Source organism: Lycium ferocissimum, chromosome 2 (genome assembly GCF_029784015.1).
Source record: "Lycium ferocissimum isolate CSIRO_LF1 chromosome 2, AGI_CSIRO_Lferr_CH_V1, whole genome shotgun sequence".
NCBI lineage: Eukaryota > Viridiplantae > Streptophyta > Magnoliopsida > Solanales > Solanaceae > Lycium > Lycium ferocissimum.
The window spans coordinates 55609053-55753231 of NC_081343.1; the positions used below are offsets into that span (position 1 = coordinate 55609053).

General features: G+C 33.7%; 9 protein-coding genes across 14 annotated transcripts; 7 read left to right on the forward strand and 2 right to left on the reverse strand.

Annotated features, from left to right (window-relative positions):
- The first annotated feature begins 10504 nt into the window (after nucleotides 1-10504).
- LOC132045751 (protein STRUBBELIG-RECEPTOR FAMILY 1-like) lies at nucleotides 10505-16974 on the forward strand. Of its 3 annotated transcripts, XM_059436335.1 has the most exons (17): nucleotides 10505-10679; nucleotides 10841-10998; nucleotides 11103-11232; nucleotides 11318-11389; nucleotides 11520-11585; nucleotides 11696-11767; nucleotides 11855-11926; nucleotides 12023-12094; nucleotides 12560-12625; nucleotides 12733-12798; nucleotides 13925-14304; nucleotides 14453-14802; nucleotides 14934-15205; nucleotides 15356-15494; nucleotides 15951-16072; nucleotides 16186-16342; nucleotides 16507-16974. In XM_059436335.1, the coding sequence occupies exons 2-17, from the start codon at nucleotides 10890-10892 to the stop codon at nucleotides 16567-16569; spliced, it is 2208 nt and encodes a 735-aa protein (XP_059292318.1). In that variant the 5' UTR covers nucleotides 10505-10679; nucleotides 10841-10889; the 3' UTR covers nucleotides 16570-16974. The 3 variants fall into 3 exon arrangements, with proteins under 3 accessions (XP_059292318.1, XP_059292324.1, XP_059292329.1); XM_059436341.1 differs by lacking the exon at nucleotides 10505-10679 and having other exon boundaries at nucleotides 10707-10998; nucleotides 14456-14802; XM_059436346.1 differs by lacking the exon at nucleotides 10505-10679 and having other exon boundaries at nucleotides 10707-10998; nucleotides 14459-14802.
- A 954-nt stretch (nucleotides 16975-17928) lies between these two features.
- Nucleotides 17929-25633, forward strand: LOC132045776 (E3 ubiquitin-protein ligase JMJ24). Its single transcript, XM_059436361.1, has 14 exons — nucleotides 17929-18085; nucleotides 19293-19888; nucleotides 20225-20364; nucleotides 20442-20541; nucleotides 20652-20784; nucleotides 20871-20925; nucleotides 21048-21726; nucleotides 21915-22244; nucleotides 22523-22948; nucleotides 23045-23117; nucleotides 23751-23836; nucleotides 24465-24584; nucleotides 24668-24738; nucleotides 25153-25633. The coding sequence occupies exons 2-14, from the start codon at nucleotides 19355-19357 to the stop codon at nucleotides 25250-25252; spliced, it is 2847 nt and encodes a 948-aa protein (XP_059292344.1). The 5' UTR covers nucleotides 17929-18085; nucleotides 19293-19354; the 3' UTR covers nucleotides 25253-25633.
- A 5304-nt stretch (nucleotides 25634-30937) lies between these two features.
- LOC132045784 (katanin p80 WD40 repeat-containing subunit B1 homolog KTN80.1-like) lies at nucleotides 30938-42393 on the forward strand. Of its 2 annotated transcripts, XM_059436369.1 has the most exons (18): nucleotides 30938-30979; nucleotides 31568-31698; nucleotides 32334-32451; nucleotides 33083-33309; nucleotides 33388-33490; nucleotides 34328-34398; nucleotides 35492-35566; nucleotides 35652-35795; nucleotides 35937-36114; nucleotides 36696-37211; nucleotides 37719-37775; nucleotides 37893-38776; nucleotides 39761-39886; nucleotides 40142-40216; nucleotides 40317-40429; nucleotides 41159-41275; nucleotides 41381-41449; nucleotides 41912-42393. In XM_059436369.1, exons 1-18 carry the CDS (start codon nucleotides 30955-30957, stop codon nucleotides 41970-41972), a joined length of 3090 nt encoding a protein of 1029 aa, XP_059292352.1. In that variant the 5' UTR covers nucleotides 30938-30954; the 3' UTR covers nucleotides 41973-42393. The 2 variants fall into 2 exon arrangements, with proteins under 2 accessions (XP_059292352.1, XP_059292357.1); XM_059436374.1 differs by lacking the exon at nucleotides 30938-30979 and having other exon boundaries at nucleotides 33078-33309.
- A 1794-nt stretch (nucleotides 42394-44187) lies between these two features.
- On the forward strand, nucleotides 44188-49222 carry LOC132045798 (uncharacterized). The gene is made up of 4 exons (XM_059436380.1): nucleotides 44188-45026; nucleotides 46902-46951; nucleotides 47277-47354; nucleotides 47816-49222. The coding sequence occupies exons 1-4, from the start codon at nucleotides 44871-44873 to the stop codon at nucleotides 49023-49025; spliced, it is 1494 nt and encodes a 497-aa protein (XP_059292363.1). The 5' UTR covers nucleotides 44188-44870; the 3' UTR covers nucleotides 49026-49222.
- Nucleotides 49223-59329: 10107 nt separating this feature from the next.
- LOC132045807 (uncharacterized) lies at nucleotides 59330-66780 on the forward strand. 3 transcript variants are annotated; one of them, XM_059436396.1, is made up of 16 exons: nucleotides 59330-59368; nucleotides 61293-61391; nucleotides 61491-61598; nucleotides 61833-61868; nucleotides 62135-62251; nucleotides 62420-62503; nucleotides 62611-62729; nucleotides 63242-63343; nucleotides 63843-63959; nucleotides 64042-64107; nucleotides 64376-64442; nucleotides 65003-65056; nucleotides 65526-65615; nucleotides 65751-65777; nucleotides 66138-66164; nucleotides 66333-66780. In XM_059436396.1, exons 2-16 carry the CDS (start codon nucleotides 61347-61349, stop codon nucleotides 66486-66488), a joined length of 1215 nt encoding a protein of 404 aa, XP_059292379.1. In that variant the 5' UTR covers nucleotides 59330-59368; nucleotides 61293-61346; the 3' UTR covers nucleotides 66489-66780. The 3 variants fall into 3 exon arrangements, with proteins under 3 accessions (XP_059292379.1, XP_059292369.1, XP_059292374.1); XM_059436386.1 differs by lacking the exon at nucleotides 59330-59368 and adding an exon at nucleotides 59432-59687; XM_059436391.1 differs by lacking the exon at nucleotides 59330-59368 and adding an exon at nucleotides 60061-60628.
- A 3319-nt stretch (nucleotides 66781-70099) lies between these two features.
- LOC132045826 (secretory carrier-associated membrane protein 2-like) lies at nucleotides 70100-76759 on the forward strand. Its single transcript, XM_059436404.1, has 13 exons — nucleotides 70100-70415; nucleotides 71552-71617; nucleotides 71920-72030; nucleotides 72140-72202; nucleotides 73023-73056; nucleotides 73439-73561; nucleotides 74692-74754; nucleotides 74842-74935; nucleotides 75166-75211; nucleotides 75451-75518; nucleotides 75940-75988; nucleotides 76184-76249; nucleotides 76345-76759. Exons 1-13 carry the CDS (start codon nucleotides 70356-70358, stop codon nucleotides 76429-76431), a joined length of 930 nt encoding a protein of 309 aa, XP_059292387.1. The 5' UTR covers nucleotides 70100-70355; the 3' UTR covers nucleotides 76432-76759.
- A 754-nt stretch (nucleotides 76760-77513) lies between these two features.
- LOC132048214 (glutathione S-transferase U10-like) lies at nucleotides 77514-78620 on the forward strand. The gene is made up of 2 exons (XM_059439124.1): nucleotides 77514-77945; nucleotides 78016-78620. The coding sequence occupies exons 1-2, from the start codon at nucleotides 77595-77597 to the stop codon at nucleotides 78373-78375; spliced, it is 711 nt and encodes a 236-aa protein (XP_059295107.1). The 5' UTR covers nucleotides 77514-77594; the 3' UTR covers nucleotides 78376-78620.
- Nucleotides 78621-90990: 12370 nt separating this feature from the next.
- Nucleotides 90991-91775, reverse strand: LOC132045833 (glycine-rich cell wall structural protein 1.8-like). The gene has a single exon (XM_059436411.1). It carries the CDS (start codon nucleotides 91654-91656, stop codon nucleotides 91204-91206), a length of 453 nt encoding a protein of 150 aa, XP_059292394.1. The 5' UTR covers nucleotides 91657-91775; the 3' UTR covers nucleotides 90991-91203.
- A 4611-nt stretch (nucleotides 91776-96386) lies between these two features.
- Nucleotides 96387-101330, reverse strand: LOC132045844 (PAP-specific phosphatase HAL2-like). Its single transcript, XM_059436418.1, has 3 exons — nucleotides 100868-101330; nucleotides 97165-97852; nucleotides 96387-96935 (listed from the first exon to the last, which is right to left on the reverse strand). The coding sequence occupies exons 1-3, from the start codon at nucleotides 101232-101234 to the stop codon at nucleotides 96632-96634; spliced, it is 1359 nt and encodes a 452-aa protein (XP_059292401.1). The 5' UTR covers nucleotides 101235-101330; the 3' UTR covers nucleotides 96387-96631.
- Nucleotides 101331-144179: the final 42849 nt, after the last annotated feature.

A 144179-nucleotide genomic window follows, 5' to 3' on the forward strand; every position in this document is an offset into this window, starting at 1 on the left:
TCAAGTCAATGGACAATGTCTTTTTAAGAGTTGACCCAAAAGTTGATTTGATCTTAACAGTCTTTCCGTTTTCATCTTAAATGTCATTTTAACCGATTTTATATATATATATATATATATATACATATTTATCCTGGCTATTGAAAGTGTCAAAAGTGATTAAAAATACTCACTTTCCAATAAGAGTTATAAATTTAGAGGAAATAAGAAATAAATATGAGTAATTTATTAGATTATACGTTAGACTTAATTTTTTTTTAAATGAACATACTAATAGAATTTTAAATGACACTTAAAATTAATTATGGTAATTGGTGTAGGTACATCCCATCTTCATGACAATATGTCTTTTTTGAGGTCACATATCTCTGCAAAAATAGAGGTGGAGTACAATGATTCCCTTGTATTTTGAATGGAGGTGGAGTACAATGATTCCCTTGTACAAGAACAAGGGCGACATTCAAAGGTGCAACAAATAAGAGGTATCGAAAATTTGCTAAGTCACACTAAGAAAGTGTGAAAAAGGGTGGTGGAGATGAGGGTGAGGAGAGTGTGTCTATTTCGGAGAATCGGTTGGATTCACGTAGGTGCCTCGACTAAGCCATTCATATTGTAAGGAGATTGGTGATAAAAGTATAGGGAGCGGAAGAGAGACTTGCACATGGTGTTCATTGACCTAGAAAAGGCTTACGACAAAGTGCCAAGAGAGCTCCTATAGAGATGCTTGGAGGCTAAAGGTGTACTTGTGGTGTACATTAGAGCGATAAAGGACATGTATGATGGAGCAAAGACCGAGGTAAGGGACGTAGGAGGAGACTCGAGCAACACCTGTTACGATGGGGTTGCGTACGGGATCAGCTCTTAGCCCATTTCTATTCGCCTTGGTGATGGATGAATTGACGCGACAAATACAAGGTGAGGTGCCTTGGTGTATGTTGTTCATGGATGACATAGTCTTGATTGACGAGACTCGTAGCGGAGTTAACGATAAGCTGGAGGGCTGGAGACAGACGTTGGAGTCTAAAGGATTTAAATTGAGTAAGACCAAGACAGAATACTTGGAGTGCAAGTTCAGTGGCGTACCACATGAGGCTGACGAGGAAGTGAGGCTTCGTACCCAGGGCATTCAAAAGAAAGGAAGTTTCAAGTATTTTGGGTCTATTATACAAGGAGATGGGGATATCGACGATGATGTTTCACATCGTATTGGTGCAGAGTGGATGAAATGGAGGCTCGCTTCCGGAGTGCTCTGTGACAAGAAAGTGCCACTAAAACTTAAAGGCAAGTTCTACAAAGTGGTGGTCAGACCGACTTTATTGTACGGGTCGGAGTGTTGGCCAGCCAAGAACTCTCACGTTTAGAAGATGAAAGTCGCGAAAATGCGAATCTTTGCGATGGATGTGGGTACACTAGGAGGGATAGAATTAGGAATGAAGATATCGGGACAAGGCGGGAGTGGCGTCGGTGGAGAACAAGATGCGGGGAAGCGAGGCTAAGATTGTTTGGGCATGTGAGAGGAGAGACACGAGATGCTCCAGTGCGGAGGTGTGAGAGGTTGGCTATGGACGGTTTCAAAAGAGGTAAAGGGAGGCCGAAGAAGTATTGGGGAAAGGTGATTAGATAGGACATGGCGCAGTTTCAGCTTACCGAGGACATGACCTTAGATAGGAGGTTGTGGAGGACTCAGATTAGGATAGAAGGCTAGATTGCCTATCCTTTCATCCTAGTAGTTGTAGTTTTGCTCATTCGTTTATTGCTATTTGATTTCTTCTTATATTTGTTGGGCCTTGTACTTTGATTATCTTATTTATCTATGGTAGCTATTGCTCCTTTCTTTTCAGGCTGTTCTATCATGACTTTCTCGCTTTTGTTTTCATATTGTTTTTGATATGTTTGTCCCTATCTGACTTTTTGTCTTGTTTTCTCTCTTGAGTCGAGGGTCTTTCGGAAACAGCCGCCCTACCTTTCAAGGTGGGGTAAAGCGACACTCTACCCGGACCCGCAACGTTATGGGATTCTGCGAGCATGTTGTTGTTGTTGTTGTTGTTGTATAGCTCTGCAAAAATATAACTTCAATTAATAGCCGTGTAAAATCGAGGGCGTGTTTCTTGTTTTGAAGATAAAACCAATTTTATTTATTTTTAAAATTGACTGCTAGATAATTGATTTAAAAATATTTAGTTTTAGAATAATGGAACAATATTGTTTTAAAATTAATTATTTTATACTTTGAGCTAAATAGTGCCTCTAATTATCGAATCTGATTTAGTAAAACGTTGATTAATAACGTTGTAGTATTTTCAAAGAAGGCAAACTCTACATAATATTCAAAAATGAAGAATTAGTGCGCAACTTAAAATTCAAATATCTAATGAGGCACCATGAAAAGTTACACATTCTACAATGGATAACAATTTTGCACAAATATGGGCTAAAATGGGTAATAATTTTGCACAAATAGACAAACACTGTTATTTTCCCATATAACAACGCTTTAGTTAAGAAAAAAGGAAAATCATTTGTGAAATATTTAAGATCTATATCCCCGTATTAGCTCATATTTTCCAGATCCATACGAGTTACGACCACTTTATAAGGCCCAGCCCATCAGTTTCTACTTTGCAGAAATTGCACGGTTGACCTTCAAATTGGCTGGTCTTTAATTTTTGCTCATCAAATGGGCTGGTCTTTAATTTTTGTCCTTCAAAATTGAATTTATGCCTGGCGGGACGTAAGTTCTTTAAAAGTACCGGCATAACTTGTGGATATTGCGATGAAAAAATATTACCTTGTGCCCCACGAAAAAATTATTTGTCTTGAGGGACAAAAATTAAGGACCAGCACAAAATAGGAACAAAACTGCAAATGATCCTTCTACTTTTGAGTTTTGACCCATTAAATTTCCTTTTGGGTAGTCCATGTTTATGGGCTCAAATGAAGTGGACATACTGCGTCACATTTTTATCTTTTTTTTTTGCGCCGATTGACCTTCATTTGGGGTGGTCTTTAAATTTTGTCCTTCGAATTGGAGGTCTTTAAGTTTTACCCCTCAAATTAGTGGTCTTTAATTTTGCCCTCTACCTTTGCCTGCCTTAAGGCAGAATTTGCAATGGCAAGAGGGCAAAAATTAAAGACCACCAATTTGAGGGACGAAAATTAAAGATCACACCAGCTAAGCACAGTCCTGCAAATAGCCCCATTTTTATCATTGGCAGGCCCGAAATCTGGCTAAGCCTTGTGAATTAGCAATTGAAGTCTTATGACTATTTGACTAAAGTGTGTATGTTTGTCTAATATTTGATGAAATGAACAGATAATTGGTCCTAATTTTTAGTTCAGTGACATTAGTGATGTCGATAATTAAAGCAACAATACTACAATCTCTTCAGAATTGGTGCCACCGATTGAAATTCTGAGGCAATTGTGTAATTGTTGTTGTTGGTGTCACCGAGTGAATTCTAAGCCACTAGTATAAAATAAAATTTTGATGATTAAAAATCAACGTATTTCCGAACTCAATAGAAGCAAGAGAGAGATAAATTGGCCATCAATATTGTAACTGGTTAGCCCTAACGAAAGCTGTGAATTGTACAGCGTGTTTGATATCATATAAGATGTTAAAAGAAATTCTTCCACGTTTGATTATTTCATTTTAAATAAACCTATTTAAGGTAATTTTATATTAGTGATATATAGAATGTGACCTTTGATAAATTGTATGTAGTATTTATCATTATAGCATTGCTTGAGTGCACAAGCAGTGAGCAGCTAAGCATCAGCGAACATAAAAGTATTTAAAATTTCATTTGGTGACTTCAGTTTGGCCACTTCAGTCATAAAAAAGCGAAACTTACATAAACAGCTACCTTTTAATAGCTTCTAATAATTTATAGCTACTTTTTCTATATTTACAAACTATAGCTAGCTTTTGTTGTATTCGATTGTATTTCGCGTTTTTGAAATACACGAAAATATAAAATCCGACAGAGTTCGCGTTTTTGAAATACACGAAAATACAAAATCTTCATTTTAAATGGTAAGTAAAAATAGGTATTCTCTCTCCAAATTACTCCATTCTTTTGAATTTCATTTTAAATGACGTCATTTTGAAAATCAAATTAAAGGTGAAGTTTCATTGTTTACAAATGTCACATTTCTCTCTCACAAATTACTCCATTCCAAACTTTTTGAATTCAAAAAAACTCGAAAACGATAATTTTTCAAAGAAAAAAAACTCGAAAAAAACATTTAGTTGCCCAAATCTTCGTCATTTTGAAATATCAAGACTCTTTCAAGAAATACAAATGTCCCTTGAACTTAAGGACGTAATCTTTTGTATATCATTGTTTACAAATGTCCCATCAGAGGAACATTCACTATATTTACACAAAAAAAAAAAAAAAAAAAAAGATGAATGCATTGATAAATACGGCGGCGGCGGGTGGTGGAGAGAGAGGGGTACAAATATAAAAAGAGAGGGAGAGAGAGAGAGAAATAGGGAGAGTGGAGTAGGAAAGGGGAGAGAGTATTTTTTTTTATATTTGGACATTCACTATATTTATATAATGTAAAGAGGTATATGTATTTTGAAAAAAGATGAATACATTCAAATACAGCTAAAAATATAAAAATAAGATGTTAAAAAAACATTTAGTTGCCTAAATCTTCATTAAACATTTTTTACATCTATAAGCCGTAAAATCCATTTCTTGTTAAACAAGACTCTTTCTATGAAGATGCAAAGACAAAAGTCACAAAGTGCAACTTTTCTGAATTTCTAGCGATAATTTATTTACCAGCCACCCCAATGTATGTTTACCAAATACCATTAGCTACAGATTATTATAAATGCATATAAAGTTTTATCATTGAGGATGACAAGTACTTTTGGATTTAAATCTGGTATAAGGAGTTGCGGAATGAGTTGGGGGAGTTGGGAAAAAAACGCATGCCCCATATTTTCAGCAACATTGCTAATTAGAGATACCAAACATATTTGCTATTTTTTCCCTAGTTGCAGATTTAATGGGGTTTGCTTTTCCAAGTATATTGGCCTTTTCTTTTGCCACGATGTTTACTTGTAATATTCATACAATTTGGTTACGTGAAGGTAAGATGAACAATAATCGGTTGTTATATGAACCGAATAATTGAACAAACAATAGTAATTCAAATTGTGAAATATTGTCTTACACGACTTTTGTCAAAAATGTTGAAAGAGGAGGAACACACATGAACAAGAATGGAAGACTATCAAGCTTTTCTATCGAAAGAGCTGCATATGAACTGTAACATTTTGTTTGAGAATTTAGTTTTGTGGATTTAACTGATAATCATTGATGTGATTGAAAAAAAACGTGTTTACACTGTCAAAGTATTTTAACTTATCACAGCATGTAACTTACAATTACCTGTAAAATTATTTTTTCAGATAACCTAATATTGTAAAAGTTCTTTTATACTGCCGGTTATTAGAAGGTAAAGTGTTACACTCCTTAACCAATAATTATTAGAAGGATTCGGTTATTAGAAGTTAAAGTGTTACACTCCTTAACCAATAATTATTAGAAGGATAGAGGAGATAATGACTACTTAACCGTAGTTATCTTTCTGGGTTATATTTCTAGGAGTATTTCTAGATATTTTACTCTTCTTACTTCCAGTTGGAAGAAAAAGGAAAACTTCACTACGTATTTTATTTTCCCTTTTATGGTCCTAATAAACATTTTTGGCTGATGTTATACGTGATTGACGGAAAAGTGGTAGACTTGTGGTGTTTGGGTTAAAACCGAAATTTTTTAAAAAGTAAAAATCTTCCATGCCCATTGAACGTGGCATGACTTCACGTTACTCGTCACTTTTCACCATTTTTAATTAACCACAATCGACCTTAAAGTTTTTTTTAGCTGAAAATGAGATAAGGCTCTTGTTAAAAAATAATCCCTCTATTTCAATTTGTTTGAACCTATTTACTTTTTAATCCATATCAAAATGAATGATTTCTTTCTTAATTTAGTAACAAATTCACTTTATGAATGATTCTGCCACATAAATTTTTAAAGCCTTATTTTCAATCATAAGTTTCAAAAGCTTTCCTCTTTCTTAAATGTAGGTAATTCATTAAATGGTTCATATAAATTGAAACGGAGGGAGTAATAAATCAAGGGATAATTCAATGATCAAGAAAGTATAACGCAGTAATTAAAATTTCGGTGCTCTATTAGTCATTGCTGACCAGCAGTACATTATTCCTTTCACTTACCAATTATTATGCGCTTAAAATTATCTTTTAAACAAAGTAAAAATTTGACTCTCAAAATTGATAGGACAGATTACTATAGATCAATATAGGGTTTTCAATAATTGTCAGAGTTCTAAAATTTTCTTTATCTGTCTGTCCCCCACCCCCGCGACCCCACTTCTCTTTTTTCTTTTCTTTTTTTTTTTTTTTTTTTGGTGCTGCTATCTCAAGTGATGATATACTATTTCTTAAGATTTTTCTTCCAAGGTTAGGCACATATGAAGCCCTTTAAACTAGAAAGACTAAAAAGAAAAAGAGGAAATTGTATTGAATTTATTTTTTTGATTATTCACTAACAATATAGTAATTCTTTTAACATGTTTAATGCAATCTGATTGCAGCATGTTATATACAATCTTTTCCATTTTTATATCAATGTCTCCTATCTTAAGTATTTGACATGATTTCATCTCATGAGATTTAAATCGTATTTGGACATCGAATTCAATTTCTTAAGTTGCAGTTTTTTTTTATAAACATAAAAATCCCACAAGTTGTGAAAATCATCAAAAAATTTCCAATTCTTATACAATCTTACCAAATGAGTAAATCATAGTTCATAATAAAATTAATACGCTACTAGAAGGCCTTTCTAAAAAATACAACATCAATTGATCAAACTTTAGTTCAATAAAAAGAAAAATTTAACATGAATAATAATGTAACTACTCTTTAATATAAGCCTCCCACATGATAAACATGATTGGTAAATATATTTTACCAACTTGTAAATTAATATTTAATACAAATGATTGACAAATATGGTTGGTAAATATATCTACCAACTTATGGATCTTTTTTTACAAAATATAAATGTATGGGTCAAATTTTACATTTATATTTTTTGAAATCACGATTTCAAATTTCAAATTTCAAATCATGCCTTGTTGGATGATTTGGGATTTCATCTCATGAGATGAAATCGCATGTCCAAACGCCTACTTATAGTACTTATAACAAGCTTTTACATAATTTGATAGTGTGATTTTTTTTAATTACTGTATAAGAGATTCATTTAATATTGAGTTCTTAATAACAAATTACTGTAATTGCGTCTCTAAAATAATATGAGATAATATTTTTTTCATTTTTATAATACTTGAGTAAAATTCAGTATTTTATATTTGAGCAAAAACGAGAGGCATCCGATACCAATGGTGATAAAAAATATAGTAATAGTATTCAGTGAACAGTAAAATACGCAAGCTGATTCGAACACTTTTTTTTAAAAAAAAAAAATACGAACTTTCTTCTCCTTCTTTCCTCCCCCAATGCTTCTATTCAAATGATGATGTATCGGAAGCCTTTGTTAGAGAGTACCTTATAATTTTCCGACGCAAATTTAGATATATAGTCTATTTGGCCAAACTTCTAAAATCAACTTATTTTGAAACATGTTTTTTTTTTTCAAAATTGCTTTTGAAAAAAGTGTTTTTGGTGAGAATCAGTTTGTGTTTAATCAATTAATTTAAAAAATATTTTTGAGCGGCCATTAGTGTTTGACCAAGCTTTTAAAAAGTCCTTCGAAGTGCATTTTTTTTCAAAAGTGCTTTTGGAGAAAAGCTACTTCTATTATAACCTGTTTAGCCAAACTTCTAAAATGAACTTATTTCGGAAAGTACTTTTTTTAAAAGTGCTTCTTAAAAAAATACATTTGGCTAAAAGCAACATCTATTTGGCCAATTAGTTTTAAATGTACTTTTGAGCAGCAATTAGTGTTTGACTAAGTTTTTTTTTTTTTTTTTGGGTAATTAAAGAATTTTATTTACCAAAGTAGTCTTTACAAAGCAAGGTTCCAAATTGAGCGGAACTTGGACATAAGGCCCCAAGTTCGCAAGCATCATATCTCTTTCTATCCATCTACTAAGCTAGCTAATTATTACAACCTATAATAATTAAGCTTCCTAAGTTGTGTATCTAATCCCCTCCTTAGAGCTCCCCTGCAGACTACCTCCTGAATGATTGATCTGATAATGAGGTAATGTGGTCTGTCTTTGCTTTGAAGAATTCTTGTGTTCCTCTCTTGCCACACTTCGTATATCACGCAGCTAGTGTCATTCTATAAATCATAGCAGTGGCAGCATTTCTATTTGCGTGTGCTACAGTCCATTGGAGTTCACCCGGTCAATCAAAAACTGATTTAGTAATGCATTGCCATTCCAACAATTTGCTCCATACAGCCACAGAGAAAGAGCAACTAAAGAACAAATGGTTTATAGTTTCATTAGCTACATTGCACAAAGGGCACACAAGATCAGTAGTTATCCCCCAACTAGCCAATCTGTCTCTTGTAAGCAATCGTCTTTGAGCAGCTAGGGTCACAATAAAACTCCACTTAGGCAATCCACCATTATTACATGTGAGTCTCCTCCATTGCACCTTTGGAAAGTTTCCTCTTAGTAACAGATATAACTTTTTAATAGAAAAGGAATTCCAATCCAGTATCTCCTCAACACTCAGTCCAGCAGTTTGTAAATACTCTTTTGTTTTAAGTATTTTCCGGACTACTCATGATGCTTGTTTAGATGTATGCTCCAACACTGGTTGATGCCTCCTATAGTAAACGTGGATCCATTGTACCCATAGACTATCCTTCTTCCTGCAAAGACACCATAATAACTCACAGATAGCTGCTTTGTTCCAAGTGTACAAATCAATGACATTATAGCCAGTTGCTGATTGTGGAAAGCACACAGTGTCCCATGCTAACAAGGCTTTTTTGGACTGCACTTTTTTTGGTGGTACAAATATTTGTGACCAATACACCTGAATTAAAAATAATACTGTCTTGATCAAGAGTAACCTCCCCGCATATGAAAGAAATTTAGAGGTCCAACCATTAATTCTGTGAAGGATTCTGTCAAGAAGTGGTTGATACTGAGAGATGGACATCTTCTTTGAACTCAATGGAACTCCCAAGTATTTGAATGAGAGTTCTTCTTTTGAAAAATGAAGTGTCTACAGTATATCCAGTTGCTCTTCTAAGCTTTTAAAAAGTGATTCTAGGTGTATTTTTTTTAAAAGCGCTTTTCAAAAAAGTATTTTTGGGCAAAAGCTACTCCCTCCTTCCCATAATAAGTGCTACCTTAGCTAAATTTTTTTGTCCCATAATAAGTGTCACCTTATGAAACCAAGACAAAAATTGGTTAGTTTTTTGCAATTCTATCCTTAGACAATAAAGTAATATCTAAATGATGATTGGAAAAGCCACATAATAACTTGGTATTGTTGGATTCCCAATGTCGAAAGGTTTACTTCTGGTGCATGATCTAATCAAAAGGTAAAAGTAATTTATTTTTATTATATAGGGGTAATTTGGTAAACTTTATATTGCATTATTGGTTTCTTAATATGCGTATTTTTGGTTAAGGTGATACTTATTATGGGCGGAGGGAGTATTTTTTTAGCTTCTGAAAAACTACTTCTGCTACTCCACAAAGTTACTTATTTTCTCCCACAAGCTTAGCCAAACACCTCATTTTTAAAAAAAAATAAGCATTTGTTAGAAAAAATAAGTAATTTTGAAGAAAAATAAGCTTGGCCAAACAAGCTATTAGATTCTGAAAAACAACTTCTGTCACTTCCAAAAAATACCCAACACCCTGACTATTCTAAAATAAACACTTTTTAGAAAGAAAAAAAAACACTTTTTGACCTTTCAAGAGCTTCGCCAAATCAGATATTAATTAGATTCTAATGTGAATACCAACTATCGAATGGAAGAAAAAAAAAAAAATGTTAGGGGAAAAAGACAATTTTTATGCTTGCGAAATGTCACTATCCATACTCCAAATTACTGTAATTTTTTTGTTTCCGATTAAGCATGGTGGTCAGAAGTGGGGCCATTTGCACTAGTCTGAGTAGTACTACTGATTAAGTTATTTTCAACACAGAGCCAACGGTACACTCGGTATATATTCAAATCAAATTATGGAAATTCTTCTTAAACTTTAACGTTCTCCTAGGAAAATTTTGTGTATATGGTTCCCTAAATTAAAGGGTATTAATTGAAGTAAGTACTCTACTATTGTACCAAAAGATTTTGTTCATTAATTGAAAAGGTTGAAGAAAGAGAAGATATGCTTAAACCTTAAAGCAAGTGTTTATCATTTGTGTTTGTTGGAGAGCACAAAAAGAATAGGTTAGCACATATCCCGACATTCTTGTATCTAATCAACAGTTTTGCACTACTCTTTCTGTCTTGTGGGTTCTTCACTTATCACTTTACCACAGTTTATTTTTTTTGTCCTTCATAAAGTTTGAATCTTTATGTTGTTTGTGTATTGAAAGATGTGTTCTTTTTATGCTTTTTGAACTTCTCTATGATGGGTCTTCAGTATTTGACCATGTTGCTTTTGTCATAGTACTGTTTTTGCAGGTTCTTGTTTGATATGTTCTTTTTTCTGTTCTCTGCATTTTTTTGAAAATCCATAGTTTTGAGGCTTTGGTTCTTTTGGTTGTTGCAGATTTGTCTATTGTTTCTTTTGAAGTGAAGATCTTTATGGTGTTTTACAGAGCTTTTTTTTTTTTTTTGTGAAGCAAAGATTTGAAGGAAAGAGGAAGAAGAAAATTTGAGCTCTTGGAGTTTATGTTACTGATGATTGGTCAAAGGATGAGTGGAATATTTACGAGGATTTTGTTGGTATTTGCAATTATTGCTGTTCAAAATTGCCAGGGGTTTACTGATCCTCGGGATGGTATTGGTTTGAATTTATTACAATAACTTTGTAACTTTACAGTTGGATTTTTGTGTAAAAGAAAGGTGAAGTTGATGACTTTGTTTTGTTTTCTTGCTCTCCAGTATTTGCCATAAATAGTTTATATACTAGTCTGGGCTACCCTTTGCTTCCTGGATGGGTTCCATATGGATTAGACCCTTGTGGTGATAAGTGGCATGGTGTACTTTGTGTCAACTCCAATGTTACTGGAATGTAAGGATTTCTCTTTTTTTCACTTGTGGCTCTCACATGGTTAGATGGCCAGTTTATAATAGATTCCTTTTTTGTTTTTTTGCAGAGTACTAAATGATTCAAATTTGGGAGGTGAATTAAGTGAAGGCATAGGAAGCTTTGCTTCAATCATACAATTGTTGGTGCCATTTTTATGTTTACGAATGCATTGATTTAATTTCAGGAGTTTCACCTAGTCATTCTGTTGTATGCACTATTATTAAATGTTATGTATTGAATGTCTACACTTTGTGTTGTGATGAAATCAGAGATCTCAGCAACAACCATATTGGAGGCAGTATACCATCCAATTTGCCCGTTACCCTCAAAACCTTGTAAGCTGTTAATCTTTTGTCCTTACCGAGCTTCTTCATCAGTTTATAGGTTATTTGCTCAGCCTAGATCCGTATTTTTCTAATCATTTTATGGTTTTGTGTATATACAGGTTTCTCTCCGGTAACCAGCTTACCGGGAGCATTCCAGGCACTATATCCTCGTTAGGGCAATTATCAGACTTGTGAGTTTTATTTACTTGACTTATCTTGATATTCCTTTTTTTATGACCAAACTTTTGTTTTCATTACATTTATTTCTTTCCTTGCAGGTCGTTGAACAACAATCACCTTAATGGAGTCATTCCAGATGCCTTTTTGCAGCTTAAGACTTTGATTAATATGTACCCATACTACTTTAAGCTTTAACTTTTTTGCTAGCGATGAAGTTCCATTTTTGATGTTGTTTATATTTATGCCTTCCTGTTCTTATTTTGCAGGGACTTATCTGGGAACAGTTTAAGTGGTCTGCTGCCTCCTTCAATGGGAAGTTTGTCGTCACTTACTACCTTGTATGTATTTCTCCTTGTTAGTATGATAATTAAGGAAATATACTGAGATGAAACTACTTTTCCGGATTTGAGGAATGAGTGCTTTCCTCTCTCGAGACACTGAATAGAAGTTCAATTAAGTCCTTAATTCCTTCAGAAGTTTAACAAAAGTTTTGCTCATACATAATTTTAAATGAGAAGTTATATAAAGGTAAATATAGTTTTTGACTTTTTGGTGGTTCTGCTTCATGTTTGTTCATCAAGACGTGTTTCCTGTGAACAAGCTAGAGGATTGATATTGAAGGATAATACATCAAAAAGCTGATTGATTTTGTCTAGTATCTCAATTTTCAACCACTAAAATTAATATACTTGGATGGTATCGGGGTGTTAACATAATTGCTGAACTGAAATTGTGAATATACTAGTATTTATGAATTGTTGTACTTCAGTTTTGAATATATACTTTTGGTTATATGCTTGCAGACACTTGCAGAATAATAAGCTTTCTGGGATCCTTGACGTTTTGCAAGATCTTGCTCTAACGGATTTGTAATCTTCTGGACTAATAAATTTTCCATCATTATAGATAATGATTTCAACTATGTCATCATCTGCTCAATGTTGTTGTGACAATTTGGTCACTTTTTGTTCTGCAGAAACATAGAGAATAATTTGTTCTCTGGGCCTATACCAGCAAAATTGTTGAGTATCCCGGCCTTCAGGTAAAACCTAGAAATTTTGGCCCTTTCTATTTTGAGTTTTCTTTTAAAGTGATGAAATCCATTTCATTCTGTCTTCAAGTTCATATGAACCGGAGTATCTTATTTCTCTTTATTTTAATTTGGCTTCATCTCTCTGTGTACTCCTATCATTTAAAATTGGATAAGCATTGATCACTTATGTAATGGAACAATGTGATTTTATAAAAAAGGGGGAAATTTCTTGGGCTAGAGATTGCACTATTTAGATCTGAGGGGATTTGATTGCCAGCTCTGCTTGCAATGAATTTTTATGGGAACACAGCGTACCTATTGTTTCTCATAAACTGACAATTAGACCAAGAGTAGATTAAGTTGGCCAAGAGTAAATGTCCTTCAAAGGATATCTGCAACTCCGTGTACATCTGTTACAATTTGTTGTATTTGTATAGAAGGAGTGAGACACAATCATTCTTGCACGTCTCCGTATTTATGTGAGGAACTTCACCATCCCATGAGCTGACCATGGAAATGTTGGTTGTAGAAGTTTTAGTTTCTATTACTTCTTCAGGCATCAATCCGATAAATAAATTGGTATGCTGGCTGAAAAATGGGTAAAGTAGCAGCAAACCTGAAGCTATGACATGTAACGGCGGTACTAATAGTATGGTCTTTTTTTGTGAAGACTGCATATGTTCCACCTTATGAATCACTCTTTACTCTATCAATCAACTGTCCTCAAGCCCAAATTAATTGTGTACGGCTCTATGAATCCTCTTTATCCATTCTACTTTGTGCAGCCTCCTATATATAGCTAAATTCTATTTTTTGCAAGAATGGTCATAGATATTCTATTTTCAGGAAAATTTCTTCATCAATGAAAAAGGGGGTTTATCCCCAAAAGAAGATACAAACATATATTAAAATTAAATAGTCTGGAACCATTTGATTGGTTAAAATTAAATTACAATGGATAAACAATCAACATGACGCATTCCTTCATAGACTAGCCTTAGTCATGGCCTTAATTGTTAGTTGATACACTTTGGGAGAATCCAATTACGATAGCCATTTCTTGTTTCATGAAAGGTTCATTTGCATACTTATAAATGTTGCTAATTCACATGGTGAAATCTATATATTTTGTCAGACGTGCAGGGAACCCGTTTAACACTACTATCATCCCTTCACCGCCCGCGATATCGCCTTCTCCAGCACCATTTGCTGTGCTTTCTCCAGATTTAGCCCCATCACTTCCATCTACTGTACCATCAGGAGAAGGATTACAACACTCTGGAAGGCAAGAGAGTAGTAATTCAAGCAAACATGTCAAATTGATTGCTATAGCCGGATTAGTATCCCTTGTCATACTTGGATTGGCTGTTTGCCTTTTGATGTCACGATTCTTCAAAAGAAGAAGAGAGGCCCAAAAAGAAGCCAAGAGACATGACACATATGCATATAGTTTGCCCAAGGGTAACCCTAAACATGATCAATCTGTGCAGAAACCTTATTATGATGCAGAAAAAGGTAAATAGTTCATTTGTATACTTTCTTCTTATGAATTTCTGTTTAGAATCAGTTAGATATTGTTCTTAAAGGCAGTACCAGTTTCAAAAAAGAAAGAAAGATATTGTTCTTAATGGCACTCTGATGACAAAATGGATATGTCCAAAAGAAGCAGGTTTGAGGCCAGTGGCTGGAAATGGGAAAGCTCAGGGTAGGAACTTCTCAATGAATACTTCAGAGGCTATGCAACAGAAAGATATGAATAGCACAATATCAAATACAGACGATGATCTGGATTCAGAGATGGAGTCAATGATATCGGATATTCTTCCACCACCGCCACCACCTTTTCTTCAAGCTCCTTCTGCTACCTCAGTCACACATGCTAAGAAGAATGTAAACTCTGCAGAGTTATTCACCATTGCCTCCCTTCAGCTGTATACAGATAGCTTTTCTGAAGATAATCTTATCGGAGGAGGCATCCTTGGAACAGTCTACAGAGCTGAGTCTCCCAAAAGCGTAAGCATCTTTATGTTTCACCAGCTTCATATCCCATTTAACCTACTTGTATTTGTCATGTTTGGATAACCTATTGAGTTGCTGTACAAGTGTAGAAGGTGCTGAGACTTGGCTATTTCTTGTTTTGTTAGTTATTGGCAGTCAAGAAACTCGATACTGCTACAACCAGGCATCAAAGTGATCACCAATTTGTTGAAATGGTGTCCAATATCTCTAGACTTCAGCATGAAAACATTGTCAAACTTGTGGGTTACTGTTCAGAGTATGGGCAACGGGTACTAGTCTACGAGTATTGTAGAAATGGTACTCTCCACGAAGCATTGCACTTAGATGATGAGATCCACAGAAAACTTTCCTGGAGTACTCGTGTACGCATTGTACTTCAAGCAGCAAGAGCACTAGAGTAAGTATGAAATAGTAACTCCCAATTGTGAAGGTTAAATGGCTGTAAAGTCCGCTCTGCTTGTTTTCAGGGCTTAAATCTTTGTTATTTCTGTAGCATAATCTTTTGCTTGTAATTATTTAGAGATTGAGTTGCTTCTTTCACTGATAGGTACTTGCACGAAGTTTGTGACCCACCTATTGTCCACCTGAACTTCAAGTCCGCTAATGTTCTCCTCGATGATGAACTTGCTGTGCGTATGTCAGATTGTGGTTTGGCACCTCTGATGTCAGCTGATTCCATAAGACAGGTAATCCCTAAGCTAGCTTTTGATGATTAGTTGATTATTTGAAGAAAGAATCTGGAATCCAATTTCCCTTCTTCCCTCAAAATAGAAACAAGAATAATAGGAGATTTGTCTTGCATGCTTGGTGCTTGTTCTGAATTCTTAATGGGCATTTTAGCCTTTTGGACTGTGATCTTCTTTAACTTGTAAGCACTTCTTTTTTAACTTTTAGAAACTTCATTCTTCACTTGTTTTGCATCATTAATATGAAAAGTAGGTGCCATTATGCCAAAGCATGAATTAGCTGCTAAAAGATGGTGCAATCTGTTAAGAAATGGTTGTTTGTTGCTATTTCGAGGGGATAAAAAGAAAGGACAAGTGCTGGTGTTTCTGCTAATTTGTGTTTGCAACAAAAGCTATCCATCTTATATTGCATTTATTGGATGAATAAAGCGTTGATGACTTTAGTGTAACTTTCAGTTGCAAGGATGCGGCTATGGTGCTCCTGAACTTGAATTGGGAAGCTATACTTGTCATAGTGATGTTTATAGCTTTGGAGTTGTTATGCTGGAACTTCTTACGGGAAGAAAATCTTACGACAGGTTAATTCATTCTGACAGATATATTTGACTCCTTGTTAGTTATTGTTGCAACTGCATACGTTTGTATTATAATACGACTATTGACTTTGAGCCCCTTAAAATTTGATTTCCAGGTCGCGCCCTAGAGGGGAGCAGATGCTGGTTCGATGGGCTATTCCACGGCTACATGATATAGATGCATTATCGAGAATGGTTGATCCATCCCTAAATGGTTGTTATCCATCCAAGTCTTTGTCTCGGTTTGCTGACATAATTTCCTTGTGTATTCAGGTTAGTATCTTCTTTTACAGGTTTCTATTGGTTCTGTAATGAAGTATAAAGTTCCACTTACAGTTTTGAGTTTTTACGTGTGAGAATCTTTACTGGTTATCGAAGCTTTTCAAGCTGTCGGCTTTTATTCTTCTTCTCATATCCTTTTTCTCTTTGTTGGGCAGTCGGAACCTGAATTCAGGCCACCAATGTCCGAAATCGTGCAGAATCTCCTGCATATGATCTAAAAATATCAACTTGCACCAAAAAAAAGGATATCATCAACTGCTCTAGTAGAGAAAACTTGCAATGCTGTATTGGGCTAGTATCTTTTAGCATAGAGGGACCTCAAGTAATTCCCAAAGGAGAAGAAATCATTACACAGCATTTCATTGTCCAAATATTGTGTGCTAACATCAGTTAAGTGATGTAAATATAACATTATTGTGTAGTTGTTAAGTTTGCTTGATGTGTGATTCTTTTTGACATATCGATGAGAAAGAAGAAAAATTTGGTCATTCTTTTAACCTAGCCTTGGTATAATCTTGGAGTTTGTAATAAAAAATATTGGTTTGTAGTTCTTAGATTGTGATATGTAATATATTTCCTGCCAATTCTTTACTTAATATATGCAAATTTTGTAACCATTCTAAGCACTTGTATGATTATTACATATTCCATCTTTTGCTTAATTTTCTGCTTTATGCATTTATCATTATTCTTTTATACTTTTCTGGAAAAGATATAATGTATACGCTTGTGTAAAATTTATCCAATCCTGAAGAAAAATATTGTAGATATATAAGGTCGCTTAAAATGTCAATTGCAAGTAATCGTCTCCAGTAAAGCTTAGAGTTCGTAACTTGGAGAACCAGTTGGAATAGTTAGCGATACTTTTGTGCTATTAAAAACTGAAGTCATTTACTTTTAAGGGATTAACTAAGGGAAAAAACATAAATAGACAGTTTTTGAAAAATTATTACATATATATGACATTATTTACTGATTATTAGCTATGGCATATAAAATTGTAAATGGTAAACTATCATTCATTTTACATTAGATTATTTCGAATAATGATTTCTAATTCGTTAACAAAATAATACTTGTGATACATTACGCGATGAAACATAACAACCATCCAAAAAAGCTTGTAGTGATTAATACATCTTGTGCCCATTTTCTACTTAGGAGTTTTAAAAGATACACATTTAAGAATAACATCAATTCTCCTCTAATAAGCTCTTTTAAATCTGTGATGAATATTTTTAAAATTTTATAAATTTGATAAATCGACATGTTTCTTTATAGTTTCAACTTTTTTTTTTTTTTTTTTTTTTTTTAACATTTCATTCAACTCAATTAACCAAAATAGTTACTGTACATGTTTTCTAATATCAAATAACACACATAATGCTCTTAAACCATGACAATTTACACAAATAAAAAAATGTGTAGTCTTGTCATAACATAAGATTGTGATTTTGAATTATAATACTATAAATTTTGAGAATACGTTCTCTTATGACGTATCACCATCAATAGAAAAATTGAAATCATATTTTAAATGGATATTTTAGTGAAGCCACGAATTTGTTTCCTTAAACATAAAAAAAAAAAAAAAAAAAAAAAAAGGAGAGAAGATGGGATGTGAGGTGCAGTGCAGGAATAGTTACAGCACTTATACGACGTCGTTTTATTCTTCTCCTTCTCCTCAACTGCATCTTTACAGGCCTGGAAATTACAGCTTCACCAATATTCCAGGTTCTCTCTCTTTCTCTTTCTATCACTACTTTTTTCTTCATTCACTATTTACTTTCATATAGAAACATAGCAACAGATAATTACTGTGATCTTCCTTTTACACTTATTTTCTTTTTTTCACCCTAAATTTTTGATGAATTGTTGGACCTTGACCTTGCATAATTCTCTGCTAATATTACACTATAATATTGTATGTGTGCCTCGTTTCTCTTAGTTTTTTTTCTTTTCTAATGATGCCTGAAAATTTCGCCTGAATTTGCTTAGTTTTTGGAATTAGAACAATCTCTATCCAAGAATTTTAATTTTTCTGACGTGTTTTTTCTTCTTCTGTTTACTATGAAATGGGGTTTTTTCTGTTGTTTAAATTCAAATTGGCCTGGATAGAACTGGAATGATTGAAAAGATTCATAAACTGTGCCCAGCTAGTTCGGGATTTAGGTATAGTTGTTTGATTGATTGATTTATAGTTCAAGGAAGTGAAAAGAATTACAAAGAAAAGCTCTTTTTTATTGATGAAATTTCGTATCCGATTTGATAGAGGGAGAGAATCCACATACTATATATCTTTCCCAAGAGTACTAAGTTACGTTTTTGGATCGCTGGAAGTTTCTCCTCCGTCTAGATAATCTTATGAAATCCGGCCATAAAGATCAACCTAGGTAGGAATTGAAGGGCTAGGAGAGATTGATCACTTAAGTTTTATTCTTAATTATAGAATACAAATTGTGGATTGGGTTGCAATTTTGATTTAGTGTAGTTCCTTGTGATTCTCTTGTGGTTAGTTTGCAGTCTTATTAGCTTCCTGTGTGACAAAAATATATCGTCTTAGATGTTACACTAATGTATCCCTCAGTATTACTAATCAACATTCTAAAGGCTCTCTCATATGAACGGGAATAGATTAGAAAAACACTGAATAATTTTCTATACGAATTTCGCTAAGCACATAACACAACAGAAGCAAAGGACTCATATAAGCAATACCAACTAGCAGCGATTAAGGCTTTAGTTGTTGTTGCACTTACTATACATAACCCTTGTGGGGCATATATGTGGGTTGCACTTGCTGCTTTCTTGTAAATCTTGCTGTAGATTTAACTGTAATAAGCTTTTAGTAATTTTAAAGTTTTTGTGGTTTTCAAGTTCTCACTCATCATGTAATTTATTCCTCTTCCTGTTTTCCTGGCACCTGTCTGTGAATGTTCAGGTTATTTCGTCATATGGTTTTGGATGATAATTTAGCTCTTACATTTCATACTGCACATCTTGATGGATCACGCACGATCATCCTTTGGGCCTGGTGAAGATAATATTGGGATCCCTGATGATTTGCGGTGTAAGAGGTCTGATGGGAAACAGTGGAGATGCACTGCATTGTCTATGCCCGATAAGACTGTGTGTGAAAAACACTACATACAGGCTAAGAAGAGGGCTGCAAATTCTGCAATGAGAGCCAACATGAAAAAGGGAAAGAGAAAATCAATGGATGAAAATGATGTATATTCGGAGAGTAGAAGTGATGATATGGATTTACCTGCTGAGAACCAGAATATTGGGGATTATTCTGGTTCAATCTCTGGGAAGAAGCACAAGGAAAAGCTATCAAAGAATCAGATGAATTATTTTTCGGAAACACCTCAAAGCAAGATGTTTTTAGCTCACGGCATGAAGTCTACTGATGATCTAGACGTGGAAGGTGTACAGTATGATGAAAGCCGAAGAGGTTACAGGACGCCACCCGCTTCTGGTATGGAGTCATCCAGAAGCAGATCTCAGAAGATGTTTGATTCCAGTCCTACAGAGGTGAGTTTGAACTCATAGTTGAGTACCATTGGGAATGAAGTTACTTTAGGAAGTGGACAATTGTATTTTGGTAAACAGGAGATTTCTCTAGGACAATGTGATGCAGGGTATAGTTCATTTAGTAAAGACATAATTCTAAGTAAGATAACAAGTTGTGGTGATCGTAATGTAATCTGCACTTTAAGTTTGATGAAGGCATATTGTCTAAGGTTCAATTAGAGTTCTTAGACCTTAAATTTCATTTGCTCTCAAAGTATCAGAAGTCAACAGTCCGTCATTGTTATTGCTGGTTGTGTTTTGATATTCTCACTTGGGCTCCTTTGATTTTCCCCCCAGGGAACTTCTGAAGGGAGCTCCAATTCTTCTGATAATACAGGGGGGCAACCTTGTCATCAGTGTAGGCGGAATGATCACCGAGTAATTTGGTGCCTTAGATGTGATAGAAGGGGATACTGTGAAAGCTGCATTTCAACGTGGTAAGACTCAATTATGAGAGTAACATGTTTCTAGTTTTCTCCATTTCCTATGCAATGACTGCGGTGTTTAATGTCAGGTACCCTGACATGCCAGTTGAAGAGATACAGAGGATTTGTCCTGCATGTCGTGGTAGTTGCAATTGTAAAGTGTGTATGCGGGGAGACAACTTAATAAAGGTATTTATCTATATGGCTAAAAGAGCTTTACATGATGCATTCTGTGGTTTTGTTTAACATGTATAAATTATTCCTTTCTTTTCTGTGATTCATTGTTGCTGTGAGCATAGGTTAGAATAAGGGAGATACCGGCAGAAAACAAATTGCAGTATCTCTATTCCCTTTTATCAGCAGTTCTTCCAGTTGTTAAGCACATTCACCATCAGCAGTGCTTTGAGGTAGAACTAGAAAAAAAACTTCGAGGTACAATTATGATCTTTTGCATATATGGGGAGTCCAAAATTTGATATTGGTTGAAGTATGAACTGAATATCCCTTATATTCTCCAGGAAATGGGATGGATCTTGGCCGGACAAAATTGAATGCAGATGAGCAAATGTGCTGGTAATGTTTCAAATTTAAAAATGTTGAACTATTGCCAAAATTCCTGCCTTCTTTCTCTTCCTGCTATTAGAAACTATGCACTCTCAACTTCTGTGCTTGATAAGATACGTTTGTGCTTGCAGTAATTTCTGCAGGATACCAATTATTGATTACCATAGACACTGCCCAAATTGCTCATATGACCTCTGCCTCAGTTGCTGCAAAGACCTCAGAGATGCAACCAAGCTTGTTCAGGAAGACAGGGGTAAGCAGTTCCTTGGAAGAACTGATTGCAGAGAAACCACGTCAAAGGAAGTGAAGTTGTCAAGCGTTCGTCTAAATATACTCGGCACGTTTCCTGATTGGAAAGCAGATAGTAATGGCTACATACCTTGTCCACCAAAGCAATATGGGGGCTGCAGTTCCTCGGTCTTATCATTGAAACGGATCTTCAAGATGAATTGGGTAGCGAAACTGGTGAAAAATGTCGAAGAAATGGTTAGTGGATGTAAAGTATGTGATTCTGGTGATCTAGAGAATATCTCTGAAGGGAAGTTGTTCCAGGCTGCTCATAGAGAGAATGGTGATGATAACTTTTTGTACCATCCATCTTCTGAAGATATTAGAAGTGCAGGGATTGAGAACTTCAGAAAGCAATGGAGCAAAGGTAAACCTGTTATCATCAAGGATATATATGATGTATCATCGATGTCAAACTGGGATCCAATTGAGATATGGAGAGGGGTAAGGGAGACAACAGAGGAGAAAACAAAAGATGATAACAGAACTGTGAAGGCCATTGACTGTTTTGATTGGAGTGAGGTTGGTACCCATTGTCTCTTGCTTGACTACTAGATCTAGTTTCAGCTTGCTTTAGATTGGCATATGAGGTTCATCTCCACTATTATATGTATGTAACAATTGTGTCCATTTCCACAAAAGTGGGCTGTTGATTTCCTTTTATCTTCAGCTGAACATACCACCGTCTCCTTGTACTTAATGTCTTGCAGATTGATATCCAGATTGGTCAATTTATCAGAGGATATTCAGAGGGAAGAATTCATGAGAATGGTAGGCCAGAAATGCTCAAATTGAAAGATTGGCCTTCTCCTAGTGCTTCAGAAGAGTTCTTGTTATACCAGAGACCTGAGTTTATTAGTAAACTTCCTTTACTTGAATTCATCCACTCCAAGTGGGGTCTTCTAAACGTAGCTGCAAAATTGCCTCATTATTCCCTGCAGAATGATGTTGGTCCTAAGATTTTTATTTCTTATGGGATGTATGAAGAACTTGGTAGAGGTGACTCAGTGAACAATCTGCATATCAACATGCGTGACCTAGTGAGTGCCATAATTTCCTTCTCGTACCATCTGTGTCTTCCTATTGTCCTCATACATACTTCAATTAGAGTGTTTCTTGTGTTTATCTGAAATCGAGGCCAGTTGATGTGCAAAGTGACTTGGATTCCACTATGAGGATGGCGTGCACTTTTACTTGGAAATATATCTGCAACTATAATTCTTCCAGATCATTTGTTTTTTCTTGACATGGTCATACAATACAAATCCTGCTTTCAGCTGATAAATGATTTAGCTTGCTGTTTCTTCTCTGTAATTAGGCATTCCTTTTGGTCCATATCAGTGAGGTCAAACTGAAAGGTTGCCCGAAGACAAAGATAGGAAAGATGCAGAAAACTGTTGCTGAATCTGATCACAAAGGATTTCCTGGTGATGCACTAGATGTTTCAAGCGAAGGGGATTTCTCCAAATTGTCTCCTGGTGGAGAGAGAGGGGATAGTCAGCATGCTGGTACGGATTCAAATGCCAATGAAATGTTGGTCGACCAAGAGAGCAGAGTTACTTCTCAGACTGGTGTAGATAACTTCAGTCATCAAGATCTGAACGGTTCCAGTTTAAACAGCTCCGACAGTAGTCACTCCGGAGCTCTTTGGGATGTCTTTCGGAGGCAGGATGTGCCGATGCTTATCGAGTATCTAAGATTTCATTGGAAGAAACATGATTCAGACCATCTAACGGATGATTCTGTAGGTTTACTTCTCAAATGCAATAATGTGTCCAAGTATTTCTGTCTCTATATATATTGAGGTCATAATATTTGCTTTCAACGTTATTGGTCTCAGGTGCCCAGTCCTCTCTATGATGGAATAGTATATCTGAATGAGCATCATAAGAGAAAGTTGAAAGAGTTATTTGGTAAGACTAATAGTTTGTCATTACTAAAGTTGTCAATGTGAGGATAAGATCTGTAATACAATATGTGCCCAAGCAGATGTTTTCAAGTGCCTTCACCATGTGATGACATTTTGGCCTTACAGCATCTTTCCCTTTAACTTTAAATTCTTAACCAATGTATGCTTATTACAAAAATAAGTTCTTAACCACTACAATATCTTGTGACAGCTTTTCATTTCTATTTCTTTCAGTTGTTCCTCACTCCCCAAAACCTCCTCCTCCCTCCCTCTCCCTGGAAGAAAAAGATAAAAAATAATGTTGTTCTAATGTCTAAGTGTCAGATGAATGGACATTCTTGCTATTTGCATGATATGCTTGCCTCAGAATTGGTATGGCTGTCTGGATGAAGCTTTCCTTGAGTTCTTATTTTTGGGAGCAGATTTGTTCTGCTTTTAGTTCTCAACTTCAGGATATTTAATTGGCTAATTAGGCTCGATTACTGGCCTCTGATATGCAAATATTCTTTGAAAAATTTAAGTGCCTGTCACAGTCCCTAACATTTTTCTCCATCTGTCCTCTATTGTTTTTCTGTTGCTCTCTTCTATTTATACTGTCACAAATTGATTCCTTGATTGGAACTCTGACAATTTTCAGGAATAGAGCCTTGGTCATTTGAACAGCATTTAGGCGAAGTGATTTTCATTCCTGCTGGATGTCCTTTCCAAATGAGGAATCTGCAGGTTAGTGGACAAGATGAATTTTATGAGTGGCTTGTAAATAAAATAGGTTCTCATCCTCCTAGCGTACTCATAAAAGGAACACAATTTCTCCTGAAAATTGTATTGGACACATAGCAGTCAACTATAGGATAGAAATTAAGCTTTGCTAAACCATCCACCTAATCTTGCAGGTTAAAAACCTTAAACGAAAGTACCTAACTCATATAACTGGAAAAGAAGTACTCTTTTTTTATCCTTTTCATTAGATGGAGGATATGTCCTCCCAGTTAGCGATTTGGTATTCCTTCTAATCACAAGAGGGCTGCAAAATGTTTGTATTTGTTCACTAGATATCTGAAAGGTTCCAAAGAAATCCCCAAATTTTCCCCTCTTTCAGAACCATTTCTCCAAGTGCTGGTCAGGGTGTATCTACACCACTCTTAAGTGGCCCGAGGTGTTTGTAAAGGAAAGCTCCGAGCAATTTGCAGTCGAAGCTTTATTTAGATAATAGATATGTTAAGTGAGGAACTTGGCCTTTTGAAGAAAACACTCTACTAGAGCCATTGAAAAAAATGCAAAAAGAACCTTTGTTAGTGTGCAATTTGCGATTTAGAAACGTTCTCTGATTGCTCTTCCCGTTTTATTGCAGTCCACTGTCCAATTGGGCCTTGATTTTCTTTCTCCAGAAAGTTTAGGTGAGGCTGTTAGAATGGCTGAAGAAATCCGTGACCTTCCTAATACTCATGATGCAAAGCTGCAAATGTTGGAGGTCTGAGTAATGATTCTTATTCTTTGCCATGCCTCAGCTTCCTTGGATTGTCATTCCTAACTTTATTCTATCATTTAATACAGGTGGGAAAGATATCACTCTATGCAGCAAGCTCGGCCATCAAAGAAGTTCAGAAGTTGGTTCTGGATCCTAAGTAAGCCCGTTTTACGTGTTATTCTTTCTTTGTGGCTTTTCTCTCTACTTCCTCGTAAAATATGGATGTCTATGACATTTCTTATTTAGAGGGTCTAGGTTGTGGTGGGAAAACGATATTGACTTATATAATAAATTCTGTCAAAGTTGGGGCTGATCTCGACTACTTATACCATTTAGAGGCTTCTAAAGGCCTCTTTGGTTAATTTCAACGGGAATGGCAAAAAAACTCCAATCGTTCGAGTCCTTTTCTGAGTTGTTTCTCCGGTTATTATAGTGATGGATCCTTTTGCTTTCTGTTTCACTAGAAATGAAGTTATAAAACTTAGAGCTGAATTTGGAAAGACTAGGATTGTTACACTTTTTATTATGAGTTTGTTTACTATAGCGTTTCCTTGTGTAATTGTATGTGCAGAGTTGGCCCTGAACTTGGATTTGAGGATCCCAATATGACTGCATTGGTGTCGGAGAATTTGGAGAAGATGATAAAGAGACGTCAGGTAGCTTGCGCATAAACTGCACAGTGGTTTGTATCTCTGAATTCTTATGTACAGGAGAGACAGCAAAACCCTAGGGAATGTCTATTGGAGTAGTTTGGTTTTGTTCTGCTCTCAGGGGTTGTGCATTGTTACTGCTTACTTTTGTTCTCTCATATCATAGGTTGCTCATATGTTGTAACTTCTGATATCTATTGTCTTGCGAAAAAGTCAACAGCTGTGTACTTTCATAGTCTTGTAGTAAAAGATATCAATAGGTCTATTGTAATTTGTAATGTCATAGGAATAAGCACCTTACAGCAACATCAATTCAAAATATCATTTTTTGATAGTATCTGCTCAATTTACAACTCCATGTAGCCTTCATATATATAATTATATAAAGCTTCTTTTACTTTATTTTATCTTATTTTTCATTTTTTGGGTGGGAAAAAAGGGGTGGTGTGGTGTGGGATGCTATCCATGTGCATCATGTGGCTGTTTCACTGTTGATATGCTTTTGTGGTCAATTTATTGTTTCAATTCCCAAGTTTTTTGTTCACTTTCTATTGGGAGAACAAAACTATATAAAAATATCGCTTAATGCATATGCGGCTCCCTAAATTTATCCCTTTTTTTATTTTTTTTTATTTTGACACTTAAATTAAGTGTTATTCTTATCAATAAAAGTAAACTCCCGAACTTCTACTTCATATAATATAGTAATATACATATCTTATCAAACACAACTCGACTTACACAAGATATATGGTGAGTTTCATTTTTTTAGCTTGCGTGTGAATGTATGGCCTCACCCTACGTGGAAAATTCAATCAATTAAAACACTCCACCCAGTTTAATTATACACGTCAGATAGAAAGAAGTGTGCTACTGTGTTAGACAAGTGAAGAATCACGACATAAACCAATCAAATAGCAAAACTGAAAAATAAGAAATCAAAATTGGAAACTTAAACTGAAAATGAAAACTGAAAACTAAAACTGAAAAATAAGAAACCAAAACTAGATAATAAAAACCCAAAATTGGAAAATAAAAATTGGAAACTAAAACTGGAAAAATTAAAAACTAAAAAATAAGAAACCAAAACTGGAAACTAAAGAACCAAAATCAAAAACTTAACATCTGATGTTTATAATTAAAATGGTTGAGGTATTTTAATGGGTTGAATTTTCTCCATAGGATGTAATTAACATTCACGGGAAAGGCTAAAAAATTGAAACTCACCGTATATGCTATGTAAGTTAGATTGTGTTTGATAGACACACTTGAGATCAAGTTTAGGGGTTTAATAAAAACAATACTTAGTTGAGGTGTCAAAATGAAAAGAAAAAGACAAGTTTAGGGGGCCGCATATACATTAAGCCTAAAAATATACTCCAGTAGTATACATGGTTGACGATAGTTTAGAAAGGCATGGATAGACGTCGGCTTGATAATGAAATGGAAAAAAAAGATGTTGAGAGAAAACCTTTATTTTTTTTTCTTGGAATTTTTGGAGATTTACATGAAAAACATTGTCCAATTGAGAAACATTATTGGTAGGAAATGGAAGTAAGACTGTTATTAGGAACATGTGAAGTTTTATTTCTGGGGAATTCTTTTTGTGATATCAACTGCACACATGTCTTCCACATCATCAGTGGCAGAAAAACCAAAAGGCAATCAATTCCTTAGAGTAATTTCGATTGGAATGTGTTTCCATGAGAAGTTGACATCTGCATTTTTCTACCTTTCATTTTTTTGGGTGCGTGTCATGTGCTTGAAGAATTTGGAGTGGGATTTTCTGATAGATTGCAAACGTCTGGTTAACAATGAGACCTAAAATAATGAAACATTTTATCAAAAAAAGAAGAAGCCCAAGTTAATGAAATTGTGACGTTTTTAACAAATAAAACAACAACTGACAAGTCAATCTAACTAACCAATTATTAGTAACGCTGTTTTGCTTCTAGTTTAATCAAATAAAATATAGAAAACACGCAGCGGTCGCTCAACCAGTTCAGCGTAGGACTTTCATAAAGGAAGTTTCAAGTTTGAAACCCCTGCCTATGACAGAAAGGCATTTGCCTTCTGGATCGAGTTCGTCGCGTAAGACTTGCCTAGTACAGGTTAGAGCGGGGTTGCCCTGTGCGCAGCTAAAGAAGCTAAAAAATAGGGACTGCGGGTTCTCTTGTCATAAAAAAAAAAAAAAAAAAAATACTCCGTAGGTTTTAGTGATAAAAAAATTACAATTTAAATTGCAGTGACACGAACTATATTTGGTGGTCTATTTACCTACCGACTGCTTCCATATTCTATTTTACCACTCTGCAAGAGGATCCCCTTCCCCTACCCCAAATTTTTTTTTTTTTTTTTTTTAAAATAACACTCTGCAAGAGGGGTGGGGGTAAAAATGAAAAGAGTTCTTTTTCCTTGGTAATCAGAAAAACAAAGAAAAAGAAAATAGTCACGTGGTCCGCTATGGTACGAGAGTGGTATGTCGGTTCGTTTTTTTGACAGTCAACTGTAGATTTATCTCTCAGTCTCTCTTTTGGAATTTACTCATTAATCATCCTAATATTATTTACTACCATCTAGTTTTGTAATTTATTGTTGAACGTTTTCTGAATCAGTAAATGACAAAAGAAAAAGTTTTTGGGTGGCGGTGGACGCAAAAGGACAAGAACACAATCTCTTTGCTGCACATGAATTACTCTTTGATTATGTAATATAAGTACAACAAGAAACATTAATTTTCTCATACAAATATTGAAATCAATTCATTAATGATCAATTTAACTATATTAGTAAAGGAATAGAAGAACCTTGTTAGGTAACAAGTGCACTGAGGAGTTGTATGAATTGACAGAGGCATCAAATCAATAAACAGTGCCCAACTTATAAGCACATGAAAAATGTACCCAGAGGAAACTTTGAATTCATGCTTTCATGAAAGATGTTTTTATGCTGTTTCAAGAGTGAAAGAAGGAATGACACCTAGCATTGGGTGGAACTCATATAGTTAACTGTACTCTCTTAGGTATACCATAATCTTTTGTTTATTTCCAAGCATCACAAGAAAAATTGGTTATGAATTAGTGTGGCCTAGCTAGCAATCAATTAGTGTGTAAGTGAAAAAAATTAAAATTTTAGCTGAGATAAAATATTATTATTAACTTTTTCTCGTATGCTCAAATCTTGATGGTTAAAAGTTATTCCATGTATGCGTTGATAAAAAGTAACAAATACGTTGTGAAATATCTGTGATACACATAAACTGACTCAAACATCAGTATTATGGAAAAAATAAAAAATACATCATGGTAAGGGAACGTGGCACATTGTTCACAGTGAAAAGCAATTCATTAAAAAGGTGAGTGTTCACAATCGTAATGATAAACTATCATGAAATCTCCACACAAGCAGGCAAGAGCACATTAGCTCACCTCAGACTTTGTTACAACTAATAATTGCTTGACCTCTACAAAGGTTTTTGCAATTCCATCAAACTTAAAATTATTATGCTCATTCTTTGTCGTATTACAATCTAAAGTTAAACCTACACTTTATCTCATCTACTATAACTGTTTTTGATGTAATTTGTGTCGTAGTCTCGTAGAGGACAACTAATTGTTAATTATTGTGTTTTAGAAATGCAGTCAGTCATAAGTTAGTTTTGTTCCTTTAACTTCAAGTCTCAGAGGCCTCAATGCCCCCTACCTATTCTTACTTCTTAGCAAGTTATAATAATTGCACTCAAGAATATATAGTTCACCTTCTTCATTGGCTAACATTATGCATGGTAATCCCATAATTGTTGTCCTAATGATGACGATTATAGTGGTGGCAAAAGTCTATTTCCTTAGCCACAGAACAAGTTAGACCTACATTTTATTTTCTTTGACTATTAGAAATCTCGATCATGTACTATTGAAATAACATACTACTACAAAAGTTGGGGTAGGGATGGGTAAGATCTTTTCTTTAATTGTCTAACAGTTTGAAACTTTGAATGAAAAAATCTATGAAGTTTTTATTTTTAATAGGTCTTGCTACAACACGATCAAAAGTTTAAAGCGAGTATCGAGCACCGGATGAAAAACCTAAAAATATATTTGAAAAGTTGGTAGACTACCTTGATTTGGGATATTTGCAGATTATTTAACGCATAAACATTAATCTCCAGGCATCAATTTGTCCAAAAAAAATCCATGCATCAATGGATCATTTTGATTGTGTTAGTAATCTATATAATGGGATTTGACAATGACACTTCACCACTTAATCCTATTCCCGTGAAAGATGGCATGACACAATACGATGTGCAATTAGCCAATTACCTAACTTAATAACTAATTTTATTTCAATGGATAATCAATGATTAGGATAATGTTTTAAGTCGAACGAATAGTTTATCTTATATTCTACAAATATAACTCCGACTCTCGTCTAATTATTTCTTTCTATTTATCTTTTTACGAATCTTTCGTCTTGTTAATTCTTATTTAACTTTTCCTTTACATTTCTGATCTTATCTTGAAATTCCTAATCTCATTTAAAACCCCTAAAAAAATGAAAAACAACATAATTGGTTATGAGTTTGTTGAATTGCGTCTATCTAGGTTAAACGATTGCTATTTTTATTGATTATTTATTATTAAAGTTGACTTGAAAGATTAAAATCATTTTTTTCTGATAAAGACAAAACTTAACTGAACATCCAATAGACATTAGGTTTGCTTTCTTAATAAGATGAGGTCTTAAAATTCTTCTTTATCTTTATTTAAACTCTCAAATATAAAAAAAAATCCCTGTTCCCTCCATCATCATTAGAGGCATATATTTCTTATTTGAATTATTGACTATTTATTTAATTTCTGTTATGATATGGTAGGTAAAGGATGAAATTGAAAGTCTTAGTGCTCTAACTTAAATATTTATTCTCTTCCATAATATCTTATAGATCTTTAAAATATATATTCCATGTGTTCTTATTTTTTTGTTAGACAATAATATATACTATTTAGTTCATTCATATCTTCTTAGAAATGTAAATACTTATTACACTAAAATAAAATTCCAACAACCATTTCCGTGTTTTGACATTTTTCAAAACAATATGTTTAATATTAAAAACCAGAAGAAAAAGGGAAGTGAAAATATAAAAGCAACCAAAATGGTCCTTGACCACAAGAGCTGGTTTATTGTTAGTGGCTAGAATGTTTTGGACAAGTCAATACAACAATAAATTTTAAATTCAAAATGAAACACAAAGATTCTAGCAATAATTGCTTATACAGAGAAAATAATGCTGAAAATCACATGTATTCCGGTTAAAATAGAGGAATAAACAAATCTGAGTCTGAAAATTTATCCAAACCCAGTTAATTACTTTATTCTGTAAATTAGTAAAACAGTAACATATAAACAGTTATTTGAATCTTTCCATTACGCTTTCGAGAAAAAGAAAAAAAGAAAAAAGTGGTACCACATACCTAATTAGTATATTTTGGCAATTCTTTTCTTCTCTCTTAAAATCCTCTGAATTTTCTAATTTGCATTTGGGGTTTCCCTTTATAGGTTTTGTTGTTGAGACAAATTGATTCCTAACTTTGTGTGTGTATTTTCCACTCAACTCTTTTCTTCTTTCCTTCATATCTGTAATCCACAATCCAAGTAACGGCGTCGTTTGTCGGTGCTCTAATCCCCTATCTTGTTGTTTTCCGATTTGCACTACAGAAATGGCAAACCGTGGTTACAAATTGCGTATCCTTTTTTTTTAAGTTTACTTAAATGTGCTTCAACTTTAAATCTTACTCTCATGTTACTATAATTTCTGTTTGATCTGACAATATTGTATGAAATTCTACACTAAGTTGCTCAAACCCAAATGGCAATAAGCTCATGACTTGGAATTGAGAAAAAAAAAAAAAGAAGAAAGAAAAAAGTTGCTCAAAATTGAAGGAAATTTAGTATTTTTTTTTTTAAGGAATTAGAGAAATTTAGTTGGAGTGAGCTCAATAGTTGGATTAATGCGGTATGATTTGTTTTAGAACCTGTTTGGCCATGAGAATTATTCACTTTTTTCACTTTATTTGCAAATCAGTACTTTCAAACAAAAAAATATTCTTTGCAAAAACTATAACCAAACACAACTCCAACTTCAAAAATTTCAAATAAAGTGAAAAATATTTGGTTTCTATGGCCAAACGCCTACTTAATATGATTTCTGCACTTCTTTTGGTTTCTAAGTCTTTAGATTTAGCCAAGAGTTAGTGTTATTGTTGCATTTGAACTTCAATGTGTAATTTTCTGTAATAGGTTGTTGTGATTCTTGACTAATATGAAATATAGAGGAATTTGTGGCGCATTCGGGGAATGTAAACTGTTTAAGATTTGGTAAGAAGACACGTAGACAGTTTCTGACTGGTGGAGATGATCAAAATGTGAATTTTTGGTCTATTGGTAAACCAACATCCACTGCGGTGAGTTTCAAAATTCAATCTTTTTCCAGTTCAGTTGCCCGAGTAATGTCGTTTCGCTTAATTGAGATATTTGATTTTATTTCCCAACAATGAGATCTTTCCTTTTGTATGAATGTATAGTTCAAATGCAAAATGCGTTAAAATGAGTGATTTATTATGATTATACCTTCTATGCTGGAAGAGCTGCTGCTGCTTTTGTTGTTGGATCCTTCTCTAGATAATTAGAGCGTGTGATGGTTGAGGAATGAGATGTGATGTGCAATTTAAATGGGGTAGAGAACTTCTAAAATTGTTAATGCTGCCACTTTAAAATCTTTACCCGTGGAATTTGGATCTGCCACTTGAAAATGCCAGAGTCTCCGAAACCAGTAACATGTGGATCATGCATTTCCAAATTTTGTCATTTATTCATCAAACTGATGTGTTGATTTGCAACCTGTGGTATGATAAAGAATACAAATATATGGAAAATTGTAAACCTTTTGAGTATGACGTGATGGGTCATTCATCTAACTTTGAATGCATGGAATTTTTTGTTGACTCACTGTGTTGTGAAGCTACATGTTTAAATTTTAATTTATGTTATATCACTAGTCATCTGGGACTGAATACTCTGGTTTTGTGCAATTGTGCAGAGCCTAAGTGGTCACACAAGTCCAATAGAATCTGTAGCTTTTGACTCTGCAGAGGTTCTAGTGCTTGCTGGAGCTTCATCAGGTGTAATAAAGCTATGGGATCTGGAAGAAACAAAAAGTAAGTTGATTTATCTTTTTAGCTCTATATTCTATAGAATCTATACTAGCTTTACTCATAAAGCATTGCAGTGAATCTGCTCGAAAAAAATTCTCAAAAAAAGAATGTGCTCGCAATTTGTATTTCATGGCGTTTCTGTGTCATCCTCTAAGCACTTTTCCTACTTGTTAAATGTTGGTCTTACCTGATAGACCTCTAGTAACGAGAAAACATCGCCTGAAGTTGCCCTGGCCTGTTCGCCCGATGATTTGGTGTAAATGAGTCAAGCATATGTCTTAATAGGAGTAAATGTCTTTTTACATAAAAATGGCTTGTTGATTTGATTGCTTGGGCAAGTAGAGAGCTAACTGCTTCACTATAATATGCTATGCAGTTAGTTGCAATTAACGCTTACTGCATGATCATGTATTCATTAACCAACTCGGTATGTAACTGAAAGGGCACCTTTGGATCTTCAGTTCCACAAGAAACTTGCTTTACGATTTCAAGATTGACATTAGTCATATTTACTGAACATCCTTCAAGTGTTCGAATTATCTGCCTATTAAATAAAATATGCGATCCTTTTTTGCTCAGATGAGCAAGTATATCCAGCCTGACTCCTAATCTGGTAATTGTTCTTGAAGTGTAGTGGTTCGCACTCTTACTGGACACAGATCGTATTGCACTGCCTGTGAATTCCACCCTTTTGGTGAATTTTTTGCATCTGGATCTATGGACACTAATCTTAAGATATGGGATATAAGAAAGAAAGGATGCATCCACACATACAAAGGTCATACTCGAGGAATAAGTACCATAAGATTCTCTCCTGATGGCCGCTGGGTGGTTTCTGGTGGATTTGACAATGTTGTGAAGGTAATTCCTAAATTGGATTAAAAAATGTGACATTATAGACTCTTTTTGCTAGAGTATTTAACCTTTATTGTTAGTCAGGTATGGGACCTAACAGCTGGAAAGCTCTTGCATGACTTTAAGTTCCATGAAGGGCACATTCGATCCATAGATTTCCATCCACTTGAGTTTCTTTTGGCAACAGGTACTCCTTTTATTCTGAACCCAATCGTAGAATTGGTGCTCTGAAAAAATTTATGTCTGGTTTTCTTCTTTCCTTTACCCTTTCCTTTTGATGTAAATGATTCTCCTACCTTTGTCCTTGACCTGGTCTTCTTTTTGTTTTATTTCATATTTCAGTTGTGACTTGCTTTGAGCTTTTAAGTAGAAGCGGAAAAAAGTAGCTTCTTCCAATTTTTTTGGGACAAGATTACCCTATCAAAAATATTTACCAAATTAGTTAGTTGTGACTTCCTTTTTCGTAATTTAACGTGTAAAATTACTTTTTGAGATATTTGCCAAACACAAACTACTAACAAATCACTTCTCAAATAATTTAATCAAGCAGAAACTGCACTCGAAAAGGACTTTTCTTACTTTTGATAAGAAGTACTTCTAGCTGATTTTGGCAGCTTGGCCAAACATGCCTTTTTAATAGACTTGCTAAAAGGTTTTTGGGTTCCTGCCTACCCTTGTCATAAATAGTGCTACTTGCTTAACTTTTCGATTAGAAAAGAGAACATATCAATTTTAAATGAATAAAGGAATCACAGGAAAAGATGTGTGTTTCTAAGCAAAAGGATTTATTCCACTGATTCATTGTTCAGATTATGAAAATTTCAAACATTTCAGGAGGTGGTGGTGTACTTGAGTCGAAAATGGTTAAAGCCAGATCCATCATAAGATGGCATTTTTAAGTAGGATCAAGTAATTAATTCTCAAATCTCAATGAGGTCTTGTACCTTGTCTCTCTCCAAATAAAGATGATTGTTTTTCCTGCTGTTACTATGTGATCTTGTTTTAACACTTGAGTTGTTCTCAGGTTCTGCAGACCGTACCGTAAACTTTTGGGATTTGGAAACATTTGAATTGATTGGATCTACCAGACGAGAGGTATCTATGCCATCTTCTTTCAACTTTTCATTCTTGAAAAAGGAAAAACGTACACCATGTGCAAGCATTGGAAGGCGTTCTTAGTTGTCTGCTTGTTGGTTGTTAGGATCATATCCAGATATTTGTATACATTTCATGCTTTGTGTAATAACTCTGACTACTTGTACCGTTAGTTATTTCCCCCTTGATGTTGCCTTCATGTTAGCTTTTCTGCTATATGCTTATACCAAAGTGCTTCTATAACTAAATAAGATTCTCCTATTTTCCTGTTAAAACATGTCTTAGAAGTTGCAATTTAGAAAGTTGGATATACTACAGGAAATGATTGAAGCAGTTATTTTGTCAAAACAATTATGAGGTTCTTTCTTGTATAAGCAATTTAAGATCGAAATGGTTATCTCATGTGAGTTTCTCTTCCTATCTTTCTGAGGATGATAGGAAGAGACTCTGTAGGGAACAAAAGACTTGGGATATCTGCTAAGACTGTTTGCTGTCGTCTTTGTGCCCCTTATGTTTCAGTTTACTCTTGGATGCATTAGGAAGGATAGGTGGGCTAAAACCATTAGACTCGCTCCTCAAAATATTTGCTGTCATCTTTGTGCCACTAATGTTTCAGTTTACTCTTGGATGCATTAGGAGGATAGGTGGACTAAAACCATTAGACTTGCTCCTCGAAATATTTGCTGCCATCTTTGTGCGGTGTGCCCCTGTTTCAGTTTACTCTTGGATGCTTTAGGATGATAGGTGGGCTAAAACCGTTAGACTACCTCCTCAATATATTTGCTGCCGTCTTCGTGCCTCTTATGTTTCAGTTTACTCTTCGATGCACTTCTCACTCCAAATGCTTTACTGGTCAAACGAATGTGGTGTTCTTTTCGGGCATAGAACCAAGAAACTGGCAATGTAAATAAATTTCTCGTGTTTGGATAATTTTCTTTTCTGGGAAATATTGATACTGGTGCATATTCTCCTGTGATAGGAAAACAGGACGTGATGTTGCATCCAGTATATTTGTTTTGATTAGATTTTTATGTTAAAATTTAACCTACTCGGATACGATTAGTTTTTTGAAAGTTTTGACGTGCTCTTATAGGCTGCAGGAGTACGATCAATGACCTTTCACCCGGATGGAAGGACTCTGTTTTGTGGACTGGATGATAGCTTGAAGGTTAAGCTCTTGGCATTCTGCATTTTTGTAATTCTATTGTTGAAATAAGCAATTCTCATGTTTGTTGACCACCTTTGACCTAAAGGTTTATTCATGGGAGCCTGCGATGTGTCACGACTCTGTTGAAATGGGATGGTCGACTTTAAGTGATCTCTGCATACATGATGGGAAGCTTGTAGGTGGTGCCTATTACCAAAACTATGTTGGAGTTTGGGTTGCAGATATTTCGGTACTTACCTTGATCACCAAAGCTTAAGTCAACTTGTCCATGGTTTTAGTTTTAGGTTTATGTTTACATTTGACCTTTATGTTTCATAATTAGTTATTTTCATTTGCTTTATTCTGTGATTTTTGTGCTCTTTCCTGCCAGCTTATTGAGCCCTATGGAGCTGGTTTAAATCCAGAGAGACAAAGTAACTTGGAGCAGAAACAGGAACACGTGGAGTGTCGTTTAGAAAGAGTCGGAAGCAACAGAAGTTCTAATTCAAGTCTGCGCTGCACATCACCTGACATTGATTCCAAGGAAATAAAGAATATATATGTGGATTGTAAGTTGTTTTTACATTTTCCTCTCAAAAACAAAAACAGATCATGAAAACTACAAAGAAAATTAACAACCTGGCATTAAGAAACTCTAATATTGTCATCTTGTTCAACTATAGCCATACACATAGGGGGAATAGAATGGTCTGGGTAACTTCTTACTCGATATAGTGATACTACATAGAACTGGTTATCTGGGTGAACCAACTTGTTCCGTCATTTTAGGTTTAGTAGTTCTAACCTATGTCGCTCAGACTCTCCAAAATTGTTGCCGCACCCGTGTCGGATTCTCCAAAAACACTAATTTTTGGAAAATCCGACGCACCCGTTGATATTTTTGAAGAGTCCGAGCAACATAGGTTCTAACATGCCAATGTTGGGTAATTAGAAGACTCGACCTTGCTACCGACGTATTCTTCCATGAAAGTATTTGGTGAATTTCATCATAGTTCTTCATTACTAGTTGAAATGCAACTTTTTATTGGATAAACTCTTTCTACTTCATCTAGTATCACAATTTTCAATTTACATGTCCATATCTAACGGCAGTTCTAATTCCTATGCACTTCAAAATTCCATTTTGCAGATGAAAATCCAGTAACCATTAAGAAAGTTACTTCTCAATCACCAAAAGTGGTTCCGCCTTCAGATTCTAAGGAAAACAAGAAACAGTCGAGTCAGAAACTTAATTCTGTCGTTGGTTTACCTGCAAAAACTAATGGATTGCCAGTAGGTAAATCATTTGTCGTCCCCAGTGTGGTACCTCGTGATATTCCAGAGGAGAAAAACTTGGATACTTATAGAAGGGAATCTATTTCTACAACCAGTTTGAGTGGTGGTATACCACAAAGGCCGTCTCACATAAAGCGCCCATCCAGAAACAACTTCGATATGGAGAAGATTTCTGTGGCTCTTGAGTCTGAATCTGCAGACAGTTTGCCATGTACAGTAGATTGTAAGAAGGAATCAAATATTGATAGCAGGCGTATGGCAGATAATAATTCCAGGGAACGTTCTGAGGAAAAAGATTCAGCTGTCAAGCATGGTGGAGAAAAGCTAGAGAAAACTTCATTGCAACCACCGCTGAAGAATCAGGAGAACCGTTAGTTCTAAAATGCTCTTTATATGAATTGGTTTTTGAGCTCCCTATGGTTTGTTTCCATGTTGCACAGTTTTCTGCATTCTTCCTCGGTTAATCTCTTTGAGGTTTTCTGCTATTTTTGGGCTGGTGATCTCTACTTTGGTTACAGGTTTCTTCATCTTGAGGAATTTGCTTGTTTAAACTTACCTTAAAACAAAAAAATTGAACACTAAGAAATTGTTAGGTTGTGTTTGACTAGTGTTCAGAGACTTTATGGCACATTATCATAAGATTGATTTAACTTTATGTTATTTTATACCTGATCAGTGCTATGTTATGCTGTCTGAAATTATCATTGTCTACTTTTGCTTGATAAAGGTAAGTGGCTGGTCTCCACTTCCTGATTTGGTGACATTTTAGTTCTTCAGTAATGGTTTAAAATTTTTTACTTGACCTTTTCTTTGCACATACAGATGCATAAGTTAGAAGCATGAAAACAAATGTTAATTTATTTCTATTATGTTTCAGGTAACGTGGCTTCAGAAGGCAGGAAACAGTCACATCCAGTTAGATTTGTGAATGGAGGTTGGTGTCTGGTAAAACTATGCTGTAACAAAAGGGAAAAAAAAGTTAAACATATCTTTTTTTAATATAAGTAAAAAATCAAATACATTCTAATAGATGGTTTGCTTAAAATGGCAGTGGCGGTAGTACGAGGAAGGACGCGCAGTTTGGTTGAGAGGTTTGAGAAAAGAGAAGGGTTGAACATGGATGATGTCCACAAGCTGGATGCACTGTCTGATTCTAAAACTGAGGAAACAGTAGTATCCCCTTTACCACCTTCCTGTTGTAAAGATGAGGAACCCGAAACCTTTACTAAAAAAACTGATGATGAACCAGAAACATCCCCTTTTACAGCTTCTCGTTTTAAAGCAGAGGAGGCAACACGCCCCTTGTTTTCAGCTCTTTCGGAAGCTGAGGAAGTAAATATATATGCTCTGCCAGCTTCTCAATGTAAGCCTGAGGAATTAGACACATCCCATAAGCCAGCTTCTCAGTTTAAATCTGAGGAAGGAAGAACAACCCATTTACCAGCTTCTCATTTTGAAGCTGAGAAAGTAGAAGCATCCCTTATGCCAGCTTCTCAGTTTAAATCTGAGGAAGTTAGAGAATCCGATTTACCAGCTTCTTGTTTTAAAGCTGAGGAATTAGAAGCATCCCCTAAGCCATCTTCACGGGTTAAATCCGAGGATGTAAGAAAATCCCGTTTGCCAGCTTCTCGTTCTAAAGCTGGGGAATTAGAAGCATCCCCTCTGCCAGCTTCACAGCCTAGACCCGAGAATGCAAGAAGATCCCGTTTACTAGCTTCTCGTTCTAAAGCTGAGGAACTGGAAGCATCCCCTGTGCCTGTTTCTAAGTATAAAACTGGAGCAAGAACATCCCGTCTGTCAACTTTCCGTTCAAAAGCTGAGGAAGCTAAAACATCACGCTTATTGGCTTCTCGTTCTAAAGCTGAGGAAGCACAACCAGTCTGCTTGTTGTCTTCTAGTTCTAATGCTGAGCGACCACAATCAGCTCCTTTGCCGGTATTGATCTTGTGCCACCAATACTTGATTGTTTCTTCTTTGTTTTTTTTTTTTTTTTGATATGTTTAGATTGCCTTGTCGTATCTGGTATACCTCTACTTTCTATCTAAGCAATGCTGCGAATGCTGAAATGCATGTCCTCCACTGTGCTATGTAAATTATGTGAACCTAAAAAAATCTCACATAGCTAAGTGCACCTGCTAGGAACGAGTTGTTCTGTATCTAATATATCTACTAGGAATGTGGTTTAAACTCTTAAAACAGGTGATGAGAGGATACATAAGAAACTCTAGTTAGTGCAAGTAGAGAACTTAACAGATAGTAATATACTTGGACAGTGTCATAAAGAGTTACCATTACAATTTACAAGGAGTTATTTTATTATCATTTTTAAAACTATTTCTTCATGGTTTAAAAAAATAAAATTAAAAAAAAAAAAAAAAAAGGCAGCCCAGTGCACTTAGCTCCCGCTATGCGCGGGGTCCAAGGAAGGGCCGGACCACAAGGGTCTATTCTACGCTTTGAATTGGGTAGAACTCCACAAATATTCTTTGATTACGCTGTGAATTGGGTTATTCTAAAGCCCAAATTATATATTAGTATTAGATCTTTTTCTCGTTCTCTCCAAGAACTTGTGAGAAATTGAGAAATCTTCAGCTCCTTTGGTTCAAGCTCTCCTGGTAAAACTTCCTTTATTTGTGAAATGGGAGAATTTCAGGAAAAAAAATAACCACATAAATAAAAAATAAAAAAAATTTAAAAAAAAGAGAGAAGATAACTTTCTATTCTCTGCTTCCAGGCTTTATTTTTTTTCTTACGTCTCATAAGTTGACATGGGAAGACGCGGTGGAGTTAGGATCGCAACTGTTTTCGTTTGTAACATTGGTTTTTTCTGCAGCTTTCTCTTTCAATATATCAATACTATTTGGTAAATACTTTCTCAACATTGGCACAACTCACTGTATGTTATTTGCATACGTGCAGAATACTGATCAGCAGACTATTGCACGGTGTGAGTCAGCTCAGAATGATGATATTGTTATTGAAGATCTTATGCAAAGCCATGATGTGCTGCTAAGTGCGTTTAGATCTCGTTTGACAAAGCTGCAGGTAACCTTTAGCTGGTGATTTCTTATAATGCGAGCATCTATTTACATGTGTTACACATATATTACTTTCTGCATTCCTAACTTCATCTTAGATATAACTTTTTAGGAGAAATGCCAGTCTAATATTAACAGCAGGACCTGCAATTTTTGTAGGAATTTCGAATTATTTTCTTGTTTGATACTTGATATGGGAAAATCTGTTTGTCATCCTGTAATGCTTGAAGCCTCTAACAAGTATAATCTTTTAACCTCTCAGGTAGTTCGTCACTTCTGGGAACGGAATGACATCAGGGGTGCTATAAATGCTTTGAGGAAGTTGCCAGATCATTCTGTGAGCATTTATTGAAACTTCTCTGTGATAGCGGTCTCTTCCCAAATATTATATTTGACAAATTCTCCTATGTATTTCTTAAATTTATTTCCCCTTGCAGGTACAAGCTGATGTTGTGAGTGTCCTCGTAGATAAAATGGAGATTATCAATTTGGATTTGTTTTCCTGCTTGCTGCCTGTACTGTTAGCCTTACTTGATAGTAAGGTAGAAAGGTACATAGTGATACAACTCGCAGATTCAGTTGTTTATGATGTCTTAACTTACCTCCTTGAAGTCATAACAGGGAAAACATTACTTTCATACTTCCACTGTCTTAACCGTCCAAAATTGTGACATGTCTGCCTCTGTTTCCAGTTTGACATTCCTTCAAATATGATCTAAAATGCTACTTTAATGACTACTGCAATATAAATGGTGATTATTTATTCTTTGATATCAGTAAAGGAGATCATCGTTTCTTCATACAATTTTCTAGGGGTGACCAAGCAAGCTGGGGTGACTGGTTTTGAATTTCTGGAAAATAATGTATTGGTTTCCCCCTCCATCCTGTCAAATTAGAAGTTTTAGCAAATATGGTAATATATTAATTCGAAAGGTTAGAACAGAAAAGAATGAACAATGACATACATATCTTGGCAAACCTTGACATTTTATGTGTTCTTTTTTTAATCAGTTTTTACCGTGATGGTGAATTTTTGGTTCAATCGAAGCTAAGGAGATAAAAGTGATTACCTCAGATGATTTAGTAGCTTTAAACAATTTTATGGTTTTATCTGTATGGATGTGGTCGGGTTGCGTTGCACACTTATTTTATTTCATGGAATTCTACTGTTTTTTTTTTTTTTTCTTACTGATTTCCACTGGCAAATTCCGTAATTTTTTTTTCCTTTTCAATGTCTTCTTCACATGTTTAATGCTTCCGTCTTTTTCCTCTTCTACAGGCATGCAAATGTTTCTCTGGAGCTGTTGTTGAAACTTGTTGCGGTCTTTGGCCCCGTAGTTCGCTCAGCCGTTTCAGCACGTCCATCTGTAGGGGTTGATCTTCATGCAGAAGAAAGGTATTGTTGCTCATGTGGTTAGGCAGCTCACTTTTCGTTTATCTGCTTGGATGATGGTAAATACAAAACACTTACCTTTCTTTGATTTTCCACACTATAAAACAGAATTCAGTGCTGCAGGCAGTGCTTTGCCCATCTCCAAGATATACAGAAAACACTTCCTGCACTTATAAGGTAATAAAGAATCCACTTCTTACTTCTCATTATTATGATTTTCTTGTCCGAGGTTGCAGGTTCGAACCTCAACCTAAGCCATATTTTTGGCAAATATGACCTCTGTGGCTAAAAATTGTGGTTATTTAGTATCAAATCCACGTCCTCTTATAGCTTAAAACATAACGTAACCAGTGGGTCAAGGCTATCTCTTACCTGCAAATGTGATATTAATAGCTTTGTTGTATCTTCTATAAATATCGACACCGCTTACGAAAAATCCTGCCTACGCAACCGATCAATGTTTCTGTATTGGACTTTTTGAAATTTTCGAAGTAGGTTGGTGCAACTTCTTGTCAAGTAGACTTCCCTTTATTTTCTTTAATAACATCCTTTGGTGTTATATCTAGTGCAGCTAAATCCCAAACTCCTTATATCTTGATTTTGTTGGCTATCTCAATTTCCGTTTGCATTCTATTGTAGGAGAGGTGGTCTGTTGGCAAAAGGTGCATTACAATTAAATCTCTTACTTCAAGAATCATAGTCCAGTTTATCATATATGCTTTTCCTAATGGCAAAGCGAGACAACAGAATGGAAGTTAGCTAATGTACAATATTCTCGAACTGATGGACTCTTTTTTCGACTCCCACAATTTTGCTCCCCGGGTTTCCACGCTACCATTTTCAACAACCTTGTAGTAGCGGAAAACAAGCTAGACGGAAATGCAATGTCTGTCCTCTGCCACCGCTGCAACTGGTTTGGGAGGCAAAGGTAAAAAATTTCGAAATAATATTACCTTTCGGTGGAGAGTAGCACGGCTATCTTCATCCAGTTACGGCTTGAACATATTTAAAGTTCCTGGCTGTATGTATCCATATGTAAGTTGTGTACATGTATCTGTAATAGTAAAAAATGGATGAGATGTGTACATCATTTGATCAATGAAACATATGTTCTTACGCCCCACTTGTTATTGGAACTCTAAATATTGTATTTTCTTCTCAAGTGCTGTTCAGTGGTTGACTGGTGCAATATTGAACTAAGCGTACAATGGTAAGTTCAATTTTAAATCATGACTTAGATGAATGTCATTATACAATAAGGCTCCTATTATGGAGTATATGGCCGTTCTCAAACGCGTATGATACAAGACATTCATACATTATTCCTCTTCCTTTTTGATGTTTCCAAACGGTCAATTTAATTAGGAAGCAGAACTTAAAAGTTGCTTACTGATATTCGAAATGGCAACATCAAGTGTAATGGACGTTCAGCCAAAAGACATGCATTTATAGAAAGAAAATGAATCTTACCACCAGTTTTTCAAAATACCTAATAAGTATGTTTTATATAAGGTTATAAGTAAAGAAGAAATGCCGAAGTATGTTTTATATAAGGTTATAAGTAAAGCAGAAATGCCGTTCATAAACGTTAGTCACAATAGCGCACAGATTCAGAGGTTAACTACAATTCTAAGTTGGTCTTCTATAATCTATACAGGATAAATGACGTTCACAAACTTTTGACCATATAATTGTTGTTTGTTATAAATTATATCTATAACATTAAAAAGACAACTACAAATATAGCGATTCAAACTCACCATTATGGTTCAAAATTCAAATCGTAGCCGGCCACTGCAATGTTTTCTTTCAAATATATATTGATATTTTTTCAGTTCATCAAGTTGAATATGAAATAGAAAATACGTGTAACTTATTTTCTTTATGCAGAGTGTATGACACATACTTTCATATGTTTCCTTCGTCTCTTTTTTTCTTTTGTGGGTTTGGAGTTTGGAGCGGGGGAGTGTCCGCGGGGGGGGGGGCGGAAATATTTTCCTATGATATGTTCTTGTTGAATTCATTGCTTAAACAAATACTTGTCTTACGGGATCAAATCACGCAATCCACTTCCCCTTTCCACTTTTTTCAGGACTTACTTGAAGTTAGAATGTAGAAACGAATAAAAATAATCAGTTAAGATATTAAAGTAACTGCATATGTAAAATTACACAAAGGCACAAACATATGTCTCAATCTGTTAAAGGTCTAAAATAGAAGGCACTAGAAGCATCGAATGACGCACCATATCTGAAAGGCATTTTAACATTGACCCCAAAAATACCTAGTCCAAGTATCACTCTCATAGATCCACTAGGTTGCTTATTTATTATTTTGCTTTTTTCTCCATGGAAGTTGGTTGCTATGTAATCTGTATCAATGTTTATGTAGGAGTATTATCATCTCTTTAGGCATATAGAAAGTTTTAAGTTCACTATATGGACTGTATATATTATGTAGGTTATCTAATTAAATTAACCAACAATAAGAAGTAATTTTCCTTAATAAATATGATATTGTAATCTAATGACGTAATACATCTATATCCCCTTAAATTTGTCATAATTTATGTAGTTAACTTATCTATGTAATTGACGCTTGAGAACGAAATCATAAGCTTTTTCAAAATTTGAGCTACTGACAAAATTTAAAGGATTCCGATTATTCCGCCTTATCTAAAAAATACATACTACTCCATTAACATGTTATCATCAACTAGATTGAATTGTTAGTATATAAAAACAAAAACAAAAAAAAAAAAAAAACTAACATTATAATTGCATACAACTCAAGTCCTACTGGCCAACAAATATGTGTATGTACAAGTCAATCTTATTGGGCCATGGTCATTCAAAGTCAGTCAAATCATACCGTAAGAATCGAAATGATATGAATGTCATATTCTAAACCTTAGGGGTCATTTTAAATTAGAAAAATAACACTTTTTGACCCCAAAAAATAAGAAAATGCCTTTCACTGTTCGTCCCTCAGAGTCTCAGAGAGGAATAGAGATATTTTCAGGTAAACCAAAATTCTCGAGAAACAAACAGAAATCTCCAAAATTACAGAAAGAAAACAGTTTTCATTGTTTTCTCCATGTTTTTCTCTTACATTAACCATTCTTCATCAATCATTATCCTTCTTGTTTCTTTCTTTTTCACCTTAATTCTCATATCTTCACAAATCCGTCAACCCCTTTTCTCTCGCTTTTTCTTCCCTAACAAAACAAAAATTAACACCAACCCAGATAATTCTCAACACACACACACAAAAAAAAAAATCTTTAAAATAGGAAAAAAAGGAACTTTTCAAAAATTACCCACCAAAATCAACCTTCCAACTTTGCATTTTACGTTTAGAAAACCATGATTTCCCATTATCTTTCAAACCCAAAAAAACAAACAGTTTTTCCCCCTTTTTCTCGTAATTTCCGATGATGTTTTGCCGTCGCGGCGGTAGTTGCTAACGTGCGCCGATTAGATAACGTCGTGTGGGGTCAGATTCAAAACGGAATTTTTTTTACGGGGTGTGACATTATTTTTTGTCGAGAAATTATCTGAGCCGTACACGTGGAGGTTGTGGATTTTGAGCGGTTAGGATGGAGGAGGAAACAATGGGGGTGGGGCCCAAGTGGGGTACGTGGGAAGAGCTTATACTTGGTAGCGCTGTTCGTCGGTATGGGATTAGAGATTGGAACGTCGTCGCTTCGGAGCTACGTGCAAGGACTATAAATCCTTACTGCTTTACCCCTGAGGTTTACACTTATTTACATTTACGTCCCCCTATTTTTATGATGGCGACAATACTCCTTTTTCGTAATCTCCGCTTCTGTTTTTCCGTTATGGAAGAATTATTGTCCTTTGTCGGATACTAGTATTTATTTATGTATTGCCTTATCGGTTTGATTTTGTGGGGCCCATCTAGTAGGATAATTAAATAGGCCCTTATTTAAAAAAATACTCTATTTAAACAAGACAACAACCTTATTTTTCTAATTATGCATGGTGTAGTGGCAGATTTAGAAATTTAAATTTGTCCCTCTTGAGTATTAGAAAATACTTATTACTACTTTGTACTTTCAGTCTTTCACTGCTGCACCAAAGCAATATATGTATAACATACTTTGCTTATAGTTTATTGCTAGGTGTTCCTACCTTAGTTTATCCACATGGCTTTATTATGCATCGAGTGTGAGTAATTTGTTTTCCAGTATCACTTATAGCAGCAGTGGGAATTTCATTGTTATAAAACCAAATCATTTCTTTGGATAAAGTGAATTGTTTGGGTTGTGTCACCAAAGGCAAAGCCACGATTTGAAATTTATGAGTTCAGGATTCTAGCTCTTTTAAGTTATTGAGTTCTAAGTTAATAATTTATACATATTAAGATATATACAAGGCCAAACCGGTACCTTGTTCTCTGGCTCTCCCTCCGCTTGTGTCACTGTCTGTCGTAGTAAAATTGAATAGATAGAATTACAAAATTATTGTTGAGGTGGAGGGGTCCCCACTTAATTATGTGGCAAGAGGAGTTTGGTTGGTACACTTTCAAGGTGAACCAGAATCTGAAGCTTTTGGTGGGTCATAATGGTTTTGGGGCAGCCTAAACTTTTGTCCCTATTAATGATCATTTGGCTGCCAAGTTCCAAATAGTGAGGTGACCCCCAATGGAAAATGGAATCTTTTATGTAGTGGTTTAACGCATTTCATATGTCAGTGTTTCTTGGTTGCTTCATGTTTTAGTTTCCTACTACCAAGATTTATCTGGTCTTTGCCTTTGACTACTTGGTGATCTAGTGGTGGCTGAAAAACTGATAGGACAACTCTGGATGATCAAGTGTTTATGTACTATGTTCTCTGAAAAAAGCTGCTAGCTTTACAGCTATGTTGTTCGGACTGTCCACAAATATTACTGCACCCATATCGGATCTCCAAAAATGAATAGTTTTTGAAGGATTTGGGACACACCCGGCATTATTTTTTGAAGAATCTGAGCAACATAGCTTTATAGAAGCTTGGTATATAGATATGTAAGTTCATGACTAGTAAAGTTAATTGGCTTTTCTTCCCTCACTGTCTGCAAAATTACTGCCTTTATTTTCCCTTTCCTCTTGATCTTAGTGTGGGATTCTTCTGCAAGAGACGTGAATTAGGGCAGCATTGTAGTCTCTGCTGTAAGCCTGCAACAGAGTTGATTCTAGCATTTACGTACTTAAATTATTTGATATTGAGGACCATAGACATCATAAGATCATTGGTTCTCAGCCATAATTTTCTCACGTGTTGTTGTTGGTTTTTAGTTGCAACTAGTTGTAAAATGAGATATGTGGTGTCTTGGCAGTTTTGAGCAGCTTCCTTCATATCCTGTAAGCAAGAGTTCAAGATGATAAATATCTTGCTAACTATGTAAATGTACTAACCAGAGATAAGGAAACAATGAGGTATACTAATTTCTTTCATAATAATTGTAGTCCTTTGATGACCTATGACTAGCCAATAAATAACACTGTAACAGATTAACTTCAATGCCTTTTCTTGACTTTGTTTTCTCCATGCCTAAGTTTGTCATACCTTTACCCATACTTTATGATATGCTGATTTGAGTCATCGACGAAAAACTTTAATTGCAGGCCTGCAAAACCAGGTATGAGGAGTTACGTAAGCGCTACTCTGGATGCACGTGAGTCAATTTCTTTGATATCATGAGCTTATTTAGTTTATTCATGAGTTAGTTACCCTGGCAGTTATGGCTTCTGACACATATAAGGAGTTTTATATCCATCTTATAGAGTGCACATCACTGGGTTATTTTATCTTGTATAGCTACCAGCTTAGTCTACCACCTGTCACGCTACATGAGTTCGCTGTTAAATTTTTTTATATGCCAAAAGCCTCAGCTTTGGAATGAATACATGTTTTCCGTTTAGTTACATTGAATTGAGTATAATAGGATGTCATCCTTGCCCTAACCAGTGTCTTACTTCTTTAAAACTTCTTTTGGCCAGTGCTTGGTTTGAAGAGTTACGAAAGCGACGAGTTGAAGAACTGAAGCGGGAATTGGTGAGATCTGAGAGCTCCATTGGGTTAGTAAATATGCTGCTTCCTGTTTTAAGTTGATATAAGCACTAGCTAATAAATCCTGCCATTTTGAAGTTCTTGGAAATACTGAACACATTTCTATGGAGAAATCTAAAAAAAGCATTTCTGGTCTCGGATTTTCTTGCTCTCCTACAACCCCCCCCCCCCCCCCCCCCCAAACACACACACACACGCAAACAAAAAATCGCACCTTTTCCTGGGCCTCAAATAGGGAAAGTAAAGTTGGAAAAGGAGGGAAAGGAGAGAAAAAAGGATTAGGAAACGCAGAGTCATGTTATCTTAAGATGTTTGGCATAAACTTAGGTGTCATTAATGAATATGATGTCACTTTTCCCTGCATCTGAATGACATAAAAATCTTGTTCCACATGCCAAGTGGTCATCACATGTTCCACTAATTATCTGTTTCCTGAAGTAACTCCGTGCTTCTCAATGTTCATTTTCAGGTCTCTTGAGTCAAAGATTAAAAGCCTAAAGGCCGAGAGAGAACGGTCTGGTCAGATAGACTACGGTTTGAGTCACACTGAATCTCCTACTCCTCTGACAAAATCAGAAGATATTGAGTCTTCTGTGAAAGAAGAAGCAAAGGATGGATTGTCTGCTGGCAGTTTCACACTAGATATTAGAACAAACCAGTCCCCTGAGTCTCAGGTTCCCGCCATACCCTCAGCTACAGAGACGGTTGTCAAGCTAGAACGTTCCGAATCTTGGGAACGGGACAAAGTTCCAAGTACAAGCAAGGTTACAGAAGCTTTCAATGGAAATGGAGGGGCTGTGAGGAAGAGAAGAGGTAAGAGGAGAAGAAAAGACACCGTTTGGGATGCCAAAGAAGGGAGCATCGAGGAGAGCGATAACGTATGTTCAACGAGTCTCGCCTCCACTTCTCACTGTAAAGAAGCATTAACCAGTTGTGATCAGAGTATTAGGCATTCTGCTGTAAGCGATCATAGGGGAGGTTTATCTAGGTTTAGGAACGATGACTTGATGAGGATTTTCAATTCTATCACACAGCACGAAGCTGCTATGGTCTTTAGGCATCGTCTTGATAGTCAGAAGAGAGCAAGGTACAAGAAAATGATAAGGCGACATATGGATATCGAGACAGTTAGATCAAGACTAGCCAACTGGTCCATCAAAACACCAGGTGAACTCTTCAGAGATTTCCTTCTACTAGCCAACAATGCCATGGTATTTTACTCGAAGAGAACGAGAGAATACAAAGCAGCAACGGCCCTAAGAGATATTGTCACTAAAGCATATCGGGAACATTACAAAGGATCTTACCACAAAGCTACATCGTCCCTCCTTCCATTTCCAACAATTGGTAATCCACCTGGGAAACCACGAAGTGTTCGCCCTCGCCCTTCAAAAGACAAACTTCAAGCCAAGTATGGCAACTATGTGAAAGACATTATTGCTGGAAAACAGAATCATAAACCAGGTGATGTTGATTCTAAGGTACCATTGCAATCTTTAATATCAGCTAAGAAGGGCTTCAAGAAGCCTGGAAAAATCAAGTGTGGATCGACTATTGAGACTGTTAATCCACAAACTAAAGTACCAGCTAAGGAATCCACACAACACAATATTAAGGTTAAGAAGGACCATCGAATTAAGCCTGTAACCAAAGAGAGGAAAAGGGCTCGGCAAAAGTGATTTGGTTAGTGTCCTAGGTTAATTTATATTTCCTTCTTCTTCTTTTTTTTTGGTATAGAAGTTTTCTCTGTATAATCTTTCTATTTTCTGTGGCCATTTTGCCACTAGGCTTCATCTTGAAAGAGGAGAAATGCAGGTGTAATATAATACTCTAATGAAGTTGTGGATAATCAGCTGCAAATTTTGTTTCCCCTTCAGCTATTATCCATAAAGTGTTAGCTCGCACAAAGTGAACATCTTTAGTTCAGCCGATTAAAAATTAAAATGGATGTGAACTAAAAGTCAACCAATGAAGAAGGCTGTTTTAGCGTGTGCTGCATCAGTAACCTTGTGTCTTAGCAAGTGTTTGTATATAAAAAAGAAGATGAACAAATTCGTTTTGCAGTCAAGATAATTTTACTTCATCGTACAATAAGTATACTTGCGCTATTCAATTTCAATCTTCTCCTTTGAGCCGAGGGTCTATCGGAAGTAGCCCCTCTACTTCGCAAAGATAGAGACCTCACTTGTGAGATTACACTGGGTATCTTATTGTTGTTATATTTCAATCTTAAACTAATCCACGATTTCCTCTTACAAAACTAGACTTCTCTTCAACCATTTTATGACTCATTTCCTCATCAGAAATTAGGTTCAGAGAAAGGGGTGACTTACAAGAAAAGGGGTGACTTACAAGAATAGCCTAGGAAATGAGTGGTCTTGAATTTTTGATGCCGTTTGTCCTATGGACAAAATATCATTCAACAAGTTTTGTCCCATTAGCAACACTTTTGACTTTTGACGCTGAAGGTTTTCCCACCGGTTTAGCGGAGGTCAAAAATTCAAGATCACTCATTTTCAAAGTCATTTGGTACAATTTCGAGAAAGGCTTACTTTTCTAAGGGAACTGTTCCGGGCAATTTGCGTGTGATTGTGCTTCGCTGGGGGTGGTCTTTAATTGTTGTCCCTCAAAATGGTGGTCTTTAACTTTTGCCCTTCAAGCAGAATTTCAGCTTTGCCCATGCAAGGCAGAATTTGCACATGGTTAGAATTTGCAAATTTCTGCCTTAAGGCCCAAAATTTGCATGGTCAGATTTGCAAAATGCTGCCTTGAGAATTTCTGCCTTGCGATTTTTTATTTTTTTTTACTGAGTTGGGGTTCGAACCCACAACCTCGGGATATTAGACGAAGGGCAAAACTTAAAGACCACCAATTTAAAGGACAAAAATTAAAGACCACCCCAAATGAAGGCCAATCCGCAAAAAAAAAAAAAAAAAAAAAACTGTTCCTGGACTACCTCTTCATCTGGCCTACTAAAATCTGAGATTAGGTCTAAGTGTCCCTTTTGTGTAAATCACCATTTCTAAAAATAAAACGTCTTGTAAAAGTCCCAATAATTGGATCGAATAATTATGTCGTTATGGCTATGAAGGGAACAAGTTACTGGACTCTTTGTGAAGCAAAGTGTCGACTTGTGTAGAGTGTTGTGAAAGGAAGCCCAGCTAACTTGGGCGTAAAATCTGAAGGCTTTACCCATGTGTCCATCATGGACAGTCCATGTGTGGCTTACTTGTGTTGGGTAGTGTGTTTTGGACTCCTTGTGGGCTTATTTATGTTTTGCAGCCTCTTTTGCACAACATAAAAAACAGCTGAATTCACATCAGGTGGCCACTGTCATGGGTTGTATACTTGTGTTTAGAAATTCTCCACTTTTTCAAAATTAAAGATTTGTTGTTTGAATTATTAGTTTTTGAAACGTAACGTCACTTCCGAACTTTAGAGCACTGATCTAATATTGAATAAGTGGCCAACTTCTAAATACAATGCCACAAAAGTGGTGGATGTTTGTGTAAATCAGCAAAAGAAATTATGGGTCAAGGCAATTATGTTTTTAGTTACTCTTTTCTTTTTCTTTTGCACAAACTATAATTGAGGCGTAATAGAAATAGTTATTGTTTCATTTTTTTACATAAGAAATGAAGGGCTTCAGCCTATCTTAATTGACTACTTTTATAAGAATTCCATTGTCCCGTTGTTGTATGGAGTCTCGGGTTGGTGTAAGATTTCGAATTCAATTCTTCTTATAAAGGTAATTAAAAATGATTCTTTTGCACATCTGGAATTAGAATTATCTGACCCCCACTGATCCCATTACCACAGAATATTTCTTCCACTTGACCAGATCTTGTGGTTAGCCTAATCAACAAACGTGTATGTACAAAACCATTAAAGTCATCGTATTTTATTTTATTTTTGTATACCAATAATACACTATTAATATTTCTTGCTTTAAGCCCCGAACTCGTGGATTGCAATTCAAATTGTGACTTAGCTATTAGGTCTTTAGTAGCAATTATTATTGACGTGCTACCAACTCTATGAACAGAACATCACCAAATCACATTTCCTCGTCAATATAAAATAGATAAATAAAGAACTGCCCCCAACTAAGCCAACAGGCAATAGACAAAAACCTTACGCACAATGGATTAACTAATGGCTGAGAGAGAATATGGAATAAGATAAAATATTTTGATAAGGTTCCGTATTTAATTAGTTTATGGAATCCACATGTCAAGATCCTTAAACTTTAGATGTTTAATTATTTTCTAATGCAAGATTGTGACTTTAGAAGGGTTAGTATATATTGGGTAAAAGTTATTCGCATCTAATTATCATATCAAATTAATAGATATATAACATGTATTGGCATATAAATAACAAATTCATGTAATTTGATAGTCGTTTGGCCATGAAAATTATTCATTATTTCCAAAATAATTTCATTTTATTTCAAAATGATTATAAAATTTCGAAATTCCAAATATGAAAAAAAATGCTCCAAATCTATTTCAACTTCGTCTTCATAAATTTTCATCTTCAATTGTAACTTCAAAAATTTCAAATAAAGTGAAAAATATTTTGAATATATGACCAAACACCCGCTAAATATTAGATGCGGCTGAATTCAATCTTTTGTTGAGATCAACTAAGATAAAATGGGGACCAGTTGAACCAGGCAGAAAAGAACCACCAAGTATAGACACCTGCCCTGCAAGACCATTGTTTAATTTCCTCTTCAGCAATTGTTTTTTACGCTAGCACAAAATTAATTATTCTACATGGGGCTGGTACAAGAGTACAATCTTTCCCTAACCCTAGGAGACTGCTGACAACACCTTTTTTCCCACTTCCCTTGACCATAATTACTTTCCTTTCTTTGTTTTGACCGTGTGACATGGTTTAACAAAAAGTTGGAAACAGTCAATTACACAATATTGACTACGTATATTTTTGGGATTCTTTTCTCTTTCGATTTAACTACTCAAAATTTTGATGAAACATACCATTTTTGTTATTAGAATGGTACATCTTCGCAATTTAATTATTCGTTTGAACGCGCAAGACTTCCCTCTGGTGATCCAACAATTTATTAGCAATTGTTATAGGATGTCACTAATTCATGAATAAAACATCCTCTAAGTCACATTAACAAATAAAGAAATACTTTTGAAATGTGTGGTTTAAAACAAACCTTAGATATTTGTGTGACTATAAATCATTTGATAAATGATAAAAAAGAGAATTTTAAAGTTAAGTTGTTTTTAGTCATAGTAAGATGACATTCTTTTTTAAACAGAGTAAAAAAAGAAAAAGTGCCACATAAATTAGAACAAGTTTTATAGAGTATCAATATACAAAATTGTACTACTACTAGCTAACAGCCTAACAATACTGTTTTTGAATGAAACTATTGTAGTGTCAATTAGGATATTAATGCATTTTGGCATTTTAATGAGATGCTTAAAAGGGAAAAGAAAAGTGATTAAATTTACCATCAACACGCCTAGCTCCCCCTTCCCCTCCAAACAAACAAAAAACAAAATGAAGCATTATAGGTAGATGGTTCAAATCAAATAAAAAAGAACACAATGTGATAGGTCTAATAATTGCAAAGGAAAAAGAAAAAACCAATGAATCTTGGTTCCCACCAAAATGTCTTTCACAGGGCTCCAAAGAACCAAGATCTCCTCACTTTTCTCATGTGCCTATATATTCCCCTTTTATGCCCCGGCCCCCAAAACAATGAAAAAATCAAGAAAGAAATAATAGAGCCTATATTTTGTAGTTGTTACAAGGTCAAATTAAAAAATATTCCCCTTTTGTCCCAGTACTATCCAGTTGAAGGGTTATGGTTTTAGAGTCAATATGTTTGGTCTCGTTTATGTAGGTCAAAATAATGAGAGAGAGAAAAAAAGATTAGTTTACAGATATTATTGATCTCATATTAAATCTCAAGTTAAATTACCATAAGCACTTGGATAGTTTGATGTGATGGAAAATGTATTTTCTAAAATGTTTTCTTTAAACGAAATTTTATTTAAATGTTTGGTTGCGTCGATTTGTTAAAAGAAGAAAAGGAGCATGTCTTTTGACATATATCACTTATTAAGGAAATTCATTATTATCACCTTTCAATCAACACTTAAACATTATTGTTAACCTTAATTTAGTAAGTACTACAAAACATCATCAAAATATCTTGGAACTCTATTCTAGACCTTACACGGTTGCGGATTACCATAGGTCTCGCTCTCCCTCACACACACTCAATCAAACACTAAAGCTAGTTATATATAATGCTTTTTCATAAGAAAACATCTCTCTTCATACTAACCATAACTTTAATCTTGAAATAATCGTGTAAAGCACATGCAGCATGAAGAACATGAGAAGAAAGTCCAAAATTGCACAATCAAAAGTCCCAAGTAATGGTCCCTAGTACAAACGGAAACATGCACCCACGCACACGCTCTTGAATTTCAATTTCAATTCACATGATTTATGTGAACATATATGTAATCTTTCAACTTTTTTATTTTGACAGAAGCAAGCCATTAGCCATGACAGTGTATAGCTAGATTCTGCTAATCTACTCCTCTTTTTCATTCATTTTTGCTTTCATATATATATTTCACTTTTAAGTACTAGTCATGCATTTTTAACTCAGTGCAAGGTTGTAATGATAATCTCATTGATATTTATCCATCTTTGATTCCAACTTTAGACTTAGGGTTTGTTTGGTACGAACGCAAATACTATTCACACAAAAAATAAGTGATTTATTTAATTAATTTATATATAGTATTTAATAAGTAAGCAGAAAATATATAATTTAGGCTAATATTATAAGGGGTGGGGATATGGAAGTGGGGGTGGGTGAGGATGGGGAGTGAAATAATCACCATTGAATGTCATTTATAGAACTTGTTTTCCTTACTTCTAAGTTCTGACAAAAAAGTCATTTTCTCATTTTAAAGAACCTATTTTCCTAAAAATATGATTCTTCAATAATTCTAACCAACGAAATCCTTCGTACCAAACACACCCTAAGTAAATTGGAGTACTCTTTTTCTTCACCGCGTTTTTTCTTCTTATTATTATTAATATAAATTCTCATTCAGTAAATACCAATCTTAAATGAAGACAAATAGTAATAAGTTAAAAGGTAACATTATTAATTAAAAAAACAAAACACAAGATCAAACATGGTGAAAAGAAATGCATATTCTTTCGAGTGAAGGAGCATCAATGAACAAGTGATGCTTTTTTTTTTTTTTTTTTTTTTTGATTTCACCACCTTGTGTCAGACCAGACGTTGGAGCCGACGATATGGGATTCGTCTGCTCGAAGCCCATTTCGGAAGCGCTTTCATCGAGGATTTTTCCATTCTTTTCGAACCCGAGACCTCTGATTAAAAGTGGAGCAGCCCATCCTCTAGTGGTAACAAGTGATGCTTTCACAATCTATACAAACTGCTTAATGTTATGTCCACAATATTAAGGAGAAAATACGTTATAATCTTATATGTACAATATTAATTTGAGTAATCGACCTTTCACCCCTCTCACTTCGCTATCAATCTTTAATCTTGACCAACATAAAATTAAAAAAGGAAAAAGTATATAATTTAATTGGCAATCATTTAAAGTTGAATGTCGGTTCTATTAGTTATTAGGTGCAAAAATGCCTAATTCCTACTTGGCTTATTTCTTCAAAACGAAGACATATTTTACCACTCAACCAAATTGTTGAAATATTTCACAAAAATAATGGCCTCGAGGATTGACTTGACCCTCTGTGCCTTAATTTTTACTCCTTTTTTTTTTTTTTTTTTTGGTGGGGATCAAATATAGGACTTTTGTTTTCTTTTGGTTGATGATCTAGACTGTATAATAGTTATAAATCACACTGTCATTAATAATTTGCTAAATTTGTTTTTATTAGTAAAAATTGATGAAATGTGCATAGGGCTGCTGAGCAATTAAGAAGCCAAAACTGTTACGTAGTACAACAGCTCTACCTAACCACTAGTATCCCCTGCGTCTGTCTCTATTGCGGGACATAAAGGTCGATTAATACGGTAATTAATTTTTATTTGGATGCTGTCTATACTTATAAATTCATTCTCGGTTGATTTTTCAGGATAAAGATATCAAATTATTACTCCCTCCATTCCATTTAACTGTCGTTTTAAATATTTCATGCTCATTATGAAAATAATTGATAATACAACAGAAAGTAGATTGATTATTTTTTCTTAAATATCTTGCATTATTCTTTAATATTAGGGTATAATTGGAAACCATAACCAAATTTAGTCTTGAATTTCTATAGTGATAATTATTTTGGGATAATTTTTTGAGCTAAACCGGCAATTAAAATGAGACGGAGCAAGTATATATTATCTTTAAGTATAAAATAATTAAGATTATTTATGTTTATGTGTATAATTTATTTTCTTTGAAAATAATAGTATTTCATAAAGTTGATTTGGGATGGTGAATGTACAACAGAAGCTGGTTGTACAAGGGAAACATTGCACTTAAATGCATGAATTAAGGACAATACCAAATACAAGAGGGGTTGCGCACATAGCAAGCACACTCCACATGTTGTGGGTTCGAGTCACCAAAGGAGCAAAAAGGGGCTTCCTGGGAGGGGTTTAAAAAAAAAAAGACAATATCGAAAGAAAGAAAAAAAAGGTTAAGTTGGGACAATATAATTTATGGTTTAAATTGTCTTGTTCTATTGAAATTACTCTCCGTATAAAGAGCACACCTTCTTTTAGCGCATGTATTAAATAGGGATGTCCAAGACAATTATAACTCCAAATAATTTCTAATTGTTGTTCTACACTCAAGGTGGAGGAAAATGTTGCTCTAGACTAGACGTTTGGCAAAAGGGGTAAGGCAAAAGTCATAGATAGCGCAAAACATCACATTTTCTTTGGAGTCTAAACCGAGAGTTGTCTGACATTGGGTACCTAAACCAATCTAAATTCGATCCCATTGGGTACCTTTTTCACAATAATCAGCAAAATTAAGAGAGTGTATTACACTCTCCATGATGTGGCAACTTTGTCAAATAAAAACGTGACACGTGGCGGTGGGGGTCCATCATAATAATTAAAAAATAAATTATACACCCCCAATTTTCATCTCCTTCGTGCCCCGCCCCTAACTGGCCGCCACTCCCCCACCACTGGCCGCCGCACCACCACCCCCAACCACCGTCTCCCCACCCCACCAATAATTTATTTCCCTTTTCTTTTCTTATTTAGGTCTATCAATGTCTTTACAAGACCCACCAACCTTTAATGAAAGGTGAGATAAAAAAAAAATCATAATAATGGTGAATTCCCATTTTTTCCGGTGAACAAGATGGTAATATTACTTTTCAAATCTAAAAACGTAAAAAAAAATGGTGGTAAGAAATAACATCCAATTCACAAATTAATTTTATATAAATAATTAAAAGAAATGAAGTGTTATAATGAAGAAGAAGAAGAGAAAAAAAAAAAAAGGAAGAAGAAGAAGAACGTACAGTGGAGAAGTGGAGAAGAAGAAGAAGAGGAAAAAAAAAAGGAAGAAGAAGAAGAAGAGGAAAAAAAAAGGAATAAGAAGAAGAACGTACAATGAACATTTTGGGCGAAAGGGAGGGGTGGGGTAGGGTCAGGGGACAGACGCGGCGGGGGGGGCAGGTGGGTTATTTTTTTATTTATTTATCTATTAAATTTTATTTAAAAGAGGTAAAATTTTAACCAAAAAAAAAAAAATTTAAGGAAAAAAGAGTTGTCCACTCGCCCAAGAAAAAGTGGACTCAATTGCTGTGCCACGTAGGCGCCGTGTAGGCAAAAGGTACCCAATAGGATCAAATTTGGACTGGTTTAGGTGCACGATAGGTCTATTCTCTGGTTTAGATGAGAGGAGAAAATGTGGAAGTTTAGGGAAATTTATCTATGACTTTTGCCAGAGGGATAATTAGCTAATAGATGGAAGAGATGTGTATATAAAATTTAAAACGAACTTGGTAGGTCGAATTCCAGCCAACAATTCGTTATGATCATTAAAACTAATTCCTCTTTGGGAAATATCTTTCCTTAATATTGTCAACAAAAAGTAAAGGTATCACTTGTGTGTTTTAACTTGGTGAATTAATGTTTTACCATCAACTTGTTTTCCTTTGCATGGAGTACTTTTCTAATGAGGTCGCTAACACTACAATTTATCTCTTTTCACTATCAATCTTAGCAGCCACAACTTTAGAGGATAAACAAAAATTTCCACTCGCATAGTCAACATTACATGAAGATGATTTATTTATATATGATCATAATTTGATGATACATAACAAACCTTACCCAGCTACTTTTTTTGTTTTGGGCTTTAAAATATGATATTATTAAAATTAATATTATATTACCTAATACTACTAAATTGATGACCTAAAACCGCACTAATCTGTTGGCCCCCATTTTAGATCAAGAAAGAGCACACCGACACGCACTAATGTGACCCACACAATTCTTTAGAAATATTTATGTGGCAAAAGTTGGCAGGCAATACATATTTGAATATTTATAATTGTTTTTATAAAGTTATGTGAGAGTTTTCAAAATGTTTTCTCACAAGCGGACTTCTCAACCATAAAACATTTATTTTTCCGAGTAACGACTTAACTAGGGAAATGTGGTAACATAATCGATCCTAATAGAAAATCACAAGTCCAGGATGTTTATTTTATGGAAAGTTATGTAACGGAACTTTTCAAAAAGAAGCTAAAATAATTCTCCACAAATAAACCCTAGATTTTGTATTTAAGCTCAATTTGCAAAAAATACTAGATTACATCCCAAACCAGTTGCTGACATTTTAAGAGGACTATAATTGCTACTTATAACATTTGTGGTAATGATTTGGTATTATAAATTTGATACGAACATAATTTTTCACCTCATCCAACAAATATAGAACAAGCTGTTTGCAACACACTAACTATAAAAATCTTTGGCCTGCCACAATTTTGGTAGATTATGTCATCACATTGACTAGATATGCAATGTATGGACGGGGAATGCTTGTGTCCCCAAAAAAGAAAAGGTGATGTTGGTCTATGCAACAATATCACTTACAAAAAGGGCAAAAAAATAAATAAAAATGAAATAGTGAAATTTATGTAATGCTAAGGAATCGTTTGGTTGGAAGGATTAAAAAAAATAAAATTCAATATTAGAAATTTGGTAATATTGTTTATCTCGTGCATGGTTATATTTTAGCTTCTGGTCAAAGTTTATTAGTGGTGAAATCATTTTTTTTTCCAATGACTTCTTTGAGTAATTACTTGAATAGATTTTTTATCACCAATAAATATATGAGATAAATGAGATTATTTCGCCTTAACTAGATATGTCGATTTAGGTAGTATCTTATACTTGGTAGCTAATGCAACAAGGAATAACCAATTTTTATACTACGTGTATTTTGATCGTACTATTAATCTGCCTTATTACTTTTATATTAGGAATGATTACACATAAATATTTTAAATGACTTGATAATATATATTTTTTCTTTACACAATTATTAAGCCGAAGTTAAACTCTATAATTTGTGTATAATTGGTCTATAAATCAAATGACTCCTAATACCATAGTGACACCAATCCTCTAAAAAAAGAGAAAATATCTCCCTCCTAATAAAAACCAAAATCAGAGAGCGTATATGTATCATGATGAGAATTGAGATTTACAATGTACAACGTGCATACGTCAATATTCCCAGGACACATACACACAAATCACTTTAACAAACATCATACCAAACAATATTTTATTATTTACGTAATTTAATACTATTAAGTACAACATCAATTTTTGTGTATTTTAACTTCAAAAGATTAAAATATAACAGGAAAAGAAAGTATGAATTAAAGAAATAAAAGGAAAAATGAGGTGATTACAGGTGCATTATTCCAGTAGTAGTAGTAGAATACATAAAGGAAAGACCCTCCTTAAAACGAGGTACTCTCCGACAATATCGTCTCTCTCCAAGACTCTTTCTTTCCTTTCTTGCCTAGCTCTCACCTTCTTTAACACCCCCCCCCCCAACCACCCCATACCCCCACCGCTACCTTTGTTCACTTCTCTCAATATCTATACACTGTATCTATATGGTTAGCTATACATACATATAGATTTGTACATCTTTCTGTTCTGTTATTGTGATAAAGACTTGAACTTTGTTCTTCAAGGTTCACTTTTTTTTTTCACTATTCAAGAATCTGAAGTTGTTTAGCTGCTTTTTTAGTACATACCCTTTGTTGGGTTTTCAGTTCTTGAGGTATGTTTTGAATATTTCTTGTAAAATGACAATTAAGCCCATGGTGGAGTTGGGTGTGAGTGTTCTTGAAAAAAGTTCAAGTTTTTAGAGTTAAGATTAGGTTGCTTGAGCTGATCAGATTTATTTTTTAGTTGTATTGATGCTAGTGTTTTGTGTAATTAATTGTTACTTAAGTGTGCATTTTATGATTCATTGTTTCAAGTAACGTCTTCTCTTCATTTAATTTTTCTCCATCTTGTTTTTGAATTTCTTCTAGTTTTTTGGATCCTGTTGAACGCATTGGTTTTCGTTATTAATACTTTGATGAATTCGTTAAAGGGTCGTAATCTTATTTGTAAAATATGGAAAAAAAAGAGAGCTGATGTTAGGAATTTCATTTGTTTGTTTGTTTCTTTATTTGGATTAAAAAAACTCTCAATTACAATTGTATCTTTTTGTAGAAAGACTGATAGATTTTGTTTAATCACTAATGTCAATTTCCACATTCATTTATCTAGTTTTACAAGGTTTTGGGTTCAATAATAGATAAATATAGAACCATCCCAATTTGTTAGTTCAAAACGTAGAGTGTGGGTTGGACATTTTTCTAGAAGTCTTGATGCCGTGTGAGTTACAATTGTTGTTGGAGCAATTTTTTGGCATATATGAAAATCAAACAAGGTGGCAACTGCTAGTAGATTTTGTCAACTTTGCTAACGGCCTGCGTGTCACTATATTGTCATATTCTATGTCACTGTATGCAAAATAGACATCTTACCAATTGACAACACAACCTCTTCCAAAGAAGATTATTTATTTCAGTCGGTTGTGGGTGGGAGGTGGAAGGAGGGCAGTGAATGATTTGGCTGGTAATAGCTGGCTGAACTTGCATCTGCCTTCTTTTTGTTGATATCGGTGGTGTACAGCACACCTCGGCTACATCACTTGGTATCTTCCACTAGGTAAATTTGTCTGCCAAGGCCTTGACCGATGGAAAGAAGTCACTTGACGTTTTTTATCCTTGCTGGTCTACCATAGTTCTAACCCACTTCAATCGCCTAATTACTAGTCTCCCAAAGTTTTCACACACTTCATTACCTCTAGGGCACATCCAGGCAACCAGTAGTGACCCTAGAATGCAGAATGACCTGTCATTTCACAGAATATATCGTGACCTGACTGTGTCCTTGTGTGGGTAACTCGTCATTTTGTTACCTATTAAGGTTTTAGAATATCAGTCGCTGTATCCTTTTTGGTTTCTGTCCATAAAAGGTATCCTTAAAAAAAATCTGTTTAGGGATATTTGTGTGCGTTGATTACCTGTTAAATCGGCTGAGCGAGGAGAGTTACTAGGCAATGTTATGCACATTTTAGTTTCATCCAGTTGTGGTCAAACTAATAGTAGCACAACATTCTTTTCCTTCTATGCGTTGTTTGCTAGATTTGGAAATCCGTTGGAGATCCTATACTAGAAATAATGTTTATCAGTAGATGAATTGAATTGAAGAAAAGAAATAAATGTGTTACCTCTTTCATGTCTATTTTACTTAGATTCTCTGTTAATATTCCATTTAAAAAAAGACCCTCTGTTAATAATAGTCGTTGATATGTGTGCATTTGTTGCAGTGATCGATGAGAGCTTTTTCTATTTCATATTCGCCTGCAACAGGCATTTAAATTATGGCGGTGTTTCTGCTGAAGAAAAGGAGTGTGCTCCTTGATGGGGTATGTTAATGCATTGTGGTTAGGGCTTGCTAATGACCTGATTATCTGGCTAACAATGCATATATTTATTATATATTAACTAGTGAAATGAAATTGCAGGGAACATGTGGAGTAAAGATGAGACAGCTACCTTTTATGTGGATCATCTGTATAGTTATGTTATTTATTGTATATAGGACCACTAATTATCAGTATCAACAAACAGAGGTATGATTGCATTGTACTGCTTTGATTTGCTCATAGTTGCTATTTATAATTTTGACATTTAGACGGTTGATTGTGAAAGGATGAGAGAGAACTTTCTTTAATCAAACCAAGAGAGGCTGGCTGATACACTGGTGGCATATAAGTTTATACGTTGATTTTCTAATTCTGCTTTTCCTGAGAACCTTGATATAATGTTGCTGATGAACATTTTCCTTTCCCTGTTTGCCTTTTCAGATGGAGTCAAGGTTGGATCCATTTTATTCTTCGAAGGTGGTTATGTTCCTTGTTTTCTTTCTCAAAACATTTCTAGCTTTTTGTACCTCACAGCACAAGGTAGAAGCAATAGGACTGTTTTGTTGAAATCCAAGAAGTTCTATAAATCATCATTGATATTTCTTATAATCTAAAGAAAGGTGTGCTTGGAGTGACCTCCGCTTAAATTCAGCACCTACAAAGAATTTCTGGTTTTTAGGTGAATTAACTTACCCCTAAAAAATCCTCATACCAATGTTGATGCTTTTTATTCTTTCAACCAGGACTCAAGTTTGGATATGAGAAGTTTGAACAGTTTGCCTCGTGGTATTATCCAAGCAAGATCGGATCTCGAGTTAAAGCCTCTGTGGTCAACAACTAGTTCGAAGTCAAAGGCAAAGGTCTTACTCTCTCTACTCCTTAACTGTCAAAACATAGAGTGAGATACTGATATCTTTTCAGTTACTGCACTTCTTCTAGATCATAATTACACCATCTCTTCCCCTCGCTGGGCTGTCTATCACTCTGTCCTCCAGGATGCGTGCATCTAATTTGTGTCTCCATTTCAGGCTAGCAATTCTAGTTGTCATAACTTGTTAGCAGTTCCAGTTGGAATTAAGCAGAAGAGCAACGTTGATGCTCTCGTCCGAAAGGTATAACATCTAATTTTTGTTTGTTATGGACAGCACACTTATGTTTTAGTACTTTCTGACGTTGCTACCTTATATGTATATCTGTGGCCTAATCTTGTGATATTCAGTTTCTTTCAGCAAATTTTACTGTCATTCTATTCCACTATGATGGCAATGTTGATGGATGGGAGGACCTCGAATGGAGTAAAGATGCCGTTCATATTGTTGTTCACAATCAGACAAAATGGTAAGAAACACACTCTATAGGGGATTAAATGGACATGGGCAGGTTTAAGGACAATAAAGGGAAATTTTTAACTACCTTGACTTGCAATATTTCCGTGATTTAGACGTGCTGTTTAACTGACACTGCAGTGTGATTCAGTGAAAGCAGAGTAATCCTTAGGTCGCAAGTTGCTGGATATTAATCTCTGCTGTTCATTAATTTTGAAAGTTATGTCTTCTGATCCAATAAAAGTTGCTGGAAATTAGTCTATGCTTCATAATAACCGTCCATGATACCCTGCAAACCTTTGCTGAACAAATGATTGACATTTGTTCTTCATGTATCTTTGACATAATGAACTCCTTGATAGGATATTCTAAGTTGGTCTCATATTTTGGCTGGATATGAAGTGTTATTCGACTTCTTTAAGGTGTAATATGCTTTTTGTGCAAAGTTTTCTTCCTGTGGAGCTCTGCATCTAGCTTAGATGGTTTATTAGTATCTCACCATTGATGTGAATTAATCTGATGCAGGTGGTTTGCAAAGAGATTCTTACATCCTGCAATTGTTTCAATCTACGATTACATTTTCCTTTGGGATGAAGATTTGGGTGTGGAGAATTTCGACCCTGGAAGGTAGGATGATTGCACAAGTTTGATGATGGCTTTTTGTTTATCTAATATTTTTAATCACCAATAGATACATTTGATACAAGTAATTTACTCCTGCTGAGTATTGTGAATAATCATTCTATGAACTCATTTTTTAGAAATAAGCAGATGTAACTATTTTAAACATAAATCAGTATGAATTTGTTTCTATGATCCTGAATATTTTCCCTCCTATTTTATTTCAAGCATTTGGTGTCAAAAGTTATGACATGTTTCCCTGGCATTCCGAACTTCAAGGAGATAAAATATTTGCAGTTGCTTCATGTAGTATCTACATCTTATTGTATTTACATTATCAAGTCAATTGATGATTTCTATTGCCTACGCTGTTAACCATGCTTCCTTTTTTTGGGGGGCTTCTTGCCCTAGAAGGATGGTTTGTCAAGTCTCATAATAGCAACAATTCGTACATGCTTCTTTGCTAATTATAATTTTCTTTCAATTGCATCCTTTTGTTGTTTAGGTATCTTGAAATTGTAAAATCCGAGGGACTGGAGATTTCTCAGCCAGCTTTAGACCCAAATTCAACGGGTATCCACCATAGAATCACAATACGAAGCAGAACAAAGAGGTTCCACAGGTAAGTCCATAAACCGTTCAAATTCAACCTTTTAGACCCCATCTCCTTTGTGTGAATACTAATGGACAATTCCTTTTTGCAGAAGGGTCTACGATATTAGAGGTAGTACAAAGTGTTCAGACAAAAGCGAAGGTCCGCCATGCAGCGGGTAAGCATAATGCAATTTTTGGATTGGATTGTTATTAGCCTTTGGGCATCGGTTGGTCAATAGGCTTTTGCATTCAGTTCTTGATGTTCAAGTTGACCAGTGGTTGGCAAGTTCACCTTGTTGTATACTTTCTCTTCCTTACAATTTGTTCTACAAAATAGATTTTGAGAATATTTAGCTTCTCAAGTGTCTTGAGTTAGATGAAAGTTCTTCCGGATTTTCTTTATCATGCATTAGCAGAATGGGTTGATTCACTCTCCTTTTACAGATTTGTGGAGGGAATGGCTCCTGTTTTTTCAAGATCTGCATGGCTTTGTGCCTGGCATCTTATACAGGTAGAACTTGGCTTCTCTCTCATCTGAGGTCAGATAATTTTCAGACCCTTTTAAAGCAATACACTTAATGATAACATAATAGGGAATAGGAATGTCAATTTGAGAAGGGTGTTGGATTTGATATTTTGATTTTCAGATTTGAAAGAGGCAGGCAAAGTATTCTAGAAGTGTTAGGATTGCGTCCCTGAGTTTCGTCATGTTCTTTAGTTGATCAGTGGTACCTTTTAAGGATTGTGGCAACTAAACATTAAAATTCAACTCTCTGTGCCTGTGCTAATGTTACATTTTTCTTGTTTGTGTTGGAACTTAAAACATTTTTTTTTTATATAAATTGTTGCATTTGCTCATCTATGATCATGTTTGTTTTCACTTTTGGGTTGAAGTGTTCGTATACTGTTAATGTGCTTTTAGTTAAATAATCAAAGCTCAAGTAGGTGCTTGGATTACTTTTCACTTTTTACATGTCGTGTGGACAGAATCTGCTTATTCACACTCCTAACTGCTCTCGTACTGATTCATCCTGTATAAATGAGCTTCTAATGGTTGCTCTTTCCTGTCAGAATGATCTTGTTCATGGGTGGGGAGTGGACATGAAACTTGGTTATTGTGCACAGGTGAGTTGACGCTGCTAAATTTTGGTTTACTTCTTTTCGACTTGTTAATTTACAAGATGGATCGTGAATGCTTTTATGCTCGTTTCGTAGTAGACTAGTTTTCATGCCAGTCTTCCCTATAGAAATTCTGGAATTTAAATTGCTATACATTTCTCTTTTTTCTTTAAAACTGTATGTTCGTTCTGATATTACGTGAAAATGTAGACTTTTTGGTCATGATCACTTCCTCTATGCTTAGATGCCATTAGGCTAGCAAATATAGGATTGGATTCTTGAAATTTAGATAATGCTTATTGTTCATCACTTTCAGGTACCGTGGGGTGGTTTAATATATGTATCATTGCTGTTTAACAATAAGCAACTTGGGTTTTAGTTATGCTAATGTTGTAGTAGAAGAGTTCTATTGGTATCATTTCTGTTGAAGTGATGAGCTCGTTAACAGTACTGGTTTGAATTTTTATTATTGTAGGGAGATCGGTCCAAAAAGGTGGGAGTAGTTGACAGTGAATATGTAGTGCACCAGAGCATCCAAACTTTGGGTGGGCAATCTTTGAAAAAGGTAACTTTCTATATCAATTATCCAAGGCTTAAGGCTCATTTTTGCTTCTCTCATTAATCTACATATAGAGGCTATGGTATAATTTTGCTGCTTCCTTTTATGTACCTCCATTGACCATGCTTTGTCTATCTGCAGGATTCAAATTATGAAGAGTCTGTGAAGGTATATAAGCAAAATTCTACTTTGTGCTTCAACGGTTTGATTTTTCTAATATATATATCTGCTGCTGATGTTCCTTTCTTTCCAGACTGTTCTATCATGACTTTCTCGCTTTTGTTATTCCTCGTTTTCATATTGTTTTTGATATGCTTGTCCCTATCTGACTTTTTGTTTTGTTTTCTCTCTTGAGCCGAGGGTCTTTCGGAAACAGCCTCCCTACCTTTCAAGGTGGGGGTAAGGTCTGCGTACACTCTACCCTCCCCAGACCTCACATTGTGGGATTCTACTGGGCATGTTGTTGTTGTATATCTGCTGCTGATGTTTTTGCTTGCCCCTGATCATTTTCTTTTCCTTGACCTACAGAGACACGTTGTTGACGTGCGATCTGAGGTGAGAGTCTTGCTCTATATACACCATCACATTTTCTTTCATTCAATTTTCTTCTTCGTTTGATGACATTACAAAGCCTTGCATGGTTGTGTAATGTGTGTTTATGTTGTGTGCATTACAATCTGCTCTTCCTTTTAGCTTATTTTCTGGTATCATCCCATTCTACAGATTCGGAGACAATCAACGTACGAGCTGCAAACATTCAAGGATCGGTGGGAACGAGCTGTGAAGCAAGACAAGAACTGGGCGGATCCGTTTAAAGCTAGCCAGAGACGTAGACAATGGTATAAACAAAGGCGAAAATCAAAGGTTAAACTCAGATAAGGTTCATAGAGGTCATCTCAAATCCAAGACAAGAAGTCAGTGGTTTAGACTTTGTTGAGGTCATTGTCTCGTTGCAGTTCCAATCAGATTCATATACCTTGTAATTTGTTGTGCTTCTTAGGCCCCCTGGATCTCATGATTAGTTCATTATTTATATAGGTTTTGTTTCTCCTTAATTTTGTGTTGAATGTATTTATTTACGTCTTCTTTAACTTTATTTTAGACACCTTTCCCCTATTCTCTTTCATGTACCTCATTTTTTTTGTAACAAGCCTTGGTTTTTATCTTTTGATTTTGGTTTCCTTTTTCTTCTGGTCTGGGGAAATTTTCGGTCACTGGAAAAGACTTAGAAAAGTTTTGAAGTCTTTCATAAGAGACATGACTTAAATATACTAGGAAAAGAAATTCCATATCCTTGATCGTCTCACTTGATTTAAAGTCACTCCCAATATTAGAGAGAAGTTCTTTTATAAAGAATCGGATGCAGGGTCTCTGTTATGTAGACAGTTGCTATTTTGTAGGACTATGTTTATATAGTATTTGAGTCTTCTCATGTTGAATTCAATTTTTGTGCATAGAGCATCGAACTTTGATTGTTAATAAAATTATTGATTAGAATTGATTTTCTCATTTTTAATTATTTTTTTTGGTTCAAAATGCTTCCATCGTTCAATTTATTAATGAGTTAGTCATAATTATTTTATACGCGGTTTTGACATTGAGTATAAAGTATGATTTTGTCATAAAGAATAGCATCGACTAAAGAACAAGTAGCCAAGGTATTAAAATGTATATACTCCATTATTTAATTACTTACCAGTCGATGAATGGTTTATGACGATGTTTAGATCTACAGTTAAAAAGGTGAATTTTCCGACAAAGTTGAGGGAAATATGTTTTCCGTTCCATTCAAAAGTGGACAAGGAAAAAAAAATAACAAAACGAACAGAAAAAGAGACAGCAGCTGTAATCTAGAAGGGTAAAGCCTACTTTGGAAGATATCAAATCAGCATCCTAGGTTTGACGGTCAAATCTATAGTATTTTTTCTTTGATTATTAAAAAGAATCCAAGTATGTTTTAGAACGTCAACATGAATATTGTTTTGCAAATTCTATTCACTCTTGAATAAAACGAGCCACGCATTGAAATAGATTTTAGAAGTTTGGAGTCTCTAACACATAGAACAATGTTTAATTATCTATTTTCTTTAAAATTTGAATATGCTTTCAAGTTTGTTCATCCTCTCAAGTAATATCTTTCCCTTATAATTCATACTCCATCACGGAGGACATCACAGAGAAGTTGAACAGGAATGATTGTCTTTTGGTAGAATGTATGTAGTTATGTACTATTTAGCCTAATCCAGAGCAATGTTTTAAAAGGCGAGGGCGTAAGGCGGGGCGTTTTACGTCTGCCTCAGTGAGCGTGGTACCGAGAAGCGGCACGGGCGTAAGCGTGGCTTTTAACTTTTAGTATTTTATAAAATGATATAATTATAATAAATACATTTAAATAGGTGAAATAGCGTAAAAAATTGAAGAAAACTATAAATAAGTGATATATATATATATATATATAAAATAGATTGTTCTAATTAGTTTTTTTTTTTAGGCGGAGCATATATATATGCTCCGCCCTCACAAAAAAACTAATTAAAACAATCTATTATACGCTACTTACAAGTACAAGTAACTGCTCGTTACTTTTTTGAGATAGTAGAAGACAAGATAAATAATTGAAAAAGAATATATATTAGGCATTCTAGCAATAAAAAAAAATCTTGACTTTTAAATTTAATGCTTGATTTTCCTTTTAAAACATTTGAGTAATTACATGTTCACTTTTGAGAATTTGGGCATTATATTAAGGACTTATTTAACAAATTTCGTTTTAGTTTGAAGAAGTTTTTCTCGAACTTTACGCCCAACAAAAAAAAACTCGCCCCAAAACGCCGGCATACGCCCGAATTTTGGCGTACGCACTTTGAGGGAATTTCGCCCCGACCCATCGCCCCGGGGCATTTTTGGTATGCCCCGCACCAGGGCTCGCCCCGAAAACGCCTTTTAAAACACTGATCCAGAGGATCCTCCTGAGTTGCACCAGATTTGTTGTGACTGTGCAAGTGCAATTTTAGGAGACTTGATTTTGTAGTCCATTATAAATGTTATTTTTATTATATGACCTTTCTTTTAAAAGACTAGTAAGAAAAATATAAGATCTTATAAACAAAGCACATGAGATATTCGTTCTCTGCTCAAATTGCAAGTGTACTGTTGCTTTGCAGATTATGTAAGGGCTACAAAATTCTTTGAAGTTATTAAAATAATTACTCCTTGCAGATTGCACCAAGAGGGTGCCTAATTTTTTTGGTTTGGATTTAGTGGCGTCTATCGTGGAATAATTGGTACGTTTCGATAATTTGGTAATCTTTTCGAGGCCATGTGAATGGTCAGAATAATTACGAACAAATAACAAAGTGGTTTTGTCTTATAAATTATGGTGGTTTGAATTTTCATACATTCCCATGGGGAAACTTGCCTCTTTTTGCTTTTTATTTGACCTTGCTGGAAATTCGGTAATGAAAGTATCTACTTTGCTACTGTTTTCTACCAGTTCATAATATGATCTTTGGCGTATTTCCTGTGCTGATACCCTTGATAAGTTTAAAAGAAAAACAATAGAGGGGGTGTTTCTTTCTTTTTCTTTTATCAGGATGTCAATCTTTGAATTGTCATTTGTTTTCTTTCTAGTTTTTACTATCCTCCGGTCAAAATATATTGGCAAGTGCGAATGGTGAACAAGAGCCACCAGCACCAAAAAGTTTGCTCAATTTGATAATTACAAAGCATTAAAAATTTGAATAACATTAAGCAATCCACTTAAACAAAAAAAAAAAAAAAAAAAAAAAAAAGAGGATATAAATCTTACTTTTTGAGTATTATGTTATACTGTTTTAGCACAACGAAAATACACAGTTAAATTTTTGTTTTATTTTACCATGGACAAAATGTACATTCGATGTGTATGTTCATTTTATAATGAATGTTGTAGTCTTCGCTCTCTTCATCTTTCATTCTGCTTTGAATTTATCATAAAAATATTATTTTTAAAATGCTGTGACCAAACTCTAAGATGGTTCACTATAGTCTATAGTAAACGAAAAAATTGAGAATGTACTCGTACTAAATTAAACCGTGTTGTTTGGAAGGCCCGTACGAATAAGAAATATATTAATAGTAGCTGGGATTGACAAAAATAAGTCGGAAAAACAAAGAAAGATAAGAAGAAAGAGTTACGGTAAAGATAAAAATACATACTTGAACAAGAATTCACAAGAAATACAAGAATTTCTCACCCTTCTTCTTCATAAATTTAAGTTAGATGTATTAATCTTAACACTAACAGTATAGTTAGTTTGATATTTTATAACAGGTTAATTATCCTTTTTTTCTCCCAGAAGTAATGAATACAAATTTCATGTAAACATATGTTATTATAATTAACTTTTAACTTACTAATTTAGTGCACAAACGAGAGAATACTTTTTTGTTTTCTAACAATAGTCTAAGCAGTGGTACTAATTAAAAATTAAAAACTGACCAAAACCGCCCCCATATTTCATCTTTTTCTCTGTTTTCTTCTCCTCTTTCTATCTCTAGAATTGTATCATTCCTTTCTTCTTGTTTTCCTCATAAAAAATTAGAATAGTAGTTCTTGTTTTTTTCAAGACTCTATCTTTTTTTCCTTCTCTGCTAAGTTTTTTCACCTGTTTTTACTATTCAGATCTCAATCATCTCTACTTCACTTTTTTCCTGTAAATTTCTTGTGTTGAAGCAGAATTGAGAGACTAGTAAAGTTTTGTTGACATGGCTGGCCGTTATGATCGAAACCCTTTTGATGAAGAAGAAGAAGTTAATCCTTTTGCTGTAAGTTCCTTTCTTTCTTGTTTTGTGGTCTAATTATGGAAAGTTTCTCTTTTTATGTTATGGGGTTTCCTGTTTTGCTGCTATGCAAGTGAAAGTTTCATTATTCTTCATCTGGTCAAGAATGGAGTGATGGGTAATTGATTTTACTGGTCTAACTTGTGCTATGCGGTTTAATTGTGAAATTATGCTCTTTTTTCCTTTTACTGGTTTTCTTTTCTTTATTGGTTTGCAAGTCAATATTTCAATTTGCTGTTCTTTGTTTAAGTTTTGGGTGATAACTATGTATGTGTAATGTTTACTTGAAAAGGGTATAGCTTGAAGTTGACTTAAGTTGAATTTGGTGTTTCGGGTTATATATATATTTTGGAGTTGATCGTTTTTATTGTAGAAGTGTAGTTGGAGCTTATAAATCCAAAAAATGAGAAGTGTAGCTGGAGCTTCCTATTTTCCATGTTTTGTTGGATTGATTGATTTTGAACCATCTTAGTTTGTGTGATTGATTTTTTGTGTAATTTGACATTTTCTTTGGGAGATATTGAAATATATGATTATGGAATTGTTATATACTATGATTAGGGACAGTTGGAAAGTTGTTTAGTTTTGGTATTCCGAGATATAAGGGAAAGATTTTTCGTTTCACCGAGTCAAATGCTTTTATCTGTAATGTGGCTTTTAATCTTGTCTGAACAGTTTAGGGGTTGGTATGTAAAGGAAAATGGTTTGTAGTTTTCATTTTGAACGTGTTCCATTATGCAATTGGTAATAATGTTTCCAGAGGCGTTGGATAAGGAATGATTGGTATAAAAATTATAGTAGTAAAAGTGATAAATTAGTTTCTTTTGGCTTTAGTACTGTAAACGCTGGAGGCATTCTGGAGAAACAAATTCCTTCATATTTGAATGTTAGAACCCTCTATTGTTGATGTGTTTTTAACATAGGATCTTCTGTCCATTTTTTCCTAAAGTACAATGAATGATGTCACAGAGTCACGTTAGATTACACATTACAGGATTTTAATTATGTTTGCACTGATGTCCTGTGCTTGAACATAAATTATGGCATCATTGTGTGCTACTGTCAGATAATGTAATTCTTCTCATATAATGATCTCAGTTATCTTCTGAAATTTGCTTCAGGATGGTGGAGGCAGAGGGAAATCTTCAGGGCAATCAAAATTTAGTGGAGGTGCATTTTACACCACAGTAAGTTGGATATAATTTTCTCTACCTCTCTGTCTATCTCAGTGTGTTTACATCAGGTCATGAAACCAATTTTCCTTATTTTGGTAAAGAGATCAATATTTCTACCTTTACAAACTGCAGTTGTATCTGAACAAGGCATTTGCTTTACATGAGAATTCTTTAGTTTTGTGTCTGTTCGCTACAAATTTCTTCTAGAATTCAATTCTATTTTTCCAATCAAAGTTTTAGGCTTAATTAGTTTTGGAGTTACATTTCTTTTGTTGATTGTTTTCTTAATCTTTTTCCTTTTATCAACGTTTCAGTCTGGGAGTGTGCCTCCAGCAACAAACTCCAGGCTTTCACCCCTTCCGCCAGAACCAGCTGATTTCTATGATGGCAATGCGTCAATCGATATTCCTCTTGATAGTGCTTCGGTAGTTTGAACTTTCTGAATCTTTGAGTGCACATGCTTATATGTCATCTTTATCTTATTTTACATCAATATCTTGAGGATTTCTTAATTAAAGTTGGTTTGAATTACAGGACCTGAAAAAGAAAGAAAAAGAATTACAGTCTAAGGAGAATGAATTGCGGCGGAGGGAACAGGTATGGAATTTGAACTAGTGTATAATAATCACACCAATTTTCTTGGTGATGTATGTTTCTTGCTTCGTATAAGACAGCGAGATTTGTTAGTTTCCCTCGGTAATCCAACAGATTTTTCTTGTTTTCCTCTTCTTTTTCCTTCCGAATATTGTATTTTCTGGATTTCCTTTTGGGGCGTTATTGTGGTTTATTATTCTTTCTCAGAATTGCGCTTTCTTATACCCCTGATGAACATGGCCGAATTGCAGACTTGTTCCGTAGTATATTCTTGAAAATAAATGGGAGCATCTGCCGTAGAAATTGTGGGTTTACTGCTTGTGGTATAGTTATGCTTGCATCCTAGGGGCTTCTTTCTGCCTTCCTTCTCTCATTGCAGTGGTGTAATGGAGAGATTGGTTGGAAGCGTTAGTTCTGATATCTAAAGATAAATGTGGAAGATGCTTCAACCCACTTAATGAAAATTTACACGAGGGGGATAGGAGGTCAGTAGAGTGCTTCCAATTACTTCCCTGTTTTCGCTGAGGGTCCTCACTCTGATAATCAAGTTAAGAACTCATTCAGGCCTCAACTTGTTTTTGAGCCAGAGGTTTTGGGTTAATTCGTTTGTGATCTTGTCACAGCTGTCTACTTTGTCTTATTTGGAATGAGTTGCTTTCTATGATGTCTTTTGGTGACTACAGCTCTCGTTCCTCCTCTCTCGTTATAGTGTTATTGATCTATTTGAGCTGAAAATGCCATTTTCCTCCATTTGCACCTCTGTTCTTCATTGCTGGTGTATCAAAGTCATTTTTCACTCATCTGGTTTCTCTTTGTTTTGCAGGAACTAAAAAGGAGAGAAGATGCTGTAGCAAGAGGTGCTTTTTTGATTTTGCTTCAATTTTTTGTCGTTTATGCTTCTGCTATATTTGTAGACTTTTAAACTACTAATATAGAGGGGAAAAACCATCTATAATTTCTAATTAAATCTGAAGGAAAAAACATAATGGGACCTTCCTCTATGTTCCTGATTGAGCCTTGTGATTTTTGTCCAGGGCTACTATTTTGATTTTATCTTCTTATACTTCTCATAAAGTGTCCACCATTCTTTCCATTTTTGAAGTAGAAAATGCAACTTTCAATTCTCTGATTTCCCCGAGTAACTTGCAAGGTTTTGTAGAGTATTGTATTTCAGATGGAATTTCTATCCTGTGATTCGTGCAGTATATCTTACAAGTTTAATTTCTCTTTGAGTTGCAGCCGGTATTGTTATCGAGCAGAAAAATTGGCCTCCATTCTTCCCGATTATCCATCATGATATTGCAAATGAAATACCAATTCATCTTCAAAAGCTACAATATGTTGCATTTACAACATTCTTGGGTATGTCAGTTACTGTTTACGATGTGTTTGGTTGTTCTACTTTGCAACACTGTGTATGGTGCGTGCTTTATTTTGTTTTTTGCTCCTATATAGTGCTCCCTCCGTCCAAAAAATTGTGGGGTTCGGAGCGAGTGTCAACACATCTACTTCTAACATCAACTCCTTGATTCGTTTAAATAAAATTTACGTATTTAAAAACAACAAATAAGTACTAAATCACAACTTCTTGAGTACAAAATATTTAGAGAAGTTCGGATAGAATTGTCAGAAAAATAGTTGGACTCAAATAGTAAAGTGCCAATCAAATGGGACAATCGCTATAGTTCTTTTGACTTAATTCGTTGCATCCAACAGTAGTTCCTTGGACTTTTACCATTCCAATCAACAATATAACATGTGGCATGCTTTTCTTTTCTCACGATTTGTACACTTGGGACATAAAGCCTTTGTTTTGTTACATTTGTTTCCCTTTTTTATTGATACTCTTCTCCGAAAGTAAAACACCTCATATATCCTTTTTTATCATCATTGAAGTATATCCCCCATTCATCAAAAGAATATAAAAAATAATGAGAAAATGAGGGCCAAAAAAGTCAGATCCTCATTAATGCTTTTTTGTAGGCCTTCAAGGAAATAAATACAATATTTTAGAAACTTAAAAGACCCTAGTTTAGTCTGCATAGTAAGAAAAACTGAGATTTGGTAACCCTTCACATTTCTCTCCACGATCTGCATGTTACATGGACCAAAAAAAGTGTACATGTCCCGTAAGATGTAAGTGTCCGGTAAAGGTGGGGGACTTTTCTTTTTTGCTAATTTTTGGTGTTTTCTGAATAATCATCCCCTAACTGCGAATATCTCTATGTCGCACTTGATTGTCTCCGGCAGACAGTTGAGGGATCATATGGTATGGCTTCCTCTGTATCTTATCATGAAAATTGCAACTAGAACAAGCTTTTGCTGTTGTTCCAGTCGTTCAATGAAAATTCTTTGCATGTTATAACTTGGCATAACTGTCTTTCTGGAATAAATTTTTCTAATGATCTTTTTGATTACGTCTTGTCATTTTGTACTGTATGTGAGTTTCTTGTTTATCTCTTGCTGATGAGATATATGCTGATTGTGAGCAGGACTTTTTGCATGCCTTTTATGGAACATTGTAGCTACCACTACAGCATGGATTAAAGAAGGAGGTACATCGAACTGGCTTGTTCAATGTCTCTACATGTCATTACTTATCTGATGAAGTCGGAGTACTAACTTTAGTTTTTTGGTTTTAGATGTAAAGATCTGGTTCCTTTCTATCATTTACTTCATAGCGGGTGTTCCTGGAGCCTACTTCATGTGGTATCGTCCTCTGTATCGTGCTTTTAGGTAAATTTTCCTGTCTTTTGGAGAATTGAACTGATTTACTTCAGAAATCATCACACAGTTTTTGAATGCGAGAACCGATTTTTTTGTTGATTGTTATTGCTGAAGTATTATATTCGAAAAATTTGTCAATGTGGTAGAAAACTGATTCTTTACTATTTCGCCTACGCCTTTTATCCCCCTGTTTTTGCTCCTTTTTTACCTCCCCTACTAATCAAGGTATTTGTTCACAGAACTGAGGGTGCCATGAAGTTTGCGTGGTTTTTCTTGTTTTACTTGGTAAGTTCTTTATGCAGTCTTATGTTATATAGACTCTTTGTGGCTTTGTAATATGCTGAATGTGAATGAAATCGGAATGAGTACTTCATAAGGATCCTTCCAAATACATTAGAAACTTGCAAAAAGGTAAAGCTAGTACCATACCCGGGTACATACCTGTACTTGAGTCCATGTTACAAAGGTTTTCTTGATATCTGACTTGATTGTGCCAGCTGTCATAGATTTTTCTCTGTTTGCAGGTTCACATTGTATTCTGCATCTTTGCTGCTGTTGCTCCTCCAGTAGTCTTCAGAGGAAAATCCCTTACGTAAGTTCCATATTGCATTTGACTTCTTAAAAAAAGTTGCAAGACCATATCCTTTTAAAATTGCTTAAGCTTAGTTTCCTAATTCCATTTTTTCTCACTTTGAACATGCATCCCAGAGGGATATTAGCCTTCTTAAAGTTAATCTTTTATAAGCTACGGTAACTTATTAATAAGAACACAGAGAAGGGACCATGGTCATCATTACAAACACTAGAAAACACTGTCACCTTATTCAAAAAAGATAAAGAAAGTATAGATTCAAACAAATTCACTGTTTCTAGCGTACTAGTTCCATAATTCTCTTTCAATCAAAGACTAAATGCCCTCTTAAAGCTTTTTTGCTTTTAATTTTTGTGTGGGTTTCATCTGCATAGTAGCTAACTGTTAGAACGATCTGATGTTTTGTTATTTGTTGAAACAGTGGCATCCTGCCTGCGGTAGATCTCATCGGCAAAAATGTACTTGTTGGGGTGAGTTATGACTATATTAGGCACAATCCCATAGTATCTCTATCATACTTCTTACGCCTTTTTGTAAGATGGACTGACCTTTTCATTAGTTTGAAGAAGAAATATGGAAGAACAGAACCTACTCAAACTTCTTTCTAATGAAGTTTTAACTCTAAGCTATGAAAGTTCTGCTATTAACATTTATCCGTTGCCCAGATTTTCTACTTCATTGGTTTTGGGCTATTTTGTCTCGAGTCATTGCTGAGCATTTGGGTTATCCAGGTCCGACTCATTTTCTATTTCTGCACGTTCCAGAATATCTTTTGACTCGAACCCGGAATCTTAACCTTTTGTTTTACTTTGCTGTCATAATGCAGCAAGTATACATGTATTTCCGAGGAAGTGGTAAAGCTGCACAGATGAAGCAAGAAGCTGCTAGAGGGGCCATGAGAGCTGCAATATAATGAAGAATGGTTTTGGAGAAGGATGTCGTTTGCGTCCCCTTCGCCTATGAGGAGAATATTGGATACAGAAGTTGGCTATTTCAGTTGTGGCTGATAGTCTTGTTTTCAGATGTTTTGGTTACTTCAGTTAGGCAGATGTTTGTTTCATATGTTTGTAGTGATCATTCTTATGATGTATGTTTTATTTGTGACTACTTTGACCAAAATGCTGTTAGAAAAAGATCGAATGCCTTGTATTATAGAAGACTTTGCATGTTTAAATTGCCTTTTTTGTGTACTCATTTCTTGTAATGTTTCATCTTAAATCAAGCATTTTTTTCATGTGCAATCAATTGAACATATAAATGGAACACATACTGGTGATGACTTAATTTGGGGTTACTTATTGCAGAGCATTGCTATAGTTTGCCCTTTTTAGTTACTTGAATTGTAATTATAAGTGAAGCACATTTCGCAATAGAAAAAGCAGTGGAAACAGTGAAACATTGTGAAAAAAGGGGATTTTTTTTTCTCTTTCTAACTAGCTATATTATGATTTGCATAAGGTGATTGCGTCAAATGATGAGAATGGAGTTCAAATTATAACAAAGCCAAAAATAGCTAAATTAATTGCTTCTCATTTATTTAAGGTTTGATGAACAGAATTATTCGATATCCTTACTAAGGAAAGAAATCAGGTATTTAGTGAAATAATTGAGTCTGCCGACACTCATTCATGTGGCTAGAAAACAAGTTTTATAACATGAAGAATGTAAACCTGGCAGCACGTTTATGAGGAAAGAAGCTCTCTACCCACAACGTTGATTTGATAAAAACCAGATTGTAAATGATCTGTTTCACTGACTTGAACCCATGGTTTGGTACTGAACTTTGAAGCTAAGCTTGTAATGGATTGACTTAATAATAAATTTTGTCTAAACCTTGTATGATTCGTTAACTTAGACTTTGGAGTTTGTTAGGGAGACAAACTGGGAGTGTTGCATGTTATTTTGGTAGTTATAGCTTTATTTAACCGTTTGATTGAACCCACGTGCCAAGTCAAAAAACACACAATTTTATAATCACATTGCAAGATTCTTAAAAATATATTAGCTTTTTTCAACGTTGAACAAATGGAAGGCTGATGAAAGTATTGGTAAATATATATATAAGCAAAACCATGCATGTTAACTCACAAAGAATATCATAGTGGAAAAATGGGAGAAGAAAACAAGGTAACTCTACATGGACAGTTGTTTAGCCCTTATGTGAAGAGAGTAGAACTGGCTCTCAAAGTAAAAGGCATACTTTTTGAGTATGTAGAAGAAGATCTGAATAACAAAAGTCCATTGCTCCTCAAACACAACCCAGTTCATAAGAAAGTTCCTGTTCTTGTTCACAATGGAAAACCAGTAATTGAGTCGCTTGTCATTCTTGAATACATTGATGAAACATGGAAGAATGGACCTCGACTCTTGCCAGAAGATCCTTATGAAAGATCTAAAGTCCGATTCTGGTCTGCTTATATTCAACAGGTAACATCACAAAATCCATTTTAAGTTTCATGTAATACAATAATTCAGACTATCCGCGTATGCATTTCAGGTGATGGAGTGCACGGTGAAGATATTCACAGCGGAAGAACAAGAAAAAGCATGTGAGGAATTTTATGAGAAACTAGGCGTGCTTGAAGATGGAATGAAGGATATGTTTCCAGGGGGCATTGAAGGTGGGAACATAGGGCTCCTAGACATCTTAATCCTCGTAGCATTTGGCGCATATAAAGCACAAGAGGAAGTGTTTGGAGTGAAGCTTTTGGATCCAGAAAAGACTCCCCTGATACACTCATGGGTGAACACTCTACTTGAACTTCCCCTAGTGAAAGAAACTGTTCCCCCTCATGACACGGTGGTATCATTTGTTCGATTTTTCAAACAAAGAATCACTAATGCTCAATCTCAGTGAGCTTCTGTGTGTTCTCTTTTCTTCCTACTGTGTTTGTTTGTACTAGTGCTAAAATTTCTCATTTAATTCTACTGTGTAATAAGGCTTATGGCCTGCCTCTCTACCCGACAAAGGTAGGGTAAGGTCTGCGTACATCCTATCCTATCCTCCTTAGACCTCACTTGTGGGATTACACTGGGTGTCTTTTTATTGTTGTAATAAGGCTTATGGCCATCTGGTTGAAATTTGAACTACATTGCTGATAAGCACTTCTCTACTATTTTTAGGTAAAACTAAGTGATGCTTGTTCAAGATTGTCTACCTCATCACACAAATTGACAAGACTAATTGGAAAGTGATAACATAAGCTGGACAACATTGAAAAAAAAGTCCATCATCCTTATCTGGATACAGTGCTCTATTGATAAGATGACGATACATGAAAAATCGATCATCTTCAAGCATTGCATACATAGTGATCCTTGTCAGCGGGACCTTCATTGCATCAAAATGAAAAATCATGATAATTTTAAGGGTCTGTAATTTTAAATGTCTATGTATTTAACCTTTTATTAAATAAAAAACCATGCGGCATCCGTATTGCAATTGTTGAGGCAAATTATGTCAACGGATTTGATCACATGGGACAGATCAGTTTCAATTTCCAACTAGCAGCTGCATTTCATGCCTTCTCCTTCACACTGTCATTTGATTGGTCAACTAGAGATGTAAGGAGACAAAATTACAAAATAAAATAAAAACGCAGAGGGTGTGTTTTCTATAGAAAATGTTTTTTCACGAAAAAAAAAAGTTTCTTATTTATATTCTTGTGTTCGGTATGTAAGCGAAAAAGATTATTCTAAAAGCATTTGTATATAAGTTAGACAAATATTATGTGGGTAGGGCGTGGGCGTGGGCGTGGGCGTGGACGGTGGGAGTCCAGGGGTGAGGGTGGTAATTGGTGCAAGGTGTGCAGTAGGGGGTGGTGGCGGCTGTGTGGGTGGGGTGTGCGTGTAGGGGTGGGGTACGGTGGGGGTGAAGATGAGGTGAGTTGAATGTGAGGAGGAGACAATTAATGTAGAATGTCACTTGTGTAACTTGTTTTACTACTGACATTAGGGAAATCATTTTTCTCTGTTTTAAGAAACTTATTTTCTGGAAAAAAAAAAAAAAAAAAAGATATTTTTTAAAAAATTAACTAACCAAACATGAGAAAATTAAAAAAATATTTTGCTCCGTACCCAACACCACCCGGAGTCTTGCCTTTGTTACGTTGCCATGCGCCCTAATTGCATTAAACAAGTCATAAGTTCTCTTTGTTTTTGTTTATGTGATGTCACCATTTTATTCTTGAATCATTTCCGCCGGAATTTGTGCATCTAAGAGTTCTTTTTCTGTATTTAATTCAAAAGTTGGTTTTATACATATGATCCGTAATACAGAAAAATGCTATAATCTAATGGTGATAGGCAATATTAGTAAGTCATAAATAGTGTTTAACTTTCACCCTAATCCTTTCACCATAAAAGATTTTACAAAGTCTTTATCATTTAAAATTGAAGTGCATACGTGTATACATGAGAAGAGAATAAATATTTAGTACTATGACATATGTCCACATGGGATTTATTAATTCTTAAAGAACGTAAAAAGTGAACAAATAAAAGTGCATGGAGGAAATAAATTTGTGTAGGAGAATTAAAATTGAACTGCATACGTCTATACATAAGAAAAGAATAAATATTTAGCAAGAACGTGAAACTTCAAAAGTGAACAAGTAAAAATGCACGGAGAAAATAAATGTGTCGGAGAATTAAAATTGAAGTACACACGTCTATACATGAGAAGGGAATAAATATTAAGTACTATGACATATGTAAATATTCAGCAAGAACGTGAAAAGTCAAAAGTGAACAAGTAAAAGTGCACGGAGGAAATAAATATGTGTCGGAGAATTAACATTGAAGTGCATACGTGTATACATGAGAAGAGTATAAATATTCAGTACCATGACATATGTGCACGTGGGATTTATTAATCCTTAAAGAACGTGAAAAGTCAAAAGTGAACAAGTAAAAGTGCACGGAGGAAATAAATTTGTGTAGGAGAATTAAAATTGAACCGCATACGTCTATACATGAGAAGTGGAATAAATATTCAAAAGAACGTGAAAAAAGTCAAAAGTGAACAAGTAAAAGTCTGTACTGAGGAAATAAATGTGTCGAAGAATTAAAATTGAAGTGCATACGTCTATATATGAGAAGGAAATAAATATTAAGCACTATGACATATATCCACGTGGGATAAAAAAGCAATAGATTAAAGTGTACAAGTTATACAGCACTTGGTACAAGCTTTCCGTACTTGTACCCAAAGCTTTACAAATTGTACAGGCAATGAATGCTTGTACCAAGTGCTGTATAACTTGTACACTTTAACCAATTGCTTTTTTATCCCACGTGGACATATGTCATAGTGCTTAATATTTATTCCCTTCTCATATATAGACGTATACACTTCAATTTTAATTCTTCGACACATTTATTTCTTCCGTGCACGTTTACTTGTTCACTTTTGACTTTTCACGTTCTTGCTGAATATTTATTCTCTTCTCATGTATAGACGTATGCACTTCAATTATAATTCTCCTACACAAATTTATTTCCTCCGTGCACTTTTACTTGTTCACTTTTGACTTTTCACGTTCTTTAAGAATTAATAAATCACACGTGGACATATGTCATAGTACTGAATATTTATTCTCTTCTCATGTATACACATATGTACTTCAATTTAATTCTCCGACACATTTATTTCCTTTGTGCACTTTTACTTGTTCACTTTTGACTTTTCACGTTCTTTAAGAATTAATAAATCCCACATGGACATATGTCATAGTACTAAATATTTATTCTCTTTTCATGTATACACGTATGCACTTCAATTTAATTCTCCGACACATATTTATTTCCTCCGAGTACTTTTACTTGTTCACTTTTGACTTTTTACGTTCTTGCTGAATATTTATTCTCTTCTCATGTATACATGTATGCACTTCAATTTTAATTCTCCCTCTGTTTCAATTTATGTGAACCTATTTCCTTTTTAGTCCCTGCCAAAATGAGTGACATTTTTCCTAATTTGGAAACAAATTCACTTTATGAAATGATTTACAGCCACACAAATATTCTAGACTTAGAGCCCGTTTGGATTGGTTTATAAGTTGCTTATAAGCTGTTTTTAGCTTTTTTGAGTGTTTGACTGGCCAGCTTAAAGTCATTTTGTGCTTAAAATAATCTCAAAAAAATAATTGGATCTGTTTGACTTAGCTTATCTAAAGCAGTTTATAAGCTGAAAATAGCTTATAAGCCAAAAAAAATAAGTTGGGCTACCCCAATTTTTTTTTTTTTAGCTTATAAGCTGTTTAAACAGCTTATAAGCTGCTTAAAATAAGCCCATCCAAACAGGCTCTTATTTTGAATCACAAGTTTCAAAAGTCTTCACTCTTTTTTAAATATCGTGCCCAATTAAATAGGTTCACATAAATAGAAACGGAGGGAGTATAATTTTATACTCTTTTGAAACAAATCTAACTGAATAGGAGTAATGGGAAAGTAAAAAGTTAAAAGTTGTCAGCCACAATCATAATGAGAACATAGACCCACTTAAAACATACCCCATACGTGTTAACAGTGGCGTACGCAGGATTTTTTGTAAACGGTGTTGACATTTAAAAATAAAAATAAATGAATAAATGATATAAAAATATTATATTAATAAAATTGTTATTTGAAGTGTGTGAATAAAACATAATTCAAGTAAACCATTACAACTCTCTTGAGTTTTCATCTTTTAAAATGTATTGATAATAGCCTCATTAGAGATAGTAATAAATACTTATTCTTCTATGTAAGACCAAACAACCACTCAATATTGGAGGAGTATTTTTTTGAGTTTTCATCTTTTAAAATGTATTGATAATAGCCTCATTAGAGATAGTAATAAATACTTATTCTTCTATGTAAGGCCAAACAACCACTCAATATTGGAGGAGTATTTTTTTAAGTACACTAAATATAAAAAAACGTAGAAATAGGATGGAGCCTTGAGCGCTTGTTGAGGCTCGATCACGGGGAAACCCCTGCACTGGCTTGGCACCAAACCAGGGGCCCAACTTTATTCGTTAGAGTTGTAACATTTAGATAATTTATATATCTTGTCCGGTTTTTCAGATTTTTTATAGCTACATATATTTTCAAAAAAAATTCGATGAAGGGGTGTCGGATGACAACCCTAGGCATAGGGTGGGTCCTCCCCTGCGTGTTAAAGGTCTAAAAGGCGTGCACACTCAAATACTAATACAAATTGCACAGTGATCAACTTAGTTGGACCAATCAATAGTCAGAACTAAACATAAATGACCATAATGCCACTTACAAATTAATTAATGACACTTAAAGCAAGCATGTCGACCAGGGGAAAAATCGTAATTTCACTCTCCTCCCATTTAATTAAAATAGCCCACATATTCGCCCCTTTCTACCACCTTCTACAAATTTCTCCCTCTCTCTCCGTATTTTGATAGCCTTCCCTTGTTCTGCTTCGTCTTTTCACTCTTTTCTCTGCTCAGTTTAGGTGCGTTGCTTGTAGAGTTATTAGGTGAGGTTTCTTTATCCCATGTTTTCTGATTATCAGTGTTATTTAGATTTAACATTGTGTTAAGGTTTAATTTGAAGAATGTTTTTACTGATTTTTTGAATCTTGCATGGAAAATATAGCTTACTTTCGCCACACTAATCCAAAAAGCATTTTCTTATACCGTCAACCGGTTCGGGTTAACCGGTTCAAACCGGTAACCGGACCGGTAAAATCGAAACCTGTTGAACCGGTTTACCGGTTCCGGTCAACCGTTTAATAAATACCGGTCCGATTTCAATTTTTTTGGAATCGGAACCGGTTAAACATGTCGATTTTTTTTTTTTTTTAAAATGTAGCCGTTGGGCTGCTTTGTTGGACTGTTGGCCAACGGTCCATTTGCAAAAATGGCTGTTGCCAAATGGTCCCAAACCCACATTTTGGCCCCTCCAACCCCCCAAACTTTTTTTTAACACTTTAACCCATCCTCCACCCCTATATAAACCCCTCTCCATTTCTATTTTAATCCACACCAATTCTCTCTTCTCTTTCTCTCAATCTCTCAATTATAGTTACTTTGCAACAATTAGCCACTTTAAATTTCTCTCAATTAAATATTATAAAGTCTTATTATAGTTTCAATTATTAATTTTGCAATTATAATGTTGTTGGTGGAGTTGGTGATTTTGCAACAATCCGAAGTAGCTTTGGTGGATTTGCAATTCTAGCCGCCTTCACTTTGTTGGAAATTAGTCCGGCAATTTGGTACCTTCGTTCTAACTCTATCTTTATTTTTCGCAATTTAATTTGTTGCAATTTATTTTCTTGTGATTTATTTGAGTGTGATTTAAATTAATTCTATTTAATAATGGCGAAGAGATTTAGACGTGGTGTCGGTAGTAGTGGTATTGTTAGGGGTGGGTTTAATGAGGAAATATTTGTGGAAGAAACACCTAATTTAGGTATTGATGTTGGTGGAAATAATCCACTTTTAGATCATAAGGCAATGCAACAACATTATACCGACACTTTTAATGAAATTGATGATGATGATGATGATGAAACACAAGCTCCCGAAAATCCCATAGGAGATACAGGTCCTGCACAATCACATACATAAGATAAACCGCCTAGAACTCGTAAACCAACCGCTAAAATTTAAAAATTTATGACTAAGGATAAGGAAAGCCAAATAACTAAATGTACCCTATGTGGACAAGTATTTGCTTTTAGGCAAGGAACTAGTAAGGATGGTGGAACGGGTACACTAAATGTTCATATGAGAAAGAAACATATGGATGTTTGGGGAGAGCAAACGGGTTTAAATGTGGGGGGTATTCAAATGACGATAGACCCACGAACCGGTAAAAAATTTAAGTATGACAAGAAAAAAGAGCGTGTAGAAATAGCTAAAATGGTAGCTTATGATTGTTTAACATTTTCCTTTCCTTCGGGTTTGGGGTTTGTTACTTACATTCAACGTTGTTATAATCCGTTATTTGAGGGTATTCCTAGAAGTACTTGTAGAGCGGATGTTATAGATATGTATAAAAAATATAGATTTTACTTGCGCCATGTATTTAATTCTTTAAATTGTAATGTTTCTCTTACCGCTGATTTGGGTTTTAGTCTTAACAAGTTAGATTTTTTTGCTATTACATGTCATTGGGTTGATGATAATTGGGTTATGCAAAAAAGAATTATAGCTTTTTTATATGATGAAGGGAAAGGTCGTTACGATGGAAATTTTTTAGCGGATTCAATGTCTACTATTATGAGATTTTTAACATTTATAGAAAAACACTTTGTATTGCTTTAGATAATGCTTCTAATAATACAAAGGCGATTGGTCTTTTAAAAAGAGAATTAAACTCTCCGCTAAAAAATATTTTTCATGTGAGATGTAGTTGTGACATTTTAAACTTAATTGTTAAAGATGGTGTCACACCCCAAAACCCACCCTAGACGTGACCGGCATCCGACGTCATGAACAACATCGGAAGAACCTAAACGATACAATAATAACACTTGAACCGCCAGGTTCAACATTCGCCTCCAACAGTTTATAAAATAAAGGTAAACGAATCACGCATATAAGAATTAAATTAGCGGAAGTCTTTATTCACCAAATACTTGGTCAAACGTAATAACGTGCCCGAGAGTTAATCAATAACTCAACAACTACCCACAAAAACGTATACTATGGAGCTTCTAAGATAATGATGAATGTCTAAATCATCGGGACGCAGCCTCGAAACAAAAAGGCGAAGAGTAAAGATAGAATGGTGCCCACGAACAATCATGTGGGCTCACCGAATAGTCTCGAAGCGACAAGTTCTCTTAAGTCGTAGGCGTATCACGAACCTCGCTCCTCAATGATACCTAACGTACCATCAAAAACAACAATGGTATGCTCGAGCACCGGGTACTCGGTGAGTGTCTCGGGGACAACAAATATTATAAAAATAAAATATAATAATACATAAAGAAATCGATTCGAGAAGATGACATAAAAACGGTCATTCCACTTTTTGATTCTTAATATCATTTGTTAAAATGTTTTACAAAACCATTACTCAATATAAAACAAGTATTCAAAGCATGTGTATCTTAATAAGAATTATCAAAACCGATTATAAAGTCTTTTGTCAAGTTACAACTTTCAAATATGCCTTTCAAATTGATCAATTAAGATAGTCATCAACAATTCCATAAGAGAATAAGAATGTCACACATGCCAATACGGGCCCAAGAATAAGTCACATCGAGGGATCACCATAGGGTTCCACTCACAATAAGCACCACACCGGATTATAAAATCCTCGGTGACCACTCATCCTCCCGAATGGCTAGGCATAAACACACAGAATATGAAATCCTCGGTGACCACTCCTCCTCCCGAATGGCTAGCGTAAGCACACGGGAATATGAGATCCTCGGTGACCACTCATCCTCCCGAATGGCTAGGCATAAGCACACCGGAATATGAGATCCTCGGTGACCACTCATCCTCCCGAATGGCTAGGCATAAGCACACCGGATTATGAGATCCTCGGTGACCACGATCCTCCCGAATGGCTAGGCGTAAGCACACCTGAATATGAGACCCTCGGTGACCATTCATCCTCCCGAATGGCTGGGCGTAAGCACACCAACGAGTTCATAGCATAAAAGTCGAATTACAATTCATCTCAAGGTAGTCACATCACCATTTACCATTAAGGTTCGTTATGCCATATCGTAAAGATAAATCGTTTCAAAGAATGTCTCGAAAACGTTTCACTTCTTTAAACAAGTTTCAACTTCCACAATTCGTAATAACATACTTTTATGAGTCAACAACCTTTCAAGTAACTAGTTAAATCATCCATCAAGAGAATTCCAATATCATTACCAATCGTTATCCTTCATTATTAAGCATCTCTTATAGATTATAAGACATTCATAATATCATATACATATATAGGGTTTGTTACAATCTAGGTTTAATGTGGGTTTGTCCCCTCACACACATTAACTACCATTTAGTCATGAATTGGAGTTCAAGAACCATGAGAAGAATTACTTTTCCTTTCATTCATTAAAGAGTCTTCAATAAAATTAATACTTCCAACAATGGTTTCAAAAGTGATTTTAAAAGAGACATACAAATCACAACCAAAGAGTTCGTAAAAACCGATAGAAACAGTATGTTCAAAAGAGGCATACAAATCACCTTTATAGTTAAAAAGGATTTTATTTTTTTGAAGAGACATACATTCAAAATAAGGTTTTTAAAAAGGGAGACATACATTCAAAATAAGGTTTTTAAAAGGGAGACATACCTTAATTTGTTAAACATAGTTTAACAAATCACTTTTCTAATGAAGAACACCCAAACCCTAGCTTGAATCACTTTGGAAAGAATTATGTTGCAACCACTAGGTTTTGATCACAAAATCATGTTAAGAATCATGGGTTTGATGTTAGAAAGGGAATCGAGACTTGAATTCAACCTAGAATCATGATAACACTTACCTTTTAGGGTTCTTGAGGCTTGAGACTTGTTCTTATTGACTTTAGGGTAAATTTTCGTGAATGGGGTGCTGGGGAAATAAACCCAACCTTAAATATAACTGAAAACGCATAAACCCGACTTTTTGACCTAAATCCGACCCGTTACGCGATGGGTCCGCGATGCGGGACCATCGCGCGATGTTCTGCAGCTTAATACTCAGACTTGGGCGATTGGCCCGCGATGCGGGGCCATCTCACGCGCCCCCACGCGCCTGAAAAGGCGGCGTGTGTCGGTTCTGCACAGTGTTCGGTTAAATGGACATAACTTCTTGTACGTAACTCCGTTTGGGCTGGGCCACCTACCGTTGGAAAGCTATTTCAAAGATCTACAAATTTCATTGAGGAAGTGTTTCCAAATTCGCAACACATTTTCATAAAAATCGACTAGAAGACAGACCTACCAAAACTTAGGCGAATTTAAGAGGCCTTAAGAACTTCACTAGTTGGTTTGACTTCAAAACGACCATCTTCCACCCGAATTCATCAAGAATGGATTCATATCGACATAATATCATCTTAATACTAGATTTTTGCATGTTCACACCTAGTTCAAGTTTACGGGGTGTTACAGATGGTCTTGTGTGTTTTGGCGATTCTATTCAAAAAGTTAGAGAGGCGGTTGCGTTTCTTTTTTATAATGCTAATAGGGGAAGACTGAGAGATTTTAAGAATTGTTGTGTGGAAAATAACCTTAGACCTAGAAAAATTCAAGTAGAAATTGAGACTAGGTGGAACTACACTTACATTATGCTACAACAAGCATATAAGTGTAGGATTCTCATACAACAAGTTCACAATAAATATAATACTAATAATGATGATTGGTTAAATTTTACGCATTGGGAAGATGTTAAGGAATGTGTTGAACTCTTAAAAAATTTTTATAATGCAACTCTTGCTTTTTCTAAATAATTCTATCCCACGGTAACCGAAATTTTAGCCTACTTAGCGGAAATAGCTAGAGTTTTACAAGAGTATAAATATAAACCCGGTTATCAAGCGGCTGTTTTTGATATGACAACAAAATTTAAGAAGTATTTTTTTCTCATCCCAAATTTTTTTATTTATATTGGGTTCTCTTTTAAATCCTTGTTTAAAAGTGTCTTATACTAAAGCATTGGTTAATCAAATTTATACATTTTTAGAAATTGAAGAGGGAGTTGAACCATCTTTAGCTGAAGCCGACCTCGCTATTGATGCCGAGTTTAGAAAAGTTCTTAGTCATTATTCTAATTTGGAAGAACATGTTACACCCGTTGCTCCACGCCCTACTACTTCCCAAAGTAGCAAAAAGGGCTTGTCGGGTTTAAAAGTTTTACGTTCACATCCAACTCCTTCTTGTAATGCAAACTTTGATGAATATTACTTTTATTTAATGCAGCCAAATGTGGATATCAAGGACCTAGATGATTTGGACGTCTTAGCATGGTGGAAGAAATACAAGGCAAGTCATCCGATACTCTTAAGAATGGTTCGAGATATCCTTACGGTTCAAGTATCAACCGTGGCAACCCCGAGAGAGTGCATTTAGCCAAGGAAGACAACAAATTGGAGACCATAGACACTCATTATCCAGATTTAGCTTGCAAGTACTAGTGTGCATTCGCGATTGGATTAGATCGGAGCAACGCAACCAAAACTTAGAAGCAGTGGAAGGCGAAGAGGAAGATATTAAAGATTTGATAGCAAGTGGAGCGGACCAAATGGAAGACTTTGAAGATATCTCCATGGCCGAATATGATATCGGGGAAATTAACCAAATGATTGAGAATTGGTGATTTTATTATTCTACTATTTCTTTGCAACTCATGTATTATTTGCAAGTTAAAAAAAACTACAATTTGCAAATAAATGTTATCCAAGAATGAATAAAATATATGGCTCATTGAGCTTTCTTTTATTTACTTGTGTTTATATTTTTACTTATATTAAGTTAGGAATATGCCTAAAATATACTAAGAATATACTTATAATATACATCTACTTAAATTAAAAACTAGAAAGTTATATACTTGAAAAAATAACTAAAATATACTAAGAATATACTTATAATATAAATATACTTAATTTATAAAATACGAATTTATAAACTTAGAAAAAAATTAAGCTATAAATAACTTAAGTTATAATATATAAGTATATATATATACACGTATATGCTGTATTGCTGTTAGTCAGTAAATATATAAATTTTACTTATAAACTTATATAACATATGTAAATATACCTACAATATATTAATAAATACTATAATATATATATACTATACAAAAAACAAAAAAAAAGAAGAGGTTTTTGGACACTTTTAAAACGGACCAGTCCGGTTTCGGTTATTTAACCGGTTAAACCGGAACCGGTGGCCGGTTCCGGTTTTTAAACCGGAAACCGGCCGGTTTTTAACCGGTTACCGGTCCGGTCCTGTTCAAACCGGTTAACAGGTTTAGGCTGCAATATAACAAAAAGTCCAACTATACGAAATGACATAATGACACAGAAATTCATTTTTACACCAGAATATAGCTAGCTAAGGCAGAAAGAGCTTGTTTAAATGAGCAATCACTCAGAATTCTATACATGAGCGATAAAACACACCTCGAAGCTGGCTAGGCCAACTACCAGTTGTTCCCTTTTCTACCTGAACTATCAACTAAGTGTGTTTTAATACATAGATGGTGATAGCTCAGGTAGGAAAATGGAATAACTAATAGTTGGGGTGTGAAATTCACGAAAAAGTGATAGTTCATGTGTGTTTTTGATCGTCGTTTCTTTTATTTATGACTACTCTGACCCAAGTGCTGTTAAACATAAGATAGAATCCCTTGTATTAAATTACTGTTTTGGTATACTCATTTCTTGTTGTGTTTCATCTTATATCAAGCATTTTTTTTTAGTGTGATTTAAAAAATATAAATGAAATCAATCATTTCTTCTTGAGGATCCAACATTAATCCTCTCATACCTGCTAATTGATGTACCAAAGATGCATTTTCTCTAGCTCCTGAGGAAGACATTATTGAACATACTTCTTGTGACAAATTGATTTGAAAGTACTTCTTGCAGAGAATTGGCTAAGTTTGTCTTTGTAGTGACTTTAATTATAATAGAGAAGCACGTTTCGCAATTGAAAAAGCTGTGGAAGACAAAGAGGCGAAAATTTTGTCTAACTACATATACGTACTATTGTGGTTGACGTAGGGTGATTGCATCAAATTATGAGAGAACCGAGTTTAAATTTTGACAAATTGTTAGTTGATTTTTTCTCATTCATTTAAGAATTACTCGATATTTGTATTGGTGAGAGATATTAGATACTTAGTGAAATGGTCGACTCGTGTGCAAGTTCATCCGTTTGACTAGAGAACAAGTTTTTATAAAAAAACAAAACGCTCATTTGATAAAGACCAATCTGTAGTGAACTGCTTCACAATCTTTCTTTCTTTTTCTTAGTCTATAGATATAAGATAAGTTACAATTAATGAGGGAGCTGCCATATATTAATGAAGCATTAATCTAATCATCATATCCCCACCCCCTCTTCATGTTATTAGTCAATATGATTAAATGTAGCCAACAAATTACACATTAATAGGGCGAGAAGCAGTATTTAGGAGTACAAACATCTTAATTGAGCCAAATCTACCAATTTATCACACTTAAGAATTTAGACATACAAGCACGACATGACATTCGAAAATGCATTAAACTAAATTTACCCCCCTCTGATATCTTGAGACTTGTGAGTAATATATGTCCTTCAAACAGCACATGTGGTCCCAAATATTAATCGTTTTAGCAAACTGTGTTTATTTTAAAATATTTAACGTTACGTTTTAGAAAAACAAGAAGTTATTTCACTAACACTTTTCAAGAATTTTCTCATGAATCATAATTCCAAGGCTAAGATGAAGGATAAATTAACGTAACATCCCAATCCCAAACATTAAGTTCTCATCATTAATTCTAGTATTACTATTATAACTGCAGAACTTAGCTGCATAACAAAGTCTTCCACATGACATGTGTCATCACAAAATAAAAACAAACACACAAACTAAAAAAGGAGCCTGTCATCAAATATTAGTATAATAAAAAGTAGTAGTAATACTCTTAGCACCTTACTAGCTAAGGGTCATGCCCATTTTATTGTAACATTTTCTTTTAACAATAAGCAACACATTTCTTCTTGCAATCCATAGTACATCCACCAGATCCACCACCATAACCATACCCTTTTCCAGCACTAGAAAATGATCTAAAACACTTTGCTGGACACCTAAGCTTCTTCCCTAAACATGGGCCGTTTTCTTTGCACACAACACTAGATCTTGTGACCCCACCTTTTGCATATCCACCTTTTGGGCCTCCAAATCCACTACCATATGCTCCACCAAGCCCAGGAATGTTAAACACTCCTCCAGGCCCAAAAATGCCACCAAACGGTCCCTCACCGTTGTCGTTTCCATTATTCCTGGCTCCGCCACTACCTGCTTTTTTCGTTTTCTCGACACCGTGGTTTTTTGGGTTGATGTGTCTGTTAGCAAAGGTGGAAGTGACTGTGATGATGAGCAAGACAGCTAAGAGAGTGAGGGTAGTTATGGAGATTTTCTTCATTTTTTTTTGGCTTAGGAGAAGAGAGAGGAGAAGAATGAGAGTATTTATGGGAAAGGAAGGTGGAAAAGCATTGAAGAAAGGGAGTGAGAAAGAAGATAGTTATAAGTGGATGGCAGTTGGGAATACTTGCATGAAGACTTTATATAATAAGAGTAGGGTGGGTGCAATTTATTGCACTGTACTGTGCACAAGATTATATTATGGATATCTAGTCCCACCGTTTTAATGTGTTGTTAATGTGTGTTATGAAGTGTCAACATATACATTGTGAGAGGCTAAATTTTCATTAATGAAATTATATAAATAAGAATTGATCTTATGTATAATAGAAAATTTAAATCTTGTAGTACACAATTTAAATCTTGTATGTACTACACCCCCCGTTAACTTTTACTTGTCCACTTTATTAAAAATACATTTCACTTTTACTTGTCATTTTTTAAATATCAAGAGAAATATATATATATATATATATATCATTTTCCAAGACCTAAGACCTAACGTCAAATAATTTGGGTATTCTGGTGTAAAGTACACATATCAATTATTATTTCTTAAATTAAGGATGTGTAAAGTCCAAAGTGAACGGATGGAGTATATACAATGTGATTTCTCAATATTTAATTTAAGATCTCGAATTTGAATTTTAAAAATAGAAAAAGTTTTTCCTCATAGTGAATTTACTCAACCCGAATCTAAATTAATCGAACTGTTTCAGCTATCAAATAGTTAAACCCAAAAAAAATATAAGATTTGGTATGAGTTTGGGGGAACATGAATGTAGGACCATGCTAGACGTTAGGAATGAGGAAGTGAAGAATAGAGTGGACTTAAATTAGGCATGCTACGTTGGTCATGGAAGATCGAGATTAAGGGTGTACAAAGTAAACCGATAAACCGCACCAAACCGTTAAACCGAGAAAAAAATCCGACTAGTGGTTTGGTTTGACTTGGTTTGGTGTTGAAAAAAAAAAACCGACCATGATTGGTTTGGTTTGGTTTTAGCTAAAAAAAGTCAAACCAACCCGACATTACATGCATTCAATTTTTAAAAAAAATTTATACATAAAAATATTTATTTGTAATGTAATTTATAAATATTTCTTAAATTTTTTCGAAGTTTTTTTTTTTTTTTTTTATCTATTATCATATTATTTAAGATTGAACTTAGAATTTTGAATGTCAATTAGTTTTATATCCTATGGATATATTAGTAACTCATATAAAGTCCAAACCAAAACCAACTCAACACCAATACTAACAAAAGAAATTCAATTTACCACTAGGAATGACAATAATGTTGGATATCTATTCTTTGTTTTACATAATTGGTTTAGAGAGTGAAAATACATAACTTAAGTTTTTTTTCTTGTCATGTAATTAATACTTATTAGCCGTACTTATTTTAGCATGACTTAGTATTTTTAGATTATGGCCATTTTCTTTATGGCTTATTAATTAGCAATATTTATTTTAACCGATTTTATTAACTTTTGTTGAATATTTTAATACAATGTCATCACTCTTCTCACATTTTGTGTTATTTTCTTATGAAACATCTTAATTATATAGTTGTGTCTTACTAGGACTAAAGACATATTTGAAGTAAAAGTTATATGTTTCGTATCAAGACTATTCCGGAAAAAAACCCGAAAAACCCGAGAAAACCGAGGTTGGAAAACCCGAATTTTATTGGTTTGGTTTGGTGTATAAATTTAAAAACCCGACGCAATTGGTTTGGTTTGGTGTTTAAAAAATCCGAACCAACTCGGTCCATGTACACCCCTAATCGAGATGGCTGATGCATGCCTCAATGAGAAAGCTCTTCAATAGTCTAATAAATCCTGATAAATATGGAAGACTATACTAGCGATGGGTAAGTGAATCAAAATAAAGATTGATTTAGAAAAATATCTGCTGTAATTCTCTATTATAACTTTTATTTTCACCAAAAAAAAAAAAAAAAAAAAAAAAAAAACTTTTATATGAACTGTTCTGTTCAAAGAGCAGTTAAACATTTTTTGGTGCTAAATTTTTAATCTCCTTTTAAATTTAGAATTTGGGAACACGTTAGAGTACTCTATATACAAAAATTGGAACTCCCTTGAATTTATACTGGCCAGGGAAACCACATGAAATTGTCCTTTGAATGAAACTTCAGTACTTCAAACTTAATCTGATGTAAAAATACTAGTCATACATTGGGGTAAATTTCACAGATTGTCATTTAACTATCATTTTTTTCCACAAAAGTCACTTAACTATCGTTTCTAACACAAAAATTACTTAACTATGAGTATACTGGCACAAAAGTCACTGAACCACTTTCCGGACTCACTAAACCACTTTACGGTGAATAACTCATCTTTTACTTTTTTTTTAAAAAAAAAAATCTAATAAATAAAAAATTAATAAAAAGGTTCAACCCGACCCAACCCAAAATTAATTATTACTCCTCTGTCCCAATTTACGTGACAAGGTTCGAATTCTGAGAGTCAAAACAGTTTAATTTTGATCGTGAATTTGGGCATGTAATCTTTAAGTTTTTTGAAATAAAATTTATATGTTTGGAAACCACGTAAAAAATACAATGAGTCACGATAATAGAAAATTCAAAATATTTAAAATATATATGAAAAAATTACGGTCAAAGAAGCACTTGTTTGAATCTCGAAATCTGAAAGGTGCCACATAAATCGGGATGGACGCAATAGATTTTTTGGGTCGGTTGAACCTTTTAATTAATTTTTTATTTATTAGATTTTTTTAGAAAGAAAGAGAGCAAAAATTGAGTTATTCACCGTGAAGTGGTTTAGTGATACCGGAAAGTGGTTTAGTGACTTTTGTGTTAGTATACTCAAGTTAAGTGACTTTTGAATTAGATACGATAGTTAAGTGACTTTTATGAAAAAAAGTGATTGTTAAGTGATCATCTATGAAATTTATCCTCATTGATTTGTGTTATAAATATGGTTAAGCTTTTAGTCTTTATCTAAAATTAGACCAATTAAAAGGCAGTTCCTTATCAAAGCAAACTTCCTAGAAACAATACTTTAACAGACAATAAAACGTATATCAAAAGAGATTTGAACCTATAAGGGATTATTTTGTTTTCTTTTATTTGGTTTCACACACTTTAATATAAAAAGAAAAGCTTAATAATTAAGACAATCCAACACCTAAGAAAACTTAGAAAACTAAATAGTTACTTAGTGGATTGATGTATTTATTATTACATTCCCACTTCAAAACCATTATAACTAGTGCAGTTCTATTTTTTTGTTTTTACTTTTTTAGGCAAACTGAAAGTAAAAAAAAAAAAAAAAAAAAAAAAAAAAAAAAAACTACACCAAGGGAGGACCTTTGTTTGGAAGAAACAACAATTTGGTCAGGAAATTAATGCGCCAAAACCCATTGGTACCACACAACAATAATATAGGCTTTATAGTATGAGCCCCCAAAATTAATGCATCTATACACACAAGTCAACAGAAGAAATCAAACTCCTTTTCCCATCTATCCTTTGGCTTTATTCTTTGTTGTTTTACTGCTTGCTACCTTTATGTACAGCTTGAATTTGAATGAGAATTGAGTCCTACAAATGACATAGGCTTAATACATACTTTGCCTTTGAATTGGTAGTTAAATACCTTTCACACAACCCTCCTTTGATGGATTTTTTTTACACGCCAAACATTTCTTCAAGTTTGTCTAACTACGTGCTCAATACGTGTTTTTCTAATAAAATGAGGCAGTTTGTCGCGTTGATTTTCTAGAATACACATCATCTAGCATCTTCCATGTCTTTGCTGCAAAATTTTCTGCAGCAATCTCACGAAAATGCTATTTGTACGCTCGTGAAGATCGTATTCAAAGCCCTCTCCTTCTGGTCAAATCCCCATCAATTTTCCTCTATAACCCTAGTAACACTAGGGACAATCTCATCATAATCTTCCATAGACTCAAACTAGATCTCTATCGAATTTCTTTGTACTTCATTGAAGATGAAGAAATCATCTCAACCCTAGATAATGTGTAGAAAACCCTAAGCACTGCTCTGATACATTGTCGCGAAGATCGTAGATTAACTAGCACACAATCAAACACAAAGCAAATGGAAAAGAAAAATATCATAGGGATTTAACAAGGTTTGGTCAAGCTAGTCCTCAGGGCAAAAGCAAAGAAATTTTTCACTATGGATGAGAAGGAATGTACAATATAAAAAATCTCCAATTATAACTCTTTTATATATATCTTAATCTTACAAGAAACGGATTCCCATGCCTACAATAACAACGGATTTCCCAAATCTACAAGGATACTAGGTTTCCACACTACAAGAAAATCTACCACAAACAACACATAAAGTTGTGATGTTTGCGATTAGGTATAAGCCAACACTGGTATGAGGTAGAGAGATCATAGACTAGAAGTGGGCATGAGACTTGGTTGGAGACAAGTAGAGAGTAAGAAGCTAAAGAAAGTGGTGACAAGAAAAGCAGCAGGCAGAGACATTGAAAGAAAAGGACCTACAATGCCCACCCCATTGAATTTCACTCACTTTTGCAGATGCTCCCAATTTTCCCTATGTCTACTAAGGTGATATTTTCAGAGTTCAATTAATGCATTCTTTTAATGAATTAAATTCCCACATGCTGATGTAGACCTTTTATTCAATTTTGACTCACCCAATCCCCCTGCTCCAATTCTTATTCTTGCTTTTTGTTCCATATCAAATAAGAGATCCATTCACAATCTTCAAAAGTTTAGCATAATGCCCTCCAATTGGGGTTTTCCTTCAGAGAAATCAATCTGCCTAAAGTTGGTTTTACCGTACAGAATCAGTTCATGGTTCAGTAGTCAGTGCCCACAGTTGCAGTATAATGCTAGTATCATTTATTTATATTTGCAACATATGGCCTTATGCACACCATTTGACCACATTTAGGCTGAACATTGAGTAACATACAATAGGTTAAAGGCTAGAGGAGTTCCAGCTAGCATCTACAGCCTGAATGATCTTTTCGTGTAGTTTGGCTCCAGCGCAAGCAATTATACCTCGATCAAGTCCCTCTAAGTATTCGCCTTTTGAGAAGTCCAATGGACGCCCTCCTGCATCGGTCACCACTCCACCGGCTTCTTCAATGATAAGAACACCAGCTGCATGATCCCATATTTTCTCCTTGTAACCAGCCCTCGCAAATTTCATGAATATCTCAGCATCTCCTCGAGCTATGGCTGCATACTTTACCATGCTATATACACGTAATGGCTCGTTCCTGCAGTTGATATGATGTCAGCCAAGCTTTAAAAGACATCTTAATGCACAACATATTATTTGAATATGCAAAGGAATATTCAGTATGGGCAAAGAGTAACAGAGAATAGACTCTAAAAACACAGAGAACCAGAAAGCAATAGTAAATATAGCATCTTGAAAGTTTCATGCGTTGTGTATGAGACGGAGATTAGTTTTGGATACTAGAGGGAACTGGGAGAGATATTTACCTAAGTCCAACACTATGAGCTAGTCCTGCTGTGAATGAATGGCTTGAATTTGCCTTCTCAACTGGTTCACAAAAGGTAGCTAGTGCTGGGTTATCAACGGAGGATACTCTGATTTTCCTTGCAGAGTTTGGCCACACAAAGTTATTTTCTCCACACAGTAGCGGTTGCATCCAAGCCCTGCCTCCACCTTTCCTTGCATAAAGTACAGAACCTTTATCCGAAGATTCAGATGTAGGGGCGGTCAACCTAGATAAGATTCTCCTATAACCATTTTGATAACTAAGCCATTCCTTCTTCGTAGGGTAATTTGGACACCCAAGAACCCCAAGCACAGGTTCTCCATCTTCTATCAATGCCAAAGCAATGGCATATTGATCTCCACGCACAAAACCCAATGTGCCATCAATAGGATCCAGTACCCAAAACTTGCTACCTCTGGCACCTGCCAAGCTGCACCGACTTATGGCCTCAAGAACAGCTTTAGCATCAAGATCAGTAGCTGGACCTTTTAGTCCGAAACGGGGTGCATCGGCTAGACATTCGTTCACAGTTTTTACTACTGCTTCTAACAGGCCAACTGCGCCAGCCTTTGAAAGCGCTTCCACATCTTCTTCAGCAACAATACAGACATTCTCACTGCCATAAGCCTCGGACAGTACCCAGCTGACAATTGCTTGAACACTCCAGTCTAACAATATCAAGATAGCTGATCTTAGCATTTTGAGAACAAAAAGAAGATATTGCAGTTTCAATCAAGGAAACATTAATGCACCCCCTGAAGTGTCAAATAACTTATGGCACAAACCAGAGCATGGACCACAACTGCAGCTTATGTTACATGGATCCTTAATTTCTTTTGACATACCAAGTTGAATGGGTGTGACATGGGTAGAGATACTTCGTGCAAAGTTTTCAAACTACAATAAAAAATTGACATAAAGTGGACGTACTAATACTGAATACTTCTGTATACCCACTGTTATTAGAGTCCTACCATAAATGATTCCATCGAACATAGGTTGCAGAAGGTGACAGATATCTTAGAAACAAAGTAGCTGATGCTCAAACATTAAATTATTTGCTGTTATATTTTTAATAATTCTGATTCTAAAACTCTCCTATCAATAATTTAAGATAGTTTAACCCTTGTTAGTCAAAGATCTTGCATTGCCATTAATTTTAGGAAAAAGGGTCAAAAATACCCCTTTACTTTCATAAATTGGCTACTTTTACCCTCCGTTACAAGTTGGGGCCAAATATACCCCTACCGTTAGCAAAGTTTAAAGTTTCAAAAATACCCCTCATTTCTAAAATATTCCCACATAAGCAAGCCTAGTCATTGGAACTTGGTGATATGGACGCCACATGACATTTAACTTATTCTATGTGGTGCCTACATGGCAATTATTTTAAAAACAATCTGCAAAATTGATTTTTTTAAAAGAAATCTGGAAAATGGCTTTTATTAAAAATCTGAAACTTTTTTGCTTTTATAAAACCTGTTTTTTTTTTTTTAAAATATATTCTCGAAAATTGGATTTTTTAATTAAAAAATATGGAAAATGATTTTTTTTAATCTGGAAAACTGTAAAGTATTTTTTTTTTATTTTAAAAAGTGTCCTAAAAATCTTTTTTTTTTTAATCTGGATTAATTTTTAAAAAATCTGAAAGTAAAAATAAAATCATTTTCCAGATTTTTAATTAAAAAAATCCAATTTCGTAGATTTTTTTTTTTTTTTAAGAAGCGGGTTTTATAAAATCAAAAAAATTTAGATTCTTAATAAAAGCCATTTTTCCCAGATTTGTTTTTTGAAAAATCAATTTTCCAAATTGTTTTTAAAAAGTTTTCCACGTGGGCACCACATAAAATAAGTTAAATGTCATGTGGCGTCCATGTCACCCAATTCCAATGACTAGGCTTGTTTATGTAGGAATACGTTAGAAATGAGGGGTATTTTTGAAACTTTGCTAACGGTAGGGGTATAATTGGCTCTAAGTTGTAACGGGAGGGGTAGATTTGGCCCCAACTTGTAACGGAGGGTAAAAGTAGCCAATTTATGAAAGTAGAGGGGTATTTTTGACCCTTTTCCCTTAATTTTAACTTTGATGGAATAATGTTGTGTCTATCATCAGCAGCAAAGTTTCCTAATATTAATCATAAGAAGATAATTACTAATAATATTCATATTTGAGTTTATTACTCTCTTAAATTTTTCTTAAAACAATTTATTACTTTTTGGGGAGACAGAAGGCTGCATTTAATGGATTTATTGAGTGGAAAAATAGATGGAACTCAATATGCAGCTAAGATTATCAAACTGTTCCCTTCATGAGGAATACCAACCTTGGAGAAAATCGTGGTTACCTCAATATTGTCTCGTGACTTTATGATTTATGCTGCTTTCCTTGAAACTTGGTAAAGCAACCTTGGAGAAAATCGATCACAGGCATTTATTCATGGATTTACTGACTAAATGATCATCTATGAGTATGGCACATTTTTTTCTTGGTCCTTTTTGGCTCTACTGTTACTTGTCAACATACAAATTTGGACGAATCAGCCACTCACCAGTCACCACAGAGCAAAAACCAATGAACTTGTGACGCGAAGTTATTATATTTTGCTTGATGACTGTTTAATGCTTTATTAAAACCAATTGAAAAAGATAGATTGACACAGAGTACCTAACCGAAGGCACTATTTTGTCTTGATACATTGCAAGTTCTAATAATATGCATGAAGATTAGATTGAATTGGTTAGGCGAACAAACGGCTTCGCCTCTTTTTAACTTCCAGACAACTTCTATAGCAGTACAAAAAACCAAAGAATTATGTTTCATTTCACAGGACAAAACATGGGTTGGCTAGAGCTCCAAATAATAACAAATACAATCCAATAGCAATTCAAATATGATCGTGAACTGAGCTATAAAGAGTCACTAATGGATTATGGATATGTCTCTGTCCATTAATTGAAAAAGCATGATACTGAAAAGTCCATTTTTACCATGAAATATGAGTAGCAATAGTTTTCATTTAACAAACCATCAAAGTATAACCATGCCAAAGTAATAGTCATTCCGTTTACATAATTTTACCACAAATTTGACACAAGAATATCTACCTTCCCGTATGTTCAGTATTGACAAGTTTTTCTTCCTATTTTAAATTAACCATAAGTACTACTCCCTCCGTCCCATAAATATTGTCCTCCTTTGACTTGACACAAAGTTTAAGAAATAAAAGAAAACTTTTAAAATGTGTGGTCCAAAATAAGCCTTAGATATTTGTGTAGCTGTAAATTACCTCATAAAGTTAAATTGTTTCTAAATATAAAATAGTGATAATCTTTTTGGGACAGACTAAAAAGGAAAGGAGGATAATTTTTTTGGACAGAGGGTATAATATTATCCTCTTTAAGCACTTTACCCAAAAAGGATGCACCTTTTAGCCATTGCCAAAAAAGTCCCGACAGAAAGTTACCCCCTTCGAAATTGAACTATTATCACACTTAAAATTCATTTTCCACTATGTATCAAGAATCCAAATCAACAGTATCCAAAATGATTAGTCAAAAAGACACAATCTTTACCCTCTTCCCAAGCACAGTCCTAGAATTTCCAAACACCCATTTCAAGAAACATCCCCTCAAGTGAAAAAAACATAACAACACAAGATAAAAGGACCAAAACAGAATTTTACCTGCAATTGTGACAGGAGAGTCATCTTCCTTAGAATGGACATGTTTAGAGCTTTCAGATAGTAAATTTTCTTGAACTCTCTGGCAGAGCAAGCAAGCCATATGTACAGCTCTTACAGCAATTTCCAATTCTTTAGAATACCCATCTGGTATATCAGTTGAACTAACTTCCAATTTACAATTTTCATCCATTGCAGACAGAAAATTAGTTTGACTACTAGTTTGAGCAGTGAAACCTAAGTGGGAATTTTTCTTGGAAGAGAAGGAAAGAGTTCCTAGTACTTGGTTTTTGGGGAAAACATCATGTTTCCTAGAATGGATATGTGGTGCTTTGGTTGGAAAGGTAGTTGTAGTAGTACAAGAAGACATAATTGGGTTTTTTTTTTTATAGAGATCAAGAAAGTAACACGCAGCCACTGTCTCCTTCTCAAATTAAGCGTAGGGCATAATTTTATAGGGGTGAAGTTCTTTGACCGCCTGTTTGGATGGTGGTTTCCCGTTGTTCATACTATGAAATCATGTTTGTTTTTATTATTCTTAAAATTATGTGGTATGATATTATAAATTCATGATTCATTTTATGGTTATATAATCATGAAAAATCTCAATTTTTATAACTACAAATTTGATGATTTTTCTGTGATTACGTATTTCATTTCTTCATTATACCCCACTTCACCCTCACCCTACCACTCACCCCCATCCCACGCTCCACCATCCATCCCACCCCACCCTTGCCCCACCATCCATCCCACACCACCCTACCCTACCACTCCCCCTCACCCTACCCCACCTCACCCCCGCCCTATCACCCCACTCCTCTGCCACCCACTACCCCTCACCACCGCCCAACCCCACCCCATAATAACTCACCTCCACCCTACCACCCGCTATCCCCATCCTCATCCTACAGCCACCCACCTCACACCACCCTCACCCACTACCCCTCACCACCACCCAACCCCCCCCCCACGCTACCACTCACCCCCACCCTCATCTCACAACAGGGGCGGATTCATATACTACTTTTTGGTACCCGAGCACTCATTAACCATGGTGGATACTCTATGTAGACATATAAAAAATATTGAAATTTTGGTACAAAATAATAAATAGCACCCAAAAAGTAATAAAAGATCCTGGCGCTCTAGTTAAAAGGTTGTAGGCTTTAGGCTAAGCCTTGAAGGAGCTAAGTTTAAATCCCACTCAAAGCAATATATTTTTTGTTAATTTTAAGGTGAGCATCCAGGACCATTGAATCCTGGGTCCGCCACTGTCCCACAACCACCCACCTCACACCAGCCACCCCCACTCACTATCTACTTATTTTTTAAAGTTCCTATTTTATTCTTTACTTGAGTTTTATTAATATATATAAACTAATTTCTAATTAAGAGTTAAGGGTATTTTAGTAAACTTACAAGTTATTATACAGTACCATACAGTCAAATCAAACAATACAAATGTTATTAAACCACAACAAATGACACAGTCTATCCAAACATGGTGTTCATTAATACAGTACAGTATAATACAATATAACACCATACTGTACCATACCATATTGTACATTAATGAACCACGGGAAACAACCATCCAAACAGAGGGTAAATGATTTTGCTCAAACAACAATGACTTATTCGACAGGACTCAAATTGTTTATATACAAATATAGTCAGAGTCTCCTGTCTCCTGAGGCCGGAGGTGCTAGATCACATCAAATCCTTTTTATTTAAATATATTAAATTTTATATTTAATATACATCCACTACTAAAAAACTGGCAAAATTCGACGGACAAAAAATCGACGGACTGCGTCACTTTGAAAAACCGATGGAAAACCGACTCCGTGCGTCGGTTTTGTGTATTTCTAATGTTTTTTTGTTTTTTTAATTAAAAAACCGACGGACAACGTCGGTTTTTTTTCCGCAAAATTTTGAAATTATAAATCCGCAAAACAAAACCGACGTCCCACGTCGGTTTTATTAAAAAAAAATTAATAATAATTAATATAAAACCGACGGACGACGTCGGTTTTATTTTTAAAAATATTTTAAATAATATGCCATTCAATTTTTTTGTTTTTTAAAATAATAAACAATTTTTTTTTAGGAAACCGACGGACAGGGTCGGTTTCCTCTTTTTTTTTTTTTAATTTTTGGGTCAAATCTGGTCAAACGTGCGGGAAAAACCGACGGACAGGGTCGGTTTTATCCGTCGGTTTTTCTTTAAATTCATAGCAGACGGGTTTCATACTCATTTTTGCTCCCTCTTCCAAATTAAAACCCCCATTCCCCCAAACCCAACCCCCCGCCCCCCCCCCCCCGCCGCCGCCGCCGCACACTTTTTCCGCCGCCCGCCCGTCCCGGGCAGCCCGTTCCCACCTACCGCAAACCCATTTTGAAGTTAATAAATTGAGGTTAGTTTCTCTTAAATTAGGGCATTTAAAATTCTTTTAATTTTAGTTTTATTTGTAGATTTTAGGCCTAATGCTAGTCTATTTAGCTTTGTTAAACATCATTTGCAATGTTATTAATGTTGAATTTGTGAAAAAAATGTAAACTTTATTTGACTAATTTAGTTGTCATTTTTTTTTTTTTTTGCTTGAGATTGTGCTATATTTCATGTTCTTTGTCAATGTATTTGTGTTAGCTTAGTTATCATTCTTTGTAATATTATTGATGTTGAATATGTGCAAACATGTATACTTTAATTATTTGACTAGTCTTTTTTTTTTTTTTTTGGATTGTGCTTTTTGTTAGAATTCCATAAGTTATAGAATTGTTATTGATCATTCTAAAGTTAAAATTGGTTGGAATTGTACTTTTCAAAGTTAGAATTGTTAAGTTATAGTATTTCTATAACATCAATACTAAAATGTAGATTTTATTTCTCTAGATTTACTTTTCAATTTTTAGAATTGGTTGGAATTGTGCTTTTTAAAGTTAGAATTATTAAGTTATGTTAGAATTATTAAGTTATAATATTTCTATAACCTCAAAACTAATATGTAGACTTTATTTGACTAGATTTACTTTTTAATTTTTAGAATTAAAGTTAGAATCCATAAGTTATTAAGTTAGAATTGTTATTGAGAATTCAAAGTTAGAATTGGTTGAGATTGTGTTTTTCAAAGTTAGAATTGTTAAGTTATAGTATTTCTATAACCTCAATACTAAAAATGTAGATTTTATTTCTCTAGATTTACTTTTCAATTTTCGAATTGATTGGAATTGTGCTTTTTAAAGTTAGAATTATTAAGTTATGTTAGAATTATTAAGTTATAATATTTCTATAACCTCAAAACTAATATGTAGACTTTATTTGACTAGATTTACTTTTTAATTTTTAGAATTAAAGTTAGAATCCATAAGTTATTAAGTTAGAATTGTTATTGAGAATTCAAAGTTAGAATTGGTTGAGATTGTGTTTTTCAAAGTTAGAATTGTTAAGTTATAGTATTTCTATAACCTCAATACTAAAATGTAGATTTTATTTCTCTAGATTTACTTTTCAATTTTCAGAATTGATTGGAATTGTGCTTTTTAAAGTTAGAATTATTAAGTTATGTTAGAATTATTAAGTTATAATATTTCTATAAGGGATAAGGCACCGTTACCCCCCTGAACTATACCCGAATTTGCTACGACACACCTTACCTTTCCCAGGATCCTATTACCCCCCTAAACTTATTTAAAACGGAATAATTACCCCCCTAAACGCTGATGCCCACTCTCATATGGGAGAGTGACATACACTCTCCTTGCCACATGTGTATTTATTTATTTTCTTCTTTTTTTTTTTTAAATTTTTTCAGCTTACGTGTCAATTTTTTTTAAAATAAAAATAAAAAACTGAATTTTCATTAAAAAAAAATGAGTTTTAAAACCCGTCTTTTTTTTTAATTTGAAAATTTAATTTTTTTTAAACCCATTTAAAAAAAAAAAACTAAAAACATGGATTAAAAAACTGAATTTTCTTTTAAAAAAAGGATTTTTTTTAAAAAAAAATTGAAAATTTGTTTTTTTTTTAAAACCCATTTTTGAAAAAGAAAAAAAAACTGAAAAATGTTTTTTTTTTTTTAAATATGGAAAAATGGATTTGTTAAAAATATGGAAAAGTTGATTATTTTTTTAAAATGTCTTAAAAAATCTTGATTTTCATGATTTCATTTTCTTAGGACACTTTTATTTTTCAAATAAAATCCGGAAAAGTGTTTTTCTTGCCAAAATGTGAAAAAAACTGAATTTTTATAAAATTTTGAAAAAATTAATTATTTTCTTAACATGTGGAAAACCCGTTTTTTAAAACTAAATGTGGAAGACTAGATTTATTTTCAAATTTTTAAGAAAATGCATTTTTATGGAAAAAAATTAAGTTTTCCCCTTTTTTATGTTTCTCACTCTCTCAAGAGAGTGAAACACACTCTCTTTGCCACATCGGCATTTGGGGGGTAATTATTCCGTTTTAAATAAGTTTAGGGGGTAATAGGGCCAGTGGAAAGGTAAGGTGTGTCGTAGCAAATTCGGGTATAGTTCGGCAGAATAATGGTGCTTTATTCCTTTCTATAACCTCAAAACTAATATGTAGACTTTATTTGACTAGATTTACTTTTTAATTTTTAGAATTAAAGTTAGAATCCATAAGTTATTAAGTTAGAATTGTTATTGAGAATTCAAAGTTAGAATTGGTTGAGATTGTGCTTTTCAAAGTTAGAATTGTTAAGTTATAGTATTTTTATAACCTCAATACTAAAATGTAGATTTTATTTCTCTAGATTTACTTTTTAATTTTTAGAATTGGTTGGAATTGTGCTTTTCAAAGTTAGAATTATTAAGTTATGTTAGAATTATTAAGTTATAATATTTCTATAACCTCAAAACTAAAATGTAGACTTTATTTGACTAGATTTACTTTTTAATTTTTAGAATTAAAGTTAGAATCCATAAGTTATTAAAGTTAGAATTGTTATTGAGAATTCAAAGTTAGAATTGGTTGGGATTGTGTTTTTCAAAGTTAGAATTGTTAAGTTATAGTATTTCTATAACCTCAATACTAAAATGTAGATTTTATTTCTCTAAATTTACTTTTCAATTTTTAGAATTGATTGGAATTGTGCTTTTCAAAGTTAGAATTATTAAGTTATGTTAGAATTATTAAGTTATAATATTTTTATAACCTCAAAACTAAAATGTAGACTTTATTTGACTAGATTTACTTTTCAATTTTTAGAATTAAAGTTAGAATCCATAAGTTATTAAAGTTAGAATTGTTATTGAGAATTCAAAGTTAGATTTGGTTGGAATTGTGTTTTTCAAAGTTAGAATTGTCAAGTTATAGTATTTCTATAACCTCAATACTAAAATGTAGATTTTATTTCTCTAGATTTACTTTTCAATTTTTAGAATTGGTTGGAATTGTGCTTTTCAAAGTTAGAATTATTAAGTTATGTTAGAATTATTAAGTTAAAACTAGTTAATGGTACTTTTGGTTGGACATTTAAATATTTCGAACTTTCAAGGTCTATTTAGATCGTATTTGATGTGTTTAGATAGTGTTTGATGTGTTTTACTATTACTTAGGGTGATTTTATGTGTTGTAGCTCTCTTAGAATTGATTTGAAGCATTTTAATGCTAGTTTTGAGCTGCTTTTGGTACTGATTTTGCAGGTGTGGCCGCGAGAAAATGCGAGAATTGAATCTTTGAAATTTTCCGTAAAAACCGACTAAATTCGTCGGTTTTCCGGAAAATAATTCTCAAATTTTATAAAAAAAACCGACGTACTGTGTCGATTTTGTATTTAAAATAAAAAAAATTTAATAAAAAACCGACGTCGTGCGTCGGTTTTTCCATAATTTTTTTTTTTTTTATATATAACATAATAAATCAGAAATTAAAAAAAACCGACTACGTCCCTCGGTTTTTTTTAATTTTTTTTAATTATTGTATAAAATCGACGGATCACGTAACCAACGATCAAATCCGTCGGAAAAAACCGACGTGGTCCGTCGGTTTTCAAAAAAGCGGCTATGTAAACCGACGGACCGTAAAGGGTCGGTTTCCCGTCGATTTCATTGAAAAAACCGACGCAGTCCGTCGGTTTTCGTCGTCGGTTTTTCCCGTTTTTTTAGTAGTGATCGACGCCCTTTTAAATTTGCCTAAAAAATTTATTTAGATACTTACGGTTATCGGAGTAATACTTTTATACTTCACTAACAATAACTTTAATTGCTGGTGGTTGAAGGTTTTTTATGGTTGATTAAAACTAACTCGGAAATTGTTCTAATTAAACACTTGAATACACAATAAAGCATTTGAGTATGTTCTCAAGCGTCTATTAGGTAGTTGAGCTAATCTATAAAACATAACATCTTATTTAGTTATATATACACATCATCCTGGATTGAAACTCGCTTAAAATTTTAAAGCTTATTAAAAGGCTAATGCGTACAATATAACAAAAATATCTTATTTTGTTCCTTCCCAAATGTAAGTAATTGTAGCTTATAAGTATATATAATAACTTTCTTAATTGCAGGAAGGTATATTCTTGGTGACAGCCTGCATCATTGATTGGGCAATAGCAACTAACAATGTGTGCATTAACCAAATTTTTTTAGACTTTAAAGTCCTAATAAATATAAGAGTAGAATCCTAATAAATAGTAGGGATAAGGCACTGTTACCCCCCTGTACTATACCCAAAATTGCTACGACACACCTTACCTTTCCTAGGTCCTATTACCCCTAAACTTATTTAAAACGGAATAATTACCCCCTAAACGCCGATGCCCACTCTCATATGGGAGAGTGACATACACTCTCCTTGCCACATGTGTATTTATTTATTTCTTCTTTTTTTTTAATTTTTTTCAAATTTACGTGTTAATTTTTTAAAAATAAAAATAAAAAATTAAATTTTCATTAAAAAAAATGAGTTTTAAAACCCGTTTTTTTTTAATTTGAAAATTTGATTTTTTTTAAACCCATTTAAAAAAAAAAAAAAAAACTAAAAACATGGATTAAAAAATTGAATTTTCTTTTAAAAAAATGATTTTTAAAACCCTTTTTTAAAAAAAAAATTGAAAATTTGTTTTTTTTTTAAACCGTTTTTGAAAAAGAAAAAAAAACAGAAAAATGATTTTTTTTTTTTTTAAATATGGAAAAATGGATTTGTTAAAAATATGGAAAACTTGATTATTTTTTTAAAATGTCTTTAAAAATCTTGATTTTCATGATTTCATTTTCTTAGTACACTTTTATTTTTCAAATAAAGTCCGGAAAAGTGTTTTTCTTGCCAAAATGTGAAAAAAATTGAATTTTTATAAAATTTTGAAAAAATTAATTATTTTCTTAACATGTGGAAATCCCGTTTTTTAAAACTAAATGTGGAAGACTAGATTTATTTTCAAATTTTAAGAAAATGCAGATTTTTAAGAAAATAAAATTAAGTTTTCCCCTTTTTTATGTTTCTCACTCTCTCAAAGAGAGTGAAACACACTCTCCTTGCCACATCGGCGTTTGGGGGGTAATTCTGCCATTTTAAATAAGTTTAGGGGGTAATAGGGCTCAAGAAAAGGTAAGGTGTGTCGTAGCAATTTTGGGTATAGTACAGGGGGGTAACAGTGCCTTATCCCTAAATAGTATAAGAGTAGAATCTTACTCAATCTAGATCTAGAATTCCTAAATATTAGGATTTTTAATTTCCTAAGCAGTTCAAATTAGGAGATATTTAATAAGAGAGTTTTATTTAATTTCAAACTCCTAACATTAAGAAAATAGTAAATGACAATTTTGTTTATTGTAGAGTCTTTTAATGTAGGGTAAAAAGTTCAATCAACATTTCTAAGGCTCTTCGTGCTTTTAATATAGTATAGATATATTACATAATTACATAAAAAAAAATGGTGTATCGCATGAATCAATAAATAATTTATATTAGAAGAATACATCTTTCTATAAAATAAATGCAATTGTCTAAATGATGAAAATGCCCTCTATTACTCGTCATATTAATTGAATTCAATATTTACATAACATTTAAACAGCGTGATTTAACTAAGTTAGTTATATATTATTTGTAACTATAGATACTTTAGTATACGAGAGACAAATATAGCATGTTGTTGTATCTCACATAATGTCTCTTTATAACGACGTTCTTAGCATATGTTACTTTCCCTTATATTGTTTTACACTTATGAAGGTGTAACATATAGTGGTCCGTGTAAAAATTATGTTATAGCATATACAATGCAATATTGAATATGTTTTATTTATTATCATTGCAAATCACAAACACATTAAACATTAGTTCAAACGAATTCCTTCATTTTTGGAGATAAAAATCAAATTTTGGGGATAAACATGCTTTAGGCATATTGGCCCATCATTTCTTCTTGAAAATTTAATTAGCTTAACTTTTTTTTCTACATAAAAAAATTGGAATCTTGACAAACTAATCTCTTATTTTATATTTATTCCAAGGAAAAAGAATCGTGTCTTCAACATATCATTCAATGCATTCTCGAGATAGAATATTAAAAGAATTGAAGCACAAAATGAATAAATTTATCTCTAAGTTTTGGGCAATCCAAAGTAATGAGTATTCCCAAAATGGTTAGGATCAACACAATAAACAGACAAAATTGCTTTAGAAGAAACCCAACACAAATGATAGTGATAAGACCCCAAAAAATCCTAGAATCAGGAAAAATAAACCAAGAATATAAAAGCCTAGAAAAGTGATGCTACCTTTATTGAAGATGATCTTTTGCTTCTAGTAATTGATGATGTATAAAATTGATATAATCACGCACACAAAATAATATTTAGTAAAATTCTAAATAGCAAATGGGATCGGAAAAGTAAGTACCATACTTTAAAACTAATACTTCTTGAAATATTTATGATGAAGAATGTGAAATAGTACCAAAATAATTTTACAATAGTTATTTTTATCTGATGAGGAGAATTATTTACTTGAATAGATGAAACTATCAAAATTTCAGCCATACGAAAAAGTGCCAACTGCAAATATCTATTGTTAATAACGCATTTTTTAAATCATGTAATATACATAATACATAAAAAGAGGTAATAGATTTTCTTTCCGTACGAAATATGAGCAACTTAACCTGGCATACCACATAGCAATTAATAATTATAAAACATAGGCAAAAATAATCTTAAATAAAAAAGATCATCAATAGTAATGAATTAGAATGTCTAACCAATTTACGGTGACGGAATGCAACGATCAAAATAATCTGTACAAAATTGTAAATAAGTCAATTTAAAATTATTAATCGTATATGAGACATTATAAAAATAAAAATCATAACTGAAACTTCTAAATTAGCAATTATCTATCAAGAATACACAATAATTTATTATTGAATAACTTCAAAAACCGACTAAAATTTTAGAATACTTACCTCAAATCACAAGCAAATTTATTTCTACAATCATAGACACTGTAAAGATTACATGTTAAAGGATATGGAAGGAAGAAGCAAATATAGGAGCTTTCTTGGGATAAAACAAATTTGTTAACTTCAGAAATCAATAAAATTTTGAAAACTCACCTCAAATCACAAGCAAATTTATTTCTGCAATCATAGACACTATAAAGATTTCATGCTAAAGGATATGGAAGGAAGAAGCAAATATAAGAGCTTTGCCAGATAAAACAAATTGTTAACTTCAAAAACTGACTAAAATTTAAGAAAACTCATCTCAAATCACAAGCGAATTTATTTCTGCAATCATAGACACTATAAAGATTTCATGTTAAAGAAAATGGAAGAAAAACAAATATAAGAGCTTTGCCGGATAAGACAAATTTTTCTTACTCACTTCATCTTATGAAAGCAATCAAATATCACAATAATACAAAGACAACAATATATTTACAGAAAAACAGTCTCTCAAAAGAATCGAACTATAATAGAAAACTTAAGTAACATTATTTGATAAAAGGATTCTAAACATAAACCTAATTTCCCCCCTAAGGGATTTTTGGTAGAGAATGGTCTAAACCTAAATTAGGAGAAGGCAACTAACGAAATTAAAAGGTCAAAGGAAGCTAGTTTTGGTGGAGAACGGTCTTAACCTAAATAAAGAGAAGGAACGTAATTAACTTGTTGAAGGAATCCTAATCCTTAAGTGATTCTTGAAACCAAATAAACAAACTTTGTGCTAAATTTAAAATATTATATACAAGAAGAACGAATTATAACCTTAAACAGATGCAAATTCATTTAATGACCAAAAAATAAAAAAATAAAAAAATACTATATAGACGCAATAACTTAATGCAAAACAAACTCCTCTCTAACTATCGAGATTTCAGTGCAAATAACGAAAACTTAAATAAAATGTCAAAGTCCTAATTATTATGATTTTTTCGATAACCAAATCTAAAAGATAAGAAAAGCTAAGTGAATTTAATTAGAGCTTACGCAGTGATTTTTTGTTCACCTCTTCGAATCCCGAGTGAAGAACGTGATGATGTTAGCGCCAATCGTTGTTTGTTTCGTTCTTCATTCTCCTATATACGTTGTTGAAGTAACTCTAGATGAATTAGGATAGAACTTTGAATTATGAGCATGCACAGCAAACAATTCTAGTACGACTGATTCGTTTAGAGAATATAGGTCATTGGTGGCTTTGGCTAAATGGAAGGCTTGAAGAGTACTATTGTATAACAATTCCATAAGAAAGAATGTGTATTCTTATTGAAATTAACTTGAGCAAGGAAATTTTGGCTAAGATGCTAAATTTAAGGAATGTGACTAATAGAAAGATACGTAAATGTTTTATGGACAAAAACGACTTATTATAAATATGGCAAGTTGAAGAGTACTCCTATTCACTTTTAATTTCAAGAAGGTTTAAAATATTTAAGGCAGTGTTGCCAAAGTAAAAAAGGACTCCAAAAATAAAGGTCTTTTTTTTTTTTTTTTTTTTTTTTTTACTTTTTCAAAAAATAAAAGGGTGAAATATTATAAAGATAATTAAATAATAATTTGAGAAAAAATAGTAAATGACAATTTTGTCTATTAGAGAGTCTTTTAATGAAAGGTAAAAAGTTCAATCAACATTCTAAGGCCCTTCGTGCTTTTAATATAATATAGATATAGATATAGATTTCTAAGTACAATAGTTGGCTACTTAGCTTTAAGTTTTTAATTCTTATAGACATGACGTGATACCTTTTAATTCTTTTAATATTATAATTATAATTATAATTATTTGTCATGGACTCGAATACTCTCCATTGCTCCAAATAACTATTCTAGTTTAGGAAAGTCTCTTGGAATTAAAAGTTGAATATTAAACGCTACTAAAAATTACTATTTTCCCACTGAAAAAATTATAATGGTTATTTCTCACTGAATGTCGATGAGAAGAAAATAAATTGTAAATTTTCATATGGAAAAAATATGAAATTTCCCAGCATTTCGATGGGAATTTATTTCCCATCATGCATTTTTCCAATGAAATTGTTTAGTGAAAATGAGGTGGAAAGTCATATTTTATAGCATAAATTTCTCACTGAATATCGATGAGAAAAACCTTTTTTTTTAGTAGTGAAAAATTCACATATTATGCGCTTTGAGTTTTGTTCCCCCCCCCCCCCCGCCCCCCTTCTGAAACCAATTTCTGGAAATAAAAAGTTGTTATATGCTTTTTTGTCTTCTTGCAGAACAGATTTTCTATTATTATTTCCATTAAAAAAAATCTGTTTCAGCCGTTAACTTGGACTTGGACGCTCATATTTTTCCACATTCCACTAAGAACTATAAGATCATGACGTTTTTTTTTCATTACTAAGCGCGTATCGACGTGACATAAAAAGAATGTGCGAAAAGAGGTGATAAGAACTAGACGCACGAAATGATATGATGGCTTTATACACATGACATGGACAAGCAATATAAAGATGAATTCAATTGTGATATGAAAGCTAAAGTTAAGGGGCATTGGGTTACTAATAAGGGAGTTGGAGTTTGGCTGATTAATTCTTGAACTTCGTATTGTTATAAATCGCATTATTATACTATTCTTTGTAAGTGTTAAAGGAAAGATTTTGTCGTCCTTAGTCACGTTCTAATTGTCTGGTTGTGAAGTTTACCAATCAAAAAGACTTGTTTTTTCGACATATGCCCTTACATTTGTTATTTCTTACTTCGCAACCAAAGTGTCTTTCCAGTAAATAAAAATACTTCCAAACCCTTTTTACATAGCCCCTGCGAGCAACTTTTTGTAGGTAAAGTATGTACTATAACTCTTTTTTATATCTTATTTTTAGCCCTACTTTTTCATTTTTTCACTTAAATGGTCACATACAATTTAAAAAGTTGTGAATGCTAATGATGTCATCTAACATAAACAACTATGCACAAGAATAATCTAAAACGATGATAATAACTTTTAAGAACTCATTTGGTAAATTTAGGTATGATTTCTTTAACACAATTAATTATATAATACAAATTAAATTTCAAAATTGATCCTTCAAAAAAATAAAAGGGGAAAGGACAAAATTATTAGCTACATTGTTGCGCTGGGATATGATTTAATTGTTTAAATTTAGCTACTAATTTATTTGGGATTGATAGCATAATTATAATGTTATAATAACATCATTTTTTTTAAAAGGTTCCACTTACACTAAGAAAAAGGAAAAGCAATATCGTTTCCTCACATTCATTTTGAAAGGAAAAGGAAAATGTAAATTAAGAAAAGCAGCTAAACTTTTCATATTTTAGTATATTTTGTATGATTTAATTAGAATTAGCATCTATTAACACTAGTTTAAAGTATAAATTTTTTCATTTTAAATTTATCTTATTTATAGGTAAGTTCGCTAATTTCTCAAAAAAAGAATAAATGTAACATGTATAATTTGATGTTGAACCAAACTCACTCTCTTTTCTCCAAAAAATAATAGTAATAGTTCATAAAACATGGTCGTTATTGTCACGCATATGTAAATACAAGTACTTTTAAGGGGTGTGCCAAGTCAATCGTCTAAATAAAAATGGCCAGATGGTGTACTATATTATTATTGTTGAACCAAGTGATATTGTTCGCAATATTAATTAGCTTCTTTTTTCCGACGAACTAAATGCAGTTTCATTGTTTACAACTTAGTTTGTTGGGGAATCAAATGAGCTTTAAAACTTCTTGGTTGGGTACGGAAAAGCTTTTGAATAAAGTATCAATGAAAAACAAAATTAATTCTTGAACTTTATTTTACTGAATTAAGGTTATTTTGAATTTCATTTAAACTCGGAGTTTAATCACCATATTTTCTAACATAAATTGTTATCACATAAATTATGAGTGGCAAATGTATGAATATATTTCTATCTCTAACTAGAAATTATATGCTCATAAATCCATAAAATTCTCAACCTTTTTCATAAAGGTTTAAAAAGGTTGAATTTAAGTTATCTCAACCTTTTTTATATCTGCTTATTTCCCGGTAAACTTGCTCCCTTATAAACGATTCTTTTAGTAAATTATCCAACTATACAGTACTTTTCTATTTTGATCTTGGGCAGGCCAGCTACGGACTTGGAGGATCTAGAATCAAGAGGAGTCAAGCATTTGTATGTTAATAGTTAAGTTAAGACCGTTCTTTGCTTCTTGTGACACGAGCATAGGATGATTTCTCACGAAATTTTCATTTTTAGTACTTTCAGTTGCTGTCTACTTTCTATTTGCTAAATGAGTTGCATTGTGCATGGGTTTCTTTAGTTTCACTTTCAGCATAAGCTTCCATATTTGGTGTTCTCATTCAGCATAGGCTTCCATATTTGGTGTTCTCGTGGTTAGTGTCGAACTTAGCAATCGCTCTCTTTTGCCGATGACTTCGTAACCATTGCCCTTCTTTCATTCATTCAGGAACCTACAAGCTCTTTCGTTAACCCAATCCATTATTTGCACTGATTTTTGTTTATATATTTCAGAAAAGGAGAAGGATAAAAATGTAAGAGCCAGAGGCGTATGTAGCCTATAAGGTTGGGGTTCAACTGAACCCCAAACTTTGGACGTGGAGCTTAAATTTATGTGTAAAAAATTATTAAAATTGCATTAAATAGTAGATATGAACCCCCAACTTTAAAAATATAATGGGTTCAATGCTAAAAATCTATAGATTGAACCCATAAAATTTAAATCCTGAATCCATCTCTGGTAAGAGCAATGACAAATAATGGATCTCTATCCTATCAATTTCAGGCATAATCATCTAAAAAATTATTTATGCAGTGTTATTTTCTATGAGAGTTGCTTCTTTATATATATATATTTGAGGAAAAATCACTACAACATGAAAACATGATAGCATAAAGTACTAATAACATTACACCAATAATAATAAACATGATCTATAGCAAAAATACTTTTTAAATAACAAAATCAAATTTAACGCTCGGGGCGAACGCTTTTACATTCTGGACTTACGCTTTTACGCCCAAGGCTTACGCCCTAAAATTTTAGGGCGTACGCCTATGAATCTACGACTTTCATTTGAGCTCCTGAGCGTTTTTGGTATTCCCCGCCCCGGGACTCACCCCGAAAGCGCCTTTGAAATCTTTGGACTAAATTTAGGTGAATATAAAACATAATTTTTAATTTAATAATTAAGCATGTACTACGGTAGAAAAAGAATGTCACGATAATTTTTTTACTTGTCTATAATAAATTTTATAGGAAAAAAATAATTTGAAACAAGTTTAATAATCATTTCCACATAAAAGAAGGACAACAAATTTTTGGATCAATTTTAAATTTGGTTAAATAAATAGAGTTTTTCTAGTGTCACTATCATCTTTTCCACATCATCACTCCACATCTTGTTGGACTAGCAGGCCTTGTACCTTTCCGAGTCTCACGAGCTTTATTCTCTATGGCAACAACTTCAGTGGATCGATCGAATATTGGCAATGCCTCTATGCTCACTTTCTTGGACCTGAGCAACAATGTCTTCGAGGGTGTCATAGCAGTAGAGACTGGGAATTAACACAACTTGAATATCTCAGTTTTTATGACAACACTATCAGTGGTGTTATTCCCTCGTAAAGAAGCAAAATAGGAATAAAAATGAGGCATATGAAAAAGTTATAGGATATTATTAAGTACACGTGCATTAAATTTTAAAAATAAAATATTATAATGCACCAAATATGGATAGGATTTGTCTTCTAAGATTTTGGCTCATTTCTCTTCTACCTCATCTAACTAAATCAAAATTCTAGAAGAATGTCTATCTATTATTGTCTATATTATTTTAAAAGCATGAATATAGATGTTAGTTGACCAAAATATCCTTTAAATATTGAACGACTTTTATATCCTTCCAAACCTTAAATATTATTAAAAGTAATTATTTGTTGGACAATATCATAATTTTCAAAATCTCTTCCCAATATGAATTTGCATCAAACTCTAATACTGCTCAACTAATGCCAACGGACTCCAAGTCAGACTATTAAAAGATTAATTAAACACCCAACAAATTAAAGTACACTTTTTGTTGCATAAAAGTATAAAAGCATTTAACACCTTTAAATTTATACATATCAAATTCTTGAATTCATTAATGATTTTGCTACTTGAAAACAGGTCTTCGAGTATATAAAAGGTGTTGGCTTCCTAGGTGCGTGTCCTCTTTGGATGATATTCACTTGATTAGGCATTAACACGCTCTTTCTTTTTCTTCTTAGATGCTATTACCAATTTATCATTATAATTATAACTCTGTAAGTCCAATACCAAGCCATATTTTCTCACCATAATCCTATTACCACTAGGAACGTTACTCAAACATACGTTAGCTAGGAATATAGTATTAGATCTTATTTCTTTAAAGGATAACTATACTGTGTAAATCTTAACAAATTTCTACCAAATGAAATCAAAATATATAATAGAGGATACTGCGCTCTATAAGATGGATTATTCAGAATTCGACTTAATGATTCTCGAGCAGTAATCTTTTGTACATATTTATTTCTTTTCCATATACAAATAAAATATTTTCTCATGTTCACAATTTTATAATAATTTACATAGTATAGCGTGCAACACAACAAAATGGATTTTCAACACTTTTGTATCTGTAAATGATAATGAACAAATATATGATCACCTAATCTCTACTAGTGAATTATCTTAGTCATAACATGTTTTCTATATGAGGAAAAAGAAGAAAAAAATAGATATCTACAACATCAATTTCAAAGAAGTATTAAGTAGATACAATCCTATGCTATAGTAAATTTTTTTATTACTCATAAAATAAATATATATAATTACAAATGATATTATCTAATATTTTTTACTATGATTGAAACTGATTGGAAATAACGTGCAACTGCACGTTTATAGAGATTAATTATTATAAAAGCATGAATTTGAATGTTGGTTGACCAAAAATATCCTTCAAACATTGAATAACTTTTATACCCTTCAAAACATAAAATACTCCTTTAACAAATAATGCATTATTGGATAAAATTATAATGTTGCAAGCTTTTCCTAATAAGTCGTTTTCATGGACTTCTAATATTAACCAAATTCAAACTTTACCGATATCGTATCCTAATAACTCTTGAAGTTCTAAGAGATACAAATTCTCCATCAAGCAACAACCAAATCCTCACCGAGGTAAAGGAAACTGATAAATTGGTAATGACCAAACCGCAAAATTGATCTGGCTAAGTTTACCAGCTCAAGAGAAAGAATATGTATGCAACACAATTTATCCTAAGAGATACTACAAATTAAATTTGCTAAAGACAAACATTTGTATCTTAGAGTAAAGTAGATTTATAGTCATTAATGTTAGTAGGGAGCACGAATTATAATTGTTGAAAGACACCGTGACAAATACTCAAATTCGATAACATTTTAAAGTCAAACACAAATAATTATGAAATGCAAGAGGGATAAATTATAAATTTGTAAGCTTATCTTGGTAAATGCATTCCATGTTAAATAAAATTATAACTACAATAGTTTCTAAGAATTCATTATTTGCAAACAAAAATTAATATGCTAGCTAATCACTAATTTGACTACTATTTGATTCATAATGTATATTTTTTTTTCAAGCAGTTTATCAGTAAAAAGAAAAGAAAAAAAAGGGAGTGTTTTGTAATATAGGATCCCATAATTAGAAAGCTAGAGAATTCATATTTTAAGGTTCTAACAATATCTAATTATATTAAATTTAGATATTAGGTGACTGCACCACATGCAAGTAAACATTTAAAATTTTTACATAAATATTAATAATGGACAAGAGATGCTCGTGCAACACACGCACATAGAGACTAGTTTTTATTCAAAGCGTGAACTAAGATTTATTAAAATATTAAAAAGTGCAGCTACTAGCTAAATAGTAGAGCAGGTGAATTATATATATATTTTTTTAAAATAATAGATGGTAGAGATAATATCTTATATTGTAAAGTTCGATTTTCACAAAAATATAAAATAAAATCTGCATGATCGTAACACATACTTGAGGTGAGGAGCTTGAAATTTCGTATATTTTTAGGATTACAATGAAAATATTAGAAAAGGGTCTTGCTAACCTACTACATGGAAGGTAGTAGGTTAGCAAGTCATCGATCTCATACCGATCAGAATCAATTTTTGAGAAAATACGGGACATCTAAATCATACATGTAAGAGATGTACTTTATTATTGTTTTGGAAAAAAAGGATTTAATTGATGATAAAATAGAATTTTGGATCACGACAGAGATCCGATTGAGGATGAAGATAGAGAATTCATGATTCAGTTGTGCACTTTAACAACAGAAAATAAAATTGATTAAATTCTATTGAGTTCGAACAAGAAAAGAAGACCATCACTTGCAAGTTTATTTATTTTTCATCGGCCAAATATGTGAAAATTGATTAATAATGGGTGACAGTGAAACTCAAATCTATACCTCTACCTACTCTAATGTTATCTTGAAGTATATGAATATTTCAATTAAAATCTTAAATTATTAAAGAGAACACGATTTTATTTACTTAATTATCTTAGAGGGGTGATGGTAAATTTCTTGTAACATCTCTTTGTATTATTGAGCCTTTACTTTACTCGAATGTTCATTGTTTATTTTTGTTTCTTCTAAACTTTGGCTGCGGTTGGTTGGACACAAATTTGTATGTATTATGGTGGAGAACTGGAGATATCAAGATAAAAGGGTCCCAAAGAGAGGTATGTGTATACTTGTCCTCAAGGAACAAACGGAAATGCCGCCCTACTTGATTGCTTATAATGACATCTTGAATAATTAGTTGCCTGTCATCATGATAGCTAACTCCGTTTTAATTTATGTGGCATCTTTGATTATATATGTACAAAGTTTTTTTTTTTTTAAAAAAAACTTTTAAAATTTATGATGTTAAATAAACCTTAGACTTTTACAACAATATTAACAACAATAAAACATAAATAATTCCACAAGTGGGTCTGGAGAAGATGAGATGTACGCAGACCTTATCCCTACCTTTGTCGGATAGAGAGATTGTTTCCGATAAATTCTCGGCTCAACAAAATTGTTTAAAAGGCAAATTTAAAACCTTAGACTTTTGACTTTTAATCATTCCATTAAGAATAAAAAGGGAAATTTTAAAGTTAAGTTGTTTCTAAAGGTAGGAAGGTGACATTTTTTTAGAAAAAACTAAAAAAAAAAGCTTGCCGCATAAATTGCAACGGAAGAAGTGTATTCCATATGTGGAACTTTCTTTTCTTAAAAAAGTTAATTTCAACGGTGTTTCCTCAATATCATATGCATAGCCTCCAGATTTTTGGAAACCTTCAGTATGTTGGAGTTATTATTAACCTTTCCTATCTGCCACGGCCCCACAGGGCCCTCCTCAAGCATATGTCTTATGTAGGGGTGGGCGTTCGGTTCTTCGGTTTGGTTTTATCAAACTTCGGTTTGACTATTTCGATTTCGATTTTTTGAAGGTGGACACCGAACACCGAACCAAACTAGTTTGGTTCGGTTTGGTTCTTTCGGTTTCAGTTTTTTGAAGTTCGGTTCGGTTCGGTTTCGATTTTTTCAATTTGATTTTTTTGATATGATATTAGAAGCGATTCCATTTACACTAATTCATATTCTCAAAAGCAATAAAACATAAAAATGTTAAATTGAAATCAAAATCAAACAAACAGGATACACAAGAACAAAAAATCATAACCATGATATAGGATTACTAGGTGTTATATACAAACAAACAAATAATTAAGAAAACACATAAAGGGCATACATTAATCTTAAAGACACATCCTAGTCACGTTCCTTTGTTAAGGATATTTGATTTTCTCAACTGAAGTGGAAAATTAGGGATACAAAAGCAAAAGAGGGCTTGTTATATTTGGGTTTTTTTTTGGGCTTAAACTTAATGGGCATGAACTATTTTAATTTTTTTGGGTAATGTATTAAATTTCGGTGTGCATTCGATTTTATCAAACTTCGGTTTGGCTATTTCGGTTTCGGATTTTTGAAGGTGGACACCAAACATGGTTCGGTTCAGTTTTTTGAAGTTCGGTTCAGTTTGGTACGATTTTTCAATTTTCGGTATTTATGCTCAGCCCTAGTCTTATGTCGACCTTCAAATCGATGTACCTATTCATATGTGTGAAAATATAGTTATTAATAATAAAAATGTTAAAAAGGGACGTGAAAACCTCAAATTGCTTTTCGGCTCTCGAAAGATTTACTACTTCCTCTGTCCCATTTTAATTGTCTTAGTTTGACTAGGCATGGAAGTTAAGAAATAATTAAGAGACACTTTGGAATTTTGTGGTCCTAAATTAAAAATGTGTATATTGTACTAGAATATCCTTTGATAAACTTGTCATACAGGATGTTTGAATAGTCAACTTACTAAATATAGAAAAAAATACACTCTTTTTGGGACAAACCAAAAAAGAAAGTAAAGCATTTAGACTGAGGGAGTATTATTTTTTTAAATCTACGTAGATCTAATGAAAAAAAATAGCATAATGAAAGGAAAATATTAATATAAATGATAAAGGGAGAGCTAGGTGGCACGAGTATATTGGGATGGCACATATGAATATCCTGAAAAAAAAAATAGGAATTAGCTACAAAATTTATCGCTAATATCGCTTAATAACTCATAGCTAACAAAATCTTTTAATGATATATCGCTAATCCGTCGTAAATAAGACTAATGACAACCTTTTATTATTTAGGAACAAACGTTATCTGTCCCTAATTCTTACTTTTCCTGTGATATATATTGGATATTCTCAAAGTCACAATAGCTAAATACAGCTAATAGTGTAGATATAGTTTATCTCAAAATCAAGTGCTATTAGATTCTACATGTGTTATGTTTCCACCATGGCAAAGATCTCAAAATGTATTAAAATTGAATAGCAGTAACACATCATTCTTTCCTTTAATTCCTCTTTTGGCAGCAGGTTCCCCTTTTTTCTTCCACCAAGTATTATTGCATGTCTTTAATTTATCGTCAAAATTTGGGATGGAGCGATAAGTACTCCTCAATTCTTAATTAGACATTTGGAATTTAAACTCCAAAAATAAAGTTATCTTTGAGAGAAAACACTTACTTACAAAATAGATTTTCTAGTACGAATCTAAATTAGTCAGGTCCCAAAACAAGTGCCTGGAAACCAAATGGGACGAACCAAAAAAAGTAATGCGTGTCTTTTTCTTAAAACTTTACCCTTTTCAATAATAAAGAATACAGAAAAGATATCAATAGAGAGACTACCATTCTTATAGCTAAAACAAATTATATATACCTAACTCATTTCCATTATAGCGAAGAAAAGATACGAAACACCTTCAAAGTTGGAATGTAATGCCAAGTTGAAACACTTGCATTTGCAATCCGTATATTACTGTATTATATATAACGGAAAAGGATCAAAAATGCCCCTCTATTTTGGAAACAAGACTAAAAATATTCTCCGAATTAATTTTTGGGTCAAAAATACCCCTTCCGTTATTAAAGTTTTAAAATATACCTCTATTTTAACGGAAATCCACAACATATCCCGATTTCATTTTTAAACCCGCTCCATTTAAAACCGACTCAACTACATAAAAAACTCATATGCGATCAACTTGTTCGCGAGTCCTACATCTGGAGCCACTAGGCACAGGAGCGGGAAACCCATATGCATTTTCTATTTAGTTGGGTTGGTTTTAAATGGAACGGGTTTAAAAATGAAATTGGGTTATGTTGCCGATTTCCGTTAAGACAGGGGTATATTTGAATACTTTAATAACAGGAGGAGTATTTTTGACCCAAAATTAGTTTGAAGGATATTTTTAGCCCTTTTTCCAAAGTAGAGAGACATTTTTGACCTTTTTCCATATATATATATAATGACTCAAGACTTTAAGTGCATTTGCCTTCTTTTTCATGACTGAGGATCTTGACTTAATAAGAAAGAATATATTTCCTTTGTACCAATTTATATGACACTCTTTTATTTTTAATTAATCAGTCCCAAAATGAATAACATCTTTCTATATTTAGTAATAATTTAACTATAAACATTGGGTTACTAATAAGGGAGTTGGAGTTTGACAGATTAATTCTTGAACTTCATATATATAGTTATAACTCACATTATTACTATTATGTATAAGGGGGAATGAGGATCTTTTGTTGTCCTCACAGGGACATAAAGTAGTTTTGACTCTTTGATGCAATGAATTTGCTACATATGGCTGCTAAAGTTGTTTTTCCCTACATATTTCCATTCTTACCCTTAGGTTAATTTATTAAGACCACTACCACTTGGGCCCTTTTTATTGGTGTATGGAGTAACTTTTGTAAATCCACGTTTGCCCTTATTATGTTACTCCCTCCGTCTCAAATTATTTATCGTGGTTACTAAAAGAAGTTGTCTCAAATTATTTTCCTTTTAGAAGTTCAAGGCATAATTAATTATATCTTCCATTTGCCATTAGTAGAATTTTGTCATTAATGGGGATGATATATAAATGAAGTAAACATTTAATACAGAGAGATTATAACTTAGACATAAATAAGGGTAAAGTAGGTCAAATACCCCTCCTAACAAATATTTCTTAAGTGGTGTGTAAAAAAAATGACAAATAATTTGAAAAGGAGGGAGTACCTTTTACTTTGTTTGTGTATACATTTTGTACGGACAATAAGTTATGTCATTTAGAAATTTTGTACGAATAATTTAATCTCTTTTGAAATACATATGATGCATTATAAACATAGAAGTAAAAATCATTAACGGGCAATTTCTTATGAAGTTAAAAGATGAGCCATTATAAGTCAACATTAAATTATCTTTAAAAACTATTGTTTGATTAATCGAGAAGTAATGTTTTTAATCATAAAGTGCTCTCTTTCACTCATTTTTACTTGTCATGTTTCGCTTATCAAGAGTCAAATTAAGGCTTTGATTAACATTTTAAGATGCATTTTTTCATCATATTAATATAAGAATAATTACAACTTACTATAATACTTTTCGTATAGAATATGAACATCTTAATTTTAATTTTAAAATATTGAATTAATCAAATGCAATTTATAAGCTTCAAAGATTAGTCAAATTGACTCTCGAAAAGCGAAACGTGACAAGTTAAAGTCAACGGAGGGAGTATATACAAAGAAATTGTTTCTTGAATTTTATTTTAATGATTAATGAATTTAGATTTTTTCTAAGTTCATTTATATTAAGTTTAGATCATCACATTTAAGTAGCATAAACCCTTTGCCACATGAAATTTTGAGTGAAAAATTACTCTATCCATTTCATATTATTTGATTTTTAAGTTGTTTGCACGCATATTAAGAAAGTTACTTTGGCATATTGATTAAGAATGCTATGACAATATTAACAGTTATCTCTTCTCAGTTTACTCATGGAAAGTTGCACATGCTTTGTAGAAAGTTGTTTAAATCATCTATTAGCAAGGGTAACTTTAGAAAGAAAAAATTAACACCTTCTTAATTGAAAAAAATAAATTATTTCAAAACAAATAAAAACTGCTTAAAAATGAAATAAAAGGGAATGGAAGTAATAAATACCGAAAAAGTTTAATTTCTATGTACAACTAAATAAATTATATGCTCACGAATTCATAAAATGTCAAAAAAAATTCTAATTTATGATCTTCACCAAGTTAATGTTTTTAACAGAATCATGTTAGTTTATAAAATATTGAATCACTTGTGTTCTTTGGTATTTGCTAATTCCATACCAAACTTGCTTCCCGAAAAAAAGTTTCTTTTAATTTTTTATTCTTTTAGGTTTCTCATTTGGTGTCCGACACCAGCACTGGGGCCCGATTAATCTGAATTCAGGCCTGAAGGTTTCTACTTTGGGGTAAAGCACTCCCTACCAAAGACGATTCTATATCCAAGACTTGAATCCTAGACCTCTAGTTAAGGATAGAAGAGTAATTATCGCTTCATCACCTTTAATGCTAAGAAATTATGTGAGTAAGAAGTTTTAATAATGTAAAGACTTATCCACTACATTAAATTAATTATGCAACAGAAAAATATGACAAAAGTTATAGTACTTTTTAAATTAAAGCTACTACTCTTACATAATGAGTTTGGCCCTGGGCTTAGCACGGGCCTCCTGCAACTAGTAACTATATATAAGTGAGGATAGTGAAGTTTTGTAGTCCTCACATCCTCACAATTCTAATAAGATGCTTACACGTCCAATTGACTTTTTCTTGCATATTTTTATTTTTCATTTTTTGCCCTCCTTCAATTTTTTAATACCACTCCACATGAATTTTTACAATTGATTTGTTGCACAACTTTTTTAAGAATCTCTTCTTGCCACTTATTGAGTTATTCCTCCGGTCCATATTATATGGTTGTTTTAATTTTTATATTTAGTTTCATATATATATAATTTCTTATATAATCAATATGGTATTATTATTTTTTCAAATTTACCCTCATTTAGATAACTGAATTTTTGTATAACCAAGAAACCATGTTAAATTTATATGTTCTCCGTCCATTTGTTACTTGTTGTAACGGCCCATTTGGTCGTTTAGCACTTTTAGGCCTAATATTCCTAAAACACCCTTTTCGTGGTCTAATCTTGCTGTCTATAGTCTGCGATAACGGGTGATTCGGTTATTTAATTGACGAGTTTTAGTCCTCATTTGACATTCGAGGACGAATGTTCTAAAGGAGAGAATGTTAGAACCCGTATTTTTATACGTCGAGTTATTCGCGAAAGAATCAACGCGAGATAGAAACTTCGGATTTTAACTTCTAAACTAGAACTAATCGGTTACAAATTTTTCTTAGTACAAGAATGTTATTGGAGATTAGGAATTACTTAAGTGTGGTGTTAAGTAAAAATTGGTGAAAATAATGAGCCAACAAGAGCATCAACATCCAAGGTAAAAAGGATGACTCAAAGTCATCTAAAATAAGGTTAATGGAAGACATACAAATGGGCAATTAAATGTTGATTCATCCACTACACTTTCATTATATTGTGGACAACTAAAATACACTTCATAACCAAGGTGAGGTTCGGCCAAGGGGCTGAAAATTTTGAGGAGAAAAAAGTTGAAGCATACAATTGAATATTTGAGCATCCACTACTTTATGAAAGTATACATTGTTTTAGGAGGACATAACATGGTGGAGGGATCATTTCACATTAAATATTGCTCATCCATCTTGGCATGATTACAATAGACAAAGGGTGGTGCATGAATCATTCAACACACATAAGATTGTCTTGTAAACAATTGAAAAGAAAGAAGAAAGGAGAAACAAGAAGGTGAGGTTGGCCTAAAGTTGTAGAAAACAAATTAGGAAATTTAAAGTGTAAAGTTAATGGAATGAATCATGCCATAAGTGGAGCATGTGACCAACTTGTAGGCATCAAAGTTGAACCAAATAATGACCAAGAAATCAGCCATCACAATTCATTTCAACTACACAACACAAAGAAAGAAAACTTAAGCCTAGAGAGAGAGAGCATTCGGCCAAGGGGCGATTTTTGAGCCCTTTGAGTCTTGATCCAAAAATTATTTTCCAAGGTGTTTCAACCCTTTAGAAGGTCCCTAAAACGTGAAGATAGTCTTTGGAGCAACAAGAACCATTTCCATCTCAAGTCACCAACTCTAGCCAAGTAGAGAAGTCAAGTTGTCAAGGTAAGATCTAACTTTCTTTTCAAGTATTAAGGGTGATGTAGATGTGTGAATATAAGTTGTATGCATGAAATAAGGTGTATTGATGTTGGAACATGATAGTAGTTATGGGGTTATATGTGTTGATGTTGAAGTATGGTTGTAACTTGACGAACATGAATCGCGTGCATAAAATCATGAAAGTCGGTGTTGGAATGTTAGGGCCGTAAGGGACTGTTTTGGTGGAGTTAATGGACTGATTTTCTTTAATAAATATGGTTGTTACTATCATAGATCTCATGGTAAAAAGAATGAAAAGAATTGGAAGGTTAAAGGTGAAGTTATGTTAGTATGAAAATGGTTGAATCTATGATTTTATGTGAGCGATGTTGAAGCATGGTGTAGCCGTGTGTGGACTGTTTTGTGAAGAAGTTAGTGAACTGTTTTACTTGATATTTTGATTGTTATTATCATGAATTTTATGATGGAAATGAAGGTGTTTAATGGTTGGAGTTGAAACTAAAGTCATTTGTGAGTTGTTATAAGGATTATAAAAATGACGATATAGCGTAGTTGCGTATGAATTGATGTTGTACTTGTCGTGTGGATAGCTGGTCATAACTTACTGAAATTATATGAAAAGAAGACATGAAATGATGTATAAAAATCGCATGTGGTTGGCTTAGTATGTTCGTAAACGTTTGCAAGAATTCCGAACATCGTTATGTGGTCGGTTAGAGATTTTTTTGGACATGTTGTGGTAGTGGACCCGTTTTGGACTTGTGTTTTCATTAAGTTGGAAAGAATAATTATAAGTTAAGAGTATACATCATATTGTAGGTTGGATGGGCTGTTATAAGTTGTTACATGCAAACGTTAAGGCTACAAACTAATAAAAGTAACTTGAGGATGTCGAAACCGTATGTGAATCGTTATTGCATGTTATGAATGTGGGTTGTTTAGAATATTGTGTGGGCTGTCCGGATTGGTATTGAACACATAATTATTGATGTTGTATTGGTAGTATGTGGTTGGTTTAGATACAAGAGAAAACATCGCCTAAACATCTAGAAAGGAGTTACTAACGTTAGAATACGTTTGAATCTCCCTGTAGCTTAACCATAGTTGTTGGCGTCTTAATATAGGTTGAAGTATTATTGGGTAGCGTACACATATTGTGTGACGAATAAGCGCTATAGACCCTGTCCGTTTTGAAGCACTTCAGAAGGAAAAAGCTTTGGCGTGAAAGTTCGTGACTTTGTTCGGCATTGAGGTAGATTACGGTTTACTTTATGTCTGACTCGGTTAGCGAAACGTATGTAAATAGTAGTGATTGACGGGGAAAGCATGATAGGCCTTCGGGCATGGTGTGGAGGTAAATTCCATCTAGGTTGGTATTGCCGGTGTTATGTGGGCTTGTCGCCATTATTGTGATCTTGTTATGTGGGCTCGTCGCCATTATTACGATATTGTTATGTGGTTGTCATTGTATTGTGATTTCATGTATTTGATATAATTCTCTCTCTCTTGTTCTCCCTTTGGTCATATGGAAGAGGAAGGTTATTGCGAGAATTGAATATTGAATTGCAATTCCTAGTATGAATCTATGGAACCTATGATTGCGGTGATTATTGAGGTTGATTCCATGCGAGGCATGCATCCCATATTCTATGTGCTATGTGATGTAATTATCACCTAGTTGTATCTTTATCACATACTAGCTCCCTCACCTTATGAAAGGAAGGGTAATATTGATGATTGAGCCGTGGGCAATAATATGACTTGTACTTGTTTATTGCATTGGTGATATAATTGAGGCCCGATATCATGCATGACATGCTTTCATATTACTCTTATGTTGTTATAATGGTGAGGAGAGTGATTGAGAGACTCGAGGTTTGTAGAGATTGAGAGTGACGAGAGAGACTCCAGGTTTTTCGGAGATTGAGAGTGATGAGAGACTCGAGGTTTTAGGAGATTGTGAGTGTTTGTTGCCGAGGTTTCTTGCCGGGAACGATGGAGTGTCCGTGCCGAGGTCTTTGCGGGATCGTGAGAGTGTGCTCGTGATCGAGGTTATATTCGGAGCGAGTGGTACATGGACTTCGCGGGTCCCATGGGTCATGACTATGAGGCATTGCCATAGCATGTGTGTACGGGAGTGGAGTGTGAGAGGTGACTCTTTGCATTGCATAACATTTGCATAGCACGACATTGCATTGCATAGCACTCCATTTGAATGGTCATTCATGTCATTGCATGGCACGTTCTCGATTGATTCTTGATTTGTGAATTCTTGAGTTGTTGTTTGTGGTATTTATTTTAAAAAATTTGGATGGAATCGAGTTTATAGAATTCTCCCTAGGCTTATAATCCCCCGAGATATTGAGATCCACGTGACTATCGTTAATGCAAGACTTTCTCGTATGCTAGATGTGTGTGTGTTTGATTACTTATACGCTTACTTGTTAGTTGCTTCTTGTTTATATGCGTGAACTAACCATTGTCGGCCTATGATACCTACGAGCCTAGTGTTGTGCTCATACTACTCTTGCTACACTCCTCACCGGAGTGTAGAATTATTTTCGAGGTGATGTTCGGAGTCTCACGACCGTTTCGAGGCATTCGTCAAAGACGTTTGGGTGAGCTATTGCAACCCGAGTCTCTCCTTAGATTCTACATTGTTCTCTATCCTTGAAGTCGTATCCATTTTAGTACATTACTATTCAAATTGTAAACTTCTTAGAAGCTCTTGTATGAGTCTAGACCAGATTTTGGGAATTTCTTATAATAACGGTATTTATTCCGCATGTTGTATCAAATTAAGGTAGTTATCGAAGGGTTCGCCCGCAGGGGAGGGTTAGTGTGGGTGCCCGCATGATCCATGATTTGGGTCGTGACACTTGTACATGTTTGAATTGACACACTACTTAAGGAGCAATGAATAAAATGAGAATTTAATCATATCACCGTACCCGTAATTATTATAAGTTATCTAAATAATTAAAATCAATCAAACATACTTTGTAGTCCTCACATCCTCTCAACTCTAATAAGATGCTTACATGTGACTTCTCCAATTGACCTTATCTTGCATATTTTCATTTTCTATTTTTTGCTCTCCTTCATTTTTTTTAATTCCACTCCACATGGATTTTTAATTGTTTTATGCTACTATCTTTTGTTTCGTGTACTTCGATTATTTTATTTATCCGTGGTAGCTCTTTGCTCAATTTTTTGCAGACTATTTTATCATGGTTTTTCGCTTTCGTTATTTCATTTCCATACTGCTTTGAATTGCTTGTCCTTATCTGACCTTTTTTGCCATGCTTTCTCTTGGTAGGGTCTTTCGGAAACAGCCTTTCTACCTTCCGAGGTAGGGATAAGGTCTGCGTACACTTTACCGTCCCCAGACCCCACATTGTGGGATTTAACTGGGTGAGGTAGGAGTAAGGTCTGCGTGCACTTTACCATCCCCAGACCCCACATTGTGGGATTTCACTGGGTATGTTGTTGTTGTTGGTTTGCTGCACAACCTTTTTTAAGAATCTCTTCTTGCCACTTATTGAGATATTCCTCCGGTTCTTTTTTACGAATTTAGGTTCTTTATTGAATTTCATCTAAAGCTAATGTTATTTAGATCACATTTGACTAGCGTTTGACACACAAAATAATGAGTGAAAAATTAATAAGTATATAAAGAAATCTATTTCTATATATAAATAAAATCGCATGCTCACAAATTCATAAAAATACGAAAATATTTTTTAATTTATGATCTTCCCCAAGTTGTAGTTATCATACTTTATCATGTTAGTTTATAGAATATCAAATCACTTGCGTCCTTTTGGTATTTGCTAAATTTCCTACCAAACTTACTTCCTCATAAATAATTATTCTTTAAAAACTATGCAATTATATGACGAACAAACTTTAATAATTATGAACTTATCAAGAAGATATGGTTAACATGCAATTACACTAAATTAGTTATATATTAGAAAAATGTGACACTAATTATACTTATTTGATAAAAGTTAAGTAACATTTTTATATTTTAAGTTTGGGCCCGGACTTAGCACGGACCTCCTGCAACTAGTATACAATAGAAAGACTAAGATTTAGACGGAATAGTCAATATAGTAAGTTCATCACTAAGTGGCATAAGCAAAAGAGACACACGTGTTGGATGAAAACACTATTAAATAATTTCTATTTTTTCACTGATTTGTCCACTGAAAAAATATTTAGTGGCTATTTCCCACTGAATGTCGGTGAAAAAATCTAAATAGTAGTGTTTTCACACGGAAAAATTAAGAAGTTTCTCGGCATTTCAATGGGAACCTGTTTCCCACCATGCATTTTACCAGTGAGCTGGTTTGGTGGGATCATGGTGGGGAAAATCATGTTTTATAGCACAAATGAATTTCCCAGTGAGCTGGTTAGGTGGGAATGAGATGGAGAAAATCATGTTTTATAGCATAAATTTCCCACTGAATGTCAGTGGGAAAAACGTAACCTCTGTTTCTAGCAGTGAAAACTTTAAACATTTAGCACGATTACGTTGTCATATGATAAAAGAATTACTTGTCAATACTATAACTATTACAATAAACAAATACAGTATATATTTAGTTGATCAATATACAAGGATGTATCCGTTATGAACCACTCATGCTATAGATCGTGAGAAGTGTAACTTGCTTTGCTTAACAGACACATCAATTTCCATAGAGTACAATCCTTAAAACTCTCTATTCAGGATATGTAGGAAATGACTTATTGTTGATGTCAAAATGACATACTGCCGCTCAAAGTTGAAATAATATCAGGAGGTCATGATAATCTTTTTTAATGTGTATATATAGAAAATGACTTATTGCTGATTTCAAAATGACACATTCCGATTTGAATCTATGATTTCCAAGGTGAAATCTTGTCAGTGTGAATGTTAATGAGATGAATTAACTCACAAACACTAGAAAAACTCACCTTGATTGATAATGAAAGCTTAGTCAAATGGAGGCTTGAGAAAAAAAAGCCCTTGCTTGAATTCCAACTCCTTGGACACTTCCAACTTGATTTCTATATCTTCTTTAAGTATTCTCATGATCTTGTTACTTTCCTCACCTCGTCATCCTTAATCCGAAATAGGTTTAACAATTTATGGGATTTACAGAAACGTTAAAGTAAAATTTTTACAAGGCTTTACATTCATATAGTCATGTATCTAATAGAAAATTTTCGAGTTAGATCTTTAGTCATAGTGAGTTCATCTCTAATAACATAAGCAGATGAGACATATGCATTGAGTGAAGAAATTCAAACGTAAAGCGTGACCACATTGTTGTCTGATTAAATAATTTTCTTTGTCAAATTAACTATTGTAATAACAAGTACAGTATATCTTTAGTTGATCAATATTCAAAGATGTATTCATCAAATAAAAAAGACTAAATGAAAAGAAAGTCTATGAACCAATCATGCATGCCAGAGAATGAGAATAAGTGTAACATGCATTGCATAACAGAAACATCCATTTCATGGAGTAAAATTCTTAAAACTCTATTCAGGATAACAATGAAGATTTCAGAGGTATCTTTATCCTAATTCGTTTTAACATAACCCCAGACCCCACATTGATTATAACGTGAAAATTTAATGTATATATACAGGAAATGACTTATTGCTGATCTCAAAATGACACACTACTGCTCTCAAGGTTGAAATAATTCATGAGTTTAAAATTATGGTTTATCACTCATATGTGTATGTGCATTATGCTCCTCCATTTTTCTTGATAATATCAAGAAGTTGTGGTCAGTCTAATCTAAGTTCCTGTGTAACTTCAATTCCAAAGTTGATCCAAAACTTAGTCATATCCTTTTCTAATTTGAGACGGATGGAACAATATGATATGCACTCATGCAATAACTTGTCCGTTGTTGGATTATTTTATTTAATTTTGTGTTGGAGCATTAATATGAATTGATTAATGTGCACATAATTGTACAAAGTTACTATAATCATATGAGATGGTAACTGATATTAATAATGCTTGATGATGCATTGCTTTGTTCAACATATCGTCATTAATCTACCATTTGCTTTTAACCACACATTATGTTAATTCAAGCTATAGCTTAGCACAACGTTTAGCTTCCTTGCTCAGTCTCCCTGTTCTTTCCATTAAAAAACTTTAATTCAACATTCAAAAATTCAAATGATTCTGGACTTCTAGCTAAATTGTTGAATCTTTAAGTAGAACTCAAAAATTATGTTTTACAATACCCTAAAAGTAAAAGAGAGACTTTAATTTACTACAAAATATTAAAGGTGCCACAAAGTTAGAAAGCCATTGAGAAAAGTGGATGTTTTCATCTATTCCCACCTAAAGAAAACTTAAAATCTCCCATTACTTGTTAGTATAAAACTTTATTAAAGGTTTAAAAACAACATTTAAAAAATTCACCCAAAGCCAACCCTCGCCCCCCACCCCCAACACTAACCCACCCACACCCGTCCTATACACCCCTCTCCCTCCAATCCACAAACCCAAACTCTTTAGCATCACAATGTTGTAAAATTTGTATAGTATACAATTATTACGCTTCAATCCTTAAAAAAGTTAAGAGTTTATTGGAAGTTCCACATCGGTGTAGGATAGGACAACAAACTCTTCATATGATCTGAATAATTCTCACCTCATAAATTATTATTTTTAATTGAATTAAGTCCAAAGTTCATTTTCTTAGCATGGTATTAGATTCAGACACATCCTGATTAGATAGTGGGCCCCTGAATGATATTGTCGGCGCTCCAATTGGCAGGTCTGACCATGCGGGGTGTTGGAAGTCCACATCGATGTGGGATGGTGCAATTGTCTTTCTTATATGGTCTTAGACAATTCTGTTAATTTTTGGAGTTGAAATAGACCCTAGTTTTATTTCCTTATCAGGCTATAAAAAATTTGACTGAACATTTTATCCAATTAAATTTATCTCAGCTTTTTATATAACTCGAAAAATGTCATTTTCTTGTTAATGGAGTAACTCAACTTCACAGTACAGTGTAGCAAATAGTTTTCTATCATTTGACACTTGTAAATAAATCAGTCCGATATGAATCATTCAAAGAAGGAAGTAATCTGGTTAAGCTGGTCAATATGGGCCGGCTAAGAGCCCGTTTGGATTGGCTTATAAGTTGGTCAAACCAGTTTATAAGTCATTTTTAACTTGTTTAGGTATTTGGCAAAAATAGAAAACAACTTAAATTAAGTTAAAAAGTGCTTAAAATAAGCCGAAACTAAGAAGTTGCTCAACCCCAACTTTTTTTTTTTTTGGATTAAAAGCCATTTTGGTTTGACCAACAACTTTACCTTTTTATCCCTTATATTTTCTATTAATTTCAATATTACGCTTACTTCTAAATACCCTTTAAGCAGTTTATCCAAACACCTAACTGCTTATTTATAAAATAACTTTCAGCACTTAAAAAGTACTTTAAGCACTTATGCTTAAAAGACACTTTTTTTTTCCAGCTAATCCAAACGGGCTCTAAGACAAATAAAGCCTATTTGGGTTTAAGCCAAAATAGCTTTTAAGTACTTTGCGAATTGCCCTTCTTTTGGGGTGGTCTTTAAATTTTCTTGCTTCATATTTGAAATGTTTAAATTTTGCCCTTCGGCTAACACCCATAGGTTCCAGGTTCGAACCCGCGCGGTCAAAATTTTAAAAAAAAATTCGCAAGGCGAGTTTAAATTTCGCTATCACATGACACGACATACCTTTGTTAAGGAATTACACATTTTATGGGACCGGCATACTCGTACCTGTATGGGCGAGACTTGGCATAAGTATGCGAGATTCGGCATAACTTTGATAATTCCTTCACAAAGTTATGCCAGTGGGGGCATACTTTTAATGGGCAAACTTTTATCTGGGACCGGCATAACTTTGTGAAAGGAATTATCAAAGTTATCGGACCGGCATCTCTTATGCCAAGTACGCCGCAAGGCGTAAGTATCGGGTCGGCGTAACTTTGATAATTCCTTCACGAAGTTATGCCGGTGGGGGCATACTTTTAATGGGCAAACTTTTATCCGGACCGGCATAACTTTGTGAAGGAATTATCAAAGTTATCTGGGACCCTTACATCTTATATAAATACGCACAAGGCATAAGTATGCGGGTCGCATAACTTTGGTAATTCCTTAACAAAAGTATCGGAATTAGGCATAGCGTAATTAAACTTGCCTTGCGAATTTTTTTTAAAATTTTTTTAACGCGTGGGTTCGAACATGGAACTATGGGTGTTGGCTAGAAGAAGCGAAATTTTAAAGATTTGAATATGAGGGCAAAATTTAAAGACCACCCCAAACGAAGGGCACTCCGCGCAAAAAAATGAAGTACTTTTATAGTGTGTGCATAAGATAAAAAAATAATATTTCTGCACAACAAAAATAAGTTAAAAGTCATAGCTTATGCTTATAAGCCCAAAGCCATAAAAGCCGTGGCTACTCATGATCTTAAATCTACTAACACTATTCGTTTTTTTGAATATGACTTGTTGATTAGTTCATGATGATGTGCTCAAATGTTAAAAGAGATTTTCATTTGACGTACACGTTTGATGCTTTTTCCTTGTTAATTATCACAAATATAATTTTTGGGCCTAATTTTTTTCTAATCAGTGGTCACAATTTTCAAATTCTCCGAAATTAAATTTATTTTGCAGAACTAGGATCAAAACATCAGAGAAGTTACCTTCACAATCGTGTTCCAAATCAAATGGAATACTTCTTAAATTCTTTTTTTTCGAGGATTGCCCTTCATTTGGGGTGGTCTTTAATTTTTTCCCTTCAAATTGGTGGTCTTTAATTTTTGTCCTTCACTTAATATTAGGGTTGTGGGTTCAAACCCCAATTCAGTTAAAAAAAATAAAAATTGCAAGCCTGAAGGGCAAAAGTTAAAGACCACCATTTTGAGGGACAAAAATTGAAGACCACCCCTAGCGAAGGACAATCCTGCAAATTGCTCTTAAATTAGTGCCAATGTAAATTGACTTTTTTTTTTTGCTCAAATTATCCTTCATTTGGGGTGGTCTTTAATTTTTGCCCTTCGCCTAATACCCCGAGGTTGTGGGTTCGAACTCCAGCTCAGTAAAAAAATATTCGCAAGGCAGAATTTGGGCCTTAAGGCAAAATTTGCATGGACAGAATTCTGCCTTAAGGCAGAAATTTGCAAATTCTGACTTTAAGGCCTAAATTAAGGGAGAATTTCGCTGAAATTTTCTTAAGAAGGCCAAAAGTTAAAGACCACCATTTTGAGGGACAAAAATTAAAGACCACCCCCAGCGGAGGACAATCCTGCAAATTGCCCGTAAACTGAACCCAAAGTCCAAACGCATACTGGGCTACCCAAACGCATACTGTTCAAACGCTAATACGGGCTTCATCTGCTTAAATTTGAAATTTCTTCTTGGGCTTTGCCCATAAATAAGTAAAATTAGGTGGCCTAGCCACTTTTGTTGGGACCGTATTAAAGTTTAGTCATCTTTTGGAATGTAATTTAAAATAGCCAATTTTTAATGCGGAGATAAAATTAAAATTAAATTTAAAATATCCTAGCCGAAATACGAAAAAATCAAAACGTTTACAAGTAAAACTCCAGTACTTACTGGAGTTCAAAATGTAGTTCAAATTTCATAAGAAAATTCATGGAGTTTGAATTGTCTCCATTTCGAACTCCATAACAATGTTATTGAGTTTCACTCGTAAAAAATTAAATTCGAGGACTCTATAACAAAGTTTCCTTTTATAAGTTTAAACTCGAGTATACTATCCTGGAGTCTCACTTGTGAAAGTTCAAACTCAAAGATAGTGTTCTTAAGTCTCAACTTCTTCAAGTGTAACTCCAAGATATCATCATCGAATTCAATTTTTGCAACTAATAGATCTAGGACATATCCTGAAGTTCACACAATTTTAAATTTAAAGTTGTATTTGTTTGTTAAGTTTGTAATAGAAGTGAAATAATATTTCTCGATGTATCATGAGTAAAATACTGTTAAAAGCTATTTTGTTATATACCAAAAGTAAAATAATTTTAAAAGGTTATTTTACTCATGGTATTAAAGAGTAACTAAATGTTAAATTCATTTTAAAATGTTAACTAATTTCTGATTAGGGACATAAAAAGTGACTATTCACCCATTTCTTCCCATAAACAACAATCTTAATTCATTTTTAAAAAAATATAATCTTAATTCATTCACCAATACGAAGTTTTAAAGGTCGGGATTACAGTTTCGTTTACGATTTCCTTAATTTACAATTTTTTCATAAACACATAAATTTTGGGATTTTTTAAAAAGTTAGATCTTATGCAAAGGCGGATCAAATAAATACTTATCATCGAAATTTTTACGTAACGTAGTGTGTTTTACACCTCATGGTACGTAAAATTTTAAAAATTCCCACCATATGATAGTCATGGTCTTATGCAGGGGCGAATTTAGAGGCTGCCCAGGGTGTTCACCCGAACACTCTCGGCGAAAAATTACAGTGTATGTATAGGATATATTTTTTGTGTTTATGTACATATATTAACCTTTGAACACCCTGAACAAATGCAAAAGGTTAGCTCAAGTGGTTCAGGTTGTTCAAATTGAATCTAGCATCCTAGGTTCGATTCCTAGTAACAACATTATTTTTTATATTTAGCTTTTGTTATTTTTTCTGAACTCCCTGAGTCAAAATCCTGAATTCGCCACTGGACTCTTATGGACAATTGCAATAAGACAAAAGTTTCAAACAGTAGAGAGATTATTCATCTATTTTAATCAAATTATTGCGCCTATACCAATTTACTTTGTAGCCATTTTATTTGTCTGTAAATATGATACTTCGACATTATAAGCTGATCTGAGATCAATGAACCATGAGACAAGAACAAAGAATTAAAGAATTTGAATTAACAACCCTTTGCAGCCGCTTACGATAATTGTGTCCACTAAATTTGGACAAAGGGACAATAAAGCACTTAGATCACAATCTGCTTCCACTAAGCTATGGTTCCAAAAAACAAATAAACAAAAAAGGAAAGTCCTATTCATGGAAGCTTCATCCAATACAAACTACTTTTCCCTTTGGAAAAAGAAGAAAAAAAATGTTTGCAACAAAGTCTTAATTCATTGTACTTCCTAAAACGATGCAGCATGGATTCTTGTCTGCTATTCTTGGTAAATTATTTTAGAGCCCGATAGGATTGGGTTATAAGTTCTTGAAAACAACTTTTTATAAGTTCGTTTTCGATTTTTTAAGTGTTTGGGTAAATTTATAAATAAGCATTTTGTCTTAAAATAAGTCTAAAAAATAATTGAGTTTTTATTCATCTAAAGCATAAAATTTTATAAAAATTTGTTTCAGGTTTATAATTCGCTTCTTTTTAAGCCCATTCAAACAGGCTCTTAGTCAAAATTGGCCTATTTCTTAGTGTTAAAAAATCACAATGTAGTAATAAAAGGACAACAAAAAATAGAAGTTCCTAGATATCAAATCTAGTTTGTCTGCCACTTATAACTGTATTTTAATTTTGACACTGAAAAAAAATGCTTGATTCCTGTACTTTTCTTCGTGTGAAACAAGACACATGTTTTTGGTATCTTCTGAGTAATGTACCTTTCTCTGGTCAATTTGCCTCCTAGATATATTTATATAGCAAAATAGAAAAGGTCACTTTATAGTTTTGGAATTAATGGATTATAATGAGTATTTGACACAGGACTGGACTGGACTAACCGTTTTAAATGAAAATAAAAATGTGATACCTAGCTACAGATCTAATCAATAGCTATTGTTCCAAATTTATGCAGTTTATTAACTTCATTACTACATCTGAATTTATGCCACCCGTGAAAAGAATAGAAACGACTCCCAACTACAACACCGACTACTATTAATTTATAAGAACAATTTTGTTATGTTTTCTTTTTTCTTTTTGCAATTCTATTTGTGCCATCGTCTCTAATTAATCTTACATTAATATGCAACAAAAGGATTGACATTTGTCATTAGCATCCCTAAATCAAGACAAAGGGAAGTAAGAATAGAGTGCTAAGATCACAATAACCCAATTCCACTAAGCTATGGGATCAAAAGAAAGAAATAAAAAAGGAAAAGTAGTCCTAATAATGGAACCTTAAACCCTTTAAAAAAAATGAGGTTTTACTATCATAAGTTTTACCCCCTTTTAAAAGAAAGATGATTGCAACAAGGTCTTAATTCATTGTACCTCCTAATGAGACGTTACTACTAGAATGTAGCAGGATCAAATCTTGTCTGTCATTATTAGTCTATTCCCTAGGAATAAAAACAAACAATATACTATAGTAATATACAAGTCCCTTTCAGTTGTCGATAGTGTTGTCTTTGCATATAAAATTACTTGAAATGGAACTTATACGAGTATATTTAATTAGCACCAAATCATTATATGAGATTGTAATGATTAAACTATCGTAAATAACAGAAGATGGACTAATATAGAAAATTTACATTCTTAAGAAGGTAAAATTAGGAAACATAATAAACTTACGTCATTCTTATTTTTTTTTCACTAGCCTAATTGAGGATGAGAGCCTTATAAACTTTTGTATAATTTTTTACTCAACATCTTTCATTCTTTAGCTTTTATAACTTTTTTTTATGAGAAAACGCAGCAAATTAAATGAGGTCAAGTTTGATTTTTGAATGCTGTGCACAGAGCAACTCATGAAAATTGAAAAAGTTGATGGTAATTGGTAAGTGGAAACGCAACATTTTGAAAGATAAATAGCCTAGGTGTGGATGCATTTCAAACTCCAAGTAAAACATACATACGTGTGAAAACCCTACCAAGTCAAGATCTAGTCAAACCTTTAATCCAAATTTATGTTAGGTTAGTAGTACTACGTAAGAATGATCACCACCCAGTCAAAAGTATGACTACAACTACAAATTTAATAATTCTGGAAGTAGTACAGATGTTTTTATTACTCCTATGTTACAGCACTCTCATTTGTTATGTGCAAATGTATCTACTTAAGCTTGTTGAAACTTCAATTAGATACTCGAGTTGTTGACGGTTTCACTTGAGCGCATGAATACATCATAAAGTGTCTAATTTCCGCTCAAATTTTGAAAATTGTTTGTGGTGTTCTCCAACATCAATTACGTAGATAAGTGGTTAACTAATCACGTAGTGATGTTCAAGAACCCACGCCAAAAGTTTTTTAAAATTTGAACCAAAAGTGTCTAATAGAAACACTTTATAATGTGTTCAGGTGTTCAATTGGAACAAAACATAATTTACTAACAGGTTTAAGTGATTGTTAGTGCATTTAGCTAAAAAAAATTTATTTTTCCCACATCTTTGTTTACCCGGAAAAAGGTTTAGTTGAATTTTTGTTCGTGGTCAAGGACACGTGAATCAAATGGACCAGCAAAACAATAAAATATGCAAGTATAATTGATATAAACGAAATATAAGCAAAGTAAAGGTAAGAATAGCCTGAGCCTTGATAGAACCCGATGCTTATTTCTCCGGTTAAGCTCGTGATCGAAACTGCAATAAAGTAAAGAACTTAAAATGGAGTAATTGCGTAGTGTATGTACATGTTTGTATTCCTCTTGAATTTTGCGTCCTTTCAATGGGAATGACAATCCCTATTTATACTAGGAGCTAGGGATACATATTCCAAGTATTGTGCCCCTGCTCATAATGAGCATTAACTACGTAATAATACTCCCACCGGATAAAAAAAGATCAACTTAGCCTTTGCACTTGCAGAAAATACTAACTCCTACACAAAAATAGATAATTTGATTAAACTACCGCTAATTAAATAGGCATTGGGATTTGATCATATAACACTTAATAGGGGCAAATATGAAAAAACAAAGTTAATTCTTTCTTGATTTGCTAAGTGGACTCTTTTTTTGATCCGGAGGGAGTAATAAGCAATAAAGAGGACCATTAAGCCTAATAATACCGGGTGGGTAATGCGCAGCCCAATTTGTAATGATAGTCCGTTCAGCTCTCTTTCGGAGCTATTCCAACGGTCTTCCGGACCTAGCGGTACCTCCGGTACAATGAGACCACCTCCGGTGAAGATGTGTGCTGACTCATTCTTGACTTATCCCTGTGTTATTCGAATTTAGCCTAATACAATCATCATTCACCACTTATTAAATTTGTGTGTGATATATGTATATATACTAAATTACTAATCATATCTCCATTAAAAATATAGCAATTTACTAATGTGTGAACCATAACTTCACATATGTACTGGAAAAAATAATCCCAGTTAACTTTGAAAGAGAGACTTCTTCGAAGCCAAAATGTCATGCTAATAATGTCAAAATCCTTATTGAATCAAAAGGAAAGCATAAATCCGAGTCAATTAATAAGTGAAATTTTAATTGCCTCTCTACCTCCGTGAGGTAAGGATAAGGTCTACATACACTCCACTATTTCAAATCCCACCTGTGAGACTATATACTGGGGTGTATTCTTGTTGTTCTTATTCAATCTTTCTCTAATCATCCACTAATTAAGAACCATGTCATTTTCGATATAATTAATTTATTGACGAAGAATGAACTAAAGGAACAATTTATTAAAAGAAGAAATATAAATAATTGATAGTCATTATCGGCAAAGCATCTCAATATGTAATCGAGCTAAGCAAAAGAAAAGCGAGTCTTAATTCAATGCACTGAGTCCATAATTTTGGTCATGAAAATATAATGACAAAGCCATCGGGTCCCAATTTTCCTTTTTAATTATAACTTCTAATTTGCTAAATGGATCTGGTATCAATTATATTAATTCCCACGTGTTCTTAATGCAACTTGAATAAAATATTGCTTTCAGATAACTTTAAGGGGATCTTTTCTTTTGGTTTCGCCAGACTTATCTTATATGCTAATCAACGGGCAGTGTACCCACCACTTATCAACTTGCGATTAAAAATATTAGATTAGTTTGCATCGTTTTCATTTTGAAGACGTAATCTACCCTTAACTCTCTTTTATTTTTCCTTAAAATTGGAGTAATAGACAAAGAAGAAAAAGAAAAGGATGGCAAGGCAATAGAGAAAGTGAATGGAATAAATTGTCACACTTACTAATTATTTATCACTTGGTGTCATACAATAATTGGTTCACTTAACACATCATAACTTTATATATATGAGTGTTTAAAACAGGGGCGGACCCAATGTGTTGGGCGGGGGACAGGTGTCCCCCTAACTTCGAAAAAAACTCTCTCTGTCTCTCTCTCTCTCTCTCTATATATATATATATACACACACACCATGAAAAGCTATAATATATTTTAAAATGATCCCTCAAACATAATTGCAAAAATAGTTCAGTTGATAGGAGTGCCCCTGAGTGCTCACTGGTTACCACCCGAGATCAAATCTCGGCTCAACACAATTTTTTTTCGCCTATATAGTTGTATTTTTGTCACTACTACGCTATTAGTGACCGGCCCGACAGGATATTATCCCTCAGTCGTCATTAAAAATTTTGTTGCCGTGTATGTAAAGATAATGGTGCCCCTGCCATTTTAAAATCCTGGATCCACCTCTGATTTAAAAGATACACATTTACCAAGTTCAAGTGTCTGTTTGGTCATTAACTAAATTTAAGTGTCTATTTTACAAAACATACCAAATTTAAGGGGTACATACCAAATTTAAGGGGTATCTAGGTATTTAGCCTTTAATATAGCTATTCATCTTTCATCTTTGAAAGTTTAGGTAGTATTCAATTGTTTCAAAATTAAATATTAGGTGACTATATGCGATTTAAAATACTCGTTTCAAATCTTGGCAACTCATCAGGAAGATCCAGATGTTGCAGCTCAATTCATTGTTACTAAAAGCTAAAAGAGACCGCATTATTGTCCTCTTCTGTTGTTCCGTTCTACTTTGAAGAAATAACTACAAGTTGTTAGTCATGTGTTTGCAATATGTTAAATTGAATTTTGTTACAAAATTTTATTTTCTAATATGAAAATTTGATTAGTTCAATTTGAAATTCTAAAATATTTTGTTGTTGAAAAGTAGGCAATATTTCTTTCGTTCTCTTTTAATAAAGATTCTGTACCTTCTTTTGTTTAATTTTAATATTATTTAAGTGAAAATAAAATAATTAAATTCATTTTTCAAAATATTCTGACAGTAAGTGGAATATTGTTGAATAAAAACATATTTGGAGTTTTGGACCAATCTTATTACAAAGATATTTTTTATCCAAACTATTAACAGATGACAGAGTAAACCATTTTGTATAGTTCAAAAGCAGACTTATATCTTTTCCCTTTTATATTTTATGACGAAGAAAAAAAAAAATGAGGTCAAATTTGACACTTGAACGTTGTACATAACAACTCAATGAAAAAGTTGATAGTAAGTGGAAACGCAATATTTAAAAATATAGATGCATCATGCATGGTGTAGGTGTGAATGCATCTTTTTCAAATTTCAAGGGAAACACACGTACGTGTGAAAACCATACCAAGTCAAGATCTAGTCAACAGAATTTGTGTTTGAGAGAGGTATACTAAGTTACTAACCATTTCAAAAGAAAAGATAATTGCATCCGAATCGAATGTGTTGAGAAACATAGGTTCAAACATGTATTGCAGAAAATAATCTCTGTAAACTATTTAGTCAAACAGCTTCTTGTCAAATCAATAGAGGGGTATAAATCCTGAGTCAATTAGTAAGTGAAACTTGAGCTGCAACAGTTAAAAGATTGATCAATTCAATATTTCTCTAATTCGTAAATGCCGTCTATAAATTAGAACTATGTCATTTTTGAAGTAATTAATTTAACAGAAAAGGCTCAAATATGTCATCGAACTATCAGAAATGGCTCATTTATGCCACTCATGATAATTTAGGCTCGTTATCATTTATTTAACCTCAAAATGGGCTCATTTATATCACTCATGATAAGTTAGCTCATTTATCTTGTTGTAGTTACAAAATCACTCATCCATGCCATTTTTCATTAACGTCGGTTTTATAATACCAGATATGACACGTGGCCTCTAATTAGAGGTCTACGTCGTTTATTAAACCAACCCAATTTTAAATCCCAAATTAATAAAAAAATCGATCCATACACCCGACCCACCCACAACCATAATCTAGTTGGAGGTCGCGTATCATATCTGGTATTGTAAAATCGGCGTTAATAAAAAATGGCATGGATGAGTGATTTTGGTAATGGCGATGGCATAAATGAGCTAAATTATTGATGATTTGAAATAAATTTATTTCGGATAGTTACCAATGCGCATAAATGAGCCAAATCATCGACGTTAATGCGTAAATAGTCATTTCTGATAGTTTGACGGTATATTTGAGCCTTTTCCGTTAATCTAATGACGAAGAATAATAGAGACCCTAAAGGAACATCTCATTAAAAGAGGAAACATAATAATTGACAGTCATTATCGACAAAGCATCTTATAAATGGAACATATTGTTAATCGGGCTAATTAAACGAAAAGCGAGTCTTAATTCGATGTACGAATCCATAATTTTGATCATGAAAATAAGAGATAAGAAAATGACAGAAAGCTATCCAGTCTCAATTTTCCTTCTTAATGATGACTTTTAATTTGCTAAATGGATTTGGTATCAATAATATTAATTCCCACGTGATCTTTGTGCAACTTGACATCTAAAATATTGGTGTTTTCTTTTGCTTCCAGCCTTCCACCAGACATATCTTATACACTTAACTGGCAGTGTCCCCATCACTAATCAACTTGCTACTAAAAAAATTAGATTAGTTTGAATCGTTATCATTTTGAAGAATAAACGGAACAAATAGCGGGTCATACTTACAAATTATTTATCACTTCAAGTGACGTGTCCTAACAATTGAAGTATAATGCCACCATTTGTTTAAGCACATACTTTAACATATAATTCGAGTTCCACTATAACAACCAAATTATTTTCTTTTGGTCTTAGAAAAATAAAAATAAAGAAGGATAATGTGAACAGAAGGAGGTCATTATCATCAACAAGATGTCAATACT

Bases quoted from the DNA above. Each gene is read 5' to 3' on its own strand.
- LOC132045751 (XM_059436335.1), top strand. From the start codon at position 10,890: ATGTTACTGATGATTGGTCAAAGGATGAGTGGAATATTTACGAGGATT. The intron at 12,095-12,559 runs GTATGTATTTCT...ATATGCTTGCAG, and splicing joins TTGTCGTCACTTACTACCTT to ACACTTGCAGAATAATAAGC. The intron at 14,803-14,933 runs GTAAGCATCTTT...TTGTTTTGTTAG, and splicing joins GAGCTGAGTCTCCCAAAAGC to TTATTGGCAGTCAAGAAACT.
- LOC132045776 (XM_059436361.1), top strand. From the start codon at position 19,355: ATGGATCACGCACGATCATCCTTTGGGCCTGGTGAAGATAATATTGGG. The intron at 24,585-24,667 runs GTCTGAGTAATG...CATTTAATACAG, and splicing joins CAAAGCTGCAAATGTTGGAG to GTGGGAAAGATATCACTCTA. The intron at 24,739-25,152 runs GTAAGCCCGTTT...TTGTATGTGCAG, and splicing joins AAGTTGGTTCTGGATCCTAA to AGTTGGCCCTGAACTTGGAT.
- LOC132045784 (XM_059436369.1), top strand. From the start codon at position 30,955: ATGGCAAACCGTGGTTACAAATTGC. The intron at 32,452-33,082 runs GTAAGTTGATTT...CTTGAAGTGTAG, and splicing joins GGATCTGGAAGAAACAAAAA to TGGTTCGCACTCTTACTGGA. The intron at 34,399-35,491 runs GTATCTATGCCA...GTGCTCTTATAG, and splicing joins TTGGATCTACCAGACGAGAG to GCTGCAGGAGTACGATCAAT.
- LOC132045798 (XM_059436380.1), top strand. From the start codon at position 44,871: ATGGAGGAGGAAACAATGGGGGTGGGGCCCAAGTGGGGTACGTGGGAA. The intron at 46,952-47,276 runs GTGAGTCAATTT...TCTTTTGGCCAG, and splicing joins AAGCGCTACTCTGGATGCAC to TGCTTGGTTTGAAGAGTTAC. The intron at 47,355-47,815 runs GTTAGTAAATAT...GTTCATTTTCAG, and splicing joins AGATCTGAGAGCTCCATTGG to GTCTCTTGAGTCAAAGATTA.
- LOC132045807 (XM_059436396.1), top strand. From the start codon at position 61,347: ATGGCGGTGTTTCTGCTGAAGAAAAGGAGTGTGCTCCTTGATGGG. The intron at 63,960-64,041 runs GTAAGTCCATAA...TCCTTTTTGCAG, and splicing joins AGAACAAAGAGGTTCCACAG to AAGGGTCTACGATATTAGAG. The intron at 64,443-65,002 runs GTAGAACTTGGC...CTTTCCTGTCAG, and splicing joins GTGCCTGGCATCTTATACAG to AATGATCTTGTTCATGGGTG.
- LOC132045826 (XM_059436404.1), top strand. From the start codon at position 70,356: ATGGCTGGCCGTTATGATCGAAACCCTTTTGATGAAGAAGAAGAAGTT. The intron at 73,562-74,691 runs GTATGTCAGTTA...GATTGTGAGCAG, and splicing joins TGCATTTACAACATTCTTGG to GACTTTTTGCATGCCTTTTA. The intron at 75,989-76,183 runs GTGAGTTATGAC...TCCGTTGCCCAG, and splicing joins GCAAAAATGTACTTGTTGGG to ATTTTCTACTTCATTGGTTT.
- LOC132048214 (XM_059439124.1), top strand. From the start codon at position 77,595: ATGTTAACTCACAAAGAATATCATAGTGGAAAAATGGGAGAAGAAAAC. The intron at 77,946-78,015 runs GTAACATCACAA...TATGCATTTCAG, and splicing joins GGTCTGCTTATATTCAACAG to GTGATGGAGTGCACGGTGAA.
- LOC132045833 (XM_059436411.1), bottom strand. From the start codon at position 91,656: ATGAAGAAAATCTCCATAACTACCCTCACTCTCTTAGCTGTCTTGCTC.
- LOC132045844 (XM_059436418.1), bottom strand. From the start codon at position 101,234: ATGTCTTCTTGTACTACTACAACTACCTTTCCAACCAAAGCACCACAT. The intron at 97,853-100,867 runs GTAAAATTCTGT...TGATATTGTTAG, and splicing joins CTCTCCTGTCACAATTGCAG to ACTGGAGTGTTCAAGCAATT. The intron at 96,936-97,164 runs GTAAATATCTCT...TATCAACTGCAG, and splicing joins GCTCATAGTGTTGGACTTAG to GAACGAGCCATTACGTGTAT.